Source organism: Chlorocebus sabaeus, chromosome X (assembly GCF_047675955.1).
Source record: "Chlorocebus sabaeus isolate Y175 chromosome X, mChlSab1.0.hap1, whole genome shotgun sequence".
In the NCBI taxonomy this organism is placed as follows: Eukaryota; Metazoa; Chordata; class Mammalia; order Primates; family Cercopithecidae; genus Chlorocebus; species Chlorocebus sabaeus.
Genome location: NC_132933.1, coordinates 35,146,889 through 35,291,067, shown reverse-complemented (window position 1 = coordinate 35,291,067; position 144,179 = coordinate 35,146,889). Strand labels below are relative to the sequence as shown.

The following is a 144,179-nucleotide window of genomic DNA, read 5'->3' as shown; positions in this document are numbered from 1 at the left end:
TAATGAAGAAGTGTAAAAGAATATAAAGAAAGGTAAGGTTTCTATACTCCACTCAAACCGATAAAGTAGAGACACCAGTAGCCTGTGATAATATGATAGACAGGTAGATGCATATATGTAATGTAATACCTAGAGCAATAACTAAAACAGCTACCCAAAGGGATACACTCACAAACACTGTGTATAAATCAAAATGAAATTCTAAAAAATGTTGAAATAATCTATAGGAAAATAGGAGAGGAAAAGGAAAACAGAAATAAAAGAGGGGAAGAATAAGTTGGCAGATTTGAGTTTAAAGTAGCAATAATTATATTAAATTTAAATGGTATAAATGTACCAATTAAAAAACAGAAACTGGCAGAGTTGGTTAAAAAACATGATCTAACTATATGATATCTACAAGAAACTCACTTTAAATATAATGGTAGAGTCAGGTTGAAAGTAGAAGGATAGAAAAGTAATATCATGCAAACATTAAGCAAAAGAAAGCAGTAGTGGCTACATTAGTATCCGAGTATATACAGAGACATCACATACACACAAATATATTAGCAATATGTATGTAATATGTCATTACATATAATCAGTATATATTTTAGGTTAAATTAAATACATATTAACATATAAATAAATAATTAGTATTAGAGTATATAGACACTACATACACTCAAATATATTAGCAATATATATGTAATATGTCATTACATATAATCAGTATATATTTTATGTTAAATACATATTAACATATAAATAATAGTAAACATATAGACAGGGTATGAAATAAAATTCATTTCAGACTCCAAAGATTTACCCAAGACAAAGAAGGGTATTACATAATGATAAAAGTCTCAGTTCATCATGACATGACAATCCCAAAGTATATGCACCAAACAACAGAGCTGCAAAATATGTAAAGCAAAAACTGTTGAGCTAAAAGGAAAAACAGGCCAGGTGCAGTGGCTCATGCCTGTAACCCCAGCAATTTGAGAGGCTAAGGTGGGCGGATCACTTGAGGTCAGGAGTTTGAGACCAGCCTGGCCAACATGGTGAAACCCCATCTCTACTAAAAATACAAAAATTAGCCAGGTGTGGTGGTGCACACCTGTAATCCCAGCTACTTGGGTGGCTGAGGCAGGAGGATCACTTCAGCTCGAGAGGCAGAGGTCGCAGTGAGCCAAGATCTTGCCACTGCACTCTGGCCTGGGCGACAGAGTGAGATTCCACCTCTGAAAAAAAGAAAAAAAAGGATAAAAATAGTTAAGATGGTAAATTAATGTTATGTGTGTCTCACCACAATTAAAAAGTTTTAAAACTACATTTACCATATAACTTTAACCTTGTGTGTTATTTCCAATAGCTGCAAATAGTGCACTATAAATTTCTATGTTGTACAAACCTAGAGGTTATTCTAAATATTAACATTGCACAATATTATCCATGTTAACAAAAAACATTAAATTTATTAAATGTGTACATTTAAAATATACCACAAGATTTAACCCTTGTTTGGTATTTATTTTGTAATATATCCATAAGAATAAAATTGGCCATTTTTCTCTAGACCTCTGAGAGTCCTTTCTCCTCTCCACACACCCCATTTCAACCACCATTCCCTTTCTGCAAACTTTGTTCTGATTCTTCACCCTTCTATTGCTCCCATACTACTTCTTTCCCCAGATTTCTCACCCCGGAAGTCCTCAACCCAAGAGTTCCTGTAATTTCTGCCTCTCATCCCTACCTGAGCCTGCATTCATCTTACTGAGCTAGAAATGCAAACCAGGGAGGCTGTCACTGGCTGCTTGAATTTGGGGAATTTCCAGTCCTGCTCATTGGGAACTGGCATGTCATGTTCTAGAACTAGAGTAAGGAGTGCTATGTTAGAAGGTAACAAGGCTTTCAGGCCAGTCATGATGGCTCATACCTGTAACCCCAGCACTTTGGGAGGCCAAGGAGGGAGGATCTCTCAAGCCCAAGGGTTCAAGACAAGCCTTGGCAACATAAGGAGACACTGTCTTTACAAAAAAAAAAAAAAATTAAATAGCCAGATGAGATGGCACACACCTGTAGTCCCAGCTGCTCAGGAGATTGAGGTGGGAGCATCATTTGAGCCTGGGAGGTTGAGGCTGCAGGGAGCTGTACTCCAGCCTGGGTGACAGAGCAAGACCCTGTCAAAAAGAAGAAGAAGGAGAGGAAGAAGAGGAAGAAGAAGGAGGAGGAGGAGGAAGGCTTTCAGAACTGACTTCTGCATGAGGCTGAAGTCAAAGCTTACGAACTCCCTCCAAAGTGAGGAGGAAAAAGTTGACAGAGTTGGCTAAAGCTCTTACTGAACATTGATAGGACAGATTCCTTTATTTAACTAAAACACAACTACAGTCACTAATAGGAAACTACATAGCCCACGAATAAAGGGACAATTAATTGAATCCATGCTGTACCCCTACCAAACAACAATAATTATAATATAATTAGTGGAAGTCCTAATAATTAGTGGAAGTCAGGACAGATAGACACTGATTCCAGACACACACTTAGATAAACTATCAGTTATGTATAGCAGACCCTGGAGGAGAGAGGCCCAATATAAGTCCCCATTAAGCATGTTACTCTACATTGTTCTGTAGCTAGTAGCTTTATTTGTGTCTCTGGATAACAGTATTCAGAGTTAGGCTTCCCCTCTGTGTGTGACCACAGACCCAGCTTCAAGGTAGTGAACCTGTGTAGTCACACAAGGTCCCCCACTAAGAAAGGCCCTGGCTTGATTTAATTTTGTTATCACCACCTTAAAATTCTTAATATTTTTTCTCTTTGAACTCATATATTGTAAGTGATGTTCAGTGGGACAATGGATTGCACACACGAACAGAGAAGACATGTAGATGCAGGCTCATGAATGTTCATTGCAGCACAGTTCACAATAGCAAAGACATGGAGTCAACCTAAATACCCATCAATGACAGACTGAATAAAAAAAATGTGGTACATATACACCATGGAATACCATGTGTATTAGTCCATTTTCACACTGCTGATAAAGATATACCCAAGACTGGGCAATTTACAAAAGAAAGATGTTTAATGGACTTACAGTTCCACGTGGCTGGGGAGGCATCACAATCATGGTGGAAGGCGAGGAAGAACAAGTCATGTCTTACATGGATGGCAGCAGGCAAAAAGAGAGAGAGCTTGTGCAGGGAAACTCCCATTTTTAAAACCATTAGATATCGTGAAACTTATTCACTATCATGAGAACAGCATGGGAAAGACCCACCCCCATGATTCAATTACCTCCCACCAGGTTCCTCCCATGATAAGTGGGAATTGTGGGAGTTACAATACATGATGAGATTTGGGTAGGGACACAGCCAATCTATATCGTTCTGCCCCTGGCCCCTCCCAAATTTCATGTCCTCATATTTCAAAACCAATGCCTTCCCAACAGTCCCCCAAATTCTTAACTCATTTCAGCATTAACTTAAAAGTCCACAGTCCAAAGTCTCATCCAAGATAAGTCAAGTCCCTTCCACCAATAAGCCTGTAAAATCAAAAGCAAGTTGGTTACTTCCAGGATACAGTGGGGATATAGGCATTGGATAAATACAGCCATTCCAAATGGGAGAAACTGGTCAAAACAAAGGGGCTACAGGCCCCATGTAAGTCTGAAATCCAGTGGGAAGTCAAATCTTAAAGCTCCAAAATGATCTCCTTTGACTCCAGGTCTCACATCCAGGTCACGCTGATGCAAAAGGTGGGTTCCCATGGTCTTAGGCAGCTCCACCCCTGTGGCTTTTCACGGTACAGCTTCCCTCCTGGCTGTTTTCACAGGCTTGCATTTCGTGTCTGCGGCTTTTCCAGGCACATGGTGCAAGTTGTCGGTGTATCTACCATTCTGGGGTCTAGAGGACAGTGGCCCTCTTCTCACACCTCCACTAGGTAATGCCCCAGTAGGGACTCTGTGTGAGGGCTCTGACCCCATATTTCCCTTCTGCACTGCCCTAGCAGAGGTTCTCCATGAGGGCCTTGCCCCTGCAGCAAGGCATTTCCATACATTCTCTGAAATCTAGGCAGAGGTTCCCAAACCCCAATTACTGACTTCTGTGCACTCGCAGTCTCAACACCACATGGAAGCTGCCAAGTCTTGGGGCTTATACCCTCTAAAGCCATGGCCTGAGCTTTACATTGGCCCCTTACAGCCATGGCTGTAGTAGTTAGGATACAGGGCACCAAGTCCCTAGGCTGCACACAGCACAGGGACCCTGGGCCCAGCCCATGAAACCACTTTTTCCTCTTAGACCTCTGGGCCTGTGATGGGAGGGACTGTCATGAAGACCTCTGACATGCCCTGGAGATATTTTCCCCATTGTCTTGGGGATTAACATTCAGCTCTTTGTTACTTATGCAAATTTCCACATCTGGCTTGAATTTCTCCTCAGAAGATGAGATTTTATTTTCTATTGCATTGTCAGGCTACAGATTTTCTGAACTTTTATGCTCTGCTTCCCTTATAAAACTGAATGCCTTTAACAGCACCCAAGTCACCTCTTGAATGCTTTGCTGCTTAGAAATTTCTTCTGCCAGATACCCTAAATCATATCTCTCAAGTTCAAAGTTCCACAAATCTTTAGGGCAGGCACAAAATGCCACCAGGCTCTTTGCTAAAACATAACAAGAGTCACCTTTACTCCAGTTCCCAACAAGTCCCTCACCTCCACCTGAGACCACCTCAGCCTGGATTTCATTGTCCATATCATTATCAGCATTTTGGTCAAAGCCATTCAACAAGTCTCTAGGAAGTTCCAAACTTTCCCACATTTTCCTGTCTTCTTCTGAGCCCTCCAAACTGTTCTAACCTCTGCCTATTACCCAGCTCCAAAGTTGCATCCACATTTTGGGGTATCTTTTCAGCAGCACCCCACACTTGGTAACCAATTTACTGTGTTAGTTCATTTTCATGCTGCTGATAAAGACATACCTGAGGCTGGGCAATTTACAAAAAAAAAAAAAAAGATGTTTAATGGACTTACAGTTCCACATGGCTGGGGAGACCTCACAATCATGGTGGAAAGCAAGGAGGAGCAAGTCACATCTTACATGGATGGCAGCAGGAAAAGAGAGAGCTTGTGCAGGGAAACTCCTGTTTCAGATCTCATAAGACTTAGTCACTAACACCAAAACAGCACTGGAAAGACCCACTCCCATGATTCAATTACCTCCCACTGTGTAATTGAACGTGGGAATTGTGAGAGTTACAATTCAGGATGAGATTTGGATAGAGACACAGCCAAACCATACCACTATGCATCCATAAAAAAGAACATGTTCATATCTTTTGCAGGAACATGGATGGAGCTGAAGGCTATCATCCTTAGCAAACTAACACAGGAACAGAAAACCAAATACTATATGTTCTCACTTATAAGTAGGAAGTGAATGATAAGAACTTATGAACACAAAGAAGGAAGCAACAGACACTGAGGTCTACTTAAGAGAGGAGGGTAGGAGGAGGGAAATGAGCAGAAAAGATAACTGTTGGGTACTGAGCCTAATATCTGCGTGGTGTAATAATATGTATAACAAACCCCCATGGCACACGTGTATCTATGCAACAAACCTTCACATGTACCCCCAAACCTAAAATAAAAATTTTAAAGACATGTAGAAGGAAAAAGCTTCATATTTTAGCAACTTTAACAGCAATTTCTTCTTGATTTTGGGGAAAAAAAAAAGCATTTTTACTTTGCACAAGGCCCTGCCAATTAAGCAGCCAGTGCTATGTAAACACCACATTTTCCCTGCAACTCTATCACTTGGCACCCAACACACCTCAACAACTGCCTCAAATAGGTCAACAGATACTCTAGTTCTGCCTCAAGGAAGCCACTTTGTGCTTTTTCCCCCCTTAATTTTGCAAAATACTTTTATCAGAAGGAAATAAGAAAACAAGGTTGATCAAAATATATATGTATAAACTATTGCTAAGTCTGATATCCAGAGATATTAATATTAACATTTTGGTATATATCATGTTTATATGCACATATACTCATTTATGTAAAAACAAACGATATTAAACCACATGTGTTTTAGTGATCTCTTTTAATCTTCCTGTCACTAAATATATACATTATTTTTATTTTCGTAAGAACCCAGGTTCAGGGCTTATAGTCCCAGCTACTCAAGAGGCTGAGGCAAGAGGATCACTTGAGTGAGTTTAAGGCCCAGGAGTTTAAGGTCAGCCTGGGCAGGCCTTAAAGAGATTCCATCTTCAAGAAAAAAAGTCTTAAAAAGAAGAGAAAATAAGTTTGTTGATGTCTCCAGTCATAAAAATAATAGCTCATTCTGAAAAAACATTAGACAATACAGAAATGTACAAATAAGAAAATGAAAATTCTACTTAATCTCGCCATTCTATCACTCCTAGTAATTTGGAACAGATACTTTAAGACTTTCTTCTATGTATATAAATACATACACACATAAATGAATGATGTTTTACATATGTATATTTTTTTAAAAATGGGATCACACTCTATATGATTATATAATCTATTTTCCTATATAATAAGAATATGTTTCCATGTTAAGTATATATGAATATATACTTTTATATAAATGAATCATTCTACATTTAATATTCTCCATCTTCATATTATTTCCTAACATGTCTTAGATAGCTTTCCCATGCCAATACATAAAGATTTCTCTTATCCTTTTTAACAACTAAGGAATATTTCATTGTATGAATTTATTATAACATAACTGTTACAGAAACACTGGGGGTTCAGTCTAGGTCCTACTGCTCACCACACAGAAAGCCAATCACTGAGACCAGTATTGCCAAGGAATAAGGCTTTAATCGGGTGGTGCAGCTAAGGAGATGGGAGATCAGTCTCAAATCCACCTCCCTAATTGACTAAAATCAGGGGTTTATATGGCAGGGGAAAAAATGTAACTATGTGTGGGAAAACAGGGACTCCAGAGAAGGAATGAGGGATATGGCATTTCATTGTCTGGATGTGATGATTTGGTGAGTTTTAGTTCTTTGATACTTTTGAGAGGCCTGAGGGTCCCTTCCTGAGGAAAGAACTTAGATAAAACAAAAGTACGTTTCAAGTTTCAAAACAAGAAGGGTTGTAATATTCCCTATAAAACTGGTTAAAAAAAAAAAAGGCAGAAGAGTCCATTTCTATGTTTTGCCAAGAAAAAAAAAATGTCTATGGGACTACTATGTCAGTTGCATAACTATTCCTCAAATGATAAGCATTTAGATTGTTTCCAGATTTTCAATTTTTAAAAACCTATGATAAACATTTTTTTATATGTGTGTATATGAGGGTATATCCTCGGACACTTGTCCAATTATTTCTTTAGAATAAATTGCTAGATGTGTAAAGGCTGGATTAATGGCTATGAACATGAAATTGACATTTTATAATTCATGTTGTGCAAATATGTGCAGCTCCTCTATTTTTTTCTATCTAAAGTTTCTCACAAATTCCCATCTTTCTGTATGATACAGGAGGCATGCAGATTTAAATTTGCCAATTAAAGATATCTGACTTTACAAGTTTAAAAAAACAACATCTTCTATTTCAAATCATCTCCTTTGTGTAAATGCTCAGACATTCAAGTTTTATCCCCCTTCTCCTTCCCAAGATGTCCTCATGGCAATTGAGGGTGGGATCCTGACAGCTGGCTGTCCTTTGAGTCTCTGCTGGTCATTCATTCTATGTTGTCTCTGGGCAGCTCCTGAAGACTATGGAGGCTAGTGCTGGTGTCTTCACCTAGTCTGGTCTTTGAGGCTGGTGATGTCTACCTTATTGGTTATATCATATGGCACCCCAATCACAGTCTACTTGTATAGGAGCGCCTACACATACATGACAACTATCCCTAAGACAACTCTAGAGATTAGTCACTCACAGCCTCTGCTTGCTGTCCTCTCATCTCACTGTCATTTGAGAAGTAAGCCTGTCCCAGGTCCCAGTAACTTTCCAAAGCCTTCTGCAGGTCTTAGTTTTGCCGATGGTAGTGCAATGGAAAACTAGGGGATAACTTTTGCCTTTTTCCAACTTGTTATGCCATCGTACCAATTTTTTTTTTATTTATTTTATTTTATTTTTTGAGAGAGGGTCTCACTCTGTTGCCCAGGTTGGAGTGCAATGATGTGATCATGGTTCACTGCAGCCTTAAACCCCACCCCCAGGCTCAGGTCATCCTCCCACCTCAGCCTCCCAAGTTCCTGGGACTACAGGCGCATGTCACCATGCCTGGCTAGTTTTGTATTTTTGTACAGATGAGGTCTTACTATGTCGCTCAGGTAGTTCTTAAACTCCTGGGCTCAAAAGATCCGCCTGCCTTGGCCTCCCAAAGTACTGGGGTTACAGCCATAAGCCACTGCACCTGTCCATTGCACCATTTTTAATCTCTTATCTGAGTGGCATCATGTTGGATGTGGTACTTGTCCAGAGGAACTTATCATTTTCCCAGCCTGCACTTGGGGATGCAAGAAACTGGTTCTAGTGCTCTAAGAATCTACCAAACTTACTTGGAACCACTCCCTTCTTCTTCCTATGCACCCTCCTCTAGGAACCAGAAAGGGCTATATATGACTTCCTCTTCCTATATGGATAAGATGAAATGTGCCCCCCTTCTCAAGGTGGCATTCATCTTATCCATTCCCTGGCCCCTTAATAATGGAAAATTATCAGATTACAAAAACAAATACATTGAAAGGTACTTGAAAAATTATTATTATGCATATCACATACATTTTAAAGCCTTAATATATATTACCAAATTACCCTGCAAAATATGATACCAATTTAAACTCTCAGTAGCAGTATATGAAATGTTTCCTTCCCATTGTCCTTCAACAGTGAGCACTAAACTTGGCCAACCTGTGGGGCAAAATCTTGTAATCTCAATCTTTTAATTTGCATTTATATGAGTACAGTGAAGTTTACATTTTTGATACATTTATTTCTTTTGTAAATTTTCTGTTCATGATCTTTGCTCATTATTCTATTGGTCTTTTTATGTTTTTCTTATTAATTTATGAAAGCTCCATATATAGTAAGACTATTAACCCAAGTTTGCCTTTGCGTTTATATTTTACTTGTGACATTTTTGGCTTTTCAATTTTTTATTTTTATGAAGTCAAGTCTATCGGACTTTTTTTTCCTTTTATGTTTTCTGGTTTTGCTTTCATGCTTAGAAGGGTCTTCAACATATAAATATGATATAAATATGTATCTACATATTATTCTGTACTTTAATATTTTAATGTTTTCATTTAAGTATTTAATATATTTGAAATTTATTTTGGTAAAATATATGAAGTAAGGTTCTTTTTTCCCAAATGATTAACAGGTTGTCCTAATGTCGTGGTGCCCTTGCTAAGGAAGAAAAATATTATGTTCTTAACTTTCCAGAACACTGTGACCTCAATACAGCAATTCTAAGTGACTAGCATAAACTTCCCTTAGTTTCTGACATTACACCAACTCTGAGGAACCTAGATCTAATCAAACTAATCTAACCTTCTAGGCAGGCACACACCCATCTGGATTTAGGTGAGTGGTAAATAGAAAGGGCTCTTCCAGATTAATCTTAGAGAGGCAGAATATCTCATAATGCCCTCTGCCCTGTGTAACACATCCTAACCAATCAATGGGATTCCTCACAACCTCCTAGCCAGAGTTTTACTAGTCTCGAAGAATATCTTGAGCCTTAGCTGTCACGATACCATCCCTGAGCCAAGCCAAAGATGTTTCTTTTGGCCAGGTGCAGTGTCTTACGCCTGTCATCCCAACACTTTAGAAGGCCGACAAAGGCAAATCTCGAGCCCAGGAATTCAGGACCAGCCTGGGCAACATGGCAAAACCCTGTCTATAAAAAAAAAAAAAAAATTAGGCGGGCATGGCAGTGAGCACCTGTGTTACCAGCTACCCAGGAGACTGAGGTGGGAGGGTCACTCAAGCCTGGGAAGTCAGGTGCCACTGCACTCCAGCCTGGGCGATACAGTAAGACTTTGTCTCAAAAAAGAAAAAAAAAAAAGATGTTTCTTTTAGAAAGCATAGAATTGCAAAGGATATTCAATATACTGGACAATGTACCAATTATACTGAAGTGGAAACCTCCCTGAACTATTAAGAACATCAACCAATTACTGGAGTTCCCCCTATTTTCCACCCTAATAGCTCTTCTAATAGACCTTTTAAAAAGGAAGGAGGGGTTTTTACGAGGTCCCTGGCTGCAGCCACAGCATGCCACAACTGAAACTTCTGTTTATCTTTCCCTTTATCCTTGCCTAGCCTGCCCCAACATGCTCCTAAGTTATCAAGACCAAACTCCAATTCTATGGAGACAGTCATTTAATCCCCCATTTCCCCCAAAGTATATTACCTTACTCTTTCACCTACTTTCTTTTTTTTTTTTTTTTGAGATGGAGTCTGGCTCTGTCGCCCAGGCTGGAGTGCAGTGGCCGGATCTCAGCTCACTGCAAGCTCCGCCTCCCGGGTTTACGCCATTCTCCTGCCTCAGCCTCCCGAGTAGCTGGGACTACAGGTGCCTGCCACCTCGCCCGGCTAGTTTTTTTGTATTTTTTAGTAGAGACGGGGTTTCACCGTGTTCGCCAGGATGGTCTCGATCTCCTGACCTCGTGATCCGCCCGTCTCGGCCTCCCAAAGTGCTGGGATTACAGGCTTGAGCCACCGCGCCCGGCCTTCACCTACTTTCTTAAGGAATCTGGCTTTGGTTGAAGTTAAGTACATACTGTCTTCCAGGTAGAGATATACTTTAAAGTCCTCAAGTCCCTGTGATTCTAAGGTCAGACACCATTGACTAAGTAACTAGGCAAATCCAAAAACTCAGTTTTTGACAAACAGAGTAGTATTTGTAGAGATGTTTGAGTTTCACATCTAATATAGGTGGAATCACTAAGCAAATGCCGTGTCACATAAGCCAAATTCAAGCTCCTTGGTTAGCTTGGCAATCAACATCCTTCACAATCTGGCCGTAAGCCGTTTTGTTTCAAGGTTCTGTCATTCTTCTCCAGGTCTCCCCAAATGAGCACCACACTAGCCTATGCTACTCCCCAAAGACACCATGAATTTTTAGGTTCCGTGCCAATCCTACTCCATATTTTAAATTTGCCCATTCAAATCTACCCTCAACGTAGCTAACACAATGGTTGCAAAATGCACATCTGATCATGTAGTTTCCCTCCTTAAAACCTCTCCATGGTTCCCCTTCACTTGAAGGATGAAGTTCAAACTTTATAACATGGTATGCAAAGCTGTCCGTAATCTAATCTCTTACTTCTCTAATCTAATTCCTCACCATTATCTGCCTTGCATTTCATGATATGGCAATTCAAACTGCTTGTAGTCCTCCACTTGCACCATACTACTCTTATCTCCCTGCCTTTGCTGGTGTTCTCTCTGAGAATGCTTCGGTCACACCCATCCCCTTCATCAGCCTAATTCCTACATATTCTTTAACACTCAACTCAGAGATCACCTTCAGGAAATATTCCCTGGTACCTTCTCTGCAAAGGCTGGCTTCAGTATCTCTCATACATCCTCCAATAATATAAAATGCAAAGTTCCATCACAGTTTTTAGCTCATCGTATTATGACTATATTTTTGTGTGCCAGCGAATCCATTTGATAAGTAGCTCTCTAAAGGGAGAGATTTTGTCTTATATCTTGGTGTATTCCCAAGGTCTAACAATATCTGGCACGCAATAGGCCGTCAGATGCTTGCTGATTAAATTTACAAATAAATGAACTGTATTCTGTCATTGGATAGGTAAACCAATCCCCCTCCCCCAATTCAACAATAAAGTGCCTGCCTTGAGGGAAGAAAAAAGTCTGCTACAAACCCAGTCATAAACATGTTTTGAAAAACTTGTCAGATTTGGCTAAGACTGTTTAGTATTGTGCATATATAGCTTCCAACCCAAATACTTGGCCATAAGGCCATCGCTTGAACTTACTTATGTAATGAAGAATAATTTGTATTCTACTTAATTTCTTATTGTGATTATCTGTTTATGTGTCTGCGTCTCCCTCAGGAAGTTTGGACCACAATCCCAAAAGACACAATCCTGAATGCCATAATCTTGAATGTTGAAATCCTGAAAGATCAAAATCCCCAAAGTCCAAAATAAACAAAAAGTAAAAAATAAAAATAACAAAATCCCTAAAGTCTAAAATCCCAAAAGACCAAAATCTTGAAAATCTAATTCTAGAAAAAAAAATTTAAAAAAATTATTTAAAAGACATTTATTTACATTTTTAAAGGGATTATTTTTGAGACAGGGTCTCGCTCTGTTGCCCAGGCTGGAGTGCAGTGGAGCGATCTCTGCTCACTGCAACCTCCACTTTCTGGGCTCAAGTAATCCTCCCACCTGAGCCTCCCAAGTAGCTGAGACTACAGACTTGTACCACCGTGCCCTGCTAATTTTTGTATTTTCTGTAGGGACAGGTTTCACCAAGTTGCCCAGGCTGGTCTCAAACTCCTGAGCTCAAGCAATCTGCCCACCTTGGCTTCCCAAAGTGCTGAGATTACAGGCATGAGCCATCATGCCTGGCCTAAAAGGGGATTTATCTGAAAAACATAAAAACATAACAAAACACTTCATAGGTCAGTTTACATCATAAAATAGGCAATAATAATAATACAAAATTTAGCAAGCATAAACACTTAAGGATACTAACAACAGTTACGTGGGTATAAATTTTAAGCAGACAAACTATTCATAAAGAAATCACTTGTATAACTTCATTCAACTGAAATATCATGACGGACAACCTGTCTTTTGACGAGATCTATCAAAAACTGCAAGAAGTCACCACTACATATTTAGTCACCCAAAGAGCTGAGATCTAGACAAACTATCTTTCACAAATGTAGATGTATTTAATACAAAAAGGGTATCTCTTTATTGAGGAAGCTTCAGTGTTTTATATACATGCATGTGTGTACACATAAAGTCTGTGTTGTGATAATGTACTTTCATGGAGTCAAATTTGCAAAAAAAAAAAAAAAGGCATAAAACGAATTAGAACTCTCTAAAAGTCTTTACACAAGTTATACTTCCAGTATTGGAAATGATGTGAAGATAAAATACATTGCATAGGGAACTGTAAAAAATAATGCTGACAATTTAAAACAGTGGGGGGGAAACTAAACTAAAAAGAAAATTTGACATATGAAAAAGTGTATTACAGGGACAGATTATGGACAATCGCATAGAGGTAGTCCATAAGATCTGATCAACTTTCACAATCATTAACTATATTTTGAAATCTTGCATGGCAATAAATAGCTGCCTTTTTTTTTTTTCTTTTAGGGCATGGCTATCTTCAGAGAACATGTTAACATTCATTTTCTACATGGCACTGTTCTTTTTGAAATTCTTCTATAACTCAACATACACCAACATGAGCATTCCCTATTAAATTCTGTGTCCTGCTCATATGTTGTTCTGGGTATGGGGAAATCCACTCCACATGCATTCATTGGTGGAAACAACACTGTTGCATGTCTTCTTATCTACTATGTACATAATTATTTTTGAATCAGTCAGTAACTTCGCTGCTTCTTCAGGCAAATGTGGCCTTCATTGAAGGCTCCCAGAATTTCATTAGCTGGCAGGAATGCCAATGCAGACAAATGAGACATATATACATATTTGAGATAGAGTCTCACTCTGTTGCCCAAGCTGGTGTGCAGTGGTGCGATCTCGGCTCACTGCAACCTCTGCCTCCCAGGTTCAAGCAATTCTCCTGCCTCAGCCTCCCGAGTAGCTGGGACTACAAGCACGCACCACCACGCCTGGCTAATTTTTGTATTTTTAGTAGAGACAGGGTTTCACCATGTTGGCCAAGCTGGTCTTGAACTCCTGACCTTGTGATCCACCCACCTCAGCCTCCCAAAGTGCTGGGATTACAGGTGTGAGCCACCGCGCCCAACTGACAAATTGTACATTTTTAAACTGGAGTTTTTGTTGTTGCTGTACTGCATGGCCAATCCACTCATCTTAATTTTCTGCCAAATGCATTGGGTGGAATAGAAAAAATAAACTTTATTGGTAACATCTTAAAATTCACTTTTAGAAGCCTTGATTGCACCTAATTCCAAATCTGTGGCTGTGGTTTGGGGATTCCATTAGATGTCAGAGATTTGACATTTTAGGAATTTAGATTTTAGGGATTGTGTCTTTCGGATTACTATAGGCAATGCCCACAAGATTAGGAACTTCTTAAAGCCCCACATCCAATACAATGCTTGACACATAGTAGGCACTCAGTAAATGCTTGCTGAATGAATGTGTAAGGCATACATTTACACTGTTTGCTCTACCAGAAATGCCTCTTCTCCCACTCCATTTCTACCTGAAAAAAATACTTGACTTTAAAGCTTCAGCTCAAATGTCAACTTTTCTAACTCAACAGAAACAGAACTAATTACTTCCTCCTCTGTGCTACCATAGTTCATTATACATATAATTATTGTAGCACCCATTACATTGGAGTATAGTTAAATTTAAGAACCATCACCCTACTACTTGTGAACTCCTCAAGAGTGGGAACTTTGATTATTTACATTTGTATCTCTCTATACTGTACCTGACATATAAAAGACCCTAAATAATAGTTTGTCAAATTAGATTGAAAGGGATGACAGTAAGAATAGAATGGAGGAGATATATGTCATAACACTGGGACAGAGACCAAATCAAGAAGAATTTCTGAATGAAGGTAGTATGAGCAAGGAAAGAAGACAGAAAATCAAGGATGACTTAAGGTTTTGAACTTGAATAACCAGAATAATTGAGTCATTTGAGTCTGAATAGCAGAAATAAAGAAATGAGTACTAGGCGCAAGTTTGGGCAGGTGTGGGCAATCAGGAGTTTACTGCTGAGTTCAAGGTTCCAGGAAACATCCAGCCTACATTTAAGTCATCTATGACTTAGAAGTCATCTATGGTTGGAGCTATCAAGACTAAGAGACAAGAAAAAAAAAATACCCACTTTCACCACATTGGTCTAAATAAAAATAATAAAAAGAAAAAAAAAACTGAGTGCTAAATATTGGAAAGGAAGAGAATATGTATTTGCTGATAATATCATAGTCTATCTAACTGGAAAAGTGAAAAATATAAAATAAAAACTATTAAAATCACAGGAGTCAAGATGAATACGCAAAAATATATTTTTTCAGTATAATGATAACTAATTAGAAAATGCAATAAAAAACTATTTGTGGGCTGGGCGCGGTGGCTCATGCCTGTAATCCCAGCACTTTGGGAGGCTGAGGCGGGCGGATCACGAGGTCAGGAGATCGAGACCATCCTGGCTAACACGGGGAAACCCCGTCTCTACTAAAAATACAAAAAAAAAAAAAATAGCCAGGCGAGGTGGCGGGCACCTGTAGTCCCAGCTACTCAGGGAGCTGAGGCAGGAGAATGGCATAAACCAGGGAGGCAGAGCTTGCAGTGAGTCGAGATGGCACCACTGCACTCCAGCCTGGGCGACAGAGGGAGACTCCGTCTTAAAAAAAAAAAAAAATCCATTTGTGATAATAAAACCACAAAACACTTAGAGAAATGTGTAAAATCTACATTAGGAAAGCCATAGAACTTCACTAAAGCACATAAAAGAATATTTTTAAAAATGGAAGAGCATACCAAGTTCTTGGATGGGATGATGCAATAGCCTAAATAAAACAATTCTTCCAAAATTAACATGTAAATCTAACGTAATTTTAATCAAAAACCTAAAGAACATTTTTGGAAATATGAAAAATTAATTCTAAAATTCATCCATAAGAGTATATTCCAAAACTTTTTTTGAAAAAAAAAAAAAGAATGAGAATGGACTTGCTCTGCCAGAAAGCAAAACTTACATAAAGCAACAACAATGAAAACAATCCAGAACATATCTATGTTTATCTGGGGGGTTCATATGTGATAATAGTGAAGTTTTATATCTGAGAGAAAAAAATATTATTCAGTAAATGGGGTTAGAACAGTTTTTTATTCATTTGGAAAAATTAAGATATACCATATACAAAAATGAATTCCAGATGGATTGAAGATCTACGTGTAAAAAAAAATACAGAAGGATAGAATACAAAAGACTCATGTAACAATATTGAGGTAGGAAAAGCTTTCTAAACAACTCACAACACCTCCAGGCTACAAAGTGAAAAAAACAATAGCTCTCACTGCATAGAAATCTAAAGTTGTACAACAAATGACAGCATAGACAAAAATCAAGAGCTTTTTAAAAATAAAAAAAAAATTAGAGAGAAAATATTTTAGCAAATTAAAGGATTTAAGATACATAAAAAATAGAGTTCTTTCAAATCAATAGGAAAAGAGAATCCAAAAGAAAAAATAGGCAAACAGGCAATTCAAAGATAAGTACAAATTTTTAATAAAACATTTAAAAATACTCAGCCTTGCTAGTAATAAAAAATACAAGTAGAAACAATGAGATCATTTCTTTTTACTATCAGGTTGGCAAAAATAAGAATGATTAAACATTAATTAATAACCAGTGCTCTTGATGAGGTTATAGAGAAATGGACTGCTTTAAACTCTGTCGGTGAGAGTGATTGTAAATTGCTTCAGACTTTACAAAGGCAAATTATTATTGACTATTAAAGCACTACATTAAAGCTCTACTATTAAGGTCTATTAAAACGTTAATCATTTATTTAGCCATAACTAGCCTTTTTTTTTTTTTTTTTTTTTTTTGGTTGGGGGAACAGAGTCTTGCTCTGTCACCCAGGCTGCAGTGCAGTGGCCCCATCTCAGCTCATTGCAACCTCAGCCTCCCAGTTTCTAGCAATTTTCCTGCCTCAGTCTCCTGAGTAGTTGGGACTACACAAACGCACCGCCACACCTGGATAATTTTTTTTATTTTTAGTAGAGACAGGGTTTTACTGTGTTGGCCAGGCTGGTCTCGAACTCTTGACCTCAGGTGATCCACCCACCTTGGCTTCCCAACGTGCTGGGATTACAGGCATGAGCCACCGTGCCAGGCCAAGTATCTAAAACAATTTTAAATGTATAGACCCAATCACCCCCCAGTTCCATAGTGTGCCATTCATATTGCTATGGACTGAATGTGTTTCCTGCCAAATTCATACATTGAAACCCTAATCTCCAATGTGATGGTATTTGAAAGTGGGGCCTTCGGTAGGTAACTGGGTTTAGATGAGACCATGAGGGTGGGACCCTCATGATAGGATTCGTGTCCTTATAAAGAGCTACATCAGAGAGCTTGCTCTCTCTCTCTCTCTCTCCCCATCATGTAAGGATACATCAAGAAGGATGCGGTCTGCAAGTCAGGAAGAGAGCCCTCACTAAGAACTGAATCTGCTAGCACTGTGATCTTGGATTTTCCAGGCTCCAGGACTGTGAGAAATAGATATCTACTGTTTAAGCCATCCAGTCAATGGCATTTTCTTATAGCCACCTGAACAGACTAAGACACATATCATATTTTCTTCAGTCACATCAGACATCCGAACCTCTCAACTATCATAATTTAAATCTTAATTCCCATACCACACTCTTCATCTTCTATGATAAACCAATATCTCCCTTTCTTTACCCTCCCAAATTATTTTATGTCTTCTGGAACTCAGTTTGTACCAAATTAAACTTTGCTCTATCCTTAGCCTCTTCCTTAAATGTTCCCTTCACCTTTTTGTTCTAACCAAAACTTCACATGTCCCTGAAGACACTGTTTTCCCTGAAGCCTTCTCGAGTGGAGGCTGTTCTCTTCCACATAAGTCACACAAACTAGAGTTGGAGGGAAAGTGCCCATTGTCCTCACAGCCGTGTCTAATTCATTATTTCTTAAAACTCACCAGCTCCACACCTGGCCGTTGTCATCTAGCCCTCAGTCATCTATGGCTTTGCCAACAGTTCTGCTATCTTGTTTTCTACCACTACTGCTGTCATTATTTTTGGTGACTTTGACATTCACATGGATGATCGATAAAACCCACTAGTCAGTTAGTTCCTTGACCTCCTCCCATCCAATGATGTTTTCCTCCAAGCTACCTCAGCTGCTCACTTCCATTGCCATAACCTAAACCATGCAATCACCATAACTTAACCACTTCTCAATGTAACCCTGGAATCTCAAAGACTATAGAGTAAAGCCTTCAAAATTCTGAAGAAAAATTATTTCAGAATTAAAATACCTAGTCTAACTACTAATCAAGTGACAGGATAGATTAAAGATATTTCAAACAGGCAAGATCTCATATAACCCCTGATGCCTGGATCAGCTGAGGATTCTAATTTCACCTCACTCAAGTGTTAGGCTTTGAACCATTCTTAAGAGCTGGAGGTTGACTATGGTGAGTTTAAAATACATGGAGCAGCCCATTCCCTCCGGTCATATTTCTGCAGGATGTTCAAAATCTGGTCTACACTGTAGCCTTGCCAAACATCCTGACCATTTTGAACCATGTGTTTCTCAGGCCAAGTGGTATCTGGTTAGCTGGCTATCCAAAAGTATTTTTTAATTAAAAGAAAAAGCCCTGACAGGGTGCAGTGGCTCACACCTATAATCTCAGAATTTTGGGAGCCTGAGGCAGGAGGATTGCTTGAGCTCAGGAGTTTGAGACCCGCCTGGGCAATATGGTGAAACCCTGTGTCTACTAAAAAGACAAAACTTAGTCAGGCCTGGTGGCGCACATCTGCAATCCCAACTACTTGGGAGACTGAGGCACGAGAATCACTTGAACTCAGGAGGTGGAAGTTGCAGTGAGCCAAGATCACGCCACTGCACTCCAGCCTGGATGACAGAATGGGATTCTGTTTCAATCAATCAGTCAATCAATAGAAAGAAAAGAAAAGCCCTTATTTTACAGTTTGTCAATTTTAATGACATAAACATTTCCATTGTGGGCAATTTTTTAAATTTATTTTTTAATTGACAAAGGTAGTGTATATTTATGACGTAAAACATGATGTTGTGAAATATGTACACATTGTGAAGTGACTAAATTTAGCTAATTAACATGTGCATTATCTCACATGCTTATCATTTTTGTGGTGAGAATACTTACAATGTACTCTCAGCAATTTTCAAATATATAATACATTGTTATTAACTATAGTCACCATATTATATAACAGATCTCTCGAATTTATTCCACCTGTCTAACTGAAATTTTGTGTCCTTTGACCAACATTTCCCCATCTCCAATCCCACCCTCACCCCACCCCCTGCTATATATATGGGCAATTTCAAGCTGCTGATATAATATCGGTTTTCTGAAACCATCAGCCAGCTCCAGCACTCCACTGTGTGACACGGCAGCTCTCATGACTTTGCCCACTAATTTCCTTAGAAGGAATTCTCATAAACTCTCAGGGAAGCAGAAGACAAGCTGTGCCCCAGAGACTCTTCCTCTGGGATCTTTTATTTAATAGTGACAATACTGCCCTTTCCTAACACAGCAAGTTTAGTGCTTGAGACTCACTTTTTTCAAAGTGAAACAATATAATATATGTATATGGTTAATATATAAAGAAAAAACACAAAGAAATGTTTAAAACAAAAGGCAAGACACTGCCTCTGTTGGTGAGGGAGGGGGAAGTAATTGAGGAGGAGCTCACAGGGGCCTTCTAAGACATTGAAAATGTCCTATTTCTTAAGCTGGATGGTGGATACGTAGGTGTTTACTTTATTATTAAGCTTATGTTATTTTTATGTGAGATAAAGTTAACAGCTAAAAATAATAAAATAGAAAAAAATGAAAAAATGAAAAATTATGTATTAAAACACAGTAGAATATTTTTATATAATCTTCATTGGGGAGGAACTTCCTTAGCAAGACTCCAAATTCACAATCCAAAAATTGACAGATTTGATGACATAAAAATTAAAAACATCTGTACAACAAAAGATAACCAAAACAAAGTTTGGGGGTTTTTAGATACAGGGTCTCACTTTGTCACCCAGGCTGGAGTGCAGTGGCTCTATCATAGCTCACTGAAGCCTCGAATTCCTGGGCTCAAATGATCCATACCTGCACCTCAGTTTCCCAAGTAGTATGTGCCACCATGCCCAGCTAATTTTTTAAACTTTTGTAGAGACAGGGTCTCACTATGTTGCCCAGGCTAGTCTTGAAATCCTGGCTTCAAGCAATCCTCTTACCTTGGCCTCCCAAAGTGCTGGGATTACAGGCATAAGCCACCACACCCAGCCTAAACAAAGTTAAAAGACAAGTAACACAGCAGGAAGGAAGATTTTATATTGTGTGAGAAAAGGATTAATACTTTAAATATCTGACAAGACCCTATAAAACAATGAGAAAAAGACAAAAAAATCCATGAGAAAAATAAGTAAAGAATATCAACAGACAATTCACAGAAAAAATATGCAAACAGTAAATATATTTTAAAATGTTCAATCTCACTATTTATTAATATTTACTAATATTTCCTAATAATAATTAGAGAAAATAAATTAAACAATAATGAAATGCCAATTTTCACCCATCTTGTTGGCAAACATAAAAAGGATCAATAAAATCTAGGGTTGGTGAGGGTGTAAAGAAACAGGGTCTCTCACACACTACTGGCAGGAGTGTAATTGGGTACCTTCTTCTTGAAGGACAATCTGGTTTTATGTCTAACAAAATCTAGCATTTTCAACCTGCTAGAATTCAGGTTGAAATTTTCCCTGCTAGAATGGTAGCCTTCAGATGCACTCAGACAGGCGCACAAAGTATAGGTGAAAAATAAAACTGAATGCCCATCAACTGGTTAAACGTATTGCAAGATATTCACACAATGGAATTTATGCATTTGTTTAAAAAAGAAGATGGGATGGGTGTGGTGGCTCATGCCTGTAATCCCATCACTTTGGGAAGCCAAGACCGGAGAATCACTTGAGTCCAGGAGGTTGAGACCAGCCTGGGCAACATAGCGAGACCCAATCTCTACCAAAAAAAAAAAAATCTTAAATTAGCCAGGAATGCATGCCTGTAATCCAAGCTACTCCAGAGGCTGAGGTGGGAGGATCGTTTGAGTGTGGGAAGTCAAGGCAGCAGTAAGCCATGATAGCACCACTGCACTCCAGCCTGGGCAACATGGTCCCCATCTCAAAAAGAAAAGAAAAAAGGGAAGGGGAAGGGAAGCGAGGGGAGGGGAGGGGAGGGGAGGGTAGGGTAGGGGAGGGAAGAGGGAAGACGGAAGAGAAGAAAAGAAGATGCACAGACATGGAAAGATGCCTCTGGTTTATTGTTACATTTTTTAAAAGCAACATGCAGATTAATACTTATAGTATGCTTTTATGAAAAAAAATCTATATAAATATATGTGCATTTGTATGTATACATATATATGTATATAAAAGAAAAATATTTTGAAGGAAACTCACTATACTATTCATTATGGTTATCTCTTGTCGGGGAATGTGACTGGAGGAAGACTATCAATTTTCTTCTGACACTCTACACAGTGGCTCATGCCTGTAATCCCAACACTTTGGGAGGCCGAGACAGATGGATCTCTTGAGCTCAGGAGTTTGAGACCAGCCTGGGCAACATGGTGAAACCCTGACTCTGCAGAAAATATGACAAATCAGCTGGGCATAGGGTGTGTGCCTGTAGTCTCAGCTACTCAGGAGGCTGAGGTGGGAGGATCACTTCAGCCCAGGAGGTCGAGGCTGCAGGGAGCAGAGATCACACCACTGCACTCCAGCCTGGGTGACAGAGTGAGATCCTGTCTCAAAAAATTAATGAAAATTATAATTAACGTCTATATTGTTTGAATCTTTATCAGCATGTATCTGAAGATTTCTTGTGTAATTTTAATATAAAAATGTTCATATTTGCATAGTTGGGGAGGAATTTTTACCAAAACATGTATTTGACAATGTACAATTTAGTATATACATTTGATTGGGATCTCTTTTATGAGTAATCCAGATTACTTTTGTCAAAGTAGCCTATGGGTAATATGGGATCACAATCATAATGACAAAATTATATATCTCTGACTCTTCTCTGATCTGCTCTGCAGAAGTTATAAATAACCATTCTTATGTTTTTCCCAACTATTTATAGAAATAAGTTATTAGAGGCTATCTTACATGTGTTCTATAAATGAGTCAGTTTGGCTGCCATGTGGTGCCTGCCATTTTCCTCCAATAATGATGTCTCCTGTTCTTGTCATCACCAAGAGCAGCTAGTATGTCAACAATGCCCACAAAGGTTTCATGGGCTCATGTCTGAGCTAAAGGCGCCAATGCTATTTGTCAAAGTTACTGAGGATACTATTGCCATCAGAGCTACTCCCCTCAACAATGCCACTACAATATTGCTGCCACCATCACCATCATCTTGGTACCTCTTTTCCCTCACCCCCACATCCAATTTATCTAAAAGTCCTATGGATTCGACCTCCAAAATATACCTCAAATATGCCAACTTCTTTCCAAGTCCACTATTACCTCCTTGGCTCAAGCCACCACCATATCTTATTTGAGCTACTGTAATTATTCTATTAATTGATCTCCTCGTTTCTACTATTGCAGTAATCCAATACATTTTCCACAATAGCAGTATGAACGACCCTTTAAAATATAAATTAGGGTCTGGTGCGGTGCCTCACACCTGTAGTCCCATCACTTTGGGAGACCGAGGTGGGCAGGTTTCTCAAGCTCAGGAGTTCAAGACCAGTCTGGGCAACATGGTGAAACCCTGTCTCTACAAAAAATACAAAAATTAGCTGAGCATGGTGGTACATGTCTGTAGTCTCAGCTAATTGGGAGGCTGAGGTGGGAGGATTGCTTGAGCCTGGGAGGTCAAGGCTGCAGTGAGCCATGGTTGCACCACTGCACTTCAGACCAGGTGACAGAGTGAGACCCTATCTCTCTCTATATATATACATATATATATATTGAGCAGGGAAATTATAAGACCTAGACATATATATATACACAAAAACACACACACATATATATACACACACACCCGTGTCTAGGTAACACACACATATATATGTCATATAGGTTTTATACATATATATGTGTTACCTAGACACATAGATGTGTGTGTGTGTGTATGTGTGTATGTATATGTCTAGGTCTTATATATATAGGTTATGTATATATGCTAAATATATATGTTATATTTATATATATATATATGGTCTTAACATTTCCCTACTCAAAACAATTCAGTGGCTCTCCATCATACTTATATTAAAATTTAGACTCCTTATCATGATTTCCTTGGTTGTATATGATCTGCCCTGACTACATCAAGAACCTCATCTTGTGCCCTTCTCTCCTCAATCAATTTGGTCCAGCCACACTGGCCTCCTTTCTATTCCTCAGACACGCCAAGCTTTCTTCTGTCTTGGGGTGGTTGTATTTGATGTTTCTTTGCCTAGAAATTTCCTCGCCCTATTCTTCATATGGTTGACTCCTTCTTGTCATTCATATCTTAACTCAAATGTTACCTCTGCAGAGAGTAACTTTCCCTGACTTACCAATCCACATAGGCACCCACTCATTCTACTACATCATTCTATTTCAAGTTCTGCACAGCACTTAGCACTGGCTGACCTTGTTTTTGTTTATTTGTCCATGTCTATCAACAGAATCACTGGAATCTATGATCCAAGAAAGCAAGAATCTTGTTTATCCTGTTTTCCCTCTATCCTCAGCACCTATGTGCCTGGTGGATAGCATAGGTTCTCAATAAAATTTTGCTAGATGAAGGGGTCATCATCACTGTGATGGTTAATACTGAGTGTCAACTTAAGTGGATTGAAGGATGCAAAGTGTTGTTCCTGGGTGTGTCTGTGATGGTGTTGCCAAAGGAGATTAACATTTGAGTCGGTGGACTAGGAGAGGCAGACCCACCCTCAATCTGGATGGCCACAATCTAATCAGCTTCCAGTGCAGCTAGAATAAAAGCAGGCAGAAGAACATGGAAGGACCAGACTGGCTGAGTCTTCCAGTCTTCATCTTTCTCCTGTGCTAGATGATTCCTACCCTAGAACATCAGACTCCAAGTTATTCAGCTTTTGGACTCTTAGACTTATACCAGTGATTTCCAGAGGCTCTCGGGCCTTCGACCACAGACCAAGGGCTGCCACACTGTCAAAAACTTGTGAGGTTTTGGGAGTCAGACTGGCTTCCTTGCTCTTCAGCTTGCAGACAGCCTATTGTGGGACTTCACCTTGTGATGGTGTGAGTCAATACTCCTTAATAAACTCCCTTTCATATAAACATCTATCCTATTAGTCCTGTCCCTCTAGAGAACCCTGACTAATACAATCAATCACCAATACTGCCAGTGTTTTGTCAATGTCAAGCTTGGCTGCACATAGAATTACCTGAGGAAATTTAATAAATATTAATGCCTTACCTAGTCCCACCCTAAGAGGTTCTCATTAATTGCTATGGGATTCATCCTGGGCGTCAGGATTCTTTAAAGCTCTCCAGGTGATTCTGATGTGTAGCCAAGGTTGACAACCACTGGTTAAGAATAAAATCTGTCACAGGGGACTCTGATTCCTCATATAAATAGATTCCTGGTAGAGCAATGTTAAGTCCTCTTGACTCTTCTTGAATTACAACGAATAATAACTCTAGGCTCAAGCTGGAACCCTTGGTGCATAGATGTACCACCACTCGCTAATACTGAAATTATTAATACATTAATATTTTTACCAAATCCAGGGTCTTGAATATCCATTTCATGATGACATTAACTGAGACAGGGCACTTTTAAGAAATGTAGTGTGTACTTGTTATCACTAGAGGGCTGTCAGGTAAGGTAAGCAAAAGTGCAAGAAAAGAAAGTTTTCAAATTTGCTAAGAATTCATTTCCCCCCCGCTCAGTTCCTATCACTTTGATGAGTATAAATCTAAATTTCCCCTATCCAGCTCTGTCCCTCATTTAAATCTACAGTGCTGTATATTCAAGTGCATCCTAGTGATGTCTTCCTGATTGTCCATCACTCGCATTTAACCAAACACAAAAATCAAACACAAGCCTCCCAAAACTGACTTCCCTTTCTGAGTTCTATTTCTGTCCATGTTTTTATTCTTCCAGTCACTTAAATGACAAACTCCACATTCCCGTGCCTCTTTTCCCCATGTGCTTCCTCCCTCCATGCTTCAAGCTGATTTTACTTCCCAAGTATTTCTCACATCCATTTCTTCCCCTTTATCCCTATTGCCATGGCCTCAGTCCAGACCCCCAGCACTTTTCACCTGGATTATTGTAATAACCTCCTGAGTCTGTCTGACTCAGTTTGGGGTCATCTACTCCTTCCTTAATACTGCCACCAGAGTGAGATTTTAAAACCAAAAAGTTGGCCATGCATAATGGCTCACACCTGTAATCCCAGCACTTTGGGAGGCTGAGGCGGGTGGATCACCCGAGGTCAGGAGTTCGAGACCAGACTTGCCAACATGGTGAAACCCCATCTCTACTAAAATACAAAAATTAGCCAGGAATGGTGGTGTGTGCCTGTAATCCAAGCTACTCCAGAGGCTGAGGCAGAAGAATCACTTGAACCCGGGAGGCGGAGGTTGCAGTGAGCCGACATAGTGACACTGCACTCCAGCCTTGGCGACGGAGTGAGACTCTGTCTCAAATAAACAAATAAACAAATAAAACCAAAAAGTTGATCATGCCATGAAACTAAAGATAAAATTAAATTAAACTAAATTTAAAATTTGATCATGATTATGGCAGTTCACTGCTTAAAACCCTTCACTGGCTCCATAAAAAATACAAAAAGTACAAATGTCTCTTCAGGGCCTTTGAAGATCTGGCTCCTGCCTACTTCTCCAAACACATCTTTCACAGCCCCTTCTCTCGCATGCCAAGATCTGACACTTCTGAACTTCCAGTTCCTCCATCTACGCATTCACAAGTGCTATTTCCTCTGCCTATAATGCCCTTCCTCCTCTTTTTAGTCTGGTGAGCTACTCAGCATTCAAGATTCAGCTAAGAGGTTTCCTTCTCTTTCCAGGCAAAAATAGTCACTTTGAAGGCCGGGCGCCGTGGCTCACGTCTGTAATCCCAGCACTTCGGGAGGCCGAGGCAGGCAGATCACAAGGTCAGGAGATCAAGACCATCCTGGCTAACATGGTGAAACCCTGTCTCTATTAAAAATGCAAAAAAAAAAAAAAAAAAAAATTAGCCGGGCGTGGTGGCGGGAGCCTGTAGTCCCAGCTACTTGGGAGGCTGAGGCAGGAGAATGGTGCGAACCCGGGAGGCAGAGCTTGCAGTGAGCCGAGATGGCACCACTGTACTCCAGCCTGGGCGACAGAGCAAGACTCTGTCTCAAAAAAAAAAGTCACTTTGGTGCTGCCTGGGCATCAATATTTTTAAAAGCCCTCTGGGTGATTCTGATGTGCATCCCAAGTTGAGAACCACAGTCACCATATATCTTTAACACTATACTGCATTTCAGCTAGTTTTTAGCATATCTGTGCTCCCTTCTAGACTATAAGGTGTTTGAGGGAAACCATATCATATTCAATTTTGCAATCTCAGTTCCTGTTGAGAATACATGAATGAGTGCATAAGTTCTACCAGTAATATAAAAGCACAAATTTCCACTAATACTCTTGTTGTATCATAAACATATATAATTCGCTTTTGTAAAATATAATGTAGCATTACCTTATAAGAGTATAAGAACTGTCTTGCTGATTTAGACTAAATATTGTTATCAATAGTGTAAAAGAACATGGTTTTTCTCACTGACATCAACCTCAACCTGCTCAGAAATATACCCATAATAATTCTAACTTCCTGTAATAATTTATTATAAAACCATTATAAGTGAATTAATAAATCTATTCAGAAGCTATTTATAATTTCAGTTAGTCCTACTTCCTGGGGATAAATTTACTATTGGCATGCAGCAACATTCCAGGGCCTGGTAACAGACTCAGAGTGCAATGAAGCCGCCTAAAATTTTCTTTTTTAGATAGAACTCAATCCTGGCACCAAGGACAATTTATCCCAAGAGCAGTTTCCCTAGATGGCTTCATTACACCATCACATTCTTATCAACAGCTGCTTAGCTAAAAAGTCCTGGGGACAGTTCAGCCAGCCCAGCTCAAAAAACTTGAAGATATTTCTGGAATTACAAGACAGATAGGAGGCCATGGAAATAGAGGACACCTGTTGTTGTCATTTCACAACAAAAAAAAGACACTAGAAAACTCGAGCCTTTATCCTAGGTAGGAGTGCCTAACCATAGTTTGGAGGTCTTTGACAATGGGGAAATGTGAAGACCTAACCTGAGTTGGGTCTAGGACATGTATTCTTCAAACCTGCACCCTGCTTTGGCAGGGGTGTCCTGTTAAAGGGCCCTCTCAACTCCTTTCAACTCATTTACCTAGACGCATATAGTGTATATGTGGGCCAGGACCATTACCTCTTTCCAAAAAACAGGGACCTGAATATTTTCTAGGGCCATGAGCTGGCAGCAAGAAAGTGCTTTGTTCACCTGTATTCAGTTCAAGAAGGCCAGGGTTCAAAAGTAAGCCGGGTGCGGTGGCTCATGCCTGTAATCCCAGCATTTTGGGTGGCTGAGGCGGGTGGACCACCTGAGGTCAGAAGTTCAAGACCAGTCTAGCCAACATGGTGAACCCTGTCTCTACTAAAAATACAAAAAAAAGTAGCCAGGCGTGGTGGCACATGCCTGTAGTCCCAGCTACTCGGGAGGCTGAGGCAGGAGAATTGCTTGAGCCTGGGAAGCAGAGGTTGCAGTGAGCCAAAATCGCGCCCCTGCATTCCAGCCTGGGCAACAGAGTGAGACTCCGTCTCAAAAAAAAAAAAAAATGTAGTTGAAATACATATCAACAAACTTTTATGTAGCAACATAGTCTTAAGGTACAGACACAAGGTAGCTAGATGTTGCCTCAACCATAGTCTGAGGAGGACTCTTTGGGATAAAAATGACAAATATTCTTCCTATTTTCAATACTTAAGGGGTGAACATCTTTGTTCCTAAACTGAAAGCTTGATTAGGGTTGCAGATGCAGTGAAATGGACCTGGACACCCTATAGCTGACTCCGACTGGCTCCCTCAGTCTATTCCAGAACGCAACTAAACTGAAAGCCATGAAAGGAGAATTTGGAGAAGAGCTACTTGTACTTGTAGTGATGGCAAATGATTGCTTAACTTTGCACAGGTGAGACTACTAACAAAGTCCTTCCAATATTCACTGTTAACACTCCCTCTATATAGTCACTCGACCCTGAATTTGAAGTCTTAGTTTTTCAAATTAATCTTCCCTACTTCCAATTTTCAGTTCCAGATTACAATACAGGCTTTTACTTCCTTTTTGGTCTCTCAAGAGGCAAAGTCCTTTGTTATCTGGTCTTCAACAGACACAGTTTTTTTGGCTTCTGATTGAAAGAGCACTAACTTCCTGACTACCTCTCATCACCCACTTGACTAGTTTCCCTCTGGCTTCTCCTAGGATGTCCTGTTTCTCCCTATCTCCTCCTCCCTGCTTGTGACAGAGGCTCTGCTTCCAGACTATTCCTGATCGCTGTCCACAGGGTTATAACATACTGAATAGTCTGCAACTGTCCCTGGATCCTGTACTTTGCAGCCACCATCATATATTCTGTACTCAGCTCTCATAAGCTTCTTCCTGACCCTGACACTGATCATCTCACATGTTTTTTGTCTCTTTTTGCCAAAAACACTCTTGAATTTGGGGTTTGATTTTTTTTTTTTTTTTTGACAGAGTCTCAGTCTGTCACCCAGGCTGGAGTGCAGTGGCGTGATCTCAGCTCACTGCAACATCTGCCTCCCAGGTTCAAGCAATTCTCTTGCCTCAGCCTCCCAAGTAGCTGGGATTACAGGCTTGTGCCACCACGACCGCCTATTTTTAGTAGAGATGAGGTTTCACCATGTTGGCCAGGTTGGTCTCGAACTCCTAACCTCAGGTGATCCACCTGCCACAGTCTCCCAAAGTGCTGGGATTACAGGCATGAGCCACAGCGCCCGGCCTTGGATTTGCTTTTTACAAGTCTATACCTACAAATCACTCACCTACCATGTTGGGCTGCATGTGCTTACCTTCTTCCAGTTTATACTTTCCTCCCATTCAAAAATTAACAATACACATCTTCAAAAGCATGCCCACCACCACTAATTGCCACAAGCATTTACAGATACTTAAGATTCTTACGTTTATACTTTAATACTCCCATTTTCTGAACTCTCCTCTCCAAATTTCACAGTCACTTGGAGAAAGGCAGGCATTTGTCCATAGATGTCTCCGAGTATTTATGGCTGGAATCCTCAACCTGACAATGAAATGACAAGTCTTCACAACACGAAAATATAATGCATTGCTCCCTCAAATAAACATTGTTTAAAGGGTTACCTAAGGACCACCTGCATCAGTCATTTTGGGGAAGCTTCTTAAAATGCTGATTTTGGCCGGGCGCAGTGGCTCACACCTGTAATCCCAGCACTTTGGGAGGCCGAGGCAGGTGGATCACAAGGTCAGGAGATCGAGACCATCCTGGTTAACATGGTGAAACCCCGTCTCCACTAAAAATACAAAAAATTATCCAGGTGTGGTGGCAGGCGCCTGTAGTCCCAGCTACTCAGGAGGCCGAGGCAGGAGAATGGCATGAACCCAGGTGGCAGAGCTTGCAGTGAGCCGAGATCGTGCCACTGCACTCCAGCCTGGGCGACAGAGCAAGACTCCGTCTCTAAATAAATAAATAAATAAATAAATGCTGATTTTGGGGATCTCCCAGAGATCAGAATTCAATAGATCTGGAGTGAAGTCCCAGAATCTGTATTCTAACAGGCTCTCCAGTTGAGTGTATAGTTTGAAAACCACTGCAATAAGAGATGCTGCTTATGTAGCTTTGTTCACTTTAGGCATCAGGATCTTGACTGTGGTCAGCAGGCAATGCACCCATAACAGTGTGTGATGTATGGAAAATTCTTTAACTTGAGACTTTATGAAGTCAGCAGAGATATCTGTTAAGAGTAGCTGAAACTGGCTGGGCATGGTGGCACGCGACTGTAGTCCCAGCTACCGGGGAGGCTGAGGCAGGATAATTGCTTCAATCCAGGACGCAGATGTTGCAGTGAGCCGAGATTGCGCCACAGTGCTCCAGGCTGGGCAACAGAGCAAGACTTCGTCTCAGAGAGACAGAGAGAGAGTAACGGAAAGTGAACTCTAACAACAAGAACTATATACTTGTTCATGCACACACACAGATACACATTACTTGTTTACTTACTACATATATTTTAATAAAGCAAACTATAAGGGTCTGTGGTGGGTTTTCATATCAATCTCCAGATCCTCTTTTCTCAGGAGCAGACTCTGCATACATTTTCCTCTCAGATTCTGGGAATCATTCCCTATGTCTCCCAAGTAGTCATCCCAATGCTGACTGATGTAGGAGAACCAATTCTTGCTTCAGGGTGCTTACTAGGAATCCCATGCACTTGCTCTAAGTATCAAAAATTAATTTATTCCTATGTTAACCTTTATTTTCTTCTGATGTGCTCTGCAAATGGCTGGCTACCTGTTGTACTAGTTAATAGGAATTTGCAATACTTTCAGGCAATGTCTAACCCAACAGTTCCAAAAGTGGGGGTTGGCTGGAAGGGAAGGGGATATATGAAAATTATCTGAGGAACTTTTTCAAGTGACATGTGCTTTCTGCTCAGGATACATGAGATTTTGTCAAGACCCAAGTTTGTGGATGGGGGATGGGGGTCGAGAATCCCTGGTCTAGCCAGCAATCTGTGTTCTCTGAAGCTGTTGTATTCTATCATTTTTAAAATCAGCACTCTTCAAGGTGAGACAATGGGAGGTGCATTTTAAATACCTTCTGCTTTTTTTTTTTTTTTTTTTTTGAAAAGCCACTCCTGGTTTGGAGTCTAAGCTGAAAACAAATTCTCCCATTTCCTTCACTACACAGGTCCATAACAAAACACTTCCTGAATAAAACCATGAACATTCCTCCACTACCATCCCAACCCTTACTCCTGGGGGAGCACCGGCTCAGGGTATTACTAGTTAATCACTTCTTGCCTTCAACCCCCTAATATACAGAATGACTTTTGGATTCACAATGGGCATCCTCAGAGATTGATAGAGTCGAAAGTCTTTCCCAGGGCTGATATGATACATGGTCTAGACTTCAGGTTTCCTACCTATGATATATGACAAGGGGAAACTGGTTTCTGTTACTGGCCTCATTGACTTTCATCCCTCATTGAATGGCTGTCCACTAACAAAAGTAGACTCAAAGGAAGAAAACTTAGATTTCAATCAAAGAAATCAATGACCCCTTTTTAAAATGTATTTATTTATTTATTTATTTAAGACAACATAATTCATAGGTTCAGACTCCTTTTTAGACAAAAGTTATGGATCCTCAATCATAAAGTAGCTCAGTTCAAATGGATTGAAACTCTTTCCTTCCTGGGCAGACTAGATAGCCTCACACTCTCTTGGAAAAAAATGAACTCTCGCCTTTTACCCAAACAGTGTTTGATCCACTTTCTGCAGTTATCCAGCCCAGAAAGTAACTGGCCTCTTCAAGGACTTGCTGCTAGTAGAAGTAGCTATGGCACACTATCTGATCCAGGACTTCAAATACCATTATTTTCAAAGATACTTGATATAGTTTGGATCTGTGTCCCCACTCAAATCTCATGTTGAAATGTTATCCTCAGTCCTGGAAGTGTTGCCTGGTGGGAGGTGATTGGATCACGGGGGTGGTTTCTCATGAATGGTTTAGCACTGTCCTCCTAGTGCTATTCTCGTGATAGAGTTCTCAAGAGATCTGGTTATTTAAAAGTGTGTAGCATCTCCCCCCACTCTCACTCTTCCTCTTGCTCCAGCCATGTGAAGTGCTGGCTGTCCCTTCACCTTCCACCATCATGGTAAGTTTCCTGAAGCCTCCCCAGAAGCTGCTGGCCAGCATGTTTCCTGTACAGCCCGTGGAATTGTGAGCCAATTAAACTTCTTTTCTTTATAAATTACCCAGTCTCGGATATTTCTTTATAGCAGTGTGAGAACGGACTAATACAACACTATAACAACATATCCACTGCAACAACTATGTAATAGCCTAATCAATACAGCCCCAAAAGCAGAACTTGTATACAGTTTTACTTTCTGCCTAAAAGACTGCCTCCACGACAACTCCATCAGAACTTAACCCAGCCTATCCAAATCCCCATCTTTCTGTGGAATAGAATTTAACTGAGGTTATATGGCAGAAGAGATAGCCAAAGAAATACCACCCAGTATAGCACATCTTAAAACAATGATAAATTATAGATGGTAGATAGATGGATAGACAGAATATATCCTTTTAAATGCATGACTGATAATTGAGATGGCGCGAATAAGAGCCAGTAAAGATATGTTAGGATTAATCCAGAAGGAAAATGAAGCTATGAATCTGGCATTTCCCTTTGGATAGCTACTGGTTCCTAGCAACCCTAGAGAGCAGAGTTTTTTTGTATGTTTGTTCTTTGTTTTTTGTTTTTTTGGTTTTTTATTTTTTTGAGATGGAGTCTCACTCACTCTGTCACCCAGGCTGGAGTGCAGTGGCATGATCTCAGCTCACTGCAACCTCCACCTCCCGGGTTCAAGCAATTCTCTTGTCTCTGCCTCCCAAGTAGCTGGAATTATAGGCATGCCCCACCACGCCTGGCTAATTTTTGTATTTTTAGTAGAGACAAGGTTTCACGATGTTGGCCAGGCTGGTCTCGAACTCCTGATCTCAGGTGATCCACCTGCCTCAGCCTCCCAAAGTGCTGGGATTACGGGCATGAGCCACCATGCCTGGCCCCTAGAAAGTAGTTTTAATGGATCACTTAAGTGCATGGGGCAAAGGAGACAACTCCCAGGGCCCAAGCAAGATTATAAATTGGATCAGACACACACCATCCCCTTTCTTCTCTGGTTAAAGTCAGACCCCCAAATGGTAATGGATGAACAGGGGGTAAAACTACCACTCAGAGGCAGATGGTAGAGGTATGGGCCTGCCTCGGTTTTAGCTCTGTGAAGTATAGGGAAAAAAATGGGGGAAAAAAAAAAAAGTCCTTGAAAGCTTCATAACCCCAAACTTGTACTCAGGTAGGTCTAGGTTCAACTTCCACATTATCTGTATGATCAATACATTTCACACTGGAAATTAGGCCTAAAATCATTCTGGATTGATAGTATTTGCCAGTTACTAGCAGGGGTAAGTGCAACTATTCTCTGGAAGAATACACTTTAAACCTAGGCCTCAAAGAATTTCCAAAGAGAAAGTTCCAATGAATATATGTTCACAAATGAAGATCATAGCACACATTTTAAAAATACAAAATGGCCGGGCCCGGTGGCACATGCCTGTAATCCCAGCACTTTGGGAGGCCAAGGCGGGTGGATCACGAGGTCAGAGATCGAGACCATCCTGGCTAACACGTTGAAACCCCGTCTCCACTAAAAATACAAAAAAAATAGCCAGGCGCCTGTAGTCCCAGCTGCTGGGGAGGCTGAGGCAGGAGAATGGCGTGAACCCGGGAGGCAGAGCTTGCAGTGAGCCGAGTTCATGCCACTGCACTCCAGCCTGGGAGACAGAGCAAGACTCCGTCTCTAAATAAATAAATAAATAAATAAATAAATAAATATAAAAATACAAAAGACAGGTTAAAGCATATGGGGGCTATAAGAAGAAGGAGCACTGTGCATCTAATGTGAGCTCTAGAAGAAAATATTAAGCAGAATAGGAGAAAGGCAATATTGAACAGTTAATGGCTGACAGTTCTCCAAAATTAGCGAAATATACAAATCTTCAGATTCAGGCCACATTCAATTATCATCTTCACTCTGTCTACTGAATTAATTAGGCTAATGCCAACCCTTCATTAGCTCACACGAGAATCCTGGACTGACCACAGTCAAGGTACCCAGCCATGATGTCAGCCTTTAAAAGAGCAAGGGATAATGAGTTAATTGCTTGAATAAGCCTCATGGGTTGTTTCAGAATACTAGAACTGAAATTATGTATGGTCAATGCAGACTTTTTTTCAGAATCAGAAGCAGCATCCAGTAGGTGAGCTCTGTTAATTCTAACTCCTAGCTCAGCCATTCTGCAATTTCCAAAAGGAAAAATAGAGATAAAGGTGTGCATTTGGTGTGGAATACCAGGAAAAGCATGCACTTAAGGCTCAGGACTCATGTAAGTCAAATTTTCACCCTGCCACTGTGCTTTAGATTCCCACCTACACAATGAAAATAAAAATACAGCAGAGAAAGGTTTGAGAATTAAATTGAAAGGCGACAATGTGCTAGCAGCCCTCGTTCTCCACGCCTCCTCGGCCTTGGGGTCCACTCTGGCTGCGCTTGAGGAGCGCTTCGGCTCACCGCTGCACTGTGGGAGCCCCTCTCTGAGCTGGCCAAGGCTGGAGCTGGCTCCCTCTGCTTGCGGGGAGGTGTGGAGGGAGAGGCGCTGGCGGGAACCAGGGCTTGGCACTGGCGCTCACAGGCCAGCGTGATTCCAGCAGGCACGGGGCGTCGGCTCAGTGGGCCCTGCACTCAGAGCAGCAGGCCGGCACTGCTGGCCCTGGCAGTGCTGGGCTTAGCACCTGGGCCAGCAGCTGCAGAGGGTGAGTGCGCTGGGTTCCACAGCAGTGCCGGCCCACCCGCACTGCCCTCCAGTTCTTGCCAGGCCTCAGCCGCCTCCCCATGGGGCAGGGCTCAGGACCTGCAGTCTGCCATGCCCCAACCCAACCCCACCCCCCCACCCCCGCACCCCCCCACCCCCCACACGGGGAGGTAGGCTCCCACGCGGCCTGAGCCTCCCTGACGAGTGCTGCTCCCTGCTCTGTGACACCCGGTCTGGTCAACTGCCCGCGGGCTGAGGAGTGTGGGTGCATGGCATGGGACTGGCAGGCAGTTCCACCCAGGGCCCTGGCACAGAATCCACTACGTGAAGCCAGCTGGGCTCCTGAGTCTAGTGGGGACTTGGAGAACATTTATGTCTAGCTAAGGGATTGCAAATGCACCAATCAGTACTCTGTGTCTAGCTCTGGGTTTGTAAATACACCAGTCAGTACTCTGTATCTAGCTAACCTAGTGGGGACTTGGAGAACTTTTTTTTTTTTTTTTTTGAGACGGAGTCTGGCTCTGTCGCCCAGGCTGGGGTGCAGTGGCCCGATCTCAGCTCACTGCAAGCTCTGCCGACTTGGAGAACTTTTATGTCTAGCTAGAGGATTGTAAATACACCAATCAGCACTCTGTGTCTAGCTCAGGGATTGTAAATGCACCAATCAGCACTCTGTCAAAACGGACCAATCAGCTCTCTGTAAACTGGACCAATCAGCTCTCCGTAAAATGAACCAATCAGCAGGATGTGGGTGGGGTCGGATAAGGGAACAAAAGCAGGCTGCCGGAACCAGTCAGTGGCAACTGGCTTGGGTCCCCCTCCAGACCTGGAAGCTTTGTTGTTTTGCTCTTTGCAATAAATCTTGCTGCTGCTCAGTCTTTGGGTCCACGCTGTAACATTCACTGCGCAGGTCTGCAGCTTCAGTCCTGAAGCCAGCGAGACCATGAACCTACTGGGAAGAACCAACAACCTCCAGAGGCGCTGTCTTTAAGAGCTGTAACACTCACCGGTAGGGTCTGCAGCTTCACTCCTGAGGCCAGCAACACCACGAATCCACCGGGAGGATTGAACAACTCCAGACGTGCGGCCTTAAGAGTTGTAACACTCACCACGAAGGTCTGCAGCTTGACTCCTGAAGCCAGTGAGACTATGAACCCACCAGAAGGAAGAAACTCCGAACACGTCTGAACATCAGAAGGGAACAAACTCTGGACACACCATCTTTAAGAACTGTAACACTCACCGGGAGGGTCTGCGGCTTCATTCTTGAAGTCAGTGAGACCAAGAACCCGCCAATTCTGGACACAAAATGACTGAGATAACTTATAAAATACAAGGTAGATGATAGGTACAGACTAAATTATTATTCCCCTTTTACCCCCATCCCTCTTCTTAGGTCATGACTTTCAGACTTTTGCCCAAGACTGAGGCCAGATCCATGGTTCATTTTTAAACAAGTTGTCTGCTCTTGTGTTGTGTTGTGTTTTGAGATGGAGTCTTGCTTTGTTGCCCAGGCTGCAGTACAGTGGTGCGATCTCGGCTCACTGCAACCATTACCTCCCGAGTTAAAGTGATTCTCCTGCCTCAGCCTCCCAAGTAGCTAGAAACTGGAACTAGAGGTGTGTGCCACCATGCCTGGCTAATTTTTGTATTTTTAGTAGAGACAGGGTTTCAGCATATTGGCCAGGCTGGTCTCGAACTGAAGTGATCTGCCTGCCTTGGCCTCCCAAAGTACTGGGATTACTGGCATGAATCACTGCACCTGGCCACAAGTTGTTTACTCTTCAAAAAAATGATCGTTTTGGGTATAAAACTTTGTCAGAAAATCTGAAAAACTAAAATTATGTCTATTTCCCAACTTGAAGAGGTATATGGCAGGTCTAAAGGAATAGATATTCCCAACCATACCAGCCAGCCACTGTGACTTAGGTGGGCAGTGTGTAAAGGTGGACAGGATGACAGAAGAAGGCAAAAAATCCAGCAGGGCAAGCTAGGTTTCAAGTCCAGACTTAGTACTGGCCAGGAAACAGAGGAAGACTATAGTCACAGCAGGCTGATATGCTGAAGATTTGGCTTCAAAGGGGAGGAACATAGGCAAAAAACCATAAGTGAAAAGTTAGGGATTTTGTTTTTCAGGGACTGGCCAATGACTAATGGGAGCCCCATCCCCAGATGATATGGATCATGTGTCAGATTCCAGGCTTAGACAATGGAGATGAAAAGCTCAGTCAAAGACTGGGCCATACCACTGTTAACCCAATATGTAGTACAATACCTGGCATATAGTAAGCCCTTAATCTGTTGTTAATTCTGTTGAAGAAGTGATTAATGATCATGCAACCATAGTGACACCAGACAATGACACTGGAAGATCACTAGTAAGATTAACACTGAGGAATACTATTCAGCCTTTAAAAAGAAGGAAATACAGTCATTTGTGACAACACAGATGAACCTGGAGTACATTATGCTAAGTTAAATAAGTCAGGCACAGAAAGCAACTACTGCATGATATCACTTACATGTGAAATCTAAAAATGTCAAACTCATAGAGACAGAGAGTAGAGTGGCAGTTGCCAGGGCCTAGGGGGAGTAAGGGGTCACAGCCAGGAAATGGGAAGATATTGGTCAAAAGATAAAAAGTTTTAGTTAGGAGAAATAAGTTCTGGAGATCTATTGCACAGCATGGAGACTATGGTTAATAATAATGTATTATATACTTGAAAATTGCTTGCAGCCATAAAAAATTAATGAGATCATGTCCTTTGCAGGGACACAGATGGAGTTGGAGGCCATTATCCTTAGCAAACTAAGGAACAGAAAACCAAATACCACATGTTCTCACCTATAAGTGGGAGCTAAATGATGAGGACACATGGAAACAAGGGTGAACAACACACACTGGGACCTATTGGAGGGAGAAGGTTAGGAGGAAGGAGAGGATCAGGAAAAACAACTAGTGGGTACTAGGTTTAAAACCTGGATGATGAAAGAATCTGTACAACAAACCCCTATGACACAAGTTTACCTATGTAACAAACCCACACTTGTACCCCTGAGCTTAAAGTTAAAAAAAGAAAAAGTGAAAATAAACATGGAAAATGAGACCCATGCCTAATATAAGTTACAGAAAAGAGAACAGAGAAAAAATAGGAAGCAGGAAATTAGGAAACAAATAATGGAGAATTTGCCTGATTTGAAAGGTGGGAGTTTTCAGTCTGAAAGAGTTCAGCAAGTGTTTGGCATAATAACACACACACATACACACGAGTACATCATTTGAAAGTCTAAGGTATGAAAAAAGAAAATTGTTAAAAGTAGATTTTAAATGTTCTCACCACAAAATAGTGATACATATGTGAGGTAATGGATGTGTTAATTACCTTGATTTAATCATTTCACAATGTGTGTATATATATTTAAAACATCAGATTGTATACCATAAATATATACAATTTTTATTTGTCAATTATACCTTAAAATCTAAAAGTATTAGGAATGAAAAAAATAAAGATTGACATTGGAACTGAGCGCAAGTTCTAAAGGCAAGCAGATTCACCCAATGGGAAAGACCACAGAAGCAGGGATCAGACAGTCCCTAACATCACATGTGTAGGAGGATTGCTGGGGTTCTGGGGAACATTCTGTAAATGGGGTTGGATTTGGGGTACAGTGTATGTGTAGTGTATATGATGCTAAACATTTCTTTCATATCTTAAATGCATGTTAGGTTATTTTTTTGGAATTTGATGTTTTTCTCTTAAGAGAAACACACCATAATGTTCACTCCAGTGTTACATTTATTCCTAAGGGCACTCAAGGACTTCAGAAAGCAAACAGTCCATGTTGATGTATTTACATGTGCTTTTGTCATGACCTAGCTAGATCTGTGGTTCTTAACCAGGAGAGAGGATAAGGATATTTATCTCTGTAGTAGTTTTCTATTGCTTCATAACAAATTACCACAAGGTTAGTGGCTTAAAACAATGCCAGTTTATTAGCTCACAGTTCTGTAAGCCAGAAATCTGAGGACAGTGTGACTGGGCTCTCTGCTCAGGGTCTCACAAGGCTGAAACCAAGGTGTCAGCCAGGCTGCATTCACATCTGGATCTTGGGGTCCTCTCCCAAGCTCCTGCTGGCTGTTGGCAGACTTCAGTTCCCTGCAGCCACAGGACTGAGGTTCCCATTTCCTTGCTGACTATAAGCTGTGGGTTCACTCTCAGCTCTTAGAGGCCACCCACAATCCACACCGCATGGCCCTCAGAGGCAGTGCACAGTATAGATGTTTGTTTTCATCTAGGCCAGCCAGAGTGCATTTTTCTGACTTCCTCTTCCCCATCAGCCAGAAAAAAAATCTCTCTGCTTCTAAAGAACTCATGTAATTAGGCCAGATCCACCTATATAATCTGCCTAATCTTTTTTTTTCTTTCTTTCTTTTTTTGAGACAGAGTCTCACTCTGTCACCCAGGTTGGAGTGCAATCTCGGTTCACTGCAACCTCTGCCTCCCATGTTCAAGCAATTCTCCTGCCTCAGCCTCCTGAGTAGCTGGGATTACAGGCATGTGCCACGATGCCTGGCTAATTTTTGTATTTTTAGTAGAGACAGGGTTTCACCATGTTGGTCAGGCTGGTCTTGAACTCCTGACCTCATGATCCGCCTGCCTCAGCCTCCCAAAGTGCTGGGATTACAGGCGTGAGCCACCATGCCCAGCCTAATCTACCTAATCTTAAAATCAACTGATTTGGAACTTGAATCACATCTGACAAATCTCTTCACAACAGTATCTAGATTAGTTTGGGACTGAATAACTGAGAGATGTGTGTATACCAGGGGCTGAGAATCCTGGGGGCCATCCTAGAATAATGCCTACCACAACCCCCCAATGTTGAGATGTACCCAGTTAGATAAAGCATACCATAAAAAATGAAAAAAAAAATCAAACAATTGCTTTTTTACTTGTTGCAATATTATTATTTTAGATACTTCACTCATTAACATGCTTCATTTGTTGCAGGCTAATAAAACTCCAAACTCTGGAAAGGTAATGAAAAAATAAAATACTCAAATCAAATCAAAGTGTAACCTGAGGCATGTGACCACTTTCAACATCTCAGTTTTCACATTTGTAAAGTAAAGGTGATAATATGATCTTTCCTACCCTTAAAGTGCTTTAAGAGTTCAGGCTCTGAATTCAGCAGGCCTTGGGCTCAAATCCTAACCACTAAAAACTAGCTGTGAAACACAGGGCAAATTACTTAACTCTTCTAAACCTGAATTTCCCTACCTGTAAAATAAGGATAATAGTAGCATCTTCTTCATATAGTGTATGAATTAAGTGAAATAATATATGCAGAGTACTTAATGTGGTGCCTGTTACCTAGTAAGCACTAATTTAATGATAGTGATTATATTATCATTAAATAATAGATGAAAGTGTATTAGAAAGTATGAAGAACTGTTGTTATGTAACATATAATTGGCCGGGCAGGGTGGCTCACGCCTGTAATCCCAGCACTTTGGGAGGCTGAGGTGGGCAGATCACGAGGTCAGGAGTTCGAGACCAGCCTGGCCAACATGGTGAAACCCCGTCTCTACTAATAATACAAAAATTAGCCAGGCATGGTGGCGCATGCCTGTAATCCCAGCTACTTGGGAGGCTGAGGCAGGAGAATCGCTTGAACCTGGGCAGTGAAGGTTGCGGTGAGCCAAGATCGCACCATTGCACTCCAGCCTGGGCAACAAGAGCAAAACTCCATCCATCTCAAAAAACAACAACAACAAAAGAAACAAAAAAAAAAATTATTACTAGCTACACATAGAGAAGATACCATTAAACAGAAACTGTACACATATGGTGGACATGTATAGTATCTACACATATTATTACATATTTATTTAATGCACCACCTTAATTGTGTAGTCAAAATTCCCATTTATCTGTCTCTGAACACATTCAGGTAAACGTATCAGTATATATTCCCAAGATAAACATACTACAGAGAATTGATAACCATGTTTGAAAAGATGAAAGGTTTTTGTATGGACTTAGTAACCAGAATCATAACCAGTGGATGAAAATTACAGAAATGTAGATTTGGGCCAAATGAAATGAAGAAATCTGCTAACATTAGAGGTTACCAAAAAATTGATTGGATAAATACTAAACTCCATGTCCTTGAATGACCATTTATTGGTGAAGTTTGTAGAAGGAATTCATCTATGAGATAAGAGGCTTGAACTAATGACCTTTAAAGTTCCTTCCCACTTCCAGATACCATCACATTGGGGATTAGATTTCAACATATGAATGAATTTTGAGATAACACAAACTGTCTATAGCACCAGAAAATTCTAGTTGTTACTGTTGAGTGTGTGTGTGTATGTGTATATGAGCCTGGTGATTGATATTTCTATATAAATATTTGCTGTTAGATTGAGTTTCAAGCATTTTAAAAAAATAAAGATGCCATGGGTGGTGGACAAAAGACATCTTCTCAAGTTTGTGACCCAGAATAATTTTTTGAAGGATAAAGTTCATTATGTCCTTATTCATTTCTCTTTAGATCACGCCATATATACTTAATGTTTTGAAAAATAAAATTATGCTTAGTCCATATTGTTAGAAGTATACCTCCAACCTTGCTCCCAAAAGCTCCACATCTGTTTCACAGATTCACCATTTCTAGTTGCTTTAGAAATTGCCATTACTTATTCTCTCTATGTGTCAGGCTTGCAGTGCAGAAAATATGACTTTCTACTGGTAGACTAATTGCATTTCAAGATTTGCTTTGTGGGTATTTTTCAAAGTTCAGCTTCTTGGTGGTATTTATTGAAATGTTCCAGAAACTGTTTTACCTACATTAGGCCCAGGACTCATAGTTATGCACTATGTTGGAAATGAATTTTAGATCTTAATTTTGTATGTAAATCTACCTTGTATATGATAGGTTTTATGTTTTCTTTTAATAATTCCCTCTTATTTAAACAAAGTAATATGTATTCGTTGTAGAAAATCATTACACAAAGGCACAAATAAGGCACAAACCTCTTATTATTATTATTATTATTTTAGTCAGCAACAAAAGATGCTCGCTGTAAATCCTTTGTGAATATTTTTCCAGAATTCTCCATACACAGAGGTATACACATGTGCATAGATAAATGATTGACATGAATGGGATTATTCTATACACAGTATTCTGTAACATCTGTTTTCATTTAACACTTTATGAGCTCTTTTCATGTTAATGTATATAAAGACTTACCCCTTAATAACTTATATAAACATGTTGCTACTGTCTGCTAGTATCCTTTTGCTTGTTTGTTTTGCTAGTATCCTTTCCTTGAAAGAACATCCACTGAATATTCTATGCAGTCCTAGTAAGGAAGATAACCACAGTAGTCTCTCCTGATTTGGCGAGTGGCAAGGAATCAGCTGACCCAGGCCTGAACAAATGAGAGTTCTGTATGCTCCTAGCTAGATGGGCCTCCTAAGACCAATCAACATCCTCTCTGAGATTTAATATATAAACAGTGACAGAGAAAGTCTCACTTCCTTTGGGACTGAGAGTTATTAAGACATTATAAGCTAAAGTTCCTTGCAGCCATCTTCACTAACTACAAGAAGGAAGTTGTTTGCAGTAGGAAAATTGAAGCCAAAGCACAAGAAGAAGCAGATGGATAGAAAGAGAGAGCATATTGATATATCTTGGGCCCTGGATCCAGCCATGCCTGAAGCTACCACATCTGGACTACAGTCAGTTCTGCTATAAAGGGGCATGGGCATTCCTAAAAATCACTCTGCTATGCAAAATTGTTCAATAAAAACCACAAGGCTTATGGGGAAAATGGGGTAGGGGCACAACATTCAAAAACTTCATCAGTGATATATACACAAAAAGATATGAACCTAATAAAAATGGCAGTACAGTTTTACACATGTAAAATGATTAGGAAATACATAAATGCTACAATACAGATGGCACTTTATTTTGAAAAAGACCTGAAATTTGCTTGTGGAAGTAGGTATCAGAAGGGTTGCAGGTTGTAGACCAGGTACAGTGGCTCATGCCTGTAATCCCAACACTTCGGGAGGCCAAGGCAAGAGGATCACTTGAGGCTAAGAGTTCAAGACCAGCCTGGGCAACATAGTGAGTAATATTAAATCCTTTGCTGTCAACATTATGTCTCATATCACCTAACACTGTAAATAAAAAAATATTTTCCCTGAGTTATCACTTTAGCTCTTGTTTGTAACAAAAGGCTACATGCATTAGGATGTACTTGGAACACTGATGTTCTGAGTGACTCGTTACCCTTGGGGTTGAGGCAAAATTTGCCTCAAGGATGTTGCCAGTTTGTATTATTCTTGCCAAGAGGAGAGAATGAACATCTCACAGACAAGTTGTTCCATACAGTGGCTGTGACATCTAGTCTTTGGAGAGTAGAGTACTTGCTATGCAGATAAGCAATTTAGTTAAGCATAAAAATTTTCCTTAAACCCACCTTACCCTTAGATCTATGAAATGTTAATAGTCATTGGGAATGAGCTAGGGAGGAAAGGTTTTATTCTTATCTACACACATGATTTTGCAGCATCATATGATCTGCTGAAACCATTTAATTTGAGGGTATTTTTAGTTCTGAGGTATCCTAGAAAATAGTATCTTATGGACCAAGGATCTGCAAATTTTTCTGTAAAAAAGGCCTGATAGTAAATATTTTAGGCTTTGTGGGTCACACAGTCTCTGTCCCAGCTACTCAACTCTGCCATGATAGCGGCCATACGCAATACACAAACAAATAGTCCTGGCTATGTTCCAACAATACGCTATTTACAAAAATAGAGAGTGGGACAGATTTGTCCAGTGGACCATAATTTGCCAGCCTCTGCTTTGGACCAATAGTTTTTCATTTGTTCTTTTTTTTTTTTAATCGGGCCTTAGGACAGTCTCTGGAGATTCAAGGAAGGTCAAACAGACAGGGACCTCAACTTTGAAACCCTGTTTCAAATACAGCAGTTTTTATTTTGTATACTACATGGACTTTTGCATAAAATTAAGTTTGATTAAGGTTCCATTTCTAATATAGAGAAAAGCTTCAAAACCACTGCCTTGGATGATACTTAAAATCTGCTGCTTTAAAACTCAAGAACTGATATTTCAGGTGAAATAAACACATCTTTTACATTTTTAAAAGTGATGATGGGCAGTATTTATATGTGTTTTAACGTTTCCAGCAATTCATTCTAGCAATTGGCTTTCTCATGCAATTGATAAAAGCATTTAAACAGACAACTTTAAACGCTCTAAAAATGTTACCAGTTTATCATTCCTATTCGTTTTACCTTTTTCTAAGTATAAGGCAGCTTAAAATGTCCAAGATACGGTATATTGAAAAAAAAAAAAAAAAAAAAACACCAAACTAGGACTCCGTATTTGTCTCCACTGCTAGATTATTAGCTCCTTGTAGGTAGAAACTTAAGTTATCTTTTTCTGTTTTGTCTTTGTTACTGTTGCTGTTGTTTCTGAGACAGGGTCTCACTCTGTCGCCCAGACTGGAAGGCAGTGGCGCGATCTCAGCTCACTGCAACCTCCGCCTCCCGGGTTCAAGCGATTCTCCTACCTCAGCCTCCTGAGTAGCTGGGACAACAGGCAAGTGCCACCATGTCTGGCTAACTTTTGTATTTTTAGTAGAGACAGGATTTTGCCAGGTTGGCCAGGCTGGTCTCAAACTCCTGACCTCAAGTGATCCGCGCATGTCCACGCATCTGGGCCTCCCAAAGTGCTGGGATTACAGGTGTGAGCCACCGCGCCGGATCTAGTTGTCTTTTTAATCTATGAATTGTCCTTAGCATCTAGAATACCGCATGACACCAAACTGTGTATGTTTACTGGACTGAGTGACTGGTTTCCATACATGGATTTTTTTCTTTTCTTTTTTTTTTTTTTTTTTTTTTGTGAGACAGGGTGTGGTTCTGCTGCCCAGTCTGGAGTGCAGTGGTGTTATCTCAGCTCACTGCAGCCTCAACCTCCTGGGCTCAAGCGATTCTCCCACCTCAGCCTCCACAGTAGTTGGGACCATAGGCACATGCCAGCACACCCAGCTAAATTTTGAAGTTTTTGTAGAGACGGGGTTTCACCATGTTGCCCAGGCTGGTCTGAAACTCTTGAGCTCAAGAAATCCGCCTGTCTTGGCCTCCCAACGTGCAGGGGTTACGGGCGTGAGCCACCGCGCCTGGAACTAACACCTCTATCATATAGAGAAAACTAACTTTTTTTTTGGAAGCCATAAATTCACTATTAAATAACTAGGAAGAGAATACATTCAGGTAGATACATCTTTCCATAAATATATCTTTCCCTACCTTATATCTTGCATCTTTCCATAATCCAAAAAGAAAACAAAAAAACCTATCTTAGCAAAACGTTTTTAAAAGTTAGTACTTTGAGTTACATTTTTATATCTAGAAAGTTAATTAACGTGTTTAAGACACATAAAACCTAATAATTTTTAGGTTTGACAAAAGTCATACCCTCACAACGATCCACAAATCCCTTGTCTCCAATTCTGAAGCCCCAAAAGCTCTGGAAACCAAGTTTCTGGGGTTTTATAAGTAATTTATTTGACAGTCAAATAAGTCTATCCTGAACTTATTTGGCAGAAGCGTCTGACTCAAACTGAATGAGGTTATTTACTTGTATTTATTTATCCCGTACGAACAATCATGTATCTTGCTGCAAAAATATTAATATATTTGATTATGCAGTGTTTTCTCTAAACTCCCTGGGGTATTACAGAATATACAGTATATGACATTTGGTTTTTACCGAAGTCCACCAGACCACAGCAGACCTTGCCCTGATTGCTTGACAAAGTCTAGAGCCCCTTTCCAGCCTCTCTGAGGCCATACCCCTGGCTCCAATCCAGCCTTTTCTTGAGTAGTAATTGAGGCTGCTCGAACAGCTCAAAATGCCTATCATGACGTCAGTTGGAGAAACAAATATGCTGTGTGATCATATTGAAAGTCAATGTTATCACCTTGATGGTCAATGACCCGTGGTTTAAGAACATTTCGGTTTTTTAAAAAGTACCTTTCTATTTTTATCACCGGACGCTGGGCAGTTGAGGATCAGAATTAAGCCATTAGCTCGTAGGCTTGCAATGATATCTGCTCAATAAATATTTACCATTTAGCTGACGCACATCTTGGGCAGTAAGAACTTCTCTCACATCGTGTCGGCAGCGACAGACATGTGCGGAGAAAAAGTAACCGGAGGCCTTATTCTGGCTCAGCTCCAGCAATAAATCCATCATTACTCCATGGAATTGGCACACTCCCCGGGTATATCTCAAGGACCCCACCCTCTGGCCGGCAGGATCGTATCTAGGGATCTCAATTAAAGATCTCGTAGTCAGTAAGGGCGAGTTATTCTAGTAACGCCAGAGGTGGTGGACCTGCCGACGCCCTAGGGTGGGACATTACGGGCTTGGATAGTAAGACATCGTAAATATACGCCAAAATGTCCACACCAACGTTTCCCGAGAGCATTTCTTTACAAGAAAAAGACCGACCCAAAATCATCCCTCTCAAAATGCGTCTCTTTGGAACTGCAATTACGGAGTAAGACGTTCTGACTGACCCCACCTACGTCGGGCGCGCGCTCTCAAAGCCCGGGCACCACGGTGCTAGACTCCTCCCTTGGGGAGGCTCAACCCCTCCCTTCTCGGCTACTTCCGGTCCTCACCGAACGCCCTCAACGCGCTTGCGCCGTTTTGATAGGCTTCCCAGGCAGAAGTAATCAGAGCGCTGCCTCTCTGGAACCGCCCCCGCCACCTCTTCGCCCCGCCCACGTGTTACCGCCCCTCCCGAAATCTCGCGAGGGTAGGTGCGCGTCGGTATTTTGCGGGCAACTAGCTCTTCCAGCAGCTGTAAATTGCTGCTGCGGGAGAAACTGGAGCCGCTGTCGCCGGCGCGCCCTTCCTCCCCCACTGCGAAGAGCCACCGCCTCTTTTGCGCTCCTTATACACCTATCACTGGGAGCGGTGGCAGCAACAGTCCGTGGACCCACCGCCGCCTCTTCAGGCGGCCGCTTTGCCGGTCATTCCCGAAGCCCGGCAACTGAGGGCGGCCACCTTTCCTTAACAGTCTCCTCTCTTCAGATCGTCTGCTCCCTCAGCCTCGCCCGGGACCCACTTCCCCAGTCTCGCCCGGGTGGAGGTCGACGAGGAGGAGACAAGAGTCACCCTTCCTCCAGGCGGCGCCGGCCCCCTCACCCGCGGGTGTGTCCTATAAATGGCGTCGGAAAGCGACACCGAGGAATTCTATGATGCCCCTGAAGATGTGCACTTAGGGGGCGGCTACCCCGTGGGGTAAGTAACTGCAGCTGTGGCCAGGAAGCCGGGCATCCCAGGCCCCCCTCATCTCCTGTGCCTTCCTCCTACACCCCTCCCAGGTCCCGCTGTGTCCGCCACCGCTGTTCCTCTCCGTCTCACTGGAGCACTTCAGAACCCAGACCTGGGGCTTCTTAGGGTGGGGTGACACGGAGAAGGGGGAGTCGCCCACCTCGGGCAGCCTCCCGGCCGTTTCCCTACTGAACGGTCCCAGGGTCTCTCTCGGAGCCCGTTTCTCTTCTGATCCAGCCTTCTGTGAGGGGGAACAGCTTACGTGCCTGAGAGTCGGAGATTTGTATCTGTGGGGTTCTGAGCTTACCTTTCAAACATCCGTTTTGGCCTCGGGGACCGTAGATTAAAGGAGCAGTAACAGGAGAAATGTAACTTGTAGTTTTTTATCCTCCCGTTTACCGCTAACTTACCTATTCACTTCAGAGGTGGCTGTAACTCTCCCCTATTTGCCGTCCTCTTTTTCTTGCACACAGCGAAAATGAGCGGGGGGGAAGGTTGGGTATTTGCTTAAGGAAGTCCTCTAGCGAATGTACTCTAGATCAACAGTGTTTTATTAAAATAACACCTTGTCATGAGTTAAAGGAAATCGAATACACGGTCCCTATTAGGAAGAATGCGGTCTAAAAGGATGGCTAGACAGAAGAAATGTGCACAACTGACTGCAGAGGGACAAACAAGTGCTGAGTAATCTGGTGATTGGAAGGAGAGCCCCAGCTTTGTGTTCTTTATCTAATTCTGCACGATGTTTTAGTGGTGATTAATATGGGTGATTCTGAATAGGAAGTACAGTAGTTGGAATGCTCGCTTGACTAGGACTTGTATTTACTTACCCACTTCTCCACTTTTCAAAGTTGGAGTAGTGCTTTAAAGCGATTTCGCCAAACTCCCCTATGAATGTACGTGGAAGTAGAGGCAGTGAAATATATTTTCATGCTGTAAGAACTTGAGGATTGGTAAAATTTGTATGTTAGTATAAAGGACTAATATGGTTCCAGAAGTTCACTGCCTTCAATTCTCATACTTACTCCGTGGGAGAAATACCCCCTGTGATGCAAGTATAGTTAGCCATGCATGCTAGAAGTCATTCTAAAAACTAATGTGTGTTTATACACAATATACACCAAAAAGTTACAGTAATAAAATCAGAAAGCAATGTACTTTGGTAGATTTCAGATATATGTCTTTCCAACAACCTTCATGTCACTGTTGTGGGATTTTGGGGTGGCAATGGCCAATCTTGAGATGGCACCGAATCTCCTTCAAGTTCAATATCTGAGACAAGTTTAGAGCTAAGTGTAGAGGATAGGAAATACATTTCGGTTTTGAAATGTATTGGATTTCCGTGAAATTTAATTTTTTTGTGTGTGGTTTTCCCTTCACAGTAATGAACTGACAATTCAGATTAAATGAGAGATCAAGTCCTTTGGTACTTTTGTGTGTATGTATTGGGGTGGGGGAGGGAAATCATCAGTTTATGAGATGATCAGTTTAGAACTACTCTGTGGATATTGTTTCTTTCCATTGAGTAAGTTTAATTTCAAAGGACGCAAGTTATGTCAGGACCTGTGTAAACTATCTAGTCTAGTACCTGGGCACAGAGAAAGCATTCAAAGTGTTCGTGCTCGTCTCCTTCCTTTCTTGGCATTGGCATATTTGTTAACTTTACACAGAGCTTACTTTGGGAGATATATAGAACTTGGAGCTATTTTACTTATCTAAACCGGATGAGTCATTTTGACAGAATTGATAGAGTCACTTCTTCCCTCATGAGATAATATAGCTTCTCAAGCACTTTGATCCTCTGATATTAGGTGAAGACTAAAAAAGTTTCTCGGAACTCAGCTTTCTAATTTTAACTTTAACCTGCCCAATTACTAAGTGTGTTGAGCTCTATGGATAAAACTACAGGGTCAGTTTGTGGATTTCAGGGCTCCTTTCTGTATTAGAGGATTGGAAAGAGAATAGACTAATCTGGAGAATTGCATCTGAAAAGAACTGGCAGCACTGAGAGGGCAGAAAAAGGTTAGCATCATTTACATTTTCCTCTGTCCTTTGTGAAAGGTGGTATCATTTGCATAAGACACTATGAGGAGATCTGGGTGGGCAACTTATAACCTGGAAATGTAGTGAGAAATCTTGATTTGTGGAGACAGATTGTGTAACTAGATACTGGTCATCAGAAATATGTTCTGTTCCTTGATATGATCTGTAGTGGCAAACTATACAATTTCTAAGGTTAATAGACTGAATTTGAGCACTTCAGAAATGTTCCTTGCTGTTGTGTGTTTGGGAGTACACAGACTATGTCAACAAATTGTAGTAAACTGAATAGGCAGTGGAGACTTATCTCGTGTTTTGTTAATTAGCACATTCCTAATACACAGGCTGTTTCCTAAAATTAATTTATGTCTTGCATTTTCCTTCCAATGATGTCTTCGGCTTTATTAATCTACTCTTTGAAAGCAAATTTAATAAGAATCAGCCCAGTTTTTTTAGAGACTTTTAATTCCAATATAGCCTACTTTTCCACAGTGGCAGATCATCTTCACTTGCCCAGCTTTGCAATATATACCACATTTATAATGCTTTTTTATGGATATTTTAGGTCAGGGTTTCTTTATTATTTTCCTTTTTCTTTTTCTTTTTTTTTTTTTCTTTTTCAAGACAGGGTCTCACTCTGTTGCCCAGGATGGAGAGGTGGCGAGATCATGGCTCACTGCTGCCTCAAACTCCTAAGCTCAAGTTATCTTCCCACAGGTGCATATCATCCTGCTCAGCTAAAGGCTTTTTTAGAGATGGGGTCTTGCTATGTTGCCCAGGCTGGTCTCAAACTCCTGGCTTCAAGCAGTCCTCCCACCTTAGCCTTCCACGGTGCTGGGATTACTATCAGGCATGAGCCATCTCACCAGGCCCAGGTTTTCTCATTTTTACCTTCATTTTTACGTATGAGGAACTTTTTTTTTTTTTTTTTTTTTTTTGAGATGGAGTCTCGCTCTGTCACCCAGGCTGGAGTGCAGTGGCGTGATCTCTGCTCACTGCAACCTTCACTTCCCGGGTTCAAGAGATTCTCCTGCCTCAGTAGCCTGAGTAGCTGGGATTACAGGTGTGTGCCACCACGCCCAGCTAATTTTTAGTAGAGACAGGGTTTCACCATGTTGTTCAGGCTGGTCTTGAACTCCTGACTTCGTGATCTGCCCGCCTCAGCCTCCCACAGTACTGGGATTACAGACGTGAGCTGCGCCTGGCCTAGGAACCTTAGACTCAGAGACGGTTAAGTGAATTGTCCTAGGAGAGAGCTTTTAAGTGGCAGAACTGGGATTTGAAACCAGCTCTTCAGACTCCTAGTCCAGTATTTTTCTTTTTTTTTCTGTGGAGGGCAGTGAGAGCAGGGACAGAGAGGTGAAGAGAGATCCTCCCCTGGTAGATTCTGGAGTAAAATGCTTTAGGACCAAGTTGCTGAATTTAACTGATACATCTTTAAAACCAGCAGCCCAAACTTTTTTGTTCTCTTGGCAAGAAATTCCACTTTCTTTCAGCAAAGTGTGTTTTCGTTTTGTCAGATAGGAATTTTGCAAGATCATACTCTGTTGCAGCTAGAAGGGACATCTATCTAGTTAAACTCCTTCGTGTAAAATGTTGTGAAAACTGAAACCTAGAGAGAGAAAGGAACTTGTAAAAGGTGCCACAGCAAATTAATGGTGGAGCTAGGTCTAGAACCTGATCAGTTTGACTGTCTGGCGTTCTTTCTGCTACCGGGCTGTCTTTTGATAGAGCAGGAAAGAGAGGAGGAACTGTGTGGTATACTAGAAAAGAGCGCTGGACTGTGAGTCATTTATTTCCTGGTCTTTAAATTGAGGGGATTACACTCTTGAGAACCCTTCCAACTCTAAATGTCTTTATATTGAGGTTTAATAGTGTGCTTGTATTGATAAGCTTTTATTGTTGGTAAATCTTTCCATGATTTTTTTTTAACCTTTTAGTTTAACTTAATGGTGTTTGGTACATAGTTCGAGACCCATAAATTTGAAATTAAGTATTCACTGGGTAAATTATATATGAGATGAATGCCCCTGCTAGCTCATGTGGTTTATACTTACACATACTAGAGGCTGGCACTGAGAACATGTTGTAAAAATAAATGTAACATTTTCAGCACTCTTTTTTTTTTTAGTGGCAGCCAAAATATTTTTGAGGCCTTGGAAGAAGGATAGAATCATAACATTTTTAGAGTAGGAAGGGACTGGAGATCATTTTAGCCCAGCCTTCCCTTTTAACTGAAAGTGAAATTTAGATCTGAGAGGGGAAGTGACACATTGCTAATAAGGGCAGACTTGGAACTAGCGCCCAGGTCTCTTGATGCCTCACTTATACCATGCTACCATGTCTGTGGACGGAGGGCAAGTATTGCTGGGTATTCCTGCCATAGGTTTCTGGCACTTACCCTATTAGCTGGGCTCTTAAGATGATTTACTTGACTGTTTCTTCATACCTTGCCTATCAGAGGCCTTGAACTGTTGTAGAATCCTAAGTTTTGCCCACTAGTTTTCTCCAAGCCAGGGTGAAAAACAATGGCAAAATAACTGGTCTAAGAACAGTGATTATTTGTATTATTTTATTCTTAGGCGTTTAGTTAGTATTAACTGCAGTCTATCACATTCAGGTTGAAATAATGATAAAATGTTAAGTCATGGGAACTGAGACCAAACTGTCCTGAATAATTGTTAGGTCTGAAAAACAAAAAGGTGTGTAGCTGCCTTTGTTGAAAACTCAGCTTCTCACTTTACTTAGGTGTCAGAAACACTGAATTGAAAATTGATACAAATTTTAATTTTAAAAATATCTGTGCAATATTTATTACTTTAGAAAAATTTCCTTAAAAATGGCTGTTTGTTGATGAGTTGACATTTGATCACAAATTTGATTACTGAAGGTTTTGTGAAGTGATAGAAATATATTTACCAATGCTGTTTTATCACACTCATGTAACATCATATTGAAGTGAGAAAAAAAAAAAAAACCCTCTACATATTAATTAGTAAATTCAAGTTCTAAATTTAGTGACATACGGCCAGGCACCATTTTTCACGCCTGTAATCTCAGCACTTTGGGAGGCTGAGGTAGATGGATCACCTTAGGTTAGGAGTTCGAGACCAGCCTGGCCAACGTGGTCAGACCCCATCTCTACTAAAAATACAAAAATTAGCTGAGCATGGTAGCACACACCCAGCTACTTGGGAGGCTGATTCAGGAGAATCGCTTGAACCCGGGAGGCGGAGGTTGCAGTGAGCTGTGGTTGTGCCGCTGCACTCCAGCCTGGGCAACAGAGCAAGACTCCGTCTCAAAAAAATAAATAAATAAATAAATAAATAAATAAATAAATAAACAAGTTATATTTAGTGACTTCTAACTGTCAATTGATAACTCATGGGGGTAGGATAGTCCATAGTGGCATGACAATTTGGGGGCTCAAGTTGAATCTGTATGAACTCCTGTAAATTGAAAACTTTATTCTCTTCTTGTGATAATCTACTTCATAAGATAGGACAGATAAAATTTGTTTTCTTTTTTTGCTTTTTGAGACAGGGTCTCACTCTGTCACCCAGGCTAGAGTGCAATGGTGCAATCTCAGCTTACTGCAGCCTCAACCTCCCCAGGCTCAGGTGATCCTCCCACCTCAACCTCCCAAGTAACTGGGACCACAGATGTGCACCACCACGCCTGGCTAATTTTTCTATATATATATATTTTTTTATTTTTTTTTTTTGTAGAGATGAGGTTTCACCATGTTGCCCAGGCTAGTCTCGAACTCCTGGGCTCAACTGATTGACCCAGCCTCGACCTCCCAAAGTGCTGAGATTACAGGTATGCACCACTATGCCTGGCCTTTGATTTTAAAAAATATTAAAAACCTAAATAGTTTTAGGATGTGAAGTACAGTGGTGGTCTTAAACAGAAAATAATTTCTAATTACTCGTATTTTAGACTTACTGTATAACCTTTACATTACCAAACACATGTGTTTGTACTCTTCAGTTCATTAAGACTTTGACAAAATCAGGTGAATTTGCCAGGGAAGCACCGTTAAGAGGCTGTTTGTTTCTTCCTCATACTCTGCAATTTTGGTAGTTACTTCCTGGGGTAGTATTAGAGGTGAAGGAAGGGAGTATAAAGAGATCATGCAGGTTGTGGTGATGGAGGTGCAGGAGGTAAAGGTAGCCCCAGCAGTAGGTATAGAGACCAAGTTACAGTGCTGCTTCCTGGGGCATGGATAACTGAGATACGACAAATTCCATCATTTTGATAAACATGTTCACAGCATGAATTAAATAACCCCTTCTCTAAGAGATTAATAACCTATAAGAAATACCTCAAATCGAAGTTAAAGTAACAAAAATTGTAGGTACTTTATGATGTCCTACTGATATTTAGCTTGAATTGATAAATAACGTATGTTTCTCATTTCTATCCATAGTTAGGCTAATATCTACAAACTTTCACAAGGTCTGTTCCCATCTCACTGTTGGATATTATTCAGCTAACCAGCTACTATTCAGAGTGAAACTCTTTCTATTCCCTTATTTCAAACTCAGCAGTCTTTGTGTTAGTCTGTCATCTCATGATTCAAAACCGAGGAAAAAGCACCTACGACATAATGTGGGCCTCATACCTGATAGCAACCCCAGTGTTTTTCCTCAGTCAGTATACAAATTTATCTTGGTTACTATAGCAACCACTCTATCAGTTATTCTTCTAGCTCTTTTGCCTTCTCTCAGATACTAGGATTACCATATAATCAGGTTCTGCCAGAGCGCTTCAGGTCTTAGAGTTCTATTACCAGCGGCAACTGTCTGGCAGTTCACAATTTGGCATTCCATCAGAGTCAGTTATTTTTTAAGTCCACAAAACCTTTTTGTCTCCAAACCTTTTTAAACATTTTCAACATATACAGTTTAACAAAAACATGTTTAGGCAGCAATTTCCTCATACTAATTTTCTCAATCCAGTGTTAGTCATTGCCCTGAAGATTGAATGCATTGCATCACTGCATCCAGTAGCCATCCCTTTATAATAACAGGTAGAATTGATTTCCAGATCGAGGGTGACCATTTACGAAATATATTTGCAAATGTGATTTTAGACTCAGTATCATCACAAACTAGCTAAAATGACTTAAAAGCATCTTGATCATTAGCAGCTACCAAATAACCCAGCTTTTAACAAAAATGATTTCTGTAGGTGGTAGAAAGAATGTTTAGCCTTTAGATTAATTCATTTTAATTTGAGAAAGCTGTTTAGAAAACTAATAGGAAGTGTTATCTTGCTTTTGTAGCCCTTGAATAAACAGGAAGAGAACAGTAAAGACTGAATAGTTGTATGGGTCTTTATTTTTTAAAAGCCATATGTCTTTCATTTTTTAAATATTTATTTGACATACTTTTTTAACTCTTAAAAGCCTCAGAATTCATGTAACTAAAATAGTTTTAAATTATAAATATGTTTACCTGTTTTGCTCAAAATAAGGATTGGCCAGGTACAGAAGCTCATGGCTGTAATCCCAGTGCCATGAAAGGCTGAGGTGGAGGGATCACTTGAAGCCAGTAGTTAGAGACCAGCCTGGGCAATGTAGCAAGACCTCATCTCTACAAAGTTTTTAAAAGTTGTAGTAGGGCATGATGGTGCATGGCTGTAGTCCTAGCTGTTTGGGAGATTGAGGCAGGAGGATTGCTTGAGCCCGCGAGGTCAAGGTTGCAATGAGCTACGATCACGCTACTGTACTCTGGCCTGGGCAACAGAGCCAGACTCTGTCTCTTTCAAATAAAAGCAAAAACAATAAAACTATAAATTATGATAATGCTTCAAGGAAATCTTTAATTGTACAAATAGACTTTAGAGCGGTTTCACTTTCTCCAGAGTCCTGATCTTTAAACTTTTTCAAAGGAGGAGTCAGTTTTTAAAAAACTCTGAGGATGAAATATAAGATTTTTTGAAACTTCTAAGGGAAAACTTGAATGGTTTTATTATTATTATTATTATTATTATTATACTTTAAGTTCTGGGGTACATGTGCAGAACGTGCAGTTTTGCTACATAGGTATACATTGAATGGTATTTTCTAATAGTTATCCTATGCAGAACAAGCCATACCTGTAACAAGCTATCTATATCTGTATAAAACCTACTTGGCCGCTACTAATTGTGATAGACTATTCCAGTACAAAACTCATTGAATCGTGGGCATTCTTATGAACCACAAATCAAACTTTCTAGAGAACATATAAATAGTATGTAGTGCTATATGCAAACTCACTGTCTCAGAAGCAAGCATCCTGATTACTAAGCAAGCTCAAGAGAAGAGGTGAGAGTATTCTTTCTGACATTGTTCTTGAACTGGTAAGAATAGCTGTGGATGAATTTAATATCCACAGTCCTCTTAATTCTGTGCCTGAAAGTATCATCGAAATTGGAAGACTGAGGGAATCATCTTTCTGGTTATTAGCAGTACTGTTAACAATTGAATTTTTTTTTTAAATCTGTCTTTTAAAATATATTACCTATCCATGCCAAACTAAAATGGCAGGTGGATTGAACATTTCACTCAGCCCCAACTCCACCCCTTTCACTGCCAGCTTTTTCTTTCCTAGCTTACTCAACGTCATTAGTACAGAAATTTCCTAGTATAACTACTTCTTGTCCCTTAAAACTGAAAAGGGCAGTGATGGAAGAAATATAAAGGGTGGGAAAGTTTTGGAAGGAGTAAGGAAAAAATTGGTTACATAGGATATGGTGGACAAGTTGATAAAGATTGTTTAGTGTTACAGGTGGGGCTTAGTCTTTGGATTAGTGAAAGATAGGTGAGCAAAATGAACAGGTAGCTTGATAAAACTAGTAGCTTTGTGAGTGAAAGCAAGTAGGTTTGTCTGTATTTTGCAATCGGTATTTTATCTTTATTAGCTTGGCTTAAGGGTTAAGGTTAATGATTGAGATCAGTTCTTTTTCCTTTAAGTGCATGTTACTGTGCCTATTATGTCCCAGATCATAGCCCTTAGCTGTTGACTTTTAACCTTTGCCTTATTTCCCAGCATAGTCCACAGTTATGTGTACTAGCGCACACAAGGTTTAGTTGGGGAACAGGGTGGTGAGTAAGCATGCTCTGTGGTATCTACTGCTCTTCACAACTTCTTCTGCTTTTGAACTTCCTGATTCTCTCCAATCTGCAGTCACCCCTAACCACACACAGGTACCAGTTCCTATAAGAGGAGGTAGGTAAGGGAGCTGAGGCAAGGAGAGTGCTTTGGATGTATAGGATCTTCATAACTTGGGGACATCCTATACCCAGTAAATATTAAATGTTAACAAGTGAAACCTTGGGAGGTGTTGCCAGTTATCCTGCATTCCTATCAGTTCCTTGTTACCAACTTTTTTTCAGGAATGAATGTGTTCACAGTGAGAAAGAAATATTATAGTGCTACATGTTACATGCAAAGAACAATAACGCCATAACGCTAACTAACAGTGGGCATTTGTTTTCAAAGTTCTTTTAAAAAGTTACTGTTTCAAACAATAAAAAGCAGTATTTTTATGCCCTTCATTTTAAGCTTTGACATAATTGATTACGGTATGGTAGCCAGGTCAGAAAATGACCTTGCTTCTGAAAGAGCTGGAATCCTAGGCACTGTTCACTGCATTTCAAAGGGTTACGTTCTTTGTTCCTAAGGGAAACCCCCTCAGGATGTGAGCCATTGCTGATTTGGGTTTCTGTGCCATGTCAAAAAGTCTTAATCCCAGATTTTTTTTTTTTTTACTATAATTGTTTTATAGATTGTTGTCAGTTGCTTAGTTAGACCACAGTAGTGTATTGTGTTTTGTTTTTATTTTAGTGTAGCTGATTCATTTTTTGGCCACAAGCCTCTAACTAGAAACACAAATGTTTCTTTTTCCCTTTCCCTTCAAATGTGTTTTGTAGTAGTCACAAAGAGTGTAGTTATTAACATTTTCTACCTAATCAAACCTCTATTGGCTTTCAAACTAATGGGAAAAATGTATTCCTAATAGCTGGGTAATTACAAAAAAATTAAATGATTAGTAATTACTATTTAAGATATAAATAAGATTGAATAATTTTTAATAATAAATAGTAAAGGGCTTGAACTTGACCTACATAGTGTGTTCTGTAGGTAAGCATTCTAGATAATTGAAGATTTTTGTAGAATATATATATCAAGTAATTGATATATATTTCTTTGAGACAGAGTCTCGCTCTGTTGCCAGGCTGGAGTGCAGTGGCACGATCTTGGCTCACTGCAAACTCCGCCTCCCGGGTTCAAGTGATTCTCCTGCCTCAGTCTCCCGAGTAGCTGGTGTGCCACCATGCCCAGCTAATTTTTGTATTTTTAGTAGAGACGATGTTTCACCATGTTGGCCAGGATGATCTTGATCTCTTGACCTCGTGATCCTCCCTCCTCAGCCTCCCAAAGTGCTGGGATTACAGGCATGAGCCACTGCACCTGGCCTGATATACATTTCATTAGAAAAAGAATATAGAAGTAGAAATTCAAGTACATAAAGCATAGAAATTAAATTTAGAAAATAAAGTACTTAATAGCAAATTTTACTGAAATATATTTGAATTTCTGTTATTCATGGTATTGCAGGAAAACATGAATAATTAAAAGCTACCAGTTACACGATCCTCTCAGTTCTGTCATTAGTTTACAACTTTCTTTCCCATCAAAACTTTTATCAAAGATAATAACAGTAGGTTTTCTTTAATTTTAAAACATAAATAGTTTGGTTTGAGTTTTGTTCCTCTGCTCATTTTTGGTGATGAGCAGTGAACTCAGAAGAAAAACAAGAAATCTTGAAGTCTGTGTAATCAGTTCACTAATAGAATTTATCAATTTAAATTTTTAAAAAGGGGGGCTCGTGATAGGTGCTTTAGAATGCTAATTTTTATTTAGAAGTTACTGGCATTTACTTTTTAAAATAAGTACCCCACCAGGTGTGGTGGCTCATGCATGTAATCCCAGCTACCCAGGAGGCTGAGGCAGGAAGACTCCTTAAGGCCAGGTACTTGAGACCACGCTGGCCAACATAGTGAGACCTTGTCTCTAACATTTTCTTTTTTTTTAAACTTAACCAGGCATGGTGGTATTTGCCTGTAGTCCCAGCTAGGTGGGCGTAGAGGGGGGTTACTTGAGCCCAAGAATTCAAGGCTATAGTGAGCCATAATCGTGCCACTGCATTCCAGCCTGGGCAACAGAGTGAGACCCTGACTCTTAAAACACACACGGCCGGGCACGGTGGCTCATGCCTGTAATCCCAGCACTTTGGGAGGCCGAGGCGGGCAGATCATGAGGTCAGGAGATCAAGACCATTGTAGCCAACATGGTGAAACCTAAAAATACAAAATTTAGCTGGGCATGGGGGTGAACACCTGTAGTCAGAAACTAGCTAAAATGACTTAAAGGTATCTTAATCATCAGCAGCTACCAAATAAGCAAGCTTTTAACAACAATGATGTCTATAGGTTATAGAAAGAATGGACTTTAGATTAATTCATTTTAATTTGAGAAAGCTGTTTAGAGAACTAATAGGAAGTGTTATCTTGCTTTTGTAGCCCTTGAATAAACAGGAAGAGAACAGTAAAGACTGAATAGTTGTATGGGCCTTTATTTTTTAAAAGCCATATGTCTTTCTTTTTTTATATTTATTTGACGTACTTTCTTAACTCTTAAAAACCTCAGAATTCGTATAACTAAAATAGTTTTAAATTATAAATATGTTTACCTGTTTTGCTCAAAATAAGGATTGGCCAGGTACAGAAGCTCATGGCTGTAATCCCAGTGCCATGAAAGGCTGAGGTGGAGGGATCACTTGAAGCCAGTAGTTTGAGACCAGCCTGGGCAATGTAGCAAGACCTCATCTCTACAAAAAGTTTTTAAAAATTAGCTGGGCATAATGGTGCATGCCTGTAGTCCTAGCTATTTGGGAAGCTGAGGCAGGGGAATCGCTTGAACCCGGGAGGTGGAGATTGCAGTAAGCCTCGATCGCGCCACTGCACTCCAGCCTGGCTACAGAGCAAGACTCCATCTAAAACAAACAAACAAAAAAGGAAAAACCACCACACCACACAGATTAGTACTCCATTTAATGTTTTAGGTAACTTACAAAATCATATTAATATGGCCAGTCATGGTGGATCATGCCTGTAATCCCAGCACTTTGGGAGACCGAGGCAGGTGGATCACTTGAGGTTAGGAATTTCAGATCAGCCTGGCCAACATGGTGAAATTCTGTCTCTACTAAAAATACAAAAAGCCGGGGATGGTGGCACAGAGGAGCTCCTCCAGCTACTCGGTAGACTGATGCAGGAGAATCCCTTGAACCCGGGAGGCAGAGGTTGCAGTGAGCCAAGATCACACCACTGCACTCCAGCCTGTGCGACAGAGTGAGACTCTGTCTCAAAACAAAACAAAAAAAAATCTTAGCACTTTAACTTGATAAAGCTTCTATAATACAGCCTGTAGCCCAACATCTCGTTTACTTTTTCAAAAGTAACAGTGATCTAGCATGATTGAATTAGATATTGATTTTTCTAGGCAGGCATAAATTTAGTTATCTGTTTCTGTCTCGATTTTACTGGAAATTAAGTCATTAATAGATTTATTCTAACCTACTTTAACAAATTGGGACATTGTGATATAATTGCCTTACCTTGGTGTTATTGTTTTAATGTAGGTATTTATTGAATGGTTGTGAATGTGCAGAATAGAATGTTTTTAGTTTGGAATTCTTGAGTAGGCCCAGGAAAATGGTTTTCTCTTTATGTCAGTAAATACATTATCAAGCTGTTCCTTCAGGAATATGGCATAAATCTGCCCTACATATATCATTTTTGAAAAATCAGGTTGTCATTTTAGATAAGATACAGTTGTGAAAAGGTCCACTTGAAGTTTTGTAATTACTTTGTATGTGAACAGATGTATATTTCACAACAAAGTTTCCTTTGATTTCATTAAAGATCATTTACAAATATTGTCGCAAAACCTTTCAAAAAACATAGGGCCATTGTGCCAAATTTTCTATCTATTTCTATTAATATCATTGATAAAATAATTATTAGTTAATTTTAGATATATTCTACGCTTTCATAGTATTTAAAATTTAAATGTCCTTTCAAAAGGTAATAAAAGTAACAATTCACATCTTGAAGATTCAGTTAATTTTCTGTTAGATAATTGTCATAACTATATTCTCAGCTTTTTGTGAATGTTGTCAATAAACCAGTATTGCTTTGTATCCAAGGAAATTCGAGTGATTTCTATTTTCTACTGCCTAGTTACATGACATTTTGGGATGTACTAGGAAAATCAGACTAATTTATGATTGCCTAGCACTTATTTTTTTTACTGCTGTTTTTAGACTTTTCAGGTTTAGTTGGGATTATCACTTTTGGTAATAGTCAACTTAAAATATTGGTAGTCAACTTAAAATAGGACTGTGAGAATGAGAGTGGTACTGTTACAAATAATTTGGGTTTGAAAAGCCAGCAGATGATTTTTCTCTTAGATGCCATTTCTTCAGTTTGAGTAGTATTGTCTTTAGGTTGAAGGTGCTTATATACATTTCAACTCCAGCATACAGTATTACATACCAAAATTTAAAAGCTGTGCACTTAGAGCAAGATTTAAGAACAAAGCACAACAGTCTCTTGTTCTCTAAACTTGAAGTGTTTTTAATTTTTGGTTCAACCTAGGGTTAGTTTTGTTTGTTTTTATTTTTGTTTTTTGCTTCATTTTTTGTTGTCGTCATTTTTCTGCCTGGCCTCAGTGGGCCCAAGAAAGAGTTCTTGTTAAATGTTTTCTGAGCACCAGATACCCGATTCCCTGTTCAGACTTAGCACTTCAGTGTTGATCTTAGTTTGCTATCAAATCTTACTGTTTCAACTTGCTGGGCTTTAGAAATCAAAACTCTTTAATTAGTTGCTTACTTTAATGACTGGCTAAGTCCTTATCTATGCTCATACCCTGTTCACCTCAAGGACCTTAGAATCCTAGCACCTTCTTTGTACAGGCAAGCTATTCTTTGCTCTGCTTGATTCAGTTCCTTGGTGCACTGCTTAAGCTCATCTTACTTTTGTGTTTCCCTTATAACAAAGGATAGAGGGGGATAAAAACAAAATCAAGCTGTAGGGTAATTTCCTGGTGAACCTTTTGTAGTCACTTTCATGTAAGAAAAGTGTTTCCCAAGCAACCAGCTTTATTCTAGCTGACTCACTTTATACTCCCTCCTTCCATGTCATTGCTCCTTTTTACCTCTTTAGGAGTCTGTTAGGAATTTTGCAACCTGACAAAAGGCTTCTGCAGAGCCAACCACCTTTTTTCCCTCAGGGCCTGAAAAAAAAGTGAGTCTTCTTACTGACAGGAAAAGAAAAAGAGACCTTGTTAGTCAATTTTTTTCTGTATGTTCAATTGTTCTGATATATTCTTTTCATTGAGTATAATGAAAAGTCTGAAAATAATGGTAAGTGTGAGATTGCTCTCATATTTCCTTTTTGTACTTTAGGAGGTGGTTCTTTGAGTTCCTAGTTGTTTAGTTGAATATGAAGCAGGTGGCAAATGTAGGTTTAGTCTACACACTGGATTCCTTCCTATTCGCAGAATGGTTTGTGTGTTTGTTTTTAGATAATCTTCAGGTAGGGAATAGAAAAACACCAAGCCCAAGAAGCAGAAGAATCTGTCTATAGCTAATGAGTGAGAAACTAACTGTAGGATGGTTTATGGTCTCTGGCTCTTTGAAACCACAGAAATTTAAAGTTATTTTTAAAAAGCCAACTTGGCTGGGCACAATGGCTCATGCATGTAATCCGAGTCAGGCAGGGAGGCCAAGGTAGACAGATTTCTTGAGCCCAAGAGTTCAAGAACAGCCTGGGCAATGTGGCGAAACCCCGTCTCTTCAAAAAAAGAAATAATAATAAAAATTAGCCATATGTGGTGGTGCACACCTGTAGTCCCAGCTACTCTGGAGGCTGAGGTGGGAGGATCACTTGAGCCTGAGAGGCGAAGGTTGCAATGACCTAAGATCATGCCACACTGCACTACAGTCTGGGCAATAGAGACCTTGTCTCAAAAAAAAAAAAAAACAAAAAACTATGCCTAAGCACTTACACCATTATTTTAAGTCCTGATTACCTTAAGGCCATACTACATGAGGGCTGAAGATCTGAGTTTAAAATTGGAAAAGGTGTTCCTATAATTGCCTGGAGAAAAACCAGTAATTGCCCAGAGAAAAACCACTTGCAGAAGCTATGAAAAACCAAGTTAGATTCCTACTATAGTCGGCCATGTCAGTAGCTGATTTCAAAATATGAGTTTTGCAGTAAGCCAGGCAAGACAGTACAAGTAGCTTCTGTTTGGGGAATCTAATCTATATGGGTTCTTAATACATACTTGTATTGATTGCCATTCAAATCTAGGAGCTATTAGTGCTTCAGTTGTGGGAAAATTGTGAGATTATGCATTGACAGAATTGAGAAGCAAATTCTACTTCGTGTTACAGAAGACTCATCAGATTTTAGATTGATATAGAAATAATATAACTGAAATATTTCTACTACCCTTTTTGTAAAGTGAGGAGACCGTTCTAAAGTGACTTTATGTAATAACAATCCCTTTTTAATGACAAAATAATTTTAATTGATATTTATCTAGAAAGTTGGCTGTTGATGGTTATTTGACATATACAGGTTGACCTCATTTTGAACATGTTGACTGAGAACAGTTTCAGTGATTATAAGTCAATTCACGTATCTAGAGATTTTGTCAATGTGTTACAGTAGCCATCTTGGTTTTGTGGGGCAATCTAAGCCAAAAATAATGAAGCTGTTTATACACCTTCCTGCTTTTTGCTGAGCATTTTTTTTTAATTTATTTATTTTTATTATTATACTTTAAGTTCTAGGGTACATGTGCATAACGTGCAGGTTTGTTACATATGTATACTTGTGCCATGTTGGTGTGCTGCACCCATCAACTCGTCAGCACCCATCAACTCGTCATTTACATCAGGTATAACTCCCAATGCAATTTTTGATAAATGTACATAATACCATACATACAGTATTTGCATTTAAGCCTATTCAGTGCATGCACTGTCTGGAAGAGCTCTGACTGAATAGACACATGTGCAAATTTTTTCCCCATTCAGTGAACACTATTAAAAAATCAGATGAATATTTATACAATGGCATTGGCCATGCAATTCTTCCTGCTTTGTCCCTTTATCACACACTAACAGAATGTAGGATTAATTATCCACCTAATTCACTTGGGGGTGGGGTAGAGTTGCTGGATAAAGTACAAGACACTCAGTTCAATTCCAATTTCAGATAAACATACTAAAAATGTGTTCATTGTTTATCTGAAATTGGAATTGAACTGGGCATCCTATATTTTTAATTGCTAAATCTGGCAACCCTAGGTGGGGAAGAGGGAGGAGACTAGTAGATATAGGCACAGTTGTGAGATTTAAATACACCATGTGATGACAAGAGTAACCTTTACTGTCACGGGAATACTAAGGTTTTTTTTGGTGCAATGGTGTTTATTTTAGTGTCCAACACTTTTTTTTTTTTTTTTTTTGAAAATGCGTCAGTGCTCAAAGCTCAAAAATAGTAAAATGTGACTCGCACCTATAATCCCAGCACTTTCGGAGGCAGAGAGGCAGGCAGATCACCTGAAGTCAGGAGTTCAAGACCAGTCTGGTCAGCATGGCGAAACCCCATCTCTACTAAAAAATACAAAAGTTAGCCGGGCATGGTGGCAGGCACCTGCAATCCCAGCTGTTTGGGAGGCTGAGGCATGAGAATCGCTTGAACCCGGGAGGTGGAGGTTGCAGTGAGCCAAGATCACACCATTGTACTCCAGCCTGGCAATAAGAGTGAAACTCCATCTCAAAAAAAAAAGGGAAAAAAGAAAAAAATAGAAAAATGTAACAATATATTGTTTAGGGATACGTGCATGTATGATGAAACTATTTTTGAAAACAAAAAATTAAGGGAACAATAAGTGAAATGTGGGATAGTGGTTACCTCTAAGGGAGCAGCAGGCAGATGGAATAAAGCACATAGTAGCTGCACTGGTATTAATGCTAATTCTCAGTTAATGTGGTGAGTGACAAGATGTATTTTTTTATGCTTCATAATTACATGTACACATTGCACATATCAAATACAGAATAACATTTTAAAAGATAAGTTAAAGCAGAGACTTCAATAAGAAAATTAGCCTATGTGCAACATTTAACTGTATATGCTTTCTAAAATAAATCCAAAATCCAAAAAGTAAGGTCAAAAGGCATTCTGAAATTTTACCAGTTGGCTAAAGATTATATCGAGCAATTAATAGATTCTAGAATGATTACTTGTCTGCTGTAATACATCTAACATAATTAAACTCTTTGGTTTGTGAAAATTTCATTTTTATTATTTGATGTCTACAGTGGTGAATCTTCAGTTTTTGTCTTTACTTGGAAAGATTACTGATTGTTCAGATATATTATACACCAAATTAAAGGAAAGAAAAACACCAGCTAGAGCATGCATTAAGTGATTAATTCAAATCAGCTAGGCATAAACTTTAGGATTCCTAGAACAAAAAATCAGAAATCTGGTTTTTTTTTTATTAATTTTTAAAAGTTAGATTTCTAACTCCTCCTTTGTAAAAATTATTACAGCAGTCTACAATATCCATCAGTAAGCAGAAAAATTCATCTTTAGCAAGTGCCAGTTGAGAGCAATAAGCTGAAGTTAGTGTTTAGTGTAAATTTATTTAGTGTTTTAAAGAACTTCTATAGTCTTATATAATTTTGTCTTGTAGAAATAGCTGGAGGGTCTATTCCAGAAAGCCTATCCAAATATGTCCTCTTCCCCCACTTACATACACACTTAGGTGCCCCTCCTCTGTATTTCAAGGTTATCATGTGCTTGTGTCTCTCATTGCAATTGTTACCTTATATTGAAATTATCTGTTATATTTTCCTCAGCTTATCAGATTATGACCTTTCTGTGGGCAAGGGCTGGATCTTTCTCACCCTTTATATTTCAATGCCCGAAAGTGCCTGGCACATGGTAGATAACCAATAAGGATTTGTTGACTGAATGAAGGGACCTAAAGGCTCAACTAATACAACTCCTTCATTTTACAGGTGTGGAAACTGAGGTTTAAAGAGATTGTGACTTTAGAAATAGAAACAAGACCACAGAGATTGCCTGTTCCAGCCTTCTGCAGTATCCCTATTGAGACATCATTGAGTTTCTGTTTTAATACTTTATCAAGGAGGCAGCTTATTGCTTTTTGTAAACTCAGATTGGTACTGAGATTGTTAGGTTGAACAAAAGCCTATCTCTTTGTAATTTCTACCCTTAGTCCTAGTTCTGCTGCATGATGCTTCAAACATTTGAAAACAACTACTTTTCTTCCTTATCTTCTTCTGGTTAGCCATCCTTAGTTCTTTATATCATTCCACTCAGTTTCTAGATAGTTCTTTACATCATTCCACTCAGTTTCTAGAACATTCACCAAATTGATTCTCTTTTGAATATGTCCTGTTTCATCAGTGTTCCTTTTAAAATGAATCTCAAAAAGTATATGATGTTCCTAAGTGTGCTTTTATCAGTAAGAAGTAGAATAGAATTTACCATTCCCCTTGCTCTGGACATGATAGTTCTGATAATTCAGCCTAAAAACACAGTAGTTTTGGCAGCCATATCACAGTCTTTGTCTGAGCAATCAACCAAAATACCCAAGTGTTTTCACATGATTTGCTGTTAAGCCATGTGTCTCCCATCATGCATTTTACATTTATCCCTACTACATTTCATACTGTTAAGATGTGACCCATTGTTCTAGCCCATTGAAATATTTTGGTTGCTGGTTGCAGTGGCTCATACCTGTAATCCCAGCACTTTGGGAGGCTGAGGTGGAAGGACTGCTTGAGCCTGGAAGGTCGAGGCTACAGTGAACCATGATCGTGCCACTGCACTCCAGCCTGGGCAGCAGAGCAAGACCCTGTCTCCAAAAAAAAAAAAAAAAAAGGAAGTATTTTGGGGTCCTGTCAGCCAGTATATTACCTGTCTCTCCCAACTTTGTGTTATCTGTAAATTTAGTGGATATGCTGTCAGTGTCCTCATCCAAGACATTAGTAAGAACATCAGGTAGGATAGAAAATTTAGTGCTTAAAACCAGATTTTTGTGTGTATACAATATTCCCTTTTATTCTAGGCTGGTAACCCTATCAGAAAAGGAAATTAGGTTAATCTTGCATGATTGGCTTCCGTGAATGCTTGCTGACTCTTAATGAGTATCTTTTCCCCTTGCATAGGGCTCTTAAACAATTAAACAGTGCTTAAGAAATTTGTTTGGAATTGACATCAAATCAATCTGTCTGTAGTTGGTGGCATCTAGGCATCTACCTGCTTTACAGAGTTGACTGTTAGTGTTTTCTTTACATCATCCCCTTCCATTCCCCTGATTCTTCAAAGATTTTAGATGAAAATTGAGCTCTGTAAATTCTCAGATACACTCGGACATAATTTGGGAGAGTAGAATGGTAGTCACCTATAATATTAATAGTTAGGTACTTTTATTTCCTTGAATGCTTTGGGATTCAGTTTCCTCATTCTACAATTTGTTTTTCCCTTTCTGGTTTGACTATCGGTAATCTTAATAGAATAAAAAAGTGGAGATAGCCTTTTACATTATAATAATGTATACTTATCCATATATAAGTAGACCTGCACTTTATATTTGTTGTGCTTGTTCTGAGTATAAATTAAAGAAAATCTTTGTCTCCAGTATTTTTTTAAATCTTAGCACATTCTGAGTGCCAGCCTTTCTGATAATGTTCTTACAGGTTTTTGCAATTTTTCTTGGATATGTGCCCATTCCATCCTTCCAATCTCTCATGCATGTTTTAAAAATATATATTTCTTCTGACATGTCACCATGGAGATGTAATCAACAAAATTCAGACATGAGAAATTCTACAGGATGAGCAACCTACTTTCTTTAACACATGAATTGCAAGAAATAAGAGAGATTGAAGGGGAACCTGCTGATTTATTGAAAGAGACATATCAACTGATTGTAATATATGGATCTTATTTGATTGACATAAACCAAATGTAAAAAAATTTGGGCAGTCTGGGAAGTCTGAATGTTATATAACAGCGTGTTATATATAATATATATAATCTCTTAATATATTGTATATAATAAGGAATTGTTAAATTTTATAATAGTGTTGTGGTTATGTTTTAAAAAGAAATCTTTGTCCTTTTTAGATGCATACTGAAATATTTATGGTTAAAAATGAAATGGTTTCTGGGATTTGCTTCAAAATAATCTGGCTGAGGGGTGGAAGAGGAGTACTGATATTGATCATTGTTGAACATGATCAACATGTACATTTGGGTTTATAATATTATTCTTTCAATTTTGTATATATTTGAAATAGCCATACGTAAATGTTGGAAAAACTCCCCCTAAATATTTATTGTCACACAGATTTTTACTGGCAGATTTGGGACTAAAACTCAGGTCTCCTGTTTCCGCTCTTTTGTTTTATTGTGTAGCTAAAATTATAGCTCTTGTACTTTCAGATTGATGTCTTGTTGTCCTTTCAGTCTCTGGGACCCCCAGGCTTTCCCTGAGAAATTTGTGGTGGTACTTCTAGATAAATTAAGGCCTTACTAAAGGGCCATAGTTTCACTTGACTGGCTACCTACCTATGTGAAACCATAAGGGACATTAGACTTACTAGTGTAGAGAGGCTGCATGGGTTATTAGAACCAGCAAAGAAACTTGGGTCCTAGTCTTCACTAGGTCTTAGCATAAATTCTAAGATGGCAGGGACCATGTCTGTTTTGTTCACTACTTTATACCCAATACCTGGGACCATGCCTGGCACATGGAAACAATCAGTAAATGTTGAATTAATGGATTAATTTAACCCATGGCATCATTTCCCTCACATGTAAAATGAGACAGTTGGTCTAAATGATTCTTAAGTTTCCTTCAGATACTAAAAAGAAAAGTACTCTTGCCTTCTGACTGATTTTTTTAAAATCCTTTTAGGATTTTAAAAAGGATTACTGTGAATTTCTTTAACACTAGGTAACATCAGTAGGTAATATGCTCACTTTGAATAACTGTGATAGAAAAACCACAGTTGTTATATTGTATCGAAATCTTTTTTAAAATAGACTGCTGTAATATATTTTCTGTCAAATTGGTATTTATTTCTATAAAGTACATGGATACCATTCTCAACATACTAAATTCGAGAGTCAGGTTTAGCAAGTTCCAAAGTGTAGCCATCTAAGAGGGTTACTAAAATGTTCCGTTTGTTTGCATACTTGTACTTTTTGCTTCAGTTGTATTGAATGCAGTACTATTATGTCAGAGTTTATAAAGAATTTGACATTTTGCTTCCCATGGAAAAATCAGTGGGCAACTTTTGGTTAAGTTGTAGTTATTGTCATCTTATCAATGACTAGGCTCCTATCATTGGGAATAATGACCTTATTATGAAATTTTGCTTCAGGTATCTGAAGGTGATCACTCAATCAGGTCAGAGTTTATTAAAGAAAACTAATTCCTATACCGTTTTATAAAATCACCAGAACAGTGTTTTGAAGTCATGTACATTTTTTGAAATAGTGACTTTATATATATATAATATATCTAATTTTTTTTTTTTGAGATGGAGTCTTGCTCTGTTGCCCAGGCTGGAATGCAGTGGCGTGATCTCAGCTCATTGCAACCTCTGCCTCCCGGTTCAAGTGATTCTTCTGCCTCAACCTCCTGAGTATGCTGGGACTACAGGTGTGCACCACCACGCCTGGCTAATTTTTTTTTTTTTTTTTTTGATATTTTTGGCAGAGATGGAATTTTGCCACATTGGCCAGGCTGGTCTCAAACTCCTGACCTCAGATGATCCGCCTGCCTCGGCCTCCCGAAGTGCTGGGATTACAGGCATGAGCCACCATGCCTGGCCAAAAAAATTTCTATAATTAAAATGCTAAATGAATAGGGACTGGAGAAAGCATGTAATAAACTATTTCATATTCAGACATGAGCTTTGTTAATATAAACTAAATGTTAGCTAGTGTATGAAAATAATTTTCTTTCTTTTTTTTTTGTTTTTTGAGACAGAGTCTTGCTCTGTCGCCCAGGCTGGAGTGCAGTGGTGCGATCTCGGCTCACTGCAAGCTCTGCCTCCCAGGTTCACGCCATTCTCCTGCCTCAGCCTCCCGAGTAGCTGGGACTACGGGCACCCACCACCACGCGCGGCTAATTTTTTGTATTTTTAGTGGAGACGGGGTTTCACCGTGTTAGCCAGGATGGTCTCGATCTGACCTCGTGATCCGCCCACCTCGGCCTCCCAAAGTGCTGGGATTACAGGCGTGAGCCACTGCACCCGGCCGAAAATAACTTTCTAATAGAAAACAGGATATAACACATTAAAATGTTCTGTTTATATTGAAAGTTGCTGAAGTACTAATCTTAAAATTATCTTTATATTCAAAACCTAAGTGGAAGACACACTAAATAATTTTAGTATTTGATCTGTAAGCCATGTGGGTTTTTTAGTAGAATATCAGTACTTATTTGAATCAGAATTTATTTTGAAGCTGTTTCAGATGCTGCTTTTTATGTTTAAATTCAATTCCTGCATTGATAGACACTGTCTTCAATTTCAGAAACTATGTTGCAAAATCAAAAATTTGCTGTTTTTGACATTAGGCAATGATTTTTTGGATTTAACCCCAAAAGCATAGGCAACAAAAGCAAAAATACACAAATGAGATTGTGTCAGACTAAAATTGGTCTGATAAAATTGCACAGCAAAGGAAACAACAGTGAAAAGACAACCTACAGATTGGGAGAAAATATTTGCAAAGCAAATGATATGGTTTAGATGTTTTGTCCCCTCCAATTCTCATGTTGAAATGTGACCTTCAGTATTAGAGGTGGGCCTGGTGGGAGGTGTTTCAGTCATAGGGCAGATCCCTCATGAATGTCTTGGTGCTGTCCTCACAATGAATGACTTCTTGGCCTGAGTTCACGCAAGATCTGGTTGTTTAAAAGTGTGTGGCATCTCCTCCTCCACTTTCTTCCTGTCTTGCTATGTGATGCACCCCTTTGCATACCACGATTGGAAGCTTCCTGAGGCCCTCACCAGGAGCAGATGCTGGTACCACTCTTCTTGTACAGCCTGCAAAACCATGAGTTAAAATAATAAACCTCTTTTTTTTTTTTTTTTTTTTTTTTTTTTTTTTTAGACGGAGTCTCGCTCTGTCGCCAGGCTGGAGTGCGGGGGTGCAATCTTGGCTCACTAAAACCTCCAACTTCCTGGTTCAAGGGATTCTCCTGCCTCAGCCTCCCCGAGTAGCTGGGATTACAGGCATGCAGCACCATACCCAGCTAATTTTTGTATTTTTAGTAGAGACGAGTTTTCACCATATTGGCCAGGATGGTCTCGATCTCCTGACCTCGTGATCCACCCGCCCCAGCCTCCCAAAGTGCTGGGATTACAGGCATGAGCCACTGTGCCCGGCCTAAACTTTTTTTTTTTTTTTTTTTTTAAATAAATTACTCAGCCTTAGGTATTTATTTATAGCAATGCAAATGGACTAACACACCATACATCTGATAAGGGATTAATACCCACAGAATGTAAGGAATTCAGACAACTCAGTAGCCAGAAAACAACCCAATTTAAAAATGGGCAGAGGACCTGAACAGACATTTCTCAAAGGAAGACATACAGACAAATGGCCAACATAAGAATGGAATCGTGTCATATGTGGCAATATGGATAAACCTAGAAGACATTATGTTAAGTGAAATAAACCAGACATAGGAAGACTGCTACTGTATAATCTCACTTATATGTGGAATGTAAAAATGATGAACTCATAGAAGCAGAGTAGAATGGTGGTTGCCAGGGGTTGGGGGAGTAGGGAGCAGCTGGGGAATGGGAAAATATTGGTCAAAGGGTACAAAGTTTTAGTTAGACAGGAGGAATAAGTTCTGGAGAACTATTGCACAGCATGATGACTATAATAATTATGTTTCAAAATTGCTGACAGAGTAAAATTTGAATGTTCTCACCACAAAAAAAGATCAGTATGTAAAGTGAAAAATATATTAATTTGCTTGATTTAAAGATTTACCATATTTGTAATTAGTATTAATATGTTGGAAGTTTGAGTTTTGTTTTGTGTCTGCTGTTAGGTGAGCAAGGAAGCCTAGCCCTCGAAAGTTATATTTTTGTTCAACTTTGTAAGAAGCATATTTATTTTTTAAATATTTATTGATCAGATAGTAAATGCATCAGAAATATTTGATTTAAAGGTGCCCTATGATGAAAGCTTTGGAAAGGAAAAGTGAACTTTTGAAGCTCTCATTTTGGTTTGTCAGGTTTTCTTTAAAGTGGTACATACCACCAGTACTCAAATATGTCTACATGTAACTTCAGAGTTTTCTGAAAAATTTTCCATGTATGTGTGGTTTAATAATGTTATTTTATGTAGATATTTGAACTTTCTCTGGGAAAAATTACCTTAATATGTAAAAAGGATAAATCTAATTTACCCCATTTAGTATCTACAGAATATTTTGAAGAAAGATTTTTCTATTTTTCTTTTTTTAGCTCCCTACTATCACTGGAGAAAAAAATATTTTTCTAGTTAACTAGATGTAGCATTTCTGGGTATGTATGTGTATGTCAGATTATATCCATGTTTTATATATTTCAACTTTAAGGGAAATTAGAGGATATAATATTTAGATCATTAATCATGGTACAAATTATATCTTTACTTTCAAACTAATGAAGGGTCTTAAGACAAAATTCCCTGAAATTATAGGAACTCTAAAATCCCTTAAGATATTTCTGCTAGTTAATGAGAGAGCTAAGAGTAGAATTTAATTTTCTTGACATCTAGTTCCCCATTTCTGCCTCCCATCCCCAAACTTGAACATTAATAGTTGTTTTCTTTAGGCACATAAACACTGAAATAGTCTACTGTTATTGTCTCTACTTTGACATTAGAGACTTATTTACAGAGAATTATTGAGTTGTCTAAGGATACTGAAGATTAATAACACCTTACTTATCTGGTGGCCACCTCTGTGGTAATGACAGTTCTCAAGATACAGCTGAAAACAAGAAGTAAGCATTTTAAAAGCCTCTGAACAGTTCAATTAAAAAACAGTGCCACACAAAATAAGGTTATGTATATAAAGTCTCATGGGGAGACCCTTAGGATCCCTAGATTCTCCCTTCACCATACAATTTCATATTAAGGAAATCTGATTTCCCAGCTCAATGCAGATTAGAAGCACAAGTGAGAAGGATGTTGGGAAGAAAGCTTTTAAATGCAGGCGCATGGCTGACTGTAATAAGCAACTGTTTATCAGCTGGGTGCAGTGGCTCATGCCTGTAATCCCAGCATTTGGAGAAGCTGAGGAAGGCAGATCGTCTGAGGTCAGGAGTTTGAGACCAGCCTGACCAACATGGAGAAACCCCGTCTCTACTAAAAATACAAAATTAGCTGGGGTGGTGGCGCATGCCTGTAATCCCAGCTACCTAGAAGTCTGAGGCAGGAGAATAGCTTGAACCTGGGAGGTGGGGGTTGCAGTGAGCCCAGATCATGCCGCTGCACTCCAGCCTGGGCAACAAGAGCAAAACTCTGTCTCAAAAAACAAAACAACAACAACAAAAGAAGTTACCACTTAAAGTGAGGAAGGAAATATAAAACTATAAAACACAGACATTCCAGGCATGGTAACCTAGGGTCCTTGAAGGCAAATAAATCTGCACTTTAGCGTCCCTAAAGTGTATCAAAATATATAGTGTAGTATTTGAGTGTGATAATTAAGAAGGAAAATTGTATATCCTTTGTTTAAGAAGATATTTTCAGGGAAAGAGTACTGAAACTATAAGGTTTAACCTACTCATGTACTTATTTACAAGCTGCTTTTGAGATTTTAAAATCAAAAATAGTTATATTATCAAAAATTTGGCACTCAAAAGCTTCATCTCTCTGGAAATTTTACATGTGGAACATTTCATTATTTCATTCCCTAACAGTGCCAAGGCAATTAGGTGTTAATTGTAGTTGTTAAAGGCAGGTCAGGATTCAGAGCCTTTGACTTAATCAGTTTAGTTCAATTCAAGAAGCAGCGCTAATTGCCTTTACTTTGGTGCTCATAGACAGCTCCAGTTACAGTGTTTTCGTAATTATCTTCTTCTAAGCCCTTACCCAGAGAGGAGGCAATATTGTGAAGTGGTTGAGAGAATGGGCTCTGGAGTCAGTCTACCTAGGGTCAAATTCTGGCCCTACTGTTTACTAGCTGTACAATGTAAATGACCTAATCTGACTCAAGCCAGTTTTTTGTTCTGTAAAACAGAGAAAGTAATATAACCACCTAATAGGAGGACTGTGAGGACCAAAGAAGCTAAAACACGTCAAGTGTTACAGTTTTTGGCAAATGCTTAATAAATGATGGCCACTGTTTTATTATTATTATTTTTTCGTTATACTTTAAGTTCTGGGATACATGTGCAGAACGTGCAGGTTTGTTACGTAGATATACATGTGCCATGGTGGTTTGCTGCATCCATCAGTCCATCACCTACATTAGGTATTTCTCCTAATGCTATCCCTCCCCTTGCCCCCCACCCCCCGACAGGCCCCAGTGTGTGATGTTCCCCTCCCTATGCCCATATGTTCTCATTGTTCAGCTCCCACTTATGAGTGAGAATATGCGGTGCTTTATTATTTTTACAAGGCCCCTATTAGGGAAGTTTTGTGTGGTAATACTAATGCTTTTTATTGCTTCTTAGGGTGAAATGAATTGTTTTTTTTTCATCTTGGCACATGATACAAATCATTTTAGCCAACTTTACAAGTTATAAATATGCCTTCACTTTTTACTAGGCATTAATGTTTTATAAATGGATTTAGAAATTTGTCACAAAAGAATTCTACTCTCACAGACTACCCTGTTAAAGACAGTTTTAGGCTTAATAGACTTGAAATTGTAGTAGTTTGAAATATTCCTACCTACTAAGGTCTTAACAACTTTGTAACATTTTAAATATACCTCAAACATGAGTGTCTTTTGTTACTAGTTTTTTATTTAGTGATGTCACCCAGTTGCAAGCAGGATCCCATTTTAATCACCAACTCAATATGATATGGCTTTTTCATGTTCCCTGTTGTTAAATGTGCTAGAACTTGACAGGCTGTGGGGGACCTTTGCTGTATTCCAGAAATTGGTCTCAGGCTCCCCACTACTGACAGACTGCCAAAGTGCCTTTGAGAAACTTGGAGCATTTCAGAGCTGCTGAAGAGACTACACTATCATGTGTGCCCCATGTACTCACTCACTTCATCCTCATAGCAGTTCTATGAAATAAATGGTTTTACCCCCTTTTGCAGAGGATGAGATCGAGGCTTGGAGAAATGATTTGATCACACATAGGATAAATAGTAGAAACAATATTGAAGCAAGGTTCATCTGCTCAAAAGTCTATATTTTACTGTCTCCTTGTCTCTCAAAAGGAAATAATAAGTAACTCTGTATAGTTTGTACACAGTTATATGTAAAGCCCTACCAGAACCAATCCAGAGTATTTCCATGTGTGTCAGTAATTAACCAATAACTTTGATCCTTTGAATCAACAGCCAGAGAGTACTGTTTTTGAAACCAGTGACACACAAGAAATAAATGTGGCTTCCTGTTTTTTGTTTTTGTTTTTGTTTTTTTTTTTGACAGACAGCTAAAAAACCTGTTCAGATATCTCAAGGTGTGAGGGTTGCTGGAAAGGCCAAGTTTCTTCCCTTCTCTACCTCATATGGGGCTTAATTTTAAAATATCTTACCCTTCTTGCCTTTATGCCTTTGTTGCAGGTGATTGGCATTCTGAATTTGTACCACATGGAAATCTGTGCCCCTTAAAGGTTTTTCAGGCTAGGTGCAGTAGCTCACCTCTGTTATCCCAGCACTTTGGGAGGCTGAGGTGGGAGGATCGCTTGAAGCTAGGAATTCAAGACCAGCCTGGGCAACAAAGTGAGATCCCGTCTTAAAAAAAAAAAAAAAACCGGTTTTTCATTTTTGCTTTTTAATTGTTGTTGTTGTTTTGATTGCACTTGTGTTATTTAAGACATCGATTTGTGTGGAATCTTCTTTCTTTTTTTGAGTATGGATTAGCTTCAGTCCTAACTAATCAACTCTAGATAAACAGGATTTTGATACATTGCAGTGTAAGTTTGTCAGGGGACCCAAATAATTAGCAATATATGTTTTCATTTCTAAAAATTGTTCTTTGTTAACACATATTTATATTGACCAGACATTGTAATTAAATGGGTGCTATTTTATGAAAATTACTTTTTTTGTTTTCTAAACAAATTTAACCCCCTCCCCCAAACTAGAATTGTATCTCATTTATCTTTGTATCTCTAGTCTTGGTACATAGTAGGTAATTCATAAATGTCAGCTTTGGGTGTCTGGTTTTGTTTTTTGTTTTGAGACAAGGTCTCTCTCTCACCCAGGCTAGAGTGCAGTAGCACAATCATGGCTCATGGCTCCTGGGCTCAAGTGATCCTCCTACATCAGCCTCCCAAGTAGCTAAGACTACAGGTGTGCAACCCCATGCCTGACTGGTTTATTTTTATTTTGTAGAGATGGGGTGTCACTATATTGCCTAGGCTGATCTCAAACTCCTGAGATCAAGCGATTCTCCCGCCTTGGCCTCCCACAGTGCTGGGATTACAGGTATGAGCCACTGCACCTAGCCTGTAAATGTTTGTTGAATAAAGGGATTAATTTTTTGTTACTCAAAAGTAATTTTTTTAACAAACTTAAGTTTTTATTAGAGGTCAAGGATTCCTCTACCAAATGTCATTACCCAATTTGGCATATAAAAACATGTTAGTAGGACTCATTACTTCTCTTGCTTGTGCTACAAAATATGACTTTCAGGAAAAGTCACTTAATCTCTTGGAATCTCAGTTTCTTGATCTGTAAAAAGAGGCTGTGTGATTAGATCATCTTGAAGGTGCCTTTCAATTCAAATTTGCATCATGTAATCATTAGATTTTACCAAAAAAAATTAGGAACGGCATATTAATTATTTAAAACTTTCTTATTGCATAACCCCAAGGTATAACTAAGTAGCCTTATGCTTTGAAGCAGATATCAGACTGTTCCTATTCAAAAAAATAATGTGGGGGAAGGGGTGAAATGGTGAAAAGTTACTTTTAAAAATTATTACATCCAGGCTGGGTATGATGGCTCCCTCCTGTAATCTCAGCAATTTGGGAGGCTGAGGCGGGTGGATTGCTTGAGCCCAGGAGTTCGAGACCACCCTGAGCAATATGGCAAACCCCGTCTCTATACAAAAGTGGAGAAATCAGCTGGGCATGGTGGCACATGCCTGTAGTCCCAGTACTTGGGAGACTGAGGTGGGAGGATTGCTTGAGCCCAGGAGGTTGAGGCTGCAGTGAGCCATGATGGTGTCACTGCACTCAAGCCTGAGTAACAGAATGAGACCCTGTCTCAAAAAAATATATATTACATCCAGAGTAGTCTGTTTAAGAACAGTCTTGCTCCAGTAGAAAAATGAGCAGAGAGCAGTACACAGTGATTCGTTCCTGTAATCTCAGTACTTTGAGAGACTGAAATGAGAGGATTGCTTGAGCCCAAGAGTTCAAGACCAGCCTGGGCAACATAGTGAGACACGTCTCTACAAAAAAAAAATACAAAATATTAGCTGGGTGTGGTGGCACATGCCTGTAGTCCCAGCTACTCAGGAAACTGAGGCTGGACGATCGCTTGAGACCTGGAGTTCGAGGCTGCAATGAGCCAAGATCACACCACTGCACTCTAGTCTGGGCAACAGCAAGACTCTGTCTTTAAAAAAAAAGAAAAAGTAAAAACTGAGAACAAAATGGGTATCTCTTCAAAAGCGATATAAATGTCTAATACATATGAAAATTTTCATCCACACTGGAAATCAAAGTACACATTAAAACACCAATGAGATATACTTTTGCCTGTCAACTTGGTAAGAAAAAGTTTAAAATAACATTCATTTTTGGCGAGGATATTAAGAAATAGGCATTCATAGAGCAGTAGGAGTGTAAACAGGTACAACAGTTATGGTTGGCAGTTTGAAAGTTTCTCAAATTTCTGGAAAGTTTGTATACTTCTGACCTCTAATCCCACTGCTAGATAAACTTATTTTAAGGAAATGTATTATGGAGGTGCACAAATTTTCATTTATAAAGGTATTTGTTGTAGTGTTATGTCATATACAACTATATATACATATGAAGACAAAAGATACTCAAATCTCTAGGTGATAAGATTATGTATGAATCATGGTAATTTTCTTCTCTCTCTTTTTTTTTTTTTTTTTAAAAGAGATGGGATCTTGCTCTCTCCCCCAAGCTGGAGTGCAATCATGGCTCACTGCATTCTTGAACTCCTGGGCTACAGCAATCCTCGTGCCTCAGCCTCCCAGGTAGCTGGGTCTACAGGCAGTAGCCACCACACCTGGATAATTTTAAAATTATTTGTAGAGACAGGGTCTCATTCTGTTGACCAGACTGGTCTTCTCCACTTTTTTTTTCTTTTTCTTTTTGAGATGGAGTCTCGCTCTGTCACCAGGACTGGGATGCAGTGGCATGATCTCGGCTCACTGAAACCTCCACCTCCCGGTTCAAGTGATTCTCCTGCTTCAGCCTCCCAAGTAGCTGGGATTATAGGCACGTACCACCACGCCTGGCTAATTTTTGTATTTTTTGTGGAGGTGGGGTTTTGCCATATTCAGGCTGATCTTGAACTCCTGACCTCAGGTGATCCGCCCGGCTCAGCCTCCCAAAGTGCTGGGATTACAGGCATGAGCCACTGCGCCCAGCCTCTTCTCCACTTTTTGTTTTCCACATTTTCTGTATGCACATAAGACTTTTCAATCACAAAATATATACACACTTTTTAAATGTGGACTTGTCTGTAATAAGTATGTAGAAGTATTTCTCTTCTCATCTCCTCTATTCAACACCTCCTTACTTTTATTTCTGAACAGGTCTCCAGGAAAAGTTGGGCTTTCAACATTCAAGGTAAGTTGTGCTTTCTGAAAGTTATGTTTTTAGAAATTGTATACTTTTTATTTGTGTTTTTATGTAATTCTTCATTTTCTTGCTTTTGCTTTTTTTTACTTATTTTTTGTTCAGTAATATTGTCATTATGTCCTACTTCGTATAAATAGGTACTCTAGAAATACGTAACTAAATATTATGCTGTAAGGAAGGAACTGTAAGTATTTTTTAGATTTCTACTGATTTTTACTTGTTTTATGATGTCTAGAATAAAAGAACGTGTGAGAGTGTGTGTGTGTGTGTTGAAAAAGTAATACTCGGCCAGGCATGGTGGTTCACACCTGTAATCTCAACACATTGGGAGGCTGAGGTGGGCAGATCAGTTGAGGTCAGGAGTTTGACACCAGCCTGGCCAACATGGTGAAACCCCGTCTCTACTAAAAAAACAAATGCAAAAATTATCCAGGTGTGGTGGCGCAGACCTGTAGTCCCAGCTACTTGGGAGACTGAGGCAGGAGAATTGCTTGAACCCAGGAGATGGAGGCTGCAGTGAGCTGAGATCATGCCACTGCACTCCAGTCTGGGCGACAGAGCGAGACTCCACCTCACAAAAAAGCAAAAAATTAATACTTGCGTGACAAAAAATGTACAGTAACTGAAATACATGTATACTTCTTGTGGGCCCATGTACCATCACTATACATAAAAATCAATCTCAGCTTATATTCAGGCAGAGGAGTTTGGTATTGAGATATTATGCCACTCAGAGCCATTTTAAGTATAAGATATCATGAAACAGAATTATTTATATCAGATAGAGTATATATTTTTTATGTGTATGTCTATATGTGTATTTGTATGTATGTGTAATCTCAAACATGCTGTATTTTTTTCAGTTCCAGTATACCGACCTTCTATTTATACACATTGGATACCAGTCTCTTTGATAAATTATGATATATTTATATGAAATATTCTACATTAGTAGAAATGAATGAATTAGTTATATACAATGACATGGATGAATTTCAGCACTAGAGTGTTGAGTGGGGGGTAACTACTTATAGAAAAACATATATAGTAGCATTCCATTTATATTAAGTTCAAAAGCGTGCCAAACTAAAGAATATATTGTTTAGAGAATAGATTGTTTAGATATAAAAACATGGTAAAACTGTGAAAAATTACCAGGGAATGAGAAATACAATATTTAGGGTATTGGTCATTCTCTGAGGGGGAGACATTGTAATGGAAATGGAGAAGGATACACAAGAGACTTGAAAACTAATAAGAATGTTCTTTTTCTTAAATTGAGTGCTTAAGAAAGGTTATATCATAACGCTTTTCTTATGTTAAATAAAAATTATTTTGTATTTACTTAATATTTAATAAAAACACTTTTTAAAAGTAATAACATCTGTAGGGTTGAAATTTACTCAGGACAAAAGGTATATGGTTGAAAATGTAGCTTTCCCCACCTCTCAAACTTCATATCCAGAAGCAATTACTGTTTTTGCTTGTAGGTCTTAAAAGCCATTTAGCTCTAAGATATTTTTATATTATAACAAATAGATTTGGAGAATTTACTTTAACCCAGTAATTATAGATTGTCCTTAACTTGAATGAAATTAGATAACAAGTATACATATTTAGTAAATAAATATGAAGTTGGATATTCATTTTTTTAACTTTTTATTTTGAAATAATTATAGATTCACAGGAAGCTTTAAAGATAATGCAGAAAGGTCCTGTATATTCTTCACCATTTCACCAGTGGTTATAGCTTAATTATAGTACAGTTTTAAAATGAGGAATTTAACATTGGTGCAATGTGAGTGTATAGTTCTGCGCCAATTTTTGATATGTGTATGTTTGTATAACCAACACAATGAAGATGCAGAACTATTTCATCATCACAAAAATCTCCCTTGTACTACCCCTTTGTAACCACATCCACCACCTTCCCCATATCATCCCTAAATCTGTTTTCCGTCTCTATAATTTTATCACTTAAGGAATGTTCCATAAATGGAATTGTATACTACGTAACCTTATGGGATTGGTTGAAAGGGTCACGATCCATCCAAGTTGTTGTCTGTATCAATGGTTTGTTTCTTTTTATTGCCGAGTAGTATTCTATGATAAACATGTACTGAGGCTATTGACTGCATATTATGAATAACAATACATTTATTAATACCATAATATAAAAGAAGGCTTGATATAGTTCTGATTGTTGGTGATTTTACAGTCTGATGGAAGAGACATTTATACAAAAGGGCAATTTATGAGGTCTTGATGTTTGTAAAATAGAATAGATGTGTTAACTGCCACAAGGGGTTTGGAGGAACGAGAGGAAGATAGAGTTGACGGTGAGAGCACTGTTACCTGGAATAGCAGAGAAAAGTTTCAGGGAGGAAATAGAACTTTCGCTGAGCTTTGAAAATTGGGAGAGGTTTGCATAGGTAGATAGAGAAAAATTGGGAAAGCATTGTAGTTAGGAAATAGTAGGGACTAATTAATATGCAAAAGCATGGGATTTACTAGGAGCATTGAAAGACTAGTGTGACCAGTGTAAAAGTTTTAGCAGTAGAGTATTGGAAAAGTAAATTGAGGCCAGATTGTGATGAGCCTTGAATGTCAGTTTACCTGATTTGATCATAATACTATGTATACATGCATTGAAACATCACATTGTACCCTGTAAATATGTATCATATAATGTGTCAATTAAAAATTAAATTATAATTTAGAAAAGAGGCGGGGCGCAGTGGCTCACACTTGTAATCCCAGCACTTTGGGAGGCTGAGACGGGCAAATCACCTGAGGTCAGGAGTTAGAGACCACCTGGCCAACATGGTGAAACTCCATCTTTACTAAAAATACAAAAATTAGCCACGCGTGGTGCCACACGCCTGTAATCCCAGCTACTTGGGAGACTGAGGCAGGAGAATCACTTGGACCTGAGAGGCTGAGGTTGCAGTGAGTCAAGATTGCGCCACTGTACTCCACCCTGGGTGATCGAGTGAGACTCTGTCTCAAGTTAAAAAAAAATTTAGAAAAGAACTCTGATCTTTAAAATTTTGAAGCAGGATATTTTTGGGTTTCTTTCTTTTCTTTCTTTTTTCTTTCTTTCTTTTCTTTTTTTCTTTTTTTTTTTTTTTTTGATGGAGTCTCACTCTGTCACCCAGGCTGGAGTACAGTGATGGAGTCTTGGCTCACTGCAACCTCTGCCTCCTGGGTTCGAGCAGTTCTCCTGCCTCAGCCTCCCGAGTAGCTGGGATTATAGGTGCCAGCCACCACGCCCAGCCAATTTTTGTATTTTTGGTAGAGACGGGATTTCGCCATGTTGGCCACACTGGTCTCAAATGACCTCAAGTGATCTGCCCATCTCGACATCCCAAAGTGCTGGGATTACAGGCTTGAGCCACTGGGCCTGACTAGGATATTTTTGGTTTTTGAAGGTCTCACTCTGTCACCCAGGCTAGAATGCAGTGGCACAATCACAGCTCACTATAACCTTGAACTCCTGGTCTCAATGACTCCTCCCACCTGAGATTCCCAAGTAGTTAGGACTACAGACTCAAACCCCACACCCAGCTATTTTATTTTATTTTTATTTGTTAGAGACAGGGTCCTGCTAGATTGTCCAGACTGGTCTGAAACTCCTGGCCTCAAGCCATCCCCCTCCCTTGGCCTCCCAAAGCATTGGGATTACATGAATGAGTCACTGTGCCAGGCCTAAAGTGGGATATTTAAAAAGTCAATTTTTATATGTCTTACAGCTGTGCTGCCCAAGGTTTTTTGTTGTTGTTTTGTTTGTTTTGTTTTGTTTGGCTGGGGAATTAAGAAAACTGGTGGAAGGGTAGAAGAAAGTTTGGAGGAAAAAGACTTAGGTGCAAAGAAAGCTGTCAAGAGGCAGTTAAAATGTCAAGACATGAGACTCCGACAAAGGGAACAGCATTGAAAGGAATGGATGTATGAATATGACAGTGATTTAAGGGTTACTTTTTAAAACAATTTTCTCAGCAAAAGAGTGGAAGTCACATTTCTAAGTTTTTCTTTTTTAAAACAAATTTCACTTTAGTAGCTTCCCTTCCCTTACTACTAAAAATTACAAGTTACCTGAATTTTTCTATAATTAATGTTTTTAGCTTAATGTTCTTTAGTAGGTAATAAGATTTATGTGAGTGTAGATCACTTTCATACAAATAGTTTGTTGGGTGTGCTTATTAAAATTAAAAAGCTGAAATCTTATAACCAAATACTGCAGGGGGGTAATAGGCAGCTCTATAATATCCAACACAGATGGAGGTAACTGTGATGTGAATTGCTGAAAATTGAATAAGCTACCATACCTTTTAAGGAAGCAAATTTTTGATACTGTGATAGATAGGAGTTAGAGAAATTGCCTAATAGTGGGGAAGCTGGGATTTAGTAAGTACTGCATTTAATAATGGGTCAGAACATCACCAGAAGTAGGTAATGGACTGTCTCAAGTATAGCTAAGTTGGCATTGGTTGTCTATGGACACATGCTTGGCTTGCATTCCTTTGTCCCAAAAGCCTGATCAAGGTGTTAGAAGGACCTGGACCTTATACATCACTGAGAGAGAATCATAGTTGACCATATATCCTAAGTCTGATTTTATTAAGAAGTCTTCTCTGGAGATCCTCTGGTAGGTGCCATATCACTCCTTTAAACTTGTGACTTAAAACAGCAGAGTACCTTAGGAGTTACTGTCTTTTAAAAGTTCAGACTCCAAGACAGTTTTGTTAAAGCCAAATAAAATAGAAGTCTAATCACTGCTTGGCAGTTTTGGCTAGTGTAGGAATGTTAATCTTTTTAAGTAAATAATTGAAACAAATTAGGCCGAGTGCAGTGACACATAGGCCGAGTGCAGTGACTCACGCCTGTAATCCCAACACTTTGGGATGCTAAGGTGGGAGGATCGCTGCATTCTAGCCTGGGCAACTGCGAGACCCTGCCTCTAAAAATCAATCAGTTAATCAAATTGAGGTCCAAAGATTATTAATGTGTAATTTTATGTAGCTTAATTTAGGGAAAATATCCGCAGAATTATGTCGTACAATGCTTCTGATTTTCCTACTGATAAACAGTTATTAGAAAATAATTGGATAAAAATAGTGGGACAGTTGAAGGTTATTTTGCATCAACTGTTATTTATTTTTTATTTTTTCCTGTGGACCCTGTTCTGCTGAGAGCATCAACTATTCTTAATGGTGATCAGCTTCCAAGTATTTCTTTTTTTTTTTTTTTGAGACAGAGTCTTGCTCTGTCCCAGGCTGGACCAAGTATTCTCTTAATAGTGATCAGCTTCCAAGTATTCTCTCTCCACCTTGTCAAGGCTATCTTACCAGTTTGTCTTGGTTAGATTTTTTTTTCTTTTTCTTTTTCTTTCTTTTTTGTTTTTTGTTTGTTTGTTTTTTGTTTGTTTGTTTGTTTGTTTGTTTTAGAGACAGGGTCTCGCTCTCTTGCCCGGGCTGGAATGCAGTGGCATTATCATAGCTCACTGCAGCCTCAGGCTCCTAGGCTCAAGTAATCCTCCCACAACAACCTCCAGAGTAGCTGGGACTGCAGGCACATACCACCATGCTTGGCTAATTTTTTTTTTTTTTTAAAGGCGAAGTCTCACTATGTTGCCCAGGCTGGTCTCAAACTCCAGGTCTCAGCCCGTGCCTGGCCTTCTTTCGCATAAAACCAGGATCCAATTAAAGCCTATGTAAACTTAAGATGTATGTATTAACTGAAGAAAAAACAGAGCATGCATCATTCAACATTTATTCAGCAAATGATTATTTAGTGTCGGACACTGTTTTAGGTACTGAACAAACTGTAGATAGAACAAACAAGGTCCATGCTCTCATGGAACTTACATTCTAGTGGGACAGGGAAGAGACAGAAAATAAGCAAGTAAATAAGGTCATTTTGAATGAGAAGTGCAGTGAAGGAAAATAGGATGATGTTTTCCCAGCACCATTTATTGAATAGGGAAGCCTTTCCCCATTCTTTGTTTTCATCAGGTTTGTCGAAGATCAGATAGTTGTAGATCTGCAGTCTTATTTCTGTATTCTCTATTCTGTTCTACTGGTCTATGTGTCTGTTTTTGTACCAGTACGATGCTGTTTGGTAACTGTAGCCCTGTAGCATAGTTTGAAGTCGGGTAGCGTGATGCCTTGAGCTTTGTTCTTTTTGCTTAGGATTTGCCTTGGCTATTCAGGCTCTTTTTTGGTTCCCTATGAATTTTAAAATAAAATTTTCTAGTTCTGTGAAGAATCTCAATGGTGGTTTAATAGTAATGGCATTAAATCTATAAATTGCCTCGGGCAGTGTGGCCATTTTAACGATATTGATTCTTCCTGTCCATGAGCATGGAATGTTTTTCCATTTGTTTGTGTCATCTCTGGTTTCTTTGAGCAGTGGTTTGTAGTTCTTTCACCTCCCTAGTTAGCTGTATTCCTAGGTATTTTATTCTTTTTGTGGCAATTGTGAATGCTGGGAGTTTATTCCTGATTTGGCTCTCGGCTTGACTGTTATTAGTGTATAGTAATGCTAGTGATTTTTGCACATTGATTTTGTATCCTGAGACTTTGTTGAAGTTGTTTATCAGCTTAAGAATCTTTTGGGCTGAGACTGTGGGTTATCTAGATACAAGATCATGTTGTCTGCCAACAGGGATAATTTGATATCCTCTCTTCAATCCAGTTACTGGGTATATACCCAAAGGAATATACATCATTCTATTATAAAGACACATGCACACAAATGTTCATTGCAGCACTATTCACAATAGCAAAGATATGGAATCAACCTAAATGCCCATCAATGATAGACTGGGTAAAGAAAATGTGGTACATATACACTATGGAATACTATGCAGCCATAAAAAAGAATGAGATCATGTCCTTTGCAGGGACATGGATGGAGCTGGAGGCCATCATCCTTAGCAAACTAATGCAGGAACAGAAAACCAAATACTGCCTGTTCTCACTTATAAGTGGGAGCTAAATGATGTGGACACATGAACACATAGAGGGGAACAACACATGTTGGGGCCTATCAGAGGGTGAAGGGTGGGAGGAGGGAGGGGATCAGGAAAAATGACCAATGAGTACTAGGCTTAATACCTGGGTGATGAAATAATCTGTACAACAAAATCCCGTGACACAAGTTTACCTGTGTAACAAATCTGCACATGTACCCCTGAACTTAAAGGTTTTTTTTTTTTTTAAAAAAAAAAAAAAAAAAAAGGAAAAATAGGATAATGTGATAGAAGGTTAAGGGGTCAGATAAGGCTGTTTTGAGATGGTCAGAAAAGTATTTTCTGATAAAATAGCACTTGAGCTGTGACCCTAATGGCAAGGAACCATCCTATTGGCCAGAGTATAATTGTGAGGGAGTGGTATGAGAGGGAGATGAGTGTAGAAGATATCAAAAATGTAGGCAGAGGCTATGTCATGTTTAGGCCTTCATGGGCCTTCGTACTGTTTGGATTTTATCTAACACTTAAGAGTCCATGAAACAATTTTTTTCTAGAAGAATCTGTGTAACATTGGTAGTATTCCCCAAATTCTGGGGGAGGAATTCAATGCTCAAAGATATTGCAGGTCCTACAGAAATTTCACTGGCATGTTAAATCTTTAACATTTTAATAATCTCTGGAGTAATTTTATTATTGAGCCTATTGTGATCATATCCTGATACGTGTATAAGTGCTACCTAAATAATTAGTGTGACTTGAGTCCCTTATCTAAAATGGTTATAGTGACCTTCGTCTAACAAACTCTGTGATGTACACAAATAATTATGATTTTCTTTCTCAGTATCGAGTAGCATTCAAATTGCTGTACTTCTATAAATAGACAATTTAAGATTGAGAGGAGTATTGTATTGAGATTTGCAAATATATGATTGTCTTATTTTACCCTAATTTTTTCCAGCAGAAATGCAGTATCCATTTCTAACCTCCCAAATATATATATATATGTACGTATGTGTATATAAATGTATACGTAGATATATATGTATTTTTGGTGGGTTTAATTTTTTTCATCTTTTTTCATACTTAGGGGCTTCGTTTAACTTCTGGTTAAGTCTTTATTTCTTTTATCTAAAGCATGTAGAATTTTAAGAAAACTATTCCCTGAATGTGGTTTTCTGTGTTATATACTTTTGTATTTGTGCATATTTATGGAGCAATGCTTTGGGAAAAATAACAATTTTTATTCAACCCCTTGCTTAAATCCTTAATCCTTTTTAGCTATAAAAGTACTTAGAAGTTCTTATCTTCCATTACAGTTTTTTAATGTTAAAAAGTTGAGCAAGTTTTCACGTTTAAAGGTAAATCCTATTGCAGAATAATAGAATATTGCTGATGGGTAACTTTCTTATGCAAATTATATTGTCCCATGGCATAAAATTTCTGGGCATCTATCAGTATTCGGAAATCTAAGGCCTTTAGGCCGGGCCCAGTGGCTCACACCTATAATCCCAGCACTTTGGGAGACTGAGGCGGGTAGATCACATGAAGTTAGGAGTTCGAGACCAGCTGGCCAATAAGGTGAAACTCTGTCTCTACTAAAAATACAAAAATTAGCCAAGTGTGGTGGCACGCGCCTATAATCCCAGCTACTCGGGAGGCTAAGGCAGGAGAGTCACTTGAACCTGGGAAGCAGAGGTTGCAGTGAGCCAAGATTGTGCCACTGCACTCCAGCCTGGGCGACAGAGTGAAACTCTGTCTCAAAAAAAAAAAGAAGAAGAAGAAGAAGAAGAAATCTAAGCCCTTTAAGGACCTTTGAAGCCCTTTAAGGACCTTTGATTTATTAATGCTACATTTTCTCATTTGTATCCCTTTAAAGCATATTTTTAAAAAAATATATCATCATTTGGTCTCTATTTCTTTTCTTTTTCAAACAGGAAACAGAGAACACTGCATGCAAAGTTGGAAATGAGTCCCCTGTACAAGAATTGAAACAAGATGTGTCTAAAAAGGTTGGAAAGATACAATGTCAATATTAGTTTATAACAGACATCGTATTTATATGGTATATTTCAAACAGTTTTTATATTCTTTTAGGACAGCGCTCTGTACATGATTGATGTTCAGTAAATGTTTCATGAATCTGTCACATTTGTGGTTGAAGACATTTCAGTCTTTTTAGAAGTCCTTTTCATATTCTAATTGGTAATTTATCCTTGAAACAGTATTTTACAAAATGCTTTTATTTTTTATTCTTGTATTTTTATCAGAATAAGTCCTAACTATTCTTGAGGTTACTACCAGGAGTTACAGGTATTGAAAAGCTCAGTGCAGCAACATTCTGATGTCTTTAGTAATCAGAAGTTATGAGAAGTCCTTACTCTGATAGTACCTTTGATACCTTTTAAAAAAACTGATGCTATGAAGCTTCAAAGGTTGGTTTACCAGAAGAGACTGAGCACAAGATCAGTCTTTTGAAAATGTGCAGTTCACAGTATCAACATAAAACTCAAAGAGAAAGACAGGATGGTGTGTTTTTATTCATTTATACAAGTTTTAAGTGTTTTCTGTGCCCTAGGCAATCTTCTAGCCAGTGGGTTTCCAGAGGCTAACAAAATGACACATTCTTCACCCCAGAGTTTCTCCAGTAGTGGCACTCGACATTTTGGGTTAATAGAGGGTAGAGGAGGGCCTGTTGTGTGCATTGTAAGATGTTTTAGCAATATCCCTAACTTCTATATACTCGATGCCAATAGCATCCCCAATTCCCAATTATGACAACCAAATATATCTTCAGATGTCTGGGAAGGGGTATGGAAAAAAATAACCCCTAATGGAAAACCACTCTTCTATCCTTATGGAATTTAGAAATTTAATGGACTACATTTTTGGGGGTTTTTTTGTTTGTTTGTTTTTTGTTTTGTTTATTTGTTTCTTTTTTTGTTCTGTCGCCCAAGCTAGAGTGCAGTGGCACGATCATGGCTCACTGTAGCCTCCACCTTCTGGGCTCAAGTGATTCTCCCACCTCAGCCTTTCGAGTAGCTGGGACCACAGGTGTGTGCCACCATGCCTGGATAATTTTTGTATATTTTGTGGAGACAAGGTTTTGCCATGTTACCCAGGCTGGTCTCGAAATTCTGAGCTCACGCAATCCACCCACCTCAGCCTCCCAAAGTGCTGGGATTATAGGTGTGCAACACTGTGCCCAGCTGGACCACATATTTTAATATTGATCATACTTTTTTCTTTAAAGGAAAAATGTTTCCTTTTGGGACAAATGGTGGATTGCATAGCAGTGTACATAATAGGAATTGAACCATTTTTTTAAAAAAGGAAATTGCCTACAATTCTATACTATAACACACAGGTGTCTTGATTTTTCAGCATTTCCTTCTGGTTCTCACCAATTAGCATACATTTTTTCTGCCTAATTGTAGTGTAGGTAGAATTTTATATTCTGTCTTTTACCATTTTTAGATTTTCCTCATACTTCTATATTATTTCTGTACTCAGATGCATCAGTTTCTATCAAGTAAATGGATTACAATGTATCTAGCCATTTTTATTGTTGAAACTTAAAATATTCCTGTTTTTTCCACTATCGCTTTTCTTTTTAAAGAATGTTTTTCTTAGGATAAATTACAAATGCGTAACTATCTATAGTTAATGGGGAAAAAGATGATTTTAAGGAGAGTTTAGAAGATTAATTCAAGTTGTTTAGCTCTGAACTCAAGCTTATGACCCAAAAACCAGCAGATGCAGGGAGATTAACATTCTTAAACAGACTACACCTAAATTCCACTATTTGGACTGATGGCAAGACCATGGAAAGAGTTCACCTTGTCTTTTGTCTTCCTTTCTTTCTTTTTCTTTTTTGAAATGGAGTCTCACTCTGTCACCCAGGCTGGAGTGCAGTGGCACGATCTCGGCTCACTGCAACCTCCGCCTCCCAGGTTCAAGCAATTCTCCTGCCTCAGCCTCCCTAGAAGCTGAGATTACAGGTGTGTGCCCCATGCTGGGCTAATTGTTGTATTTTTAGTAGAGACAGGGTTTCACCATGTTGGCCAAGCTGGTCTTGAACTCCTGACCTCATGAGATCCACCTGCCTCGGCCTCCCGATTACAGGTATGAGTCACTGCACCCGGGCCCCTTTCTTTCTTATATGTAGCTTAAAATATAAACAGGCTTTCTATTATCTTCTACCAACATTTAGAAGAAAAGAAAATATATTTTCTCCCCAGTCCTGTCATTACTAACATTAAATCTCCCAGATCAGTTATCCTGCTCCGTCTCAAAAAAAAAACATTTGGACTGGCTAAGATAGGAGAGAAAAGGCATTACTGAAGGCATGGAGGTGGGGAATGTGCAGAACTTTTGAGGATGAGTCTAGAGAGCAAAGTTAGGGCCAGGTTTTAGGAATGCCTTATGTCATACTAAACTGCTTTTTATTTTTTTTGAGACTTGAGTCTCGCTCTGTTGCCCAGGTTGGAGTGCAGTGGTGTGATCTCAGCTCACTGCAACCTCCACCTCCTGGGTTCAAGCAATTCTTCTGCCTCAGCCTCCCGAGTAGCTGAGATTACAGCCACACACCACCATGCCAGGCTAATTTTTAATTTTTATTTATTTATTTATTTATTTTGTATTTTTAGTATAGACAGGGTTTCACCATATTGGCCAGGCTGATTTCGAACTCCTGACCTCAGGTGATCCGCCCACCTCAGCCTCCCAAAGTGCTGGGTTTACAAGCTTAAACCACTGTGCCTGGCCACAGTGAGCTTTTTGAAGCAAACAATGCTTTAGCATAATCATCTCTGTGTATGTCTTGGTTCTCACTGTTCTCTTAGTCTTGCCCTTTTCACTATTTCCTAAAATCCAGAAAAGAAATGCCAGGGCTGGGCACCATAAGAAGGTGTCATGAGGCGTATCAAGAGGCAGAAAACACGGACCTTGCTCTCCAGGTACTAATTATCTGGTGTAGAGAAAATAAATAGAGCTAACCCATATACAGCTCTGTATTTGTATTATAGTTCATACTATACTGAACAGTAAGAATAGTAATAGAAGTGCAGAGGAGGGAGAGATTATTCTCAGATAAGGGATTGGGGAAGACAGGGGTTGCAACCTCATTTTGACCCCTCTTGTGACACAGACATTTCCATTATGCGTAATGATTATTTCAAACCTTTATACTCACCTCATGCTCACTGTACCCACTCACATCCCCCTCATTTTCAGGAGATAACCTTGTTTCCTACTCCACGTAAATATTAGAGGCTAAAAAGCCTGAATCCATTCCTTTGTATCATCTTTCACTTCTTTTACCTACATATTTATTGTCATTTCTTACCTCTTTTTCATGTCATCCATCACTGATGATTTAGTATTCTTGTTTTCTGTCCAAAGTAGTGTGGTATAATACAAAGATCACTGGACGTTTAAGAAAGATCTGGATTTCAGTTTTGGCTTTGTAGCTTACTAATTGTGGGACTGGCAAATTTCTTAAAGCCTTTACCTCAGAGTCCTGCTTTTCTAGGAGGGAGGTAATCCAGCTACCTAACCCAAAGGTCTATATGGCAATTAAATGAGAATTTGTATACTAGGTCTAATACACAGTAGGCCTTCATTCCTTTCTTTTCCAGAACATTGCTCTGTTATCTTCTTTTCTAGTGGTTCCTTCCCTTCAGGTTATAAAAGTGCTGGGACACTTTATTGAAATCTTTTTGCATTTATAGCTAAGCTTTTTGAAAACTCAGACCGTGCTAATGTCTCTATATCTTCACCTCTTATTCATTCTCAAATCCACTGGAATATGACTTCTGTTATCACTGTTATCATTGAAGTTCTCCGCGCTCAGTAACCACCTAATTGACAAATTGGTTGGACTCTGGTTAGTTCTGGTGAAAGCAAGGTAATTTCTAAGGTTAACAATTTGAAGATTGAGAAAAACTAACATATAGAACATGCTAAGAAATCTGGGATGAATATTACTGAGCAGCAGTAATATCCAGTTCAAGTTAGCATGAAATTGTAGTAAACCAGATTAGGATGGTTCTGTGATACATTCCATTAACTTTCTGAAGCCAAGGAATTGAGAAAGCAGAAGTTGTTCATGGTTGGGCATGGTGGTGGGATAACTGATCTGGGAGATTTAATGTTAGTAATGACAGGACTGGGGAGAAAATATATTTTCTTTTCTTCTAAATGTTGGTAGAAGATAATAGAAAGCCTGTTTATATTTTAAGCTACATATAAGAAAGAAAGGGACCCGGGTGCAGTGACTCATGCCTGTAATCGGGAGGCCGAGGCAGGTGGATCTCATGAGGTCAGGAGTTCAAGACCAGCCTGGCCAACATGGTGAAACCCTGTCTCTACTAAAAATACAACAATTAGCCCAGCATGGGGCACACACCTGTAATCTCAGCTTCTAGGGAGGCTGAGGCAGGAGAATTGCTTGAACCTGGGAGGCGGAGGTTGCAGTGAGCCGAGATCGTGCCACTGCACTCCAGCCTGGGTGACAGAGTGAGACTCCATTTCAAAAAAGAAAAAGAAAGAAAGGAAGACAAAAGACAAGGTGAACTCTTTCCATGGTCTTGCCATCAGTCCAAATAGTAGAGTTTAGGTGTAGTCTGTTTAAGAATGTTAATCTCCCTGCATCTGCTGGTTTTTGGGTCATAAGCTTGAGTTCAGAGCTAAACAACTTGAATTCTTCTCCTGGAGATTTGGATTATCATGGTTTTGTTAAGTGGGCTCAAACCAGTAGGCTGGTATTACAACAAGTTTGGCATAAATATGTAAATGAATCAGGATATTGAGTCTTAATGTACGTTTAGGATTGAACTTAATTTTATAGGGTTATTTGACCTTTTGTACCTAAGTGTTAACACAAATTCCCTATTATGAGGGTTAAGAGTATAGATGCTGGAATCAAACTCCCTGGGTTTATACCTGCTTCATCACTTACTAGCTTTGTGACCTTGGACAAATCATTTGATTAGTTCCCTCATTTATAAAAGGGTGACAGTAGAAGTAGAATCTCTTAAGGTTGTCTTAAAGATTAAAATATGTAAAGTATTAAGAACATTGCTTGGCACTTACTAAGTACTGTGTAAATGATTAGCTGTTATTATGTTCTTATAGATAGCTTCATTTTAAAAAACTACTTTTAACCCTTTCATCAGATTATTGAAAGTATTATTGAGGAGAGTCAGAAAGTACTACAGCTTGAAGATGACTCTTTGGATTCCAAAGGAAAAGAACTCTCTGATCAAGCTACTGCCAGTCCTGTTGTGGCTAGAACAGATCTGAGCAATATACCCGGACTGTTAGCCATAGATCAAGTACTGCAGGAAGAATCCCAAAAGGCAGAGAGTCAGAATACATTTGAAGAGACTGAATTAGAATTTAAAAAATGCTTTCCTTCTGATGAAACCTGTGAGAAACCAGTAGATGAAACCACAAAGTTAACTCAAACAAGTTCAACTGAGCAGCTTAATGTGCTTGAAACTGAAGCAGAAGTATTGAACAAGGAAGCAGTGGAAGTCAAAGGAAGTGATGTTCTAGGACCTGTGTCCTCAGACTCCTTATCTACTAAAGATTTTGCTGCTGTGGAAGAAGTGGCCCCTGCCAAACCCCCGAGACACCTTACTCCAGAGCCTGATATAGTGGCTAGTACAAAGAAGCCTGTTCCAGCACGCCCACCTCCTCCAACTAATTTCCCACCTCCTAGACCCCCACCTCCATCTCGACCTGCTCCACCACCAAGAAAAAGGAAAAGCGAATTGGAATTTGAGACTTTGAAAACTCCTGATCTAGATGGCAAGTATTAATTGAGAAATCACTCTGTTGGTTGGGCACAGTGGCTCACGCCTGTAATCCCAGCACTTTGGGAGGCTGAGGCGGGCAGATCACTTGAGCTCAGTTCAAGACCAGCCTGGGCAACATGGCGAAACCCCATCTGAACAACAACAAAAATAGTACAAAAATTAGCTGGCCATGGTGGCACGCGCCTATAATCCCAGCTACTTGGGAGGCTGAGGCAGGAGAATTGCTTGGGCCTGGGAGGCAAAGACTGCAGTGAGCCAGGGTCATGCCATTGCACTCCAGCCTGGGTGATCAGAGTGAAATCTTGTCTCAAAAAAAGAGAGAGAGCAATAACCCTTTGTGGTGAAATTTTGGAGTTGAAACTGTTTACCTTTCTGCTTTTATTTCACTTTATAAAAAAACTCACTGGCAACCAAGTTATTAAAATTATTTCTTTAGTAATAGACAAAATGTAAAAATGTTTACATTGGTGAAAGTTACTTTACTATAATTGAACACTTCAGCAGACTTCAAACTTTAGAATCTGTTGCCATCTGAGAGAGAGTGGCATGTGAAAAAAACATGGGATTTGGAGACCTAAAGTCTGAATTCAAGTCCTGCATCTTTTTTTTTTTTTTTTGTATGAGCTGTATAGTCTTGAGGAAATTAAATAACTTGTTTGAACCATGGTTTCCCTGTATAGGAAATGAGAGTAATCAAACCACTTTCCTCACAGTGTTGTTATAAGAATCAAACAAAAAGGGTTGTTATTGTTATTATTATCATTGCAGTTCCCAAAGAGAATATTACGTCTGATTCTCTCCTAACTACAAGCATGGCTTCAGAGAGTACGGTCAAGGATTCTCAGCCTTCTCTTGATTTGGCAAGTGCTACCAGTGGAGATAAAATAGTTACTGCCCAGGTTGGTGAATTAGTGTTCCATTTCATATAGACTTTATCAGCTCCCTGCAAGTGGCTGGTTTGTTGATTATGGAGCATTCTATATTCTGCAGGCCAAATATTTCTTTGTCCTCCAAACCTGACCCCCTTACTTCCCTTGATCAGCTCTGCTACACACTAACTGGGTGAGCCTACCAAGTTGTTTGGCATCTGGATCTCAGATGTCCCATCAATAAAATAGAGGAAAAATCCTTCCTTGAGGGTTTGAAATGAGCTAAAATATGCCAAGTATCTAGCAGGTAATAGGTATTCAAAAAACGACAGATGCTAGCAGGTAATAGGTATTTGAAAAACGACGATGCTACTATTTGTAATATTGTTGGTACTAATAAACACCAACTATAGTCTATATTTGTCCTGTATTGGTCAGAATTGAAGACTTTTTTTTATAATTTCCTTTTCCTAATCATAAAAAAACTTTATATGCTAGGAAGTGGGCTACACAAAAGACTTGATAACGTTAATTTTACCACAGCCAGATTCTGGGACTCAGAGCTACTTACATGGTAGCTATGGTGGGCCGGGCTACCAGACTACAACATATGACACTATAGTCTTGTTATAGCCTTAGAGCAGGGGTCAGTAGTGGCCTGCTTTGGTAGGATCCCCAAGCTAAGAATGTTCTTTACATTTTTAAAGGTTGTTTAAGAAGAAGAATATGCAACAGAGACTGTATATGAACAAAAATGCCTTAAATATTTATAATATGGCTCTTTATAGAGAGAAGTTTTCTGACCCCTACCTTTGAGGTAGCCACATACAGTCCAGATTAATAGCAGTCTTAGTAGAGAAATGCTTTTTGGCTAGGTTCAAATAGAACATTTATTTGTTTTCAAGAATACTAAGACATTATTTCGTGAGCAGCAATAGTTTTGGTTCCTAATGTTTTTCAGCATGCTGGGAAAAACGAAGGACTGAAATGTAATGTTCCATTTAGATTTTCAGCAGACTCCATTATTTGAATTATGAAATTCTTTAGAATTATGTGTGGTAATAATTGAAAATTTATAGAAATTGATTCAGTCTAATTTGTTTATAAAATTATATTTCCAGGAAAATGGAAAAGCACCTGATGAGCAGACTGTAGCAGGTGAAGTGATGGGCCCTCAGAGACCTAGATCCAACTCTGGGAGAGAGCTTACTGATGAGGTAGAAATAGATTTTTTTGTTCTTGTTCTTAAAACATAAAGTACAAAAAACATAATGGGAAGATGAAAACCTTCTGGAGATGGATGGTAATGATGGGTGCATAACAATGTGAATGTACTTAATGACCCAGAACTGTACATTTAATAATGGTTAAAATTGTAAATTTTATGTTATGTGTAGTTTACCACAATTTATTTTTCTTTTAAGTTTATTGCTGTTACGAAAAAAAAAGCAGAGGAAAAACTGAAAATTGAAGATTGTCTTTGTTTTGTTGATATGCTGGATGTTGCATCTCTGATTTAAACTTGCCCTTTCACTCAATTGCATAGTGGAATAAATATATTGAAAGCAAAGTTTATATTTTATAGAAAGTGGGCTTTAAAAGAACTTGATATTGAGGCCAGGTGTGGTGGCTCACTCCTGTAATCGCAGCACTTTGGGAGGCCAAGGCGGGTGGGTCACTTAAGGTCAGGAGTTCGAGACCCAGCCTGGCCAACATGGCAAAACCCCGTCTCTACTAAAAATACAAAAATTAGACAAGCATGGTGGTGCGCATCTGTAATCCCAGTTACCCAGAGGCTGAGGCAGGAGAATCACTTGAACCCAGGAGGCGGAGATTGCAGTGAGCCGAGATCGCACCACTGCACTCCAGCCTGGGCGACAGAGCAAGACTCGGTCTCAAGAAAAAAAAATTTAAATAATAACAATAATAAAAGAACTTGATATTATAAATACATGTTATACCAACATAAATTTTATTATTTTAATGGTTTCTTACCATTAAAACTTAGTATGCATCTATTAACCAACTTACTCAGAATTAAATTTTACAGCAAAATCTTAGTTTATGTTTCTTTAAAACAATACATTTTTTAAAATATTGCACTTTGGAAGACAGTTTGGCAGTTCCTCAAAATGTTAAACATAGTGTTACCATGACCCAGCAGTTCCATTCCTTTGTATATACCAATGAGAAACTAAAACATATGTTCACACAAAAAATGTACACAAATATTCACAGCATCCTTATTCATAACAGCCAAAAACTGGAAACAACCCAAATGTTCATCACTGATTGGATGGATAAATAAAATGTGGTATATTCATACCATGTTGTATTTTTTAGCAATTAAAAGGAATGAAGGAATAAAGTACTGATACATGCTACAACATGGATAAACCTTGAAAACATCATGTTAAGTTAAAGAAACCAGATGTAAAAGGCCATATATTACAGGATTTGATTTATATGAAATGTCCAGAATAGGCAAATCTACAGAGACAGAAAGTAGATTAGTATTTGCCAGGGGCTAGGAAGAAAGGGAAATGAGGTGTGACTGCTAATGGGTAGAGAATTTCCTTTTGGGGTGCAGAAAATATTCTGACCTAGTGGCGATAGTTGTACAACTCTGTGAATATACTAAAAACCATTGAATTATATGCTTTAAATGAGTGCATTTTGTGGCATGTGAATTGTATCTCAATAAAAATGTTAGAAATTATTGTGTTCAGTATTGAATGTATCTAAAAAGCCTTTAGCTTAAATTTTAGGGGATTTTGTAGACTCAAAAAGATAATGAAATTGCAGGTCATCTTGGTGTGATTGTTTTTTTTAACCTCAGGAAATTTTAGCCAGTGTAATGATTAAGAACCTGGATACTGGAGAAGAAATACCTTTGAGTCTTGCAGAAGAGAAATTACCAACAGGCATTAATCCTCTTACTCTACACATCATGAGAAGGACAAAAGAATATGTAAGGTGTGGCCTAACGTTGTTATTTGTCATTAATAGTATTTCAGAATTGTTAAGATTTCTCTGTTAATGAACTATGACAATCCCTAATTTGGTTTCATTCAGTGTTTTTTTTTATTCTGGAATTAAAATAGAGTTAGATAAGGTAGGTATTCTTTAACTTTGCTCTTCATTATGACTGTACAGTTACTTGGGGGAATAGTATAAATATTAAATCCCATAGCACTTAGTTTCTCTTTTTTAATTATTTTAATTATACTTGGGACAATATAAAAACAGTGAGGGATTACATGCCTGTAATCCCAGCACTTTGGGAGGCTGAGGCAGCACTTGAATTCAGGAGTTAGAGGGGCCTGGGCAACATAGTGAGACCTCATCTCCACAAAAATAAATAAATAAAAATAACAAAAAAAAAAATTGAGGCTAAAAAACTATGTAGAATGAACACTTAGTCTTCTGAAACTTTAAGGGTCATAAAATGGTTTAAATATTTGTACTGTTTTTGTAGGATCAGAAAATGGCTTTAAAGTGAGATGAGTGACTTTACTATGAGATGTATGTAGATCTAAGGAATCATTTCTGTAAAAGCAGGAGCTATTTTATTAAATGTAATGCAGGATGTACTTAATGAGTGGGGAGGAAGATACCTACAAGTTACTTTATTATTTCACTACAGCACATTTTGCCAAGCAAAAAGCCTTGTTTGTAGTAGGTTTTTCACAAATTGCTAAATTGTATTCATTTATATGTTATACATTGCACCTTGCTTAAAGATTCTTTTCTTCAATTTCTGAAGCCTGTAAGTTGTCAGGTCCATCATTTAAATTAAATTATATGGGCTGAGCACAGTGGCTCACACCTGTAATTCTAGCACTTTAGGAGACCAAGGCAGGTGGATTGTCTGAGCTCAGGAGTTCGACACCAGCCTGGGCAACATGGTGAAACCCTGTCTCTACTAAAATACAAAAAATTAGCCCGACATGGCAGTGTGCACATATAGTCCCAAGTACTCAGGAGGTTGAGGCAGGAGAATTACTTGAACCGGGGAGGCGGAGGTTGCAGTGAGCCAAGATTGTGCCACTGCACTCCAGCCTGAGCGACAGAGCGAGACTCCATCTCCTAAATAAATAAATTAATTTATGTAAAGCTTATTAGCATAGCTTTTCTTATTCTGATTAACTGGTTATATAGTAAGTATAAACAGAGATTTTTAAGAAGAGTAGAAGAAATGGTTTATTTTAAAACAACTTCCCCTTCTTACAGTAATGACGCGGCACAGTCAGATGATGAAGAGAAGTTACAGTCTCAGCCAACAGATACTGATGGTGGAAGGTTAAAACAGAAAACGTGAGTTACAGTACATCCCTTTTCTTCATTTCAAGTTTTTATTTTAAAAAATATGAGAACTACCATACTATTTTAAATTGTACTCCATATTGTTTTTATGTCTACCCACCACCACTCCTCCCTGTCCCTCGCTGGTAATAATAATAAAGCATCTGACACACAGAAAATGACCAGTAAGTGTTGTATCACACCTGTGTTTTACTACTGGTAGGTAGGTACCAAAAGTGTTATTAGAAGAACATGATTGTCCTTGAAGTTGTCTTTTCCCTTTCTCTTCATCTCTACAATCCTATTTGTCTTTCTAACCCCAACTATAATGAGATTCTTCCTGACTACTACAGTCTATAGCAATTTTCTTTCTTTTCTCAATTTTGGGAATACCTGTAGTCTATAACTTACTTTTTCCGTTTACAATATGTTGTCTTAAACTGTTTTCAGTTAAACTGTTTTCAGACAAATACACGTTAAACAATCAAAGGGTATGTTGCAAAAGGATTCTGATTATGCCATCCTTCTGTTTCCCCTACAAACTTCTAGATCAATGGTGGGCCTATATATTTTGTTTGATTATACACAAGTCTCTAAATTGATAATAATTAACTCTAAGGTCCAAAGGGAATTCTCCAGTTGAGTCCTTTTCCTAGTGTGTATCAAATAAAGCATTTTCCTAGTGTGTATCAAATAAAGAATTTTTAGGAAACATGTACCTAAAATGCAGGCATATGGTAGCACCTTAGATATTTGGAACTTGGCCATCTAGTAGTTGCAGTTATCAGGAACCTGAGAATAAGGAATTACTACAATTATTCAGAGACAGATAAACATCCAGAAGAGGTGTCACATAGTCCATGCACTAAAGCTCCTTATTTTTCTAAGAGAAAAGTTTCTCAGGTTTATTCAAAGCCATTATGCTTATTTCTTACATCATTTTTTAAAAACTCTGGTCAAGTGTCTGAGCTTACTGCAAAATAGAAGCATCGAACTGTGACAACAGGTAAGTTGACACATAAGAATGTCAGATAATCAGAAAAATGATAAAATAACTCATAATATAGGTGGGTGCCGTGACTCACGCCTGTAATCCCAGCATTTGGGGACACCACAGTAGGAAGATCACTTGAACCCAGGAGTTTGAGAGCAGCCTGAGCAACATAGGTGGACTCACTCTTTACAAAAAAATTTTAAAAATTAGCCGGGCATGGTGGCACACACATGTGGTCTCAGCTACTCAGGAGGCTGAGATGGGAGAATTGCTTGAGCCTGAGGGGTCGAGGCTGCAGTGAGCCGTGATCACACCACTGCACTTCAGCCTGGGTGACAGAGCAAGACCTTGCCCCCGCCACCAACAAAAAAACAACTCATAATATAGCACAATCATCATATCACAGTGCTTTTCAACCTTTTCTCATGCCATGACACACAAAGAACATAATAGTATTTGCACTGAATGCTGGGGTAAGCTGATAAGGTAGCTGATGGCCAGAGAAGATTGGCCCAGACTTCCCTCGGCCCTGCCCTGTTGCCTTGAAGGCTGAGTGGGGAGCCAATAGTATGGCCCACCTGCAATGCATTAGAAAGGCTCTGAATGTATTAAAGAACCAAAATGATGGTAGCAATGATCTTATCCATCAAGGAATGAAATTTAGGGAACATAAAGTGCCATTTAAGAAGGCATAAAAGTAGATATTTTAGAACTAGTCTCATCTGAAAAAATTAAAATGTCTGTTTTCTTGGCTTTTAAAGTGGTAGTAAACTTATCCAGAAAATACAGCTTCAGAATTATAGGTAGCAGAGACCTTATAATGGTTTTAAAAATGGTTTATCATCTATGTTTTCTGGTTATCAAAAGAAATACAGAAATATGTAAAATAGAAAATGAAAGTTTCTGATAATCTCAGACCCAGAAATCAGTTTTAATAGCATAGTGTATTCTCCATAGAATTTTTTGTTTCTCATAAAAGCAGGGCTACTACTCTATGTCTGTAATTTGTCAACTTGCTGTTTTGTTTTGTTTTGTTTTGTTAAGAAAATCAGATATATCATAGACATGTCTTTATATCAGCACTAATAATATATATATTGCAGTCTTTCTGAGAGCCAGATATGAGAGTTAAGTGCTTGGGATATAACAGTTAAGACATTAAGAGGCCGGGCATGGTGGCTCACGCCTGTAATCCAGAACTTTGGGAGGCCGAGGTGGGTGGATCACCTGAGGTCAGAAGTTCAAGACTAGCCTGGCCAACGTGGTGAAAGCCAGTCTCTACTAAAAATACAAAAAAATAGCTGGGTGTAGTGGTAGGCACCTGTAATCCTAGCTACTCAGGAGGCCGAGGCAGGAGCATTGCTTAAACCCGGGAGGCAGAGATTGCAGTGAGCTGAGATCATACCATTGCACTCCAGCCTGGGCAACAAGAGTGAAATTCTGTCTCAAAAAAAAAAAAAGATATTCAGGATGGGTGCAATGGCTCATGCTTGTTATCCCAGCACTTTGGGAGGCCAAGGCAGGTGGATCATTTGAGTCCAGGAGTTCAAGACCAGCCTGGGCAACACGGCAAGACCCCGTCTCTATAAAAAATACAAAAATTAGCCAGGCATAGTGGTATGCACCTGTAGTCCCAGCAACTCAGGAGGCAGAGACAGATGGAGGTCAAGGCTGCAGTGAGCCGAAATCATACCACTGCACTGTAGCCTGGGCAGCAGAGCAAGACTCTGTCTCAATTTAAAAAATTTGAAAGAAAAAGACATTCGTGGTCTCTGCCTTCATAGAACTTCTGTTAAATGGGAGAAATAGGCATTAAACATATAATTGCACAGATAAATCTAGATACATTTGTAGTGACTGCTATAAAAGTAAAGCTCCAGGTCCTGTAGAAGTATTACAGTAGTTCCCTCTTATCCATGGGGTATATGTTCCAAGATCCCCAGTGGATACCTGAAATCACAGATAGTACCAGACTTTGCTACTATGTTTTTTCGATCTGATAACCAGGAAGGCTGCTAAGTAATGAGTGGGTATCATCTACAGCGTGGAAACACTGGACAGAGGGATGATTCACATCCCAGGTAGGATGGAGCAGGATGGTGTGAGATTTCATCATGCTACTCAGAATGGCACACAATTTAAAACTTACAAATTGTTTTATTTCTGGGATTTTCCATTTAATATTTTTGGACCATGGTTGACTGGGATAACCGAAACCATGTAAAGTGAAACTTTGGATAAACGGGGACTATGTAACAAAAACTCCGTCTAAAGTTAAAAAGACCATTTTGAGAGAGCTGTTTGATCTGAGACCTAAAAAGTGAGTGGGAATTAGCCAAGGGAGAGGTGTTCCAGGCAGAAATAACCACACATGCAAAACCCCTGAGGTTACTATAAGAGCTTGGAACATTTAAAAAGCTGAGGTTTGTTCATTCATTTTCTTGTATTTCCTACCAGTACTTATTTATCTATTCCTCGATTGACAGAAAATTTAGTTTATTTCCACTTTTTTACTATTCTAAACAGGGTTACATTGAACTTCTCTGTGTATATAACTTAACAACTTTTAAAAATACTGTCCCTCATGTACTGTGCTCTGCTTTTTATAATCTTAATATATGAAACCTGAGACTTAGCTAATTGAAAATGCAATAAATAAATTCTAGTTATGGAAGCTTGAGATGCATACTTACATTACCTCATGTTTGGGAATACCTACCAGGAAAGCTCAGCCTAATTTTATTACATACACTTACCCAAACTGAAAGAGACCATCTTCAGCTACCAAAGCATTCTATTTTGTAAGGAAATATCTCTTTACTCTTTATTGGTAAAATGTGTTTTTAAGAACAGCTCGCTAAAACAGTCTTCTCAAAGCAGTTCTCACCTCAGATTCATGGCCTCACCCCCAGCCTCTCTAAATTGGATTATCTGGGGATGGAGCCCAGGTACCTACACTTTAAACACTCCCCTCTCCACACTACCTCTGCCAATCAATTTTATTCACCATTGAAAACCAAAGCTCTAGAATGAATATGGTAAATTGGGGGAAAGGGTGTATGTTTCCTTTGCCATATTGACTTGAATATGTTTATTCCATAGAATAAGGCATTTGGAACTCAAACACCTATTATTTATGTTTAAAAAAGGTTATTGCAAAGTAGTGTACTTTATCAGTCACAGCTAATACATTTGTCTGCAAATTGTTGAACTTTTACAGTTAACTGAGTTGATACTTTTTTCATTTTTGTTAAGGACTCAACTAAAGAAGTTTCTTGGAAAATCAGTAAAGAGAGCAAAGCACCTTGCTGAGGAATATGGTGAACGTGCTATAAATAAAGTTAAAAGTGTTAGAGATGAAGGTGAGTTAAAACAGAACATTTCAACTGAACATTCAATTAATTTGTAATCGTCTAAATTTAGCCTGTAGTTTATAAGAAGCATTCTATTTAAAATAGTAAACCTTTATAGCTGACATCTTAGTATTTCAATAAATAAGGTACTCTATCACTTAATTTTATGAGTTTGAAGAAAAATGAGTTTATACATATTTTGTGACTTTGACAGTCTGAAAGGGTTGAGTGTTAAATAATCAGTTATAAATTAGTGGTTTTTTTTGTTTTTTTTGTTTTTTTTGTTTTTGAGATGGAGTCTCACTCTTTCGCCCAGGCTGGAGCGCAGTGGCATGATCTCAGCTCACTTGCAAGCTCCGCCTCCCAGGTTCACACCATTCTCCTGCCTCAGCCTCCCGAGTAGCTGGGAGTACAGGTGCCCACCACCATGCCTGGCTAATTTTTTGTGTTTTTAGTAGAGACGGGGTTTCACCGTGTTAGCCAGGATGGTCTCCATCTCATGACCTCGTAATCTGCCCACCTTGGCCTCCCAAAATGTTGGGATTACAGGCGTGAGCCACTGCGCCCAGCCATAAGTTAGTTTTTTAAGGCTATTTGGTTTTGGGTTTTTTTTTTTTTTTGGAACAGTCTCGCTCTGTCACCCAGACTGGAGTGGAATGGCATGATCTTGGCTCACTGCAACCTGTGTCTCCTGGGTTTAAGCCATTTTCCTGCCTCAACTTACCAAGTAGCTGGGATTATAGGCACACACACCACCACACCTGGCTGATTTTTGTATTTTTAGCAGAGACGGGGTTTCGCCATGTTGACCAGGCTGGTTTCGAACTCCTGACCTCAGATGATCCGCCCACTTCTACCTCCCAACGTGCTGGAATTACAGGCATGAGCCACCACGCCCGGCCAATGCTAATTTTTTCTTTTTTTTTTCTTTTTTTTTTTTTTTTTAGAGATGGAGTCTCGTTCTGTCACCCAGGCTGGAGTACAGTGGCACGATCTCGGCTCACTTCAACCTCTGCCTCCTGGGTTCAAGCAATTCTCCTGCCTCAGCCTCTTGAGTAGCTGGGATTACTGGCACCTGCCACCACACCTGGCTAATTTTTGTATTTTTAGTAGAGACAGGGTTTTACCATATTGCCCAAGCTGGTCTTGAACTCATGACCTCAGGTGATCTGCCTGCCTCAGCCTCTCAAAGCTCTGGGATTACAAGCGTGAGCCACCGCAGTTGGCCAACTATTTGGTTTTTACAAATACTGTCAGTTCTCCGTATCCATGGGTTCCACATGGAGGGATTCAAACAATCGCAGATAGAAAAATATTTAAAAACATAAAAAATAATAATACGAAATAAATAATAAATAATAAATAAAAATTTATTAAAATAAAATATAAAAAATATTTAAAATATTTTTATTTTTAAAATAAATATATATATAAAATAAAAATAAATAAATAAAACGTAAAAAATAAAACAATAGAAAAAATAACAACTATTTATATAGCATTTATGTTGCAGTAGATATTATAAGTAATCTAGAGATTAAAGTATACAGTAGGGCAAGGCCTGGTGGCTCATACCTATAATCCCAGTACTTTGAGAGGCCAAGACAGGAGAACTGCTTGAGGCCAGGAGTTTGAGGCTAGCCTGGTCAAACATAGTGAGACCCTGTCTCTACTAAAAAATAAAAATTAGCTTGGTGTAGTGAAGTGTGCCTACAGTCCCAGCTACTCATAAGGCTGAGGAATAGGATTGCTTGAGCCCAAGAGTTCAGGGCTGTAGTGACCTATGATTGCACCACTGCACTCCAACGTGAAACCCTGTCTTTAAAAAAGAAAGAAAGTACATGAAAGGATGTGCATAGGTTATATGCAAATACCGTGCCATTTTATGTTAAGGGATTTGAGCATTCGCAGATTTTGATACCCATAGCAGGTCTTGCCATGGATACTGGGGAAAAACTGTATTTTCAAAATTAGGTAGGTCTGGGTATGGTGGCTCATATCTGTAATCCCAACACTTTGGAAGGCTAAGGCAGGAGGATCACTTAAGCCCAGGAGTTGGAGACCAGCTTGGGCAACATAGTGAGACCCCAGTCTGTATAAAAATAAATAAATTAATTTTTTTTAATTAGGTAAATTTTCTAAATTTGCAAATATCTTGACCTCCTATGCCTTTGTCATTATTGTACTCATTTGTTTTATTTAATGAAACTTACATAGTACTTATTCAGTGCCTGGGACTGTACTAAGCACTTTTACCTGTATTAATTCATTTAATCCCATAGAAACCGTATGAGGTAAGTACCATCATATCCCCATTTGATAGATGAGAAAACTAAGAGGCATCCAAAGTTGAGTAACTTGCCTGTGGTCACACAGATAATAAATGACAGAGCTGGATTTGAACCTGGCAGTCTGGCGTTAGACTCCATGTTTTTAACCAGTATGTTACATAATAAATAAATTTTGCTCTTCCATTTAATGAATTTTCTTGGTATGCAGGAAATATGAAACTATGATAGTAGCAATATCTATATTAGCTAGTAGTGATTTCTATTGCTTTTCTGTTCAGTGTTTCATACTGATCAAGATGATCCTTCATCAAGTGATGATGAAGGAATGCCATACACAAGACCAGTTAAATTCAAAGCAGCACACGGTTTCAAAGGACCTTATGATTTTGATCAGATCAAAGTGGTGCAAGATCTTAGTGGTGAACATATGGTAAGCAACTTTTTCATTTTTTAGGATTGATACTGTTTTTGTTAAGAGAAATACTTTGGCTTCTACAAAACTATCTCTATGTATGTAACTTTGCTAGCCTGACTCAAGAACGGTGAATTTATGTTAACATGATTTAATGAATAGGTAATACAGAGTCTGTCTCTGAAGTATTCCAGAAGTGACTTATCGGCCAGGTGTGGTGGCTCACGCCTGTAATCCCAGCACTTTGGGAGGCCAAGACAGGCGAATCACTTGAGTTCAGGAGTTCGAGACAGCCTGACCAATATGACGAAACCCTGTCTCTATGAAAAATATAAAAATTAGCCGAGCATGGTGGTGGGTGCCTGTAATCCCAGCTACTTGGGAGGCTGAGGCAGGAGAATTGCTTGAATCCGGGAGGCAGAGGTTGTGGTGAGATCGTGCCACTGCACTGCAGCCTGGGCTACAGAGTAAAAGACTCCGTCTCGAAAAAAAAAAGAAAAAAGAAAAAAGGAAAAAATGAGTTATTGAATAAGTAAACTCTCAGCCTGTATCACTAAGAAACCTATGCAAAGGCACCAAACTTTAAAGCAGTTAAATTAGAGGGTGGTCTGTAACTTTGAAAAATGTTTAAAATGTTCCCAACCATATTTTAAATAATTTACAAAATACATCAGAAGCTCAATATATGTTGTAAAGTGAGATATTCAGCTAAAACAAGGAGAGAGGTAAAAGTTCAAGTGCTCCTTTAGAGTTCAAAAGTACCAATGTAGATGCAATTGCACAAACTGTATTGCAGTTAACCCCTGAAAATGCTAGGAACACAAGGAAGGCAGTGATAAAATTTAGAACTGAATAATGTTGTGCCCTTGATTAGGGAATCTGTTTACATTTTAAGTCTAAAAGTTGGCTTAACTGGAAGGAAGCAACCATAAATATATTGGATGGCAACCAAATTCAAATTTAAATTTTGATGCTTACAATCTACAGATAAAATGTTTGAGTTGATTTTAGTATTTTCCTTAAGGAAATTGATAAATTTCCTAGTACTGTATTGACTCGTTTCCTGTTTTAAATAAAATCTCATTGTAGTAGGCTCCAAATGACTCATTTTTAATACACTTGAATTTTGTAGAAGTGAATGGTTATTTCAATAAATGGGCTGTGGCATAATCTTTTTGATACATCTGAATGTGTATATAATAGTATTTCTTGTAATAAGATTTGGTCTTTCCAACTTAAGAGGTTCGTGTTCTTTCTCCCTTCTCCTCTACCCCCACCACACACACATACTTTCCTACTGTTTTCAGTGTCTAGAGATTCTGGCCATATACTTTGAAACCTTGTTTCTAGAGAGAAAAGTAGGATGCACCATTCTAATACTACTACCTTTTTTTTTTTCCTTTTTGTGGCAAAGTCTTGCTCTGTCACCCGGCTGGAGTACAGGGGCGGGATCTCTGCTCACTGCAGCCTCTGCCTCCTGAGCTCAAGCAGTCCTCCCTCCTCAGCCTCCTGAGTAGCTGGGACCACAGGTGCACACCACCATGCCTGGCTAATTTTTTGTGGTTTTTGTAGAGATGGGGTTTCACCATGTTGCCCAGGCTAGTCTCGAACTCCTGAACTCAAGTGATCCACCCACCTGGACCTCCCAAAGTGCTGGGATTGCAAGCACGTGCCACCATGCCCAGCTCATTCCGAAACTGTAATACTTCTAAGTACCTGGTGCTATGAGGGTCACTGCCAAGGTGGGCTTTAGTCTTCCTCAATCCTGCTCAGTTGTTAGTGCTATGCTGAGGGCTCTGCCACCCGTCTTTACGTTCAGCTAGGGGACTGAGATCCCCAACTAGGATTTGTGCTTTTCCAATGAAGATTTCTGACCACTTTAGAACTCCCATTTCTGTTAATATGTGGACAGGGTTTGAGTTCTTGAAGTTGTTAGTTTAGATTATGGAACACCACAACTATCTTACCCTACCTTTCTTCTGAAAGTCTACTTTTGTGGTATTAAAGCACCATTGAACTTTTGGACTTAAATAGTGTTAGCAATGTGAGGATTATCTTAGTATACATTATTTGGCGTAATTTTAAACTTTGGCTTTAAAGTCTTGTCTCTAAATTTTATTTTATTTATTATTATTTTTAGATGGAGTTGCGCTTTTGTTGCCCAGACTGGAGTGCAATGGCACGGTCTCAGCTCACTGCACCCTTCACCTCCCAGGTTCAAGTGATCTTCCTGCCTCAGCCTCCCAAGTGGCTGGGATTATAGGCGCCCACCACCATGCCTAGCTAATTTTTGTATTTTTAGTAGAGATGGGGTTTTACCATGTTGGCCAGAATGGTCTCGAACTCCTGACCTTAGGTGATCCACCTGCCTCAGCCTCCCAAAGTGCTGAGATTACAGATGTGAGCCACTGTGCCCGGCCAAAAGTAAAGTCTCTAAGGTTGTAAAGTATTAACTTTGAACCTTTTTTTGTTTTCATAGGGAGCTGTTTGGACCATGAAATTTTCTCACTGTGGCCGATTACTTGCCTCAGCTGGACAAGACAATGTAGTGAGAATATGGGCTTTAAAAAATGCTTTTGACTATTTCAACAATATGCGAATGAAATACAATACTGAAGGTATTTTTCATGTATTTAAAAATCTACAGAAACCTGAAGTTTTTACATTTTAGGTATACTGATGCCCTACTTTTCTGGCAGTCATTTGCAGCAACCACTATTTATGATAATAGCCAAAAACTTGAAAGTAAGACAGACGTCAGTGGTAAAAAGTCTCTAAACCCAATGAAAAGAGCTGCCACAAAGCTTTTGATTTATCCCTTTCCAGGTGTAGTGAGTAGTTAATTTCATCGACTATTGAGAACATGTTATTTGGTTTCCTCTGGCAACCTTCAGTTCTATCCTAGGTTAAAATAGAATTGCTAATTAACTAGAAAAAGAATGAAAATCATATATATATATATATATATATATATATATATATATATATATATATATATATCTCCAGTAAGTAAAAAAGATTAAGGAAAGAGTCATGGAAAATGAATGTGAATTGTCAATACATCAAGGGATATATGAAAAAAAATGTTGAAAAGAGAAGCCTCAGAACATTATGTACACACTGATTTCAACTATGTACATGTATGTAGAGTTGATGTAAATTTGGGCTTTAAGTTTATGGGATTCTTCTCTAATAACTATTTAACTGTGTAATAAGTTTTTTCCACACCCTCCCTGCCATCAAGTAAGGCTGCAAACAAGAAGTAAAGCATAGGAGGAAGGAGAAAAAAGGTGGCCGTGGGTGAGAGTGAATAGTCAAAGCACCAATTTGAGGAACGTAGAAGTCTAGGGAGATTCACTAAACTGGCAAGCTAGGCCTCATATACTTGAGTACATCCTGTGAGTATTGCTTGCATTATGTTTCTTTTTTTTTTTTTTTTTTTTTTTTGAGACGGAGTCTCGCTCTGTCGCCCGGGCTGGAGTGCAGTGGCCGGATCTCAGCTCACTGCAAGCTCCGCCTCCCGGGTTTACGCCATTCTCCTGCCTCAGCCTCCCGAATAGCTGGGACTACAGGCGCCCGCCACCTCGCCCGGCTAGCTTTTTGTATTTTTTTTAGTAGAGACGGGGTTTCACCGTGTTAGCCAGGATGGTCTCGATCTCCTGACCTCGTGATCCGCCCGCCTTGGCCTCCCAGAGTGCTGGGATTACAGGCTTGAGCCACCGCGCCCGGCCGCATTATGTTTCAATACTTAGTTGAAGATGACAATAATTTGACAAGAAATTAAACTGTGTTTACTATATGGTGAGTTTTTCTAGTGCTCGCTGTTTGTCATTTCTTTTACTGCCCTGCCTTAAGCGAAAAGACTATTTTCAGTGCCCCTTGAGACTAACTGCAGCCCTGATCCTTTCTGCTCCTTTATTGTTCCTCTTGCTACTTGTCATGATTAATAAGAATGTGTTCTATTTGAATACTGAGGATTTAATGGTATTTTGTTTACTAAAGTAGGGAAATGGTTAAGCCATTTTATGAAGTTTTTATGTAAAAATGATTAAAACAAATATTTTGGCTCTTATGGGGTTATGCCTCAATTGTTAGTGTTTTTCTAGAATACTATATTCTCTAACTATTAGACATTGCTGGGTCATTACTTCTGAATGTTGTATTTTGGTGGGTCTGTGTGTGTACATACATCCCTTTTTTATAATTATTATGTTGTTTTTAGGACGTGTGTCTCCATCACCCTCTCAGGAAAGTCTAAGTTCATCAAAATCGGATACAGATACAGGGGTATGCTTATTGTTTTATGGTTACTGTGTGAAATGGTATGATTTAATTTGTTTACCATAAAGTATTTTTATGTATCAGAAATTACAGTTGCATGAAGACACTTAATTAAAATTAAGATGTATCATTAGAAACAGGAGTTTCTTCAATTAGAAGCAATTAGCAAATGAAAATTTTTGATGTTTAAATGTTGCCAGACAGTGAATACTATTCCTCAGGGTACTATACCACTAATGTAAACTTAAATAATACAAAAACCCCTCCCCTCAAATCCATGTTAGATATTTTTTAAATAATGATAATAGATACCCAAATAAGAGATAATCAAGGAAAGAAAAAAGATATTTAAGTATTTTAATTTTCTAATCTTCTTGGTTTAATAAACACTTTATAACAGTTTCAGATAAGGTATCTTAATGATTTTCATTTGGTTTTAGAGCTGGAAGGTTAAATATAACCAATTTTAAACCTAAAAAAGCAGAATATACAATATTGTACTAAGTTGTCACCTATGCTTTTTGTGTATTGCATTAGGTAAGGGTGATATAAACAAGAGAACCTAAAATGTCTACCTGCGCAACAGTATTTTCCTGAGATTTCATTGGCTCCAATATTTGACACTACCTTTTCCCCTTCTCCTGGCTTTCCATGGTTCTATTTTCCCTTATTCTTTTATACTCCCACTGTTTCTTCTTCCACCTCCTTACATTTACTGTTTATCAGGGTCTGTTCTTGACCATTTTCAATAGACATATTTATGCACTTCTTCTAGTTCTGAACTGACTTTAGATCTGTAATTCTTTACTTTCAGTAACTTTATGATTTTTAAACAAGAACATTATTGTGCTTGCTGCCTTTTCACATAGCAATATATAGGATCTCTCCACCTACATGTAATTCAACCACATCAACTAATAGGTCCAAAACTAAACTCCTTTGACAAATGTCTTCTGAGTGCCTGCCATATGTGGCAGACACTGCTACATGCTATAAAATCAAATGAGACATATTCTCTGTCCTCAGGGATCTTGTGGACTAGTGAAATGGGTAAACTCACAATTACAGTATTAGATGGTGATATTCTACAGAAGGTACTACACAAGAACAGGTTAGCCTTATAAATCACAGTGTTAGGAATAGTTTCCTGGAAGCTTGTTATTTGAGCTAGGATTTAGCTATATGAGAGAAGAAAGGAAGGAGAGTATCAGACACAGGGAATAGCAAGTGCAAAGGCATGGAGGCTAGTATGTTAAAGGTACTACAAGGAATTACACATGGCTGGGAAAGGTGCATGTGTGAGATTGGTGGGAGAGGTAGGCAGGAGTGGGATTTTAAATGACTTTCTGTGTTAAACGAAGACATTGGAATTTTATCCTGCAAACTACTAGGAGCAGGGTGGGGCTTTGAAGGATTTCACTTAGAGGCGTAATTACCATGTTCAGATTTTTGTTTTAGAAAGAGTATTCTGGTAGTAATGTGAAGGATAGACTAGGCGGGGGCTTCAGGTTAGAGACAGGGAGACCATGTAAGAGGCTGTTAACCCAGAGAAATGGTTACTTCCAATTATGATGATTATGATAGCAGTAGATCTAGAAACTGTAAAGATAAGCTGAATTGAGAGACGTAAAATAAGTCTAATTTGTAGGACTTGGTGACTGACTAGCTGGGGTAGTAAAAGTGAGTAGCCTAGGATAAATCACAGGTATCTGGCTTGAGTAGTTAGCTAGATGGTGATGGTCATTCATAGAAATATTTTTTTAATTTTAATTTTTCCATAAGTTATTGGGATACAGGTGGTATTCAGTTACATAAGTTCTTTAGTGATTTTGGTGCACCCATCACCCAAGCAGTATACGCTGCACCTATTTGTAGTCTTTTATTCCTCGCCCCCCTCCCACTCTTCCTCCCAAGTCCCCAAAGTCCGTTGTATCATTCTTACCTCTTTGTGTCCTCATAGTTTAGCTCCCACATATCAGTGAGAACATACGATGTTTGGTTTTCCATTCCTGAGTTACTTCTCTCAGAATAATAGTCTCCGGTCTAATCCAGGTTGCTGCAAATTCTGTTAATTCATTCCTTTTTATGCCTGAGTAGTATTCCATCGTGTATATATATACACCAGTTTCTTTATCCGCTCGTTGATTAATGGGCATTTGGGTTGGTTTGATGTTTTTGCAGTTGCGAATTGTGCTGCTATAAAGGTGTGTGTGCAAGTATCTTTTTTCCAATAATGACTTATTTTCCTCTGGGTAGATACCCAATAGTGGGATTGATGGATGAAATGGTAGTTCTACTTTTAATTCTTTAAGGAATCTCCACACTGTTTTCCATAGTGGCTGTACTAGTTTACATTCCCACAAGCAGTGTAGAAGTGTTCCCTGACCACTGCATCCGCACCAACATCTGTTTTTGATTTTTTATTATGGTCATTCTTACAGGAGTAAGGTGGTATCACATTGTGGTTTTGATTTGCATTTCCCTGATTATTAGTGATATTGAGCATTTTTTCATATGTTTGTTGGCAATTTGTATATATTTTTTTGAGAATTGTCTATTTATGTCCATAGCCCACTTTTTGATGGACTGTTTTTTTCTTACTGATTTGTTTGAGTTTTTTGTTGATTCTGGTTATTAGTTAGTCCTTAGTTGGATGTATAGATTGTGAAGATTTTCTCCCACTCTGTGGGTTGTCTGTTTACTCTGTTGACTGTTCCTTTTGCTGTCCAAAAGCTCTTTAGTTTAATTAAGTCCCAACTATTTATTTTTATTGCATTTCCTTTTGGGTTCTTGGTCATGAAATCCTTGCCTAAGCCAATGTCTAGAAGGGTTTTTCCAATGTTATCTTCTAGAATTTTTATGCTTTCAGGTCTTAGATTTGAGTCCTTAATCCCTCTTGAGTTGATTTTTGTATAAGGTGAGAGATGAGGATCCAGTTTCATTATCATACATGTGGCTAGTGGCTAGCCAATTATCCCAGCACCATTTGTTGAAAAGGGTGTCCTTTCCCCACTTTTTATTTTTTTTGTTTGCTTTGTCAAAGATCAGTTGGCTGTAAGTATTTGGGTTTATTTCTGGGTTCTGTATTGTTTTCCATTGGTCTATGTGCCTATGTTTATACCAGTACCATGCTGTCTTGGTGACTATGGCCTTATATTATAGTTTGAAATCAGGAAGTGTGACACCTCCATATTTGTTATTTTGCTTAGTCTTGCTTTGGCTATGTGGGCTCTTTTTTGGTTCCATATGAATTTTAGAATTGTTTTTTCTAATTCTGTGAAGAATGATGGTGGTATTTTGATGGGGATTGCATTGAACTTATAGATTGCTTTCTGAAGTATGGTCATTTTCACAATATTGACTCTACCCATCCATGAGCATGGGATGTGCTTCCATTTGTTTGTGTCATCTATGATTTCTTTTAGCAGCGTTTTGTAGTTTTCCTTGTAGATGTCTTTCACCTCCTTGGTTAGGTATATTCTTTTTTTTTTTTTTTTTTTTTTTTTTTTGCAGCTATTGTAAAAGTGATTGAGTTATTGATTTGATTCTTCGTTTGGTTGCTGTTGGTGTATACTACTGATTTGTGTACATTAATCTTGTATCTGGAAACTTTGCTGAATTCTTTTATCAGTTCTAGGAGCTTTCTGGAGGAGTCTTTAGGGTTTTCGAGGTAAACTATCGTATCGTCAGCAAACAGTGACAGTTTGACTTTCTCTTTACCAATTTGGATGCCCTGTATTTCTTTCTCTTCTCTGATTGCTCTGGCTAGGACTTCCAACACTGTGTTGAGGAGGAGTGGTAAGAGTGGGCATCCTTGTCTTTTTCCAGTTCTCAGAGGGAATGCTTTCAATTTTTCCCCATTCAGTATTATGTTGGCTGTGGGTTTGTCATAGATGGCTTTTATTACACTGAGGTATGCCCCTGTATGCTGATTTTGCTGAGAGTTTTAATCATAAAGGATGCTGGATTTTGTTGAATGCTTTTTCTGCATCTATTGAGATGATAGTGTGATTTTTGTTTTTAATTCTGTTTATGTGGTGTATCACATTTATTGACTTGCATATGTTAAACCATCCCTGCATCCCTGCTGTAAAACCCACTTGATCTTGGTGGATTATCTTTTCAATATGTTGTTGGTTTTGGTTAGCTAGTGTGTTGTTAAGGATTTTAGCATCTTTGTTCATCAGGGATATTGGTCTGTAGTTTTCTTTTTTGGTTGTGTCCTTTCCTGGTTTTGGTATTAGTGGGTGATGCTGGCTTCATAGAATGAATTAGGGAGGATTCCCTCTTTTTCTATCTTGTGGAATAGTGTCAGAATAATTGTTACCAATTCTTCTTTGAATGTCTGGTAGAATTCTGCTGTGAATCCATCTGGTCCTGGACTTTTTTTGAGATGGAGTCTCACTCTGTCGCCCAGGCTGGAGTGCAGTGGCGCGATCTCGGCTCACTGCAGCCTCTGCCTCCTGGGTTCCAGCGATTCTCCTGCCTCAGCCTTCCTGGTAGCTGGGATTACAGGCGCACACCCCCATGTCTGGCTAATTTTTGTATTTTTCGTAGAGATGCGGTTTCAACATGTTGGCCATGCTAGTCTTGAATTCCTGGCCTCAGGTGATCTGCCTGCCTTGGCCTCCCAAAGTGCTGGGATTACAGGCATGATCCACTGCGCCCGGCCAGTCCTGGACTTTTTTTTGTTGATAATTTTTAAATTACCATTTCAGTCTCGCTGCTTGTTATTGGTCTGTTCAGGGTATCTAATTCTTCCTCATTTAAGCTGGGAGGGTTGTGTTTTTCCAGGAATTTATCCATCTCTTCTAGGTTTTCTAGTTTATGTGCATAAAGGTGTTCATAGTAGCCTTGAATGATCTTTTGTATTTCAGTGATGTCAGTTATAATATCTCCTGTTTCTCTTCTTAATGAGGTTATTTGTATTTTCTCTCTTATTTTCTTGGTTAATCTTGCTAACAGTCTGTCAATTTTATTTATTTTTTCAAAGAACCCGCTTTGTGTTTCATTTATCTTTTGTATTTTTTGTTTGTTTGTTTCAATTTCATTTAATTCTGCTCTGATCTTGGTAATTTCCTTTCTTCTGCTGGCTTTGGGTTTGGTTTGTTCTTGTTTCTCTAGTTCCTTGAGGTGTGACCTTAGAATGTCAGTTTGTGCTCTTTGAGTCTTTTTGATGTAAGCATTTATAGGGGTATGAACTTTCCTCTTAGCACCACCTTTGCTATATCCCAAAGGTTTTGATAGGTTGTTTCATTATTGTCATTCAGTTCAAAGAATTTTTAAATTTCCATCTTGATTTCATTTTTGACCCAGTGGTCATTCAGGAGCAGGTTATTTTATTTCCGTGTATTTGCATGGTTTCGAAGGTTCCTTTCGGAGTTGATTTCCAGTTGTATTCCACTGTAGTCTGAGTGCTTGATATAATTTCAGTTTTCTTAAATTTATTGAGGCTCATTTTATGGCCTGTCATATGGTCTGTCTTGGAGAAAGTTCCATGTGCTGTTGAATAGAATGTGTATTCTGCAGTTGGATGGAATGTTCTGTATATATATCTGTTAAGTCCATTTGTTCCAAGGTATAGTTTAAATTCACTGTTTCTTTGTTGACTTTCTGCCTTGATGACCTGTCTAGTGCTGTCAGTGGAGTACTGAATTCCCCCACTATTATTGTGTTGCTGTCTATCTCATTTCTTAGGTCTGTTAGTAATTGGTTTATAAATTTGGGAGCTCCAGTCTTAGGTGCATAAATGTTTAGGATTGTGATATTTTCCTGTTGGACAAGGCCTTTTACCGTTATATCATGTCCCTCTTTGTCTCTTTTAAATGCTGTTGCTTTAAAGTTTGTTTTGTCTGATACAAGAATAGCTACCCTTGCTCGTTTTTGGTGTCCATTTGCATGAAACGCCTTTTACCACCCCTTTACTTTAAGTTTATTTGAGTCCTTATGTCTCCTGAAGACAGCAGATGGTTGGTGAGTTCTTATCCATTCTGTGTCTCTGTATCTTTTAAGTGGAGCATTTAGGCCACTTACATTCAATGTTAGTATTGAGATGTGAGATACCTCATAGTATTATTTGTTTCCTGTGTACCTTGTTTTTTTGTTTTGTTTTGTTTTTGCTTTTTAACTTACATTTTTGTTTTATAGGTTCTGTGTGATTTACGTTTTAAAGAGATTCTGTTGTGATGTGTTTCCAGGATTTGTTTCAAGATTTAGAGCTCCTTTTGGCAGTTCTTTTAGTGGTGGTTTGGTAGTGGCAAATTCTCTCAGCATTTGTTTGTCTGAAAACGACTGTATCTTTCCTTCACATATGATACTTAGTTTTACTGGATACAGAATTCTTAGCTGATAATTGTTTTGTCTGAGGAGGCTGAAGACAGGGCCCCAATCCCTTCTAGATTGTAGGGTTTCTGCTGAGAAATCTGCTGTTAATCTGATAGGTTTTCCTTTATACATTACCTGGTGCTTTTGTCTCACAGCTCTTAAGATTCTTTCCTTTGTCTTAACTTTAGATAACCTGATGACAGTGTACCTAGACGATGATCGTTTTGTGATGAATTTCCCAGGTGTTCTTTGTGCTTCTTGTATTTGAATGTCTACGTCTCGAGCAAGGCCGGGGAAATTTCCCTTGATTATTCCCCCAAATATGTTTTTCAAACTTTCAGACATCTCTTCTTCCTCAGAAACATCAATTATTCTTAGGTTTGATTGTTTAACATAATCCCAGACCTCGTAGAGACTTTGTTCATATTCTCTTATTCTTTTTTCTGTCTTTGTTGTATTGGGTTAATTTGAAGACCTTGTCTTCGAGCTCTGAATTCCTTTCTTCTGCTTGTTCAATTCTATTGCTGAAACTTTCCAGAGCCTTTTGCATTTCTATAAGTGTGTACAGTGTTTCCTGAAGTTCTTATTGTTTTTTTCTTTATGCTGTCCATTTCTTTGAATATTTCTCCCTTCACTTCTTGTATTGTTTTTTGGATTTCCCTGCATTGGGCTGTGCCTTTCTCTGGTGCCTCCCTGATAAACTTAATAACTAACCTCCTGAATTCTTTTTCAGGTAATCAGGGATTTTTTATTGGTTTGGATCCATTGCTGATGAACTAGTGTGATTTTTTGGGGGGGTGTTAAAGAGCCTTGTTTTGTCATGTTACCAGAGTTGGTTTTCCGGTTCCTTCTCATTTGGGTAGGCTCTGTCAGAGTCTAGGGCTGAAGGCTGTTGTTCACATTCTTTTGTCCCACAGGGTGTTCCCTTGATGCAGTACTCTCCCCCTTTTCCTATGGATGTGGCTTCCTGTGAGCCGAGCTGCAGTTATTGTTATGTCTCGTCTGGGTCTAACCACCCAGCAAGTCTACACAGCTCTGAGCTGGTACTGGAGGTTGTCTGCAGAGAGTCCTGTGATGTTTACTGTCTATGGGTCTCTCAGCCATGGACACCAGCACCTGTACTGGTGAAAGTGGCAGGGGGGTGAAATGGACTCTGTGAGGGTTCTTAGCTTTGGTGGTTTAATGTTCTATTTTTGTGCTGGTTGGCCTCCTGCTAGGAGGTGGCGCTTTCCAAAGAGCATCAAGCTATGGTAGCATGGAGTGGAAATGGCGGGGGGTGGGCCCTAGAACTCTCAAGAGTATATGCCCTTTGTCTTCAGCTACCAGGGTGGATAAGGAAGGCCCATCAGGTGGGGACAGGGCTAGGTGTGTCTGAGCTCAGAACCTCCTTGGTTGGGTTTTGCTGAGGCTGCTGTGGGGGATGAATGTGATGTTCCCAGGTCAATGAAGTTGTGTACCTAGAAGGATTATGGCCACCTCTGCTGAGTCATGCAGGTTGTCAGGGAAGTGGGGGAAAGCTGGCAGTCACAGGCCTCACCCAGCCCCCACGCAAACCGAAGGGCCAGTCTTACTCCCAGCATGCTTCCTCAACAGCCCCAAGTCTGTTTCCAGGCAAAGTGGGATCTGGCCTGAGAACTTGCCCCAGGCTACCCACCTCCCAGCTGCGAAAGAAAAGGGCTTGGTTCTTCCCCCACCTATGGAGTCTGCACACCAGATTTGTGCCCTCCCCCTTCTGGCCAGGAGGCTTCTTGCCAGTTCAAATTGTTACAGAGTTCAGCTGGAGACTTCCTTCTCCCTATAGTGTTTCCCCTCCCTGCTCCTCTGGTGCCCTCCCGAAGGAACCCTGTGGTGCCAGACAGGAATGGCCTGCTTGAAGACCCAGCGAGCTCCCAGGGCTTTCCTGCTGCTTCCTCTACTTCTATATTTCGCTGGGCTCTCTAAATTGACTCAGCTCCAGGTAAGGTCAGAAACTTCTGCAAACAGCCCTTCAGTTTCCCCAGTGGGGGTGTGTGTTCGGGAGAGGAGGATCTCCCTTTCCCAGTTATGCAGTTTGGGCACTCACAGTATTCGGGGTGTCTCCTGGGTCCTGCAGGAGCATTCTGCTTCCTTCAGAGGGTCTGTGGGTTCTCTTGGGATTCCTGGTTCTTTCTTGCAGTCGATCTGCAGCTAAAATTCATGGTGTGAGCCTCCACATGCTGCTCTGTCCATCTGAGTAGGAGCTGCAATCTAGTCCTGCCTCCTGTCTGCCATGAGGGCATCCCATTATGTTTAAAATGTTTCTTATAGATAGCATATAGTTAGATCATGTTTTTTTACCCACTCTGCCAGTTTCTGTTTTTTAATTGGTACATTTATACCATTTAAACTTAATATAATTATTGCTACTTTAAACAAATCTGTCATCTTTATGATCATTCATTGAAATATTTTCATCATTCACCCACAAACCTGCTTCTCCTCACTTCTGAACCTTATTTAGTGGCATCAACATCTATCTACAAGTTACCTTTTCAACTCAATCAAAAATACTCCATTACTTTTTCTTCCTTACCCCCATATCAAACTAGTAACAAATTCCTAGCCACTCTACCCCCACTCACAAATACCTGTGGAACTTACCCCCTCATCCCTAATTGTCACACGTATCATCTAGGACTTTAACACTCATTTAAATGCTTGCCATAGTCTCCTAATTGTTTTTTCTGCCTCTGGTCTCTACCCAATTCAGTTTCTACACTGCCACCAGCCAGCCAGGTTTTTCGAAACAGATTAACTGTGCCATTTTGTGGTTTAATTTTTTTTTTTCTTTTTTTTGAGACAGAGTCTCGCTCTGTTGCCAAGGCTGGAGTGCAGTGGCATGATCTCGGCTCACTTGCAACCTCCGCCTCCCGGGTTCAAGGGGTTCTCCTGCCTCAGCCTCCCAAGTAACTGGGATTACAGGCACTCACCACCACACCTAGCTAATTTTTGTGTTTTTAGTAGAGATAGGGTTTCACCATGTTGGCCAGGCTGGTCTTAAACTCCTGACCTCAAGTGATCCTCCCACCTCGGCCCCCCAAAGTGCTGGGATTACAGGCGTGAGCCACCACGCCCGGCTTTGTGGTTTAAAATCTTTTGACGGCCTTTTATCGCCTTCACAATAAGATTCTTCCCTATCTTGCCTAATCTTAACTTTTGACTCAGTTCCAATTCCCTAGTGCCTGTACATCCTACCAGCCATGCCTGATACAGGTCTGTACACTAAACACTTTCACCTTCATGTCTCTGTCCCTGCTGTTTGCTTTGCCACAGATGCCCTCTGTTTCCTTCACAGGGCAAAGCCCTACTTACCCTTCAAGATTCAGCTCAAATATCTTATTATTTTCCCTGAATCCAGCAGGTAAAATTGTTCTTCATTTGTATTCTAATAGTACATCATAGGTACTTTTATACCGATATTACCACATCTTTCTTATTAGTCTCCCTGGGTAGGCTCTGGGCTGATTGAAGGCAAAGAACTGTACTTCACAGATTTTAGTATCCTTGGAATCTAATTCCGTTCCTGACTGTAGTAGGCCTGTAATCATGTTGAATTCCTGCCTGTGGACCTTTATTCCTTTTGTTCCCCTTATTTGGATGCCTTGATCGTCTTTCTATTCAAAGCATGCCCATTCTTCATGGCCCACTTCCTCCATAAAGCCTCACTGACTAATGTGGCAGTGATAATTTTAACTGCTTTGCTTTAGGGAAAAAGACTTGCTTTTATTAGTTTAATTTACCATACAGTTTCCAGGCATTGATTACTATTAAAAATAGAGACTATCTGTAGTATCTTTTATTGTGCTTATTTCAGCAATCCTACTTATAGATCCTTAAGTACACCCATCTAACCCCAAACAAACCTTAGTAACTCAAATTTTATTGAATACAAGGCCTTTTTACATGAGAAATAACATTTATATCCATTGTTTTCGGGAAGAGATCATTTGGGGTTTGTTTCCCTTCTGTCATTTTATTTGGGGACAGTTAAAAGAGGCTTCTATTTCACATGCCATTAGAGTTTGACACCAGGAATTATCTTTTAACCTAGTGCTAGCCACAGTGAGGCACAGTAAACACAATGGAGTTTATGTTCCTAATGTGTGTACTCTTTTTTTTCTTATGATGGTGATATCTTTTTCATCTCTTTTGAAGTACTTTTTCAGTCTTTTGTCTTAGCATCTGTGTGAAATATAATATATAAAAGTATTGTACAGTTGAACATACAGAGGGATGTACCCAAGATCGCTCACCTATGCATTGGTAATGCCAAGCCTAGAATTCTGGCTATTTTCTGTTTCTGTTGATTTTCAAAATTAGCTCAACAAATGTAAGAAAGTCAAGAAGAGGTACATGTTTAATATACTCCATTATCTTAGAGATTTATAAAGTAGGGATTTTTTTAATAGTCGGCTTTTGCAGAGACTACTAGACCTTATGGTTTCTAAGAATTGATAATTGCATCAGATTGCAAATATGAATATACTGTATCCATTTTAATAAGTATAAAATTTCTTTTTGATACTAGAAGCTGCAAGTATGCTATTTACCTAGAAATTAATGTTTTTCTTGCAAATTTATGTTTAATGTGCATGATTAGGGGAACATTAGCATAGATGTTATAGCATTTAACTGCTGCTTAAAATTTTTGAGAATAGGCCAGGTGCAGTGGCTCATGCTTATAATCCCAGCACTTTGGGAGGCCCAGGCAGGAGGATCGCTTGAGTCCAGGAGTTTGAGACTAGCCTGGGTAACGTAACAAGACTATGTCTCCATTAAAAAAAAAAAAAAAAGCCAAGCGTGGTGGCATGTACCTGTAGTCCAGCTACTTGAGAGGCTGAGGCAGGAGGATCACCTGAGCTCAGGAGTTTGAGGTTACAGTGAGCTGTGATCACCACTGCAGTCCAGCCTGGGCAACAGAGCAAGACCCTGTCTCAAATAAATTTTTTTGGGCCAGGCACAGTGGCTCATGCCTGTAATCCTAGCACTTTGAGAGGCTGAGGTAGGCGGATCACCTGAGGGCAAGTGTTCAGGACCAGCTTGGCCAACATGGTGAAACCCCGTCTCTACTAAAAATGCAAAAATTAGCTGGGCATGGTGGTATGTGCCTGTAATCCCAGCTACTCAGGAGACTGGGGCAGGAGAATTGCTTGAACCGGGGAGGCGGAGGTTGCAGTGAGCCAAGATCATGCCATTGCACTCCAGCGTGGGTGACAAGAGCAAAACTGTCTCAAAAAAAAAAAAAAAAAAAAAAAATTCTGAGAGTATATCATTAGAATCTAGAACTTGGGTAAAGAAAGTTAACTATAAGGGAGTGAGAGAGAATTTTTGTGAAATGTAGGTATGCAGCATTTGATACAGATTTGTCTTGATACTATTCATAACCTCACTTTACAAATGAAGGTTTAGAGCTGTTAAGTAACTCAACAATTTCACACAGTCATAGCATCAGAATTAGAACCCTGCTCTGTCTCTAGAGCTTATGTTTTTAACCATTATGCTCCAGTAGTTGACATCTTGAGGTCTGGGACTATGTCTTCATTCAGTCTACAGATGTTTATTAAGTGCCTACTATTTTTATTAATCACTGTTCTAGGAGCTAGAGATATAGTAAGTGAACAAAAGAGACAAAAATATCTGTGAACAAGAGACAAAAATAGAATGGAGCATGCATTCTAGTGAAAGAAGACAGAAAATTAAAATAAGTAAATTTTATAAGGTTTTTTTTGTTTGTTTTTTTTTGAGCAGAGTTTCACTCTTGTTGCCTGGACTGAAGTGCAGTGGCACAATCTTGGCTCACTGCAACCTCTGCCTCCTGGGTTCAAGCGATTCTCCTGCCTCAACCTCCCAAGTAGCTGGGATTACAGGCACACACCACCACTCCCAGCTAATTTTTTGTATTTAGTAGAGACGGAGTTTCACCATGTTGGCCAGGCTGGTCTCAAACTCCTGACCTCAGGTGATCCATCCGCCTTGGCCTCCCAAAGTGCTGGGATTACAGGCGTGAGCCACTGCACCAGGCTATAAGTTAATTTTTTAAACCACTTTATTGAGGTATTATTGGTATACGAAAAGCTATATATATTATATAGAACTTAATGAGTTTGGAGATAAGTATATAAGCATGAAACCATCACCACAATCTGCCATAACCCAAGCATCACCTACAAAAGTTTATTCTCATCCTCTTATTTATTAAGTATGCGATACATTATTGTGAACTGTAGGCACTGTGCTATATAATAGATCTCTCGAACTTATCATTCTGAAAGTGAAACTTTGTACCCTTTGACTAATACCACCTGTTTCCCCAGCTCCAGGGCCTCGCAATCACTGTTCTACTCTGCTTCTATGAGTTTGATGTTTCTAGGTTCATCATATAAGTGGCATTATGTAGTATTTGTCCAAAAAGTATCCGGCTTAATTTCACTTAGCATAATGTCTTCCAGTTTCATTCATGTATCACAAATGCCAGGATTTTCTTTTTATGACTGAAGAGTATTCTGTTGTGTGTATATGCCACATTTTCTTTATCCATTCATCTGTCAATGAACAGTTAGGTTGTTTCCATGTCTAGGCTATTGTGAATAATGCTGCAGTGAACATGGGAGTTCAGAAACCTCTCTGACATACTGATTTTATTTACTTTAAATATATACCCAGAAGTGGAATTGCAGGATCATATGGTAGTTCTATTTTAAATTTTTTCAGGTACTTTCATACTGGTTTTCATAGTAGGTGCACCAATTTACATTCCCATCAACAGTGTGCAGGGTTCCATTTTATTCACATCTTCACTAGTACTTGTTATCTTTTTTTATATATATATAATGGTCATCCTAATAGGTGTGAGGTGATATATCATTGTGGTTTTGATTTGGAAGTCAAATCACCTGATTAATTGGTGATGTTGAGCACCTTTTCATATACTCATTGGCCATTTGTATGTCTTCTTTGGAGAAATGTCTATTTAGGTCCTTTGCCTATTTTAAAAATTGGGTTGTTTGAATTTTGGGGTTTTTGACATTCAGTTGTAGGAGTTTCTTATATATTTTAGATATTAACCATTCATTAGATATAGTTTGCAAATATTTTCTCCCATTCTGTAAGTTGTCTTTTCATGTTGTTGGTTGTTTCTTTTATTGTGCAGAAGCTTTTTAGTTTGATACAGTCCCCTTTGTCTAATTTTTACTTTTGTTGCTGGTGCTTGTGGTGTCATATCCAAGAAATCATTGCCAAGGCCAATGTCAAGAAGCTTTTTTCCTGTTTTCTTCTAGGAGTTTTACAGCTTCAGGCCTTACATTTAAGTATTTAATACATTTTGAGTTTATTTTTGTATATGGTGTAATATAAGAGTCCAATTTCATGGGGTTATTTTGCATGTGTATCTCCAAAGGTAATCAGTATTGTGAAGAAAAGTAAAACAGACAAAGTGGGATGTCAGGGAGTAAATAAGGTGGGTGAGCAAAGCTTCACTGAAAAGTTGTTGTTCAAGCAAAATACGAAGGAGGTAAGGAAATGATCATATGATAAGACCATTCCAGGTACAGAGAGCAGCAAGTGAAGCTGCTATAAGGCAGGAGTTCTGGTGTGCTCAAGAAACAGCAGCAAGGCCTGGTCAGCTGGAGCCAGTGAGTGAGAAGGAGAGGAAAATAGAAAAGGAAAACATAGAGGTGTGGATGCGGGGATCAGAACATACAGGCCATTGCAAGGACTTTGGCTTTTGCTCTGAGTAAGATGGGAATTAGTGGGTTTTCAAACAGAGAATGATATAATCTGATATATTTTAAAAGGATCATTCTGACTTCTATACTGAGAAAAAACTATAAGAAGATTAGGGCCAGGCATGGTGGCTTATGCCTGTAATCCCAGCACTTTGGGAGGCCAAGGTGGGCAGATCACCTGAGGTCAGGAGTTCGAGACCAGCCTGACCAACAAGGTGAAACCCCCGTCTCTACTAAAAATACAAAAATTAGCTGGGTGTGGTGGCAGGCACCTGTATTCCCAGCTCCTCGGGAGGCTGAGACAGGAGAACCACTTGAACCTGGGAGGTGGAGGTTGCAGTGAGCCAAGATCGTGCCACTGCACTCCAATCTAGACAACGGAGCAAGACTCCGTCTCAAAAAAAAAAAGTTAAGAAATGTCTTGTACATTCTGGTATTCCAAATAAGCAATACAATATATCTGCTACATATTGTATGTGCTAATGAATGTCAAAAGCCTTATAATTTTCCATAGCAACCCAACTTTATAATATCTTTAGATAGGCCAGGCGTGGTGGCCCACGCCTGTAATCCCAGCACTTTGGGAGGCCGAGGCAGATGGATCACCTCAGGTCAGGAGTTAGAGACCAGCCTGACCAACATGGTGAAACCCCGTCTCTACTAAAAATACAAAAAAATTAGCTGGGAGTGGTGGCGTGTGCCTGTAGACCCAGCTACTCCAGAGGCTGAGGCAGGAGAATCACTTGAACCCGGGAGGCGGAGGTTGCAGTGAGCTGACATGGCGCCACTGCACTCCAGCCTGGGCAACAGAGCGAGACCGTCTCAAAAAGAAAATCTTTAGATAATTACTTAAACTTATTCACTACTTTTCCTGCCTCCATGCTCTCTCCAAACCATCTTTTACATTACTGCCCAGAGTTCTTTTTCTGAAGCACCGGTAAGATGGTGGTGTTTTTTCCTTTCAGAAACCTCTATTGGCTCTCCATGTCTGAACTTTTAAGCCACAAATTTGAGGCCTTTTTATTTATTTATTTATCTATTTATTTATTTTTGGAGACAGAGTTTCATTCTTGTTGCCCATGCTGGAGTGCAATGGCGTAATCTCAACTCACCGCAACCTCCGCCTCCCAGGTTCAAGCAATCGATTCTCGTGCTTTAGCCTCCCAAGTGGCTGGGATTACAGGCATGTGCCACCATACCCGGCTAATATTGTGTTTTCAGACGGGATTTCTCCATGTTGGTCAGGCTGGTCTCAAACTCCAACCTCAGGTGATCTGCCTGCCTCGGCCTCCCAAAATGCTGGGATTACAGGCCTGAGCCACCGTGCCTGGCCGAGGCCTTTTTAATCGTGATCTCAAAGTACCTTTCTACCCTAATTTCCAACTACATCTCCATATACTGTTTTCTCTGTCCTCATCATCCTAACTACCTTTGCCTAAATATGCAAGGCTTAGCTAACCCTCTGTTCTTGCTCATGCTACGTCATGTAAAACATTTGAAGGACAAACTTTGGATGTACAGTTAGATGACTTATATTACTGCTTTGGTTCTGCTGTTCACAGGTGGCTGTGTGGCCTTTAAAATATTATTTTAACCTCTTTGATCCTCAGGGTTTTTTTGTGTGTTTTGTTTGTTTGCTTTTACTAATTTCCTTATCTTTATAATGTTAACACCTACCTCACAGAGTTGTTAGAATTTATTCAGATAATGAATATGAAAGCATGTTGTAACTAGATGCACAGTACACGTGTATAGCATTATTTTCTACCTACCTCTGTCAGTATGCTTTTGACTTCAAATAACAGAAATCCAACTGAAAATGGCTTAAACAATGAGGAAGCAACTCTGGAGGTAAGGCGGTTCCAGGGTTGTTTACTTCAGCAGCTCAGTAACATCATCCTACTATCTCCTTGCTTTGTACTCTTTGTTTTGTTCCATTCGGCTTTTTACGCTCATGGTCTTAAGATGGCTGCTACAGTCTTAGTTGTCACATGAAGACAGCAATGTTCAGATGCAGGAAAGGAGGAGTCCTATTAGTATGCCCCTTTTTAAGGGTGAGAAAATATCTCTAGAAGCCTCCTCTCATCCCCGCCCCATCAACTTTGCCCAATGTCTAATTAATGGAAATTGTACCACAGGTCTAACAAGTCATCACTGGGAAGGGAAATAAGCTAATCTTCATTAGCTTAGACCAATCATGATTCACCCCGGTACTGGCCCTCACCTCTCCTGAAGGAACAGTTGCTTAGAAAAAGGACAAAGTGGGGCCTCTGTTAAGGAGGGAAAAGATTGTGATAGCACGATGTCTTCAGGGATGACCCTGGTTTGTTAGGGCAAGAAGATGAAGAGGTACTAAGTAGTAAATCAGCGTAAAGGGGAGCTTGCTTTTGGTGACTCAAGATTTCAAGCAGGCATCATACAAAATGGTGAGAGAACAGATGGGGTGGGAAGAATGTAAAACTAATTTTACATTGCGGTTTCAGAGTTTATCTTTATATCCGAATAGGTATGCAGTGGAACTGATGAAGACCCTGATGATAAAAACGCACCCTTTCGGCAACGGCCATTTTGCAAATATAAAGGGCATACTGCTGATCTCCTTGATCTTTCATGGTCTAAAGTAAGAAATTCTTATTTGAATCATATGTTAATTCTGTGTGTAAGGAGCTGATACTATAGTCTTAAAGCAGAATTTCTTCTCTGGGAAACCTCAACTGATTGGATGAGGCCCACCCACATAGTCAAGGGTGATCTCCTTTACTTAAAATCAACTGAGTATGGATTAATTGCATGTACAGAATACCTTCACAGCAACAACTAGATTGGTGTTTGATTAAATAATTGAGTACTAGCTTAATAATTAAATAATTTAGTACTAGCTAAGTTGATACATAAAATTAACTGTTATAACCACCTTCTTACCAGAATTAATACCTTTTCTTTGAACTCATTCTCCTTAACCTTTCTCTGGCATTTGATGATTTGATGCTATTGATCTTTCTTGAACTACTTGATTTTGGAGCACTGTATGTTCTAGATTCACTTCCTATCTCACTGACTAGTCCCTTGTTTGCTTCATGGAGGAAATATTTAATAGTTTAAAAAAAATTGAGAACCTGTGCAACTATACCTGCTATGTACCAAGTACTTTTCATTCACTCAAAACATACCTGTTGATCATTTTACCACCTGGTTAAGAAATGACCTCTGGAGCCAGACTCCCAAGGTATATATTCTTCCTAGTCTGCCCCTTATGTTGTGTGACCTTGGGCAAGTTATTTAACCTCACCATGCCTCATCTGCAAAATAGACATAATAAAAATATAAAAATATATAATATAAAAAAATATAAAATATATTTTTGAAAAACCCTCATAGGGTTATAATAGGGAAAGATTAACTGAGCTAGTAAATATAAAACACTTGCCTAGAACATAATAAATGCTCAGTTAATATTAGCAGTGATGATAATGATTAACTGAGTTAGTAAATATAAAACGCTTGCCTAGAAGATAATAATGCCCAATTAATATTAGCAGTCATCATCATTATCATCATCACTATCTGCCAAGTAGCATTTTAGCCACTGGGGACACAGACAAAAGTTAAGTACTTTACATGTGTTCTGTTCATACCCTCAAAACCACCTTATGAGATTGTTGACATTTCCTTATCAAGGATTTTAAAAAACAAGGGTCATACGTGTTAAAGAACATGCCTAAAGGCGTATAGCTAGGGAGTTACGGGAGTTTAGGTTCAAACCCCATGACTTTGGAGCATTACTCTCTAGCCCCTTCCAGTGTCACAATAGCTAATCACTACAAGGAAACAGGATGACAAAAATAACAAATGTTGGACACATTGAAAGATTTAAGAAATCATAAATTTTTTATACTTTCTTTCCGTTTTATACTTTATTTCCATTCTATCTCTTTGGAGGCAGCAGTAATATGATTTAGTATCTATCCAGCTACCTAATTGTCTCAAGTGAGTAATGTGCATTTTTAAGGACTAGTGCTAGCCTATAAACCACCTGGTCTTCCTGTTCCCTGACAATATGAATATAGAATATCAGTCTGTGAAGAGATAAGTGCAGAAACCTAGAGTAAACTATTTAGAAGTGTTTATGGCAGTTTTCACATTAAGTTTGTACCTGTTTAGTCTTTTAAAACCTAGGCTTCTATTTTGTATAATAATACAAAATGGAGCTTATATTTTATATGCCTTTTATTTTTATTTCATTTTTCTAGTAAATGTTTTCTGTGTTTTAAAATAGTTTCAGTCCACAACTCACTGGAAATTTAAAAAACAAAAACAGTCCTTCACCAGAAATAGTCTGAGAAGCACTAGTCTAGATGAGTTATTTCAGTGAGGTGCTGCCCCATACAGGAATGGTTCCTAAAGGTCTATCCTCATACCCCAATCCCTCCACCCCACCTCCATCCAGAGGAAAGCAACAAAATTTCTGCAACAAGATTCTAAGCCTCTCCAGGGTAGGAACCAGATATTATTAACACCAACTCAAACCAGATATTGTTTCTCTTTAATGTCTATCACAGTGCGTATAGTGAGTTTTCTATTTGTTGAAGATGTATTTTGTGCCAGTAACAAGAATTACCCTGTTAATTCTTACAATAACAACCCCGTGAGGTAGACAATCTGATTTTGTCTCGATGAAGAGATTGAGCCCCTGTGACCTATCTAAAATCACAAAATTAGTTATGGGTAGAACTTAGATTTTAATCTAATTTATCTGACTTCCAAGATCAGTGCTTAGTTTAAGAAAGTTATGTAATTTCATTTATTTAATAAGAAGTACTTATTAAATACTTATAAAAGAACAAGCCTTTCTTAAAGAATACTTATTTGGAAGAAATCTTAACATGTCTTCAGCACCTTCACTTAATATTTTAGGGATGTCTTCATACCTCTTTCATATGCTCAAAGCAAAGAACTGTTGCAGGAATTGAATGCAGTCAGTTTCTGTTTTTTGTGTTTTTTTTGTTTTGTTTTGCTTTGTGATTTTTTGAGACAGAGTATTGCTCTGTCCCAAGGCTGGAGTGCAGTGGCATGATCTCAGCTCACTGCAACATCCATCTCCCAGGTTCAAGCGATTCTCTGGCCTCAGCCTCCCCGAGTAACCAGGATTACAGGCATGGGCCACCACGCCCAGCTAATTTTTTTGTATTTTTAGTAGAGACGGGATTTCACCATGGTGGCCAGGCTGATCTCGAACTCCTGACCTCAAATGATCCACCTGCCTCAGCCTCCCAAAGTGCTGGGATTACAGACATGGGCCACTGTGCCCAGCCAAATAAGTCAGTTTTAATGAACATAGGTTCATGGTGTGCCATAGGTTAAGTTTTTATACAGTTGTTATTAATCAACAGGAAATTATAATGCAAACTGCATGTACTCTTCAAAACTTTTCTGGAACTGAGTGGATCTTGAAAATAAAAATGATTGTTGTTAGATATTTCAAAGATTATTGTAAATCTTCCAAATTCTGTTTTTTAATTCTTTACTTTTAATCATAAAGTATACCATCTATTTGAAAACAGGTATACCGCAATGTACCTACCTCATAGTGTTGCTATATTATGCAAAGAACAATGCTTAACACATAGAAGTATGCGATAAATGTCATCATTGCCTTGATTTGTTTAGCACCTTTAGGCACACCAAAGAATACAGAGGTGTCATTTGAGTTTTCTCATTCAGTATAACTCATAGTTCTCCTCCTTAAATAGATTATGTTTAGGAATTAATGAGCTTCTGCCAGCTGAAAGCTTTTGACAGAAATGTTTGGTTCCTGGGCGATGGGGCCATCACAGTGCCTAAGTCAGTTACACTACCATGTTCTAGCCTTGAACATTCTGTGGTCTATTCTGAAAGATTTGACAATTTTTGTTCTCTAATTTTCTTGCCTAGAGTATGACAGGTGCACAATAACTTTTCATTTCCATGCTGCATTATAGAGTAATCTTTTTGAAGACATTTTAAATGACAATTAGAGATCTATGTGAATTAAAATTCACCAGTGTTATCAGTGTGAAAATAACTGAAGTGACAATAAAATGAATAAATACCTTATACTGATAGCTAAGTTCCCATATGTGCAGGTGATAACAACCAAGGCACACGTTAGTTCTCTGCTGGTGCCTGGCAGATTTCTTTAGACATTGATAAGATTCATCCGAATTTCAGAACAGGTAATGTCAAAAAGTTTTAGAATCAATGGAATACGGTATTTAACTGTTTAGGGGAAAATAGGATCTTCCAAGTGAATTTGATAATCTTTCGTTCTTTCCAGTGCTGCATTTAACAATAACAAAACTGTTGGAATACAAAAACCAAAAGTTCACTTTTATTGTATAAATAGGGTTCTTTTTCTTATAGTGATAACATAGTCAATGTCATTTTCTCCGTAGAACTACTTTCTTCTTTCTTCTTCAATGGATAAAACAGTCAGATTATGGCACATTTCTCGAAGAGAATGCCTTTGCTGTTTTCAACATATAGATTTTGTCACTGCCATAGCTTTTCATCCAAGAGTAAGTAACTATTTATACATGTTTTTGTTAACCTCTAAGGAAGGTGAGAGAACCTGGTTTCTCTGGAGGGCAATTGGACTACAGGAAAAAAGTTATTAACAGCTACATAGTTATGAGCAATTTAATTTTGTGTTTCATTTTGCTTTAGAAATGAGAAAGGAAATATTCTGCTGATCTGCATTAGAAAAACTGGGGATGTTATATCTCAAATCTTTATTAAGACATGCAAGGTATAAATAAATGAAATAAACTATCCTATTAAAGATGACAGATATTGGAGATGGAGGAAGAAGAGGAAGCAGATGGATAAATGAGAAAGGGAAGTCCCTAGGCAGAAATAGTGAGACTGGGGAGGGAAGAGACAGAGAAAAAGACTGAAAGAGGCAAAGATGAAAATTCATTACAAGATATACTGAATTTGTATTGTTAGTCTTGATATCCCTTCTTTATTCCTTTTCAGTATAGAAAATCCTTTGTATCTTTCCCCCAGAAAGAAAGTATTTCATATGATTTCAGCCAAATGAGAAAAATCTGCTATCATAGAATTGCAGACCTATGGTATGCCCCTAGAAGATAGGGCCACCAAATGCTTAAGGCTAAATTAGTTACAGATTTTTACAACTGTAAGCAAAAGGGAAATCACATGTCGGTGCTGACTACACTAGCTCAATTAAGCAGAGGACTTGAGCTGACCCTAGCAACAAGTTTCCCTTACCTATGTTGGTGTTATAATTACATTTCCAGTGGTGTCCTCATCTTTATATGTTTAACACCCATTATCTTTTTAATGTAACATTTTAATCATATTCACATTTCTTCATCTCCCCCAAATTAAGGAGAAGACTGACTTGTTTTCAATATACTTTCCTTTCCTGAGCAGGCTTATAACATAAGCAGTGATAATTCCAAACCGTTGAAGACTTGGTTAAGGGCCAGGAGCGGTGGCTCATGCCTGTAATCCCAGCACTTTGGGATGCCAGGGCAGGCAGATCATGAGGTCAACAGATCGAGACCAACCTGGCCAACATGGTGAAACATTGTTTCTACTAAAAATACAAACATTAGACAGGTGTGGTGGCAGGTGCCTGTAGTCCCAGCTACTCGGGAGGCTGAGGCAGGAGAATTACTTGAACCCAGGAGGCAGAGGCTGCAGTGAGCCGAGATTGCACCAGCCTGGGCAATAGAGCGAGACTGTCTCAAAAAAAAAAAAGAAGACCTGGTTAAGAATTTTGGTGGCTCACGCCTATAATCCCAGCACTTTGGGAGGCTAAGTGGGAGGATGGCTTGAGGCTAGGAGTTCAAGACCAGCCTGGGCAGCACAGTGAGACTCCACCTCTGTCACAAACAGAAAAACTATGTTAATTCTTACCAGTTTTGATGATCAAGTCATTAGAGTCTTCTTTCTGAATAACACCCCCACCCCTGTCCCCTATACACACAACAAAAGGATGGATTTACCCCATCAGCAACTGTGAGCAAAATCTTTCCATGCATGAATCTTTCCATAACTCTATTTTAGCTATAAAGTATCAGGTTGGAAACAGATATTTAGTTGTGATTGTTTTCTTTCTCATTCTTTTTCTTTTCTTTTCTTTCTTTTTTGTTTTTTGTTTTTTGTTTTTTGTTTTTGAGACAGGATCTCACTTTGTCACCCAGGCTGTAGTGCAGTAGTGCCGTCTCGGTTTACTGCAGCCTCAACTTCCCTGGCTCAGGTGATTCTCCTGCCTCAGCTCCCCAGGTAGCTGAGACTACAGGCATGCACCACTGTGCCTGCACTATTCCTGGCTAATTTTTGTATTTTTAGTAGAGACAGGGTATTGCCATGTTGCCCAGGCTGGTCTCAAACTCCTGGGCTCAAAGTGATCTGCCCACCTCGGCCTCCCAAAGTGCTGGGATTAAAAGCATGAGCCACTGCACCCATCCGATTGTTTTCCACGTGGTATTTTATTATTTATTAAACTTTCTGTTCAGCCATGAATTTTTTTTTTCTTTTTTTTTTTTTTTTTGAGACAGTCTCCAGGCTGGAGTGCAGTGGCACAATCTCAGCTCACTGCAACCTCCACCTCCCAGGTTCAAGCAATTCTGCCTCAGCCTCCCAAGTAGCTGGGATTACAGACATGTACCACCACATCCAGCTAATTTTCGTATTTTTAGTAGAGATGGAGTTTCACCATGTTGGCCAGGCTGGTCTCTAACTCCTGACCTCAAGTGATCCACCTGCCTTGGCCTCACAAAGTGCTAGAATTACAGACGTGAGCCACTGCGCCTGGCCCAGCCAATGACTTTTTTATAGTGCTTTTATTTGGTTTTATTTTGGAAACTATAAAGCCCTATTTCTAAAAATCGTACTGACCTGGAGTGTTTTTAAGGGTCTAGGAAAGAATAGGGTAGTGATGACTTGGGGTTTTTTGGTTTTTTTTTTTTTAGGAAATATGACTTTTATTATAATGTTAAAGGAAGAAAGGTAGCAGAGTTACTTTGAAAAGAAATAGTAAAATGGGCCGGGCTTGGTGGCTCATGTCTGTAATCCCAGCACTTTGGGAGGCCAAGGTGGGTGGATCACCTGAGGTCAGGAGTTCAAGACCAGCCTGGCCAACATGGTGAAAACCCATCTCTAATAAAAATGCAAAAATTAGCTGGCCGTTGTGGTGCATGCCTATAATCTCAGCTACTCAGGAAGCTGAGGCAGGAGAATTGCTTGAGCCCGGGAGGTGGAGGTTGCAGTGAACCAAGATTGTGCCACTGTACCCTAGCCTGGGTGACAGAGTGAGATTCCATCTCAAAAAAAAAAAAAATAACAAAATGGAGATACACACACATAGATGTACATATGTGACAATTACTAAGTTTTTACTTGTTCAGCTCTTCTACTGGTACATAGTGAGTGAGCCTACTATACCATAGCCATGAAGATGTCCATCATTTGTAGATTGTCTTTGACAGGTTTCAGAGATGGGTAAGAATAATAATTTTTGGCAAGGAACAGAAACCCTTAGGGCGGGGGCAGGGGGGTGGGGAAGAAAAAAAAAAAGAATCATCATCATCTTGGCTGGGTATGGTGGCTCCCTCCTATAATCCCAGCACTTTGGGAGTTTGAGGCAGGAGGATCACTTGAGGCCAGGAGTTCGAGACCAGCCTGGGCAACATAGGGAGACCCCATTTTTATAAATTTTTTTTTTTTTTTTGAGACGGAGTCTCGCTCTGTCGCCCGGGCTGGAGTGCAGTGGCCGGATCTCAGCTCACTGCAAGCTCCGCCTCCCGGGTTCCCGCCATTCTCCTGCCTCAGCTTCCCGAGTAGCTGGGACTACAGGCGCCCGCCACCACGCCCGGCTAATTTTTTGTATTTTTAGTAGAGACAGGGTTTCACTGGGTTAGCCAGGATGGTCTCGATCTCCTGACCTCGTGATCTGCCCGTCTCGGCCTCCCAAAGTGCTGGGATTACAGGCTTGAGCCACCGCGCCCGGCCTATAAAAATTTTTAAAGTTAGTCAGTATGGTGGTGTGCTGCTGTGATCCCAACTACTTGGGAGGCTGAGGTGAGAGGATCACTTGAACCCAGGAGATCGAGGCTGCAGTAAGCTGTGATCGAACGTCTGTATTCCAGCCTGGGCAACAAACTGAGACCCCATCACCAAAAAATAAAAATAAAGAAAAATTCTTATGTTGCCAAAAACAAAACCAGCTTAGTGGTAGGACTGATTTAGTTTAAGGCAGGTTTCTCAAGCCTAGTACTGTTGATATTCTTTGTTACACGGCAGAGAGAAGACTGTGCATTATAGGATATTTAGCAGTATCCCTGGCCTCTCCCCACTAGATACTGGTAGCATCCTGATCCTCCCACCAGTTTCGACAATCAAAATGTCTCCAGATAATGCTAGATGTCCCCTTTGGGGTCAAATTGCTGCAGGTTGAGAATCCCTGATCTGAGAGCAGAATTTGAATAATGAAGTAATTCTCTGTTGACATGGTGCTAGGGTTCCAAAAATGACTGGTTTGGGGGGCCACTAACTGATGTTACTCTTTATCCGAGTGTTACATGTGTCCCAGAGGAAGGTATGATATAGGATAGTGTTTCTCATAGCATGTTCCTGAAAGGTCTAGCATCTCCCCTAAACACGCCCCCCCCCCAAAAAAGTCTGGGGTTAAATATGTTGAAAAATGCTACCTGTTTTATCCTCTCTTTGGAGATTCAAAATGCAGGTTAACTGAGAATCGAGTTTAACTTTCTGTAACCCAGAATTTCTCAAACTTACTTGACCATAGAACCTTCTTCCATTCAATACACACTCAAACACGTTATCTATTAACATCCCTATCTTGCAAAAGGGCAGTTTAAGGATATGATAATTCGAATTTTATTTCTCAAAGTGAATAGTGAGGTTTCTAATTGTTGTTACTGCTTTCAGTGCATAAAATAATGCTTGCTTAAAGAATAAAAATTTTTAAATGAAATCTTTTTTTTTTTTTTGAGACGGAGTCTCACTCTGTCACCATGCTGGAGTACAGTGGTGCGATCTTGGCTCACTGCAACCTCCGCCTACCGGGTTCAAGTGATTCTCCTGCTTCAGCCTTCTGAGTAGCTGGGACTACAGCCGCACACCACCATGCCCAGCTAATTTTTATATTTTTACTAGAGACAGGGTTTCACCATGTTGGCCAGGATAGTGTCGATCTCTTGACCTTGTGATCCACTGCCTTGGCCTCCCAAAGTGCTAGGACTACAGGTGTGAGCCACTGCGCCCAGCCCTGAAATCTACATTTTTAAACTATTCTAATAGACTTACTGATTTGATTTGCTAATGAGTTTTTTCTTGATGTGGTAAAATGAAAGCTTTCTCTTTTGCCACCTTTTTAGGATGACAGGTATTTTCTAAGTGGGTCTTTGGATGGAAAGCTCCGCCTTTGGAACATACCTGATAAAAAAGTGGCTTTGTGGAATGAAGTAGATGGTCAGACGAAATTGATCACAGCTGCAAACTTCTGTCAGAATGGCAAATATGCAGTGATTGGGACATATGATGGCAGATGTATTTTCTATGATACAGAGGTAAATGATTGTTTTTTGTAGATTATATAATTATATACTTAGTAAACACTTTCATGGTTTTGGACAAGTTGTTTATCCCCTCTGGGCTTTAACTGCATTTTCTCTAAATAGGGACAAATAATACCATGTCTGTCTTAAGAGTTGGAACAGATGCAGATGACTTTTAAGATGTCTTCTCATGCTAATTTTTAAAAAAATTTTTTTGAGATGGAGTCTCACTCTGTTGCCCAGGATGGAGTGCAGTGGAGTGATCTTGGCTCACTACAACCTCCGCCTCCTGGATTCAAGTGATTCTTGTGCCTCAGCCTCCTGAGTAGCTGGGACTACAGGCACGTGCCACCACACTCGGCTAATTTTTGTATTTTTTGGTAGAGATGGGATTTTACCATGTTGGCCAGGCTGGTCTCTAACTCCTGACTTCAAGTGATTCACCTGCCTCAGCCTCCCAATGTGCTGGGATTACAGGCATGAGCCACCATGCCCAAGCAAAAAGAATTTTTTTATAGAGACAAAGTCTCACTCTGTCACCCAAGTTAGAGCATAGTGGTACAATTATTATTGCTCACTACAGCCTCGAACTCTTGGGCTCAAGCAATCCTCCTGCCTCAGCCACCGGAGTAGCTAGAATTACAGATACAAGCCACCACACATGCTCCTAATTCTAATATATTAAATGTATGATTTATTTTTAGCATTTGAAATACCATACACAAATACACGTACGATCTACTAGAGGGCGTAACAAGGTTGGAAGAAAAATTACTGGCATTGAGCCTTTACCTGGAGAAAATAAGGTACTACAGTATTCAAAACCATCTCTCTCCATACTATATGTAGATTCTTGGAAGTTCTTAATATCTTGGCAAAAAAAATGTATTCTCTTTCTTGTGGAATACCACTTTTCTTCTGGTTTTGAGGTATATTTGTTTGTATGTGTGTAGCACCCTTTTTGGGTTGTAACTTAGCTTGTACTAAAACATGATATTTTTAACTTTTCATTTGATCTGCTTTTAGATATTGGTAACCTCAAATGACTCCAGAATCAGACTGTATGATTTGAGAGATTTGTCACTGTCTATGAAGTATAAGGGTTACGTCAATAGCAGCAGCCAGATCAAAGCAAGTTTCAGGTAAATTGGCAATGAGATATTCCCAAAAGAGATCAGAACATTTCTCCCCTACTTCCATTTTTCCATTGGTCTATGCCTTATGTTTAATGGGGTTCTTTTCACTTTTGCAACTAGTATTTTATCATGCGATACTTATCTTGTCCACTTATCTAGTATATAGAATTCGAATTGCCCCTATTCTGCAGATGAAGAAACCAAGACTCAGAAAGTTAAGTGATTGGCCTAAAGTCATAGTTGTAGAGCTGGGATTAGAAGACTCTCACCTCTAGAGTTTTTGCTTTTGTACCTTTGTTTACGCTTTTAAGAAGGGGCTTATGGCTCATCCCAGCACCCCCATCCCCACCCCATTGCCTTGAACCTTTTAGGAAAGGAAGGAACCTTTTAGGACTCTTAAGAAAGCATTTTAACACCCCACAGCACAGTGTCTTGTATTCAAAACTTTACATATCATTATTATTTAAATTTCTAATTTGGGTTCCGGACACTCTCCTGAAGGTTAGCTACCTTTTCTTCCTTCTAGCCCTCTTTCAGTCCTTTTCTTACCAGTTCTTTTTTCTTGAATTATACAGTAATTAACTCAGTTGGTAAAGTATTCTGCTCCTGTCTTTCACACCTTAAATCATCATTCCTCCCAACGTGGATTAACTAATGTCACAGTTACTTAGAGCTTTGATGCAAATACAAGTGCCAGGCTACTACATCACACCTACACATTTAGAACATCTAGAGTGAGACTGTGAGTCTACATATTCAACAAGCTCCTTCAGGTGTTATTTTAGGTATCACAAAGTAGGAAGCACTGATAAAGGAAACCGTTAAACATATACACACACATTTTATTTGCTTTTCCTTTCTTCCCCAAATTCAGCCATGATTTTACTTACCTCGTTAGTGGTTCAGAAGATAAGTATGTTTATATCTGGAGTACTTACCATGACCTAAGCAAGTTTACTTCAGTCAGGAGAGATCGTAATGACTTCTGGGAAGGTATTAAAGGTAAGTAAATACTTGCTTTTGTGTGTCTTATAAGAGACTCAAGTTAAAGTGGATATGTGCTAGAAGTAAATTCATGGCCGGGCACAGTAGCTCACGCCTGTAATCCCGGCACTTCTGGAGGCCGAGACTGGCATATCACGAGGTCAGGAGATCGAGACCATCCTGGCTAACACGGTGAAACCCTGTCTCTACTAAAAATACAAAAAGAAAGTAACTGGACGTGGTGGCACGCACCTGTAGTCCCAGCTACTCGGGAGGCTGAGGCAGTAGAATTGCTGGAACCCAGGAGGCGAAGGTTGCAGTGATCCGAGATCGCACCACTGCACTCCAGCCTGGGTGGTAGAGTGAGACTCCGTCTAAAAAAAAAGAAGTAAATTCATGTAGGCATTAGTTTAAGAGAGGCAGTTTGACACTGATAAAGTGCTTTGCATTTGGCTTTACTTGTTTTATCTATACTAAGGAAGAACTTTGGTCTAAAATTTGAGAAGTTAGGGAATTTCAGAACTTATATGTAATTTTTCTTAGAAAAATTTTTGGGTTTTAAATCACTCTTAGTTACTTCTGTGTTAGTTTTTAAGGATATTTGGCATATAACATACACTATCGTGTTTGTCTTGGTATCCAATTTGTCAGTTATCCTGAAGTAAATTTTTTCTGCAGCCCACAATGCAGTTGTTACATCAGCCATCTTTGCACCAAACCCAAGTTTGATGTTATCTTTGGATGTGCAATCTGAAAACTCAGAAGGGAACGAGAAAAGTGAAGATGCTGACTTTTTGGATCTCACACATTCTGGTAAATCTTTATTTGTCCTATATTTTTTTCTAGTCAGCATTTAGTAACCTCATTTGTCTCATATGAGTATAATGAGGTTTTCACTAGTATAAAGAATATTTCTTTTTTCTTTTTTCTTAAGACAGAGTCTTGCTCTGTCACCCAGGCTGGAATGCAATGATGCAGTCACAGCTCACTGCAGCCTCAACCACCCTGGACTCAGGTGATCCTTCCACCTCAGCCTCCTGAGTAGCTGGGACTACAGGCCTACACCACCATGCCCAGCTAATTTTTTTTTTTTTTTTTTTTTTGAGACGGAGTCTCGCTCTGTCGCCCAGGCTGGAGTGCAGTAGTGCGATCTTGTCTCACTGCAAGCTCCGCCTCCTGGGTTCACGCCATTCTCCTGCCTCAGCCTCCTGAGTAGCTGGGACTACAGGCACCCGCCACCACGCCAGGCTAATTTTTTGAACTTTTATAGAGATGGAATTTCACCATGTTGCCCAGGCTGGTCTCAAACTTCTAGGCTCAAGCAATCCACCCACCTCAGCCTCCCAAAGCACTGGGATTACAGGCGTGAGCCACCAAAGAATATTTCTTGTTTGCAACTTAATGGTTGTCAGATACCCATTTCTGAACTTTTCAGTAATATATTTCCTCGAAGTTTTACCTGTTTTAAATTCACCTGAGAATTAAAAATGAGAAATTTGGGCCAGGCGCGGTGGCTCACGCCTGTAATCCCAGCACTTTGGAAGGCCAAGGCAGGCAGATCACGAGATCAGGAGATCGAGACCATCCTGGCTAACACAGTGAAACCCCATCTCTACTAAAAATACAAAAATTAGCCGGATGTGGTGGCAGTCGCCTGTAATCCCAGCTACTCGGGAGGCTGAGACAGGAGAATGGCATGAACCCGGGAGGCGGAGGTTGCAGTGAGCCGAGATCGTGCCACTGCCCTCCAGCCTGGGTGACAGAGCGAGACTCCATCTCAAAAAAAAAAAAAGAAATTTAGATGTTCATAACTATAGGTAACCATTCTCTTTAGAGAAGTGCAAACAATATATACAAATATAAAACTTCTTTATTATCTGTCACTCTCCTACTAGTCTGTAATCTCTAGAAGACAGAGACTTTTCATGTCTTATTTATTGCTGTATTGCCAGTGTCTCACACAGTGCTTACCTTCATATAGGAGGCGCTTAATGAACATTTGCCGACTGAATGAATTAAACCCAAATGAAGCAGAGCTGATTTTTCTAGTTGCCACAAGTTAACAGCTTCTTGAGATAGATGGCTATTTACAAGTTTGTAATTTCTTGCCATTTGTAGCATATATGCTTTGAGAATGAGTATTAATTCCAGTTATATAAAGTGCTCATATTAGGAAGGGAGAACAAACTGTCAGTAATATCGAGTGCCAATCAGCTATATAAAAATCTGGGCCAGCTGTGGTGGCTCACGCCTGAAATCCCAGCACTTTGGGAGACCAAGGTGGGCGGATCATGAGGTCAAGAGTTCGAGATCATCCTAGCCAACGTAGTGAAACCCCATCTCTACTAAACTGCAAAAATTAGCTGGGCATGGTGGTGCGCACCTGTAGTCCCAGCTACTCAGGAGGCTGAGGCAGGAGAATCGCTTGAACCAGGGAGGCGGAGGTTGCAGTGAGCTGAGATCATGCCACTGCACTCCTGCCTAGCAACAGAGTGAGATTCCATCTCAAAAAAAAAAAAAAAAAAATCTGTAACTAGTCCTGCTCGTCCTTAAGAGTATGGTAAGACCATGCAGATTTGGATCAATTATTAGTGAAAACAAGTTTGTATTATTAAAACCAGTTGTGGCTGAGTGTGGTGGCTCACACCTCTAATCCTAGCACTTTGGAAGACCAAGGTGAGCAGATTGCTTGAGGTCAGGAGTTCAAGACCAGCCTGGCCAACATGTTGAAACCCTGTCTCTACTAAAAATACAAAACGTAGCCAGGTATGGTGGTGCATGCCTGTAATCCTGGGAGGCTGAGGCAGGAGAAGTGCTTGAACTGGGGAAGGTGGAGGTTTCAGTGGGTGGAGATCGTGCCACTGCACTCTAGTCCGGGTGACACAGCAAGACTCTGTCTAAAAAAAAAATCATTGTGCCAGGCGTTGTGGTGTGTACCTGTGATCCCGGGTACTTGGGAGGCTGAGGCAGGAGGATTGTTTGAACTCAGGAGCTCAAGACCAGCCCAGACAACATAGAAGGACACCCAACTCAAAATATATATATATTTTTTTTTTAATTTTTAAATTGATTGCATAATAGTTTATTGACTGTATTGTCTCATGCTACAGATTACAAACAGGTCATAAAGCCACAGGAATAGATACAATGTACAAAGAGTGCTTCTAATGTATTTGAATGCTAAAAAGTTATCAATAGTTTAATCTCAAGTAATTTTTTGTACTATTATTTGCACTATCTACTTCACTCACTACACACTATTCCTTCTGTCTGTGAAGAAAAATTTTGATAACAAAGATGAACTTGAGTCTAGCATTTCTTTCAGTATAAGATACAAAAATAAACCAAGTTAGAATGATTAAACCTTTACTAAATGCCTGTTTAACTGTTTTCTGTTTTCTTTTTCTTTCCTTCTCAGAATCAAATCCAGCTTCTCTCTTCTAACTTAAGTCATTTACGTTTTTTCTTTTTTTTTTTTTTTTTAAATGAATGAATGAATGAATGAATGACATGGTGTCACTCTGTTTCCCTGGCTGGAGTGCGGTGGTACAGTCATAGCTCACTGCAACCTTGAACTCTGTGCTCAAGCAATCTTCCTGCCTCAGCATCCCAAGTAGCTAGTACTACACATACTACCATGCCTGGCTAATTTTTTTTTTTTTTTTTCTTTTTGGTAGAAATGAGTTCTCCTTATGTTTCGCAGGCTGGTCTCAAACTTCTAGCCTCAAAAAGGTTAGTCCTTCTACTTTGGCCCAAGTGCTGGGATTACAGGCATGAGACATCACACCTGGCCTTTTTTTTTTCTTTTCTTTTCTTTTTTCCCCAGTACTACCTTTTTATATTCTATATACTTCCCCTGCATATTCCACAGGAAATTCTAGCTTTTAAAACAATTTGAGGAAAAGCAAAAGGTACAGGTTTTTTTTTTTTAACTTCTCAGAAATGTACCACATTAACAGGGTTCACTTAACTAACTGGGTCCTTTTTTAAGAGGCACAAATTTTAGTGGGTTGTACTCAGATTTGTGTTTGTCATTTTGTACCCATGTAGGTGTAGTCTAAGAATAAACTCTCTTAAACCCGATATGGAGGATCACAAAATATGTCCAATTGCCCTCTCTCTTTGTTCCTGACGTGTTTGGCAGTTTGAGCCTCAATTTTCCTTATGCGTAAAATAATCATGATAACCTAGTTTATAGGGTTTCAATAAGAATTAGATATGGCATGTATAGGCTGGGCATGGTGGCTCATGACTGTAACCCCAACATTTTGGGAGGCCAGGGCGGGAGGATCACTTGAGGCCAGAAGTTTGAAACCAGCCTGGAAAACATAGCAAGACCCTGTTTCCACAAAAAAGTAAATAATTAGCCGAGCACAGTGGCACATGCCTGTAGGGAGGCTGAGGTGGAAGGATCCTTTGAGCCCAGGAGTGAGGTTACAAGTGATCTACGATGGTGCCACTGCATTCCTGCCTGCACAACAGAGTGAGGCTCTATCTAAATATATATATATATACTTGTATGCGTAAAAGTGCTTAGCAAAATGCCTCGCATGTAGTAGGCATTATTGTTATCATTTTCATTATTATTATTTTCATTATTATTGTGTCTTACAAAGCATTTTATATGTATGGTGAATTCTTCTCTATCCTTTCTCATATTCCTAAGTCCTTTGCTGCTGCTGCTACTACCACTGCATAGAACTGCTATGAGATATGCCAAAAGGGTGGTAAAGGAATGTTCAAAGACTTAGGATATGTTTTTAGCACATCTAAGTGAAACCGTTTTGTGTGACTCATCCTGTCCACAACTTTCCAATTAAAGTTTGGATTATTTTCTTCTTTTTTAAATCTCAAAATCTCAATTTTCACCTATGTATAATAGAGTTAGTTAACACTGAATTTTTTTATTAAATGCTTTTATGCAACTGGCAAATGTAAGAGGTAAGCATTTATGCCATTCAGCATAGTTATATAGCTTTTCAGTAAGGACCATATGGCAAAAGGTGCTGTCAGCATTCACACAGCAAACGTGTGTACTTCATTTCATGGCACTTTCAGTATGTCTGCTATACAATAAACCTTACTGGCAACCTCGCTAGACACTCCTGTTAGCAACAGACTTGCCCAGCTGATCCCATTCTGCCAGCACTGCAGTCCTGGGGCTGAATGACACACTAGCTTCTTGCCATGCAATGAAGCATTAGATGACTTAGATGCCTGGGCTGCCTAGGAATAAGTCCAAGCATCCAGGCCTCAGGAGACTGTAATATCCTCAAGCCAGGGAAAGACCAGCCAAGACAAGGTAAGTGGAAGTGAGTCTCAGAGCAGAGGAGAGATTCAGCAGAATGAAAGAATTACAGGAGCCAGCCAGAAAAGGAGACTGAAAAGGTCGGGAGATGATATTCTCCCCTGAAGGTGGAGGGTCATGGGCATGTGATAATTGTGGCAGCAGGCTTCATATTCCTTTAAAAATCAACTTAAAACTATTTTTTATGCTTTTAAGGTATTATGAAAACAGATAACACAGAAGTTCTTCTCTCTGCTGACTTCACTGGAGCAATCAAAGTATTTGTTAATAAAAGAAAAAAATGTAACTTAATTTGAAATGGCATTTAAAATAAACATATCAATAAGTTTCTATATGTATCAGAACTGAAAAAATATAGTGTTCCAAGCTAACATACTTTTTAAATTTTTATTGAAAGTTGTTCAAATATAATATATTTTTTGAGAGGCAGTGTTAATGATCTAGGAAACCCCAGGCCGATAGAGTAGAAAGGAATATGGCTAGAATAACATTGCCAAACATTAGGCTTTATTGTTTTGTTATGTTTGTGTTTTCGTTGTATAATTATGAACATGCACAAGTTTCTGCATGAAAATATATTAATATATTAATCACATGTATGTGCCTTTTGGTTACATGCATTAAATCTAACAGAGTTAAATTATTTCAGTGGCTCTTTTGGCCTCTTACTAGGGGGAATAGTCTTGTTTCTAGCTTAAACAATTTTTTTTTGCACAAGATTTCATTTTTAAGAAAAGTAGTATCTTTTGACTGAGTTATTGTTTTGAAAATGTTATATAGGTTTCCAATAGGTCAATAACCATGTGTAAATGGTTTTTATAAATTTCTCAATTTGGGGACAAGATTTTTTTGTGGTCTAAATTGTGGGCTTAAGATTCTTTTCTTTATATATGTACATATAATTTTTTTTTGTTTGCCACACTGGAGCACAATGTTTCTATGTAAAGAATTATTTTCATTCTTTATCCATGAGCACCAGGCTTTGCTCACTTAAAAAAAAATTAAGCCACATTAAGGAGTGAGTCTTCTTTTTTACAATAATGTAAAAATGAAACTGTTTACATTTTTTTAAAGCATTGTAGTTTTTAAAAATTAAGCTGTTTTGTTTTGTGTTGTTGAATTTGAAAGCCTTTGTAAATATCAATATAATGTACCAATGAAATAACATCTGGGGCAATGAAACCCTGATCATGTTGTTGATGGTTAGCATATGTTTCTGAAATTAAATATGTATTATTAAAAGTTGGTCTCCAACACTTGTTTAAACATGGCTTTATTTTTAATTGACTTCAGTAAATCAAGGAATGCAAGAAAAATAAACTCTTGTTTTAATCATTTAAATTTTAGCAACAGAAGACCAGATTTTAGATCCCTAAATTATAATGCATTAGTTACATGCCTTTAAAATTGTTTAATTCTAGCTTTAAATTGAACACTGCTAATAATTCATCTGTATGTTTATGTGTTCTTTACTGTATTTGTTTTCAGCGTGTAAG

General features: G+C 39.2%; 1 protein-coding gene across 1 annotated transcript; it reads left to right on the top strand.

Annotated features, from left to right (window-relative positions):
- The first annotated feature begins 46,575 nt into the window (after positions 1-46,575).
- On the top strand, positions 46,576-143,939 carry WDR44 (WD repeat domain 44). Its single transcript, XM_008019537.3, has 20 exons — positions 46,576-47,061; positions 78,261-78,294; positions 87,211-87,285; positions 92,452-93,088; positions 93,865-93,995; positions 95,087-95,182; positions 96,805-96,941; positions 98,199-98,282; positions 102,520-102,626; positions 105,187-105,338; positions 107,800-107,938; positions 109,543-109,607; positions 126,174-126,287; positions 130,099-130,221; positions 135,076-135,267; positions 135,960-136,061; positions 136,282-136,397; positions 137,266-137,393; positions 138,054-138,188; positions 142,879-143,939. Exons 1-20 carry the CDS (start codon positions 46,985-46,987, stop codon positions 142,977-142,979), a joined length of 2,745 nt encoding a protein of 914 aa, XP_008017728.1. The 5' UTR covers positions 46,576-46,984; the 3' UTR covers positions 142,980-143,939.
- Positions 143,940-144,179: the final 240 nt, after the last annotated feature.

Bases quoted from the DNA above. Each gene is read 5' to 3' on its own strand.
- WDR44 (XM_008019537.3), top strand. From the start codon at position 46,985: ATGGCGTCGGAAAGCGACACCGAGGAATTCTATGATGCCCCTGAAGAT. The intron at 78,295-87,210 runs GTAAGTTGTGCT...TTTTTCAAACAG, and splicing joins TTGGGCTTTCAACATTCAAG to GAAACAGAGAACACTGCATG. The intron at 107,939-109,542 runs GTATTTTTCATG...TGTTGTTTTTAG, and splicing joins AATGAAATACAATACTGAAG to GACGTGTGTCTCCATCACCC.